The sequence below is a fragment of the Myotis yumanensis genome, unplaced genomic scaffold, assembly GCF_028538775.1.
Source record: "Myotis yumanensis isolate MYYU_CA2020_CCGP unplaced genomic scaffold, mMyoYum1.0.hap1 SCAF_16, whole genome shotgun sequence".
NCBI classification, from domain to species: domain Eukaryota; kingdom Metazoa; phylum Chordata; class Mammalia; order Chiroptera; family Vespertilionidae; genus Myotis; species Myotis yumanensis.
In genome coordinates this window covers 49,402,995-49,524,890 of record NW_027223767.1, presented here as the reverse complement: position 1 = coordinate 49,524,890, position 121,896 = coordinate 49,402,995, and the positions used below count along the sequence as shown (strand labels likewise).

Genomic DNA, 121,896 nt, shown 5'->3' with positions numbered 1-121,896 from the left:
CTGAACGCTGGGATGACGCACAGGTCGCTGGTGAGAGGCTGCATGTCCAGGGGGATGACGGCCGAACTCGGACGCGTCACCTGCAGAAACCGGCCCAGGAAGCCGGCCTGTTATCTGTGCCTCAGACGGGTCGGAGGTCAGACCTCTATCTCGAACACCTGGTCCGGGAGGCCCAGCTAACCCTGAAGCGATTGACCCCAGGTGGCCAGGCTTGATTCCTGATGACAGCTGCCCTAATCCTTCCCATTGCGTCCGCCTGGGGCCAAGCAGGGAAGGCCAAGTATGCACCCCTAACCACTCTCACCACTCGCACAGGACGCCCCAAATCTGGTTGCCCCCCCCAACAGACTCCCTGGGCAGCCGGCCTCACATTGGCCCCCCCTGAGTCCTTCCCTGTGCTCTTCTAGAAAGCTCTCACTCCTGCCAGTGCCGGTGATGGTGGCCGACCCCTTGCCCAGCAAGTCCGGCGCCAAGAGCCGTGGCTTGTCCTCACTTGGGTGGCCTTCGCTTATCCCCACACTGGGGTCCCGGGGCCAGGGGGTCGAGGAGGAGAGCCCAGCGCTAGCAGCAGAGTGAGGGAGGGAGATTCGGGGTGGAATGCGGAGCCATTCCCACAGGTGGTGGCAGGCTGCCCCCCACGCCATCCCTGGCGAGCCCCGTGCCCAGCTCTGCTCTCCACAACCCACCCACGTCCCTGGAAGACTGGGGCACTGGGTCCTGCTTCCACTCCGGGCCTCCCAGTCCTCTCTGGAACCCCAGCCTTCCTTAGCGCCAACTCACACAGGCCCTGACGCTTCCCTCCACGCGATCCTCTCCCAGCAGCCCACCCCGTCGTGGCCCCTCGTGGCCCCCGTCCCTGCCTCCCATCCCCACCCCGCCCGCCCCACCCTCCTCCGAGAGGCGTGGCCAATCAGAGGCTCTGGTCCAGGGCATCTTGGCATTGCTCTCCCCGCCTTGCCCTGCCTGCTAAATATACATCTAGGAGGAGCCAGGCACAAACACCGCAGGCTGCCTTAACTCTCTCCCCTCCAGCAGCGAGAGGGCAGGCTAGGGGGAGGAGGCTGGCATCGGAGCCCCTGCCAGCCCAGCTCCTCATGCCGGCCCAGGAGGATGGGGTTCCCGGGTGCCCGTGGGGGGAGGGTCAGTGGGGAGACCAGCTCTCCCCTCCCCCACTCCTGCCCAGGAGGAGGCAGCGCAGGTAAAGGCGGACAGGTGGGGCTCTGTTGTTCCAATCTCCCGCAGTGACAGGCTAAGTGAGGCCCTAACCCGTTTCTCCAGAAGGAACTGAAGGGAGTGAGGGAGTGCCGGCAGGTGGCCCCCCTCCGCCCCAGGGGCCCCCTTTCCAGCTCTCTTCCTAGTAAATACAGGCATGAAGGCCAGAGCGGGCCTGAGACTGGAGGAGGTGGGAGTCTCCGCGAATAGCCCTCCACCTCCTCTTCTTCTCCCCCCAAGTGGCCAGGACTAGGCCCGCCATCCCTTCCCCAGGCTCTAGGCTGCAGGTTGGCAAGGTCAGGGGAGCCATTGGGGATGGGGGGGAGGGGCAGGGGAGACAAGGAGGGGCAGGCAAAAAGCCGTCCCTCTTGTGACCAGAGGGAGGCGCTCTGGGGCAGTGGCAGGCGTGGATGACCCTGGCCCTGGGTCCCCGCTCTGCCTGTGCGTGACTCACTGTGGGGTTTGCAGGCTCCCTCCCTCACCTTCCTGGCCCCTTTCCCTCCATCCCTGTTGTGTGGGGCGCTGCCAAGGCTCTAGCTCCCTCCGAGGGCAGGATGCCCAGGTGGCTGCCATGACCAGGACCCGCTGGCCAGGGGCTGGGTCAGGTGGAACGGGCCTGGAGTGGGGCGACTGGGACCCAAGGCACTGACCCAGGCTCCGGGGCTCTGAGCCCTGACAGGCCAAGCTCCCTTAGTGGGGAAGGCAGGCAGCAGAGCCCGAGGCCAGGGGAGGGGCAGCCGGACCTGCCTGTGGAGGGGGGAGGGAGGAGGGAGGAGGGCCATGAAAGGGCCCTTCACACTGTGCCACGCTCGCTGGGAAACCTTTCCAACCGCCAGCATGATCCGCAAACTACAGCTGCAGCCTGGCAGATGGACGTGGCTTCGTGGCTTCAGGGTGGAGGAGGGTGACAGGGGGAACAGCTGAGCCCTCCCACCCGGCTGCTCCCCGCTGGCCGTGGCCCCAGGGCAGACGGTGTCTTTGCAGTAACTTGGATCTTCCCATAAAGCCGGCTCCCGGTCCATCTGTCCATCCTGCAGCGCCCCCTGCTGTCTGAGACGGTAGCGACAGGCAGAAGGCGGAGTCCGCCTCACTGAGCTGCTCAAGCGGCCCCGCTACAAAGGAGGGAGGGCTGGGAGTGCGGTGGGGGGGCGGGGGCAGCCAAGTTTCCCGAGACACCCCCATGTCAGAGGCTGTCCCGTTATCTCTTCCAGCACATCTATAATCTGGCCCACCAACGGGCTCGATGTTTAATTCAGAAAGTGTGGTCCCGCCCTCTGGGTGACCCCAGCAGATTCGCTAGAGGCCTATCGCGTCTCCACCGCCGTCCCCTGGCGCCCGGGAAGAGGTGAACAGCTGTGGACCCTTTTACCCAACCCGCCTGCCTCTTCTTTTGGACAAAAAGAAAAAGGGAAAATCCAGTGAAGCCCCTCAAGGGAAAAACACTGGTGGGGGAGTGAGGACGAGAAGAAAGGAGACCACATTTAAAACTGCCCAGCTGACCGTGGCTCAGTGGTTGAGTGTCCACCTATGAACCAGGAGGTCCCCGTTCCATTCCCCATCAGGGCACATGCCCGGGTTGTGGGCTTGATCCCTAGTGTGGGGCATGCAGGAGGCAGCCGATCAATGATTCTCTCTTCCTCTCTAAAATCAATTTTAAAAAATGTGTGTATCTATATCTATCTATCTATCTATCTATCTATCATCTATCTAAGCCTAAGCAACTATTCCATTTGACTGGTAGCTATGACGTGCACTGACCACCAGGTGGCAGACACTCAATGCACAGGCATGGAAACATGGAACAGACTGATGAATCTCAGAGGGAAGGGAGGAGGGGGGAGGGCAGGAAGAGGTTAACCAAAGATCTTATATGCACACTAGAGGCCCGGTGCACGGATTCGTGCACCAGTGGGGTTCCTCGGCCTGGCCTGCAGGAATCAAGCTGAATCTGTTCACTGGGCTTCCGACATCCCCTGAGGGGTCCCGGATTGTGAGAGAGCACAGGCCAGGACGAGGGACCCCACTGGTGCACGAATCCATGCGCTGGGCTTCTAATATATATGTGTGTGTGTGTGTGTGTGTGTGTGTGTGTGTGTGTGTAAATTAAAAAATACACACAAAAAACGAAAGACACAAGACTGACTCTAAATCTCGCTACACCCACTACAAAGAAGAGAAAGGTGAGCCCTGGTCCGTGCAGCTCAGGTGGTCGAGCATCGTCCTGTGCGCTGAAAGTTCGCTGGTTTGATTCCCAGTCGGCATGTACCAGGGTTGGTCTTGATCCCAGGTGGGAGGCATACAGGAAGCAGCCAATTGATGTTTCTCTCTCTCCCTCTCCCTTCCTCTCTCTTAAAAAACAACAACAAAATATTTTTTAAAATATAAAATAAATAAAAACACATTTTAAAAAATACACACACAGATACAGAGACCAGAAAAGAACTTGCCAACCAACTTCCAAACCAGCAAAAACCATATCTACACTTGGGAAGACAGGACAGGTGCTTGAGAAACAACTGCCCTCCCATGTTCACAAAGACTCAGTGATGGGACGGTCCGTCCACTGACAGACTGGACTGGGCCGTGGGTGGGGTCTGTAAGGAAGAACTTCAGGGAGGATGTCTGTTAGCCAAGTATTTCAGCGATGGGTTGGAGGAGAGGGGGGGACCCGGACCACCACAGCCTCCTTCGCTAAAGCCATTGGGAACTTAATGATAAAAATGCACAGAGAAACAAGAGCAGTTTTCATCAGACTTTTCATTTACATGCTGGGGACATACTTATCATAGCGACGATTGCTTCATCTCACTAAGGGGGTTCCAAAATGTTACAGAGGAACTGTTACCCCTTCATCTCACTACAGGGGTTCCAAAATGTTACAGAGGAACTGTTACCCCTTCATCTCACTAAAGGGGTTCCAAAATGTTACAGAGGAACTGTTACCCCTTCATCTCACTACAGGGGTTCCAAAATGTTACAGAGGAACTGTTACCCCTTCATCTCACTAGAGGGGTTCCAAAATGTTACAGAGGAACTGTTACCCCTTCATCTCACTACAGGGGTTCCAAAATGTTACAGAGGAACTGTTACCTGATGCAACTTATTAGGAAAGTAGGTTATCGGCTTCCAAATCTGACAGGCCCAAGACCAGTGATGGCGAATCTTTTGAGCTCAGAGCGTCAGCATTTTGAAAAACCCTAACTTAACTCTGGTGCCGTGTCACATATAGAAATTTTTTGATATTTGCAACCATAGTAAAACAAAGACATATTTTTTAAAAAATATATTTTATTGATATTCTACAGAGAGGAAGGGAGAGGAATAGTCAGAAACATCGATGAGAGAGAAACATCCATCAGCTGCCTCCTGCACACCCCCTACTGGGGATGTGCCCACAACCAAGGTACATGCCCTTGACCGGAATCGAACCTGGGACCTTTCTGTCCACAGGCCGATGCTCTATCCACTAAGCCAAACCAGTCAGGGCAAGATTTATACTTTTGATATTTATTTTATATATTTAAATGCCATTTAACAAAGAAAAATCAACCAAAAAAACGAGTTCACGTGTCACCTCTGACACGCGTGTCATAGGTTCGCCATCACTGCCCGAGACTAATGTCCGTAAAATGGTAACAACACTCCGGTAACAGGTGAGGTCACTTTAATATTAACACCCGGTTCTCCTGGCTCAGAGCCCCACCGGTGCAGAACGCCACCTGCCTCCACGGAGCCTCCCCACCTGTCTCGGGAAGTCCCTGGTTTCACCAGGAACCAGCGTGTGAATCTCTCCGTCTCCCCGAGGACAGCTCACCTGCCCGTTGAGAGAGGCGCCCCGTCATTGCCCATCCGTAGCTGCCTCCCATGACAAGGGTCTTCCCTGGTTTGGGGCGCCACTCCTTCAGGGTCCTGTGGATTTTATACCGGGAGGGAAGAAGGTCCCTCCCCAGCTGTGTTCCATTAGATTCTGCACCAAAAGGCACCTTCCTTCCCAGAGCCTCCTTCTGTAGGGCTGGACCCTGGGGTGGGGCTGCGGGGTGGACACCCCCTTCTCCCTCAGGGGTGCCTGCGCGTGCACCTCTTCCTCCTTAAGCAAGAATGAAGCCCTGGTGCATCACCTCTGTCCACTGCACATCTGCGTGCCCCGGGGGGCCCTTTTGCCCTCAACCTACTCAGGGTCAGCCAAGACCATGCGGTGGCGGAAATGGGGGGCTTACAGGTCCTCAATGCTCCTCTGAACTCCTGGGACCAGAGGTGTCTCAGGACTGGGAATTTTTCAGGGTAGAGAAAGGTCCATTGTGGCTACCCCAGGTGTTAGGGCTGGATCCCAGCGGCCGTTCATCGTCTCCTGTCGGGTCAGGTTGGGTTTTGCCACTAGATGTGTCAGTGGCAAACTCGGGAAAGACGTTCTGGTTTTCAGAGCGTGCCTGGTTTTAGAATTGTGGCTGAAGGACTGGGACCTGCCTTTTCCTCGCTCTGGGAGTGGCTGCAGGTCCTTTCCTGGTCGGCCCTGCTCCGGGTAGAAGGAGAGAGGAAAGGGGGGAAAGCCAGGCATCGATCGTGCACTGACTGCAGGCCCGGCGTCCATCTGGCTCTCTCGCCTCTGTGACCCCATTAAGGGGGTGGGTGCTGGTGGGGGCCCGGCCTGCACCTCCTGTGCAGGGGAAAGGTCAGCTCGGCCTGACCGGGAAGCAGAACGCGGCGCCTAATGTGTTTACCCAGCGCGGGAGCAGGTGGGAGGTCCATCTGCCAGGCTCTCCCAGCGGCCGCCCCAGGAGAGGGGGCTCTGGAGAGGCAGGCAGGGCCCCCGAGCCCCTCAGGGTCAGTCTCAGGTCGGAGGAACCCCTCCTTCCTCCCTTCGATGGAGAAAGGCCTTTTCTCCAAGTGGAGTGGGCGCGAGGGCGGGGTAGTCCTCCCTTCCTGCTGTCCCTCCCGGCCCCTGGGCTAAGAGGGCATTTCCTTCTCCCATAGTCATGGCAACAATGACACCGGCCCCCCCAGGAAGCCTGCTCGGCTCCAGGGAGGGAGCGAAGTGGAACCAAACCAGCATGGCTGGCGCCCAAGGGGTCGCATCTCCTTAGAGCTCCACCCCTCCCGGTGCTCCACCCGCACATTCGGTTCCCCAGCCCAGGAATCCTGGAGGTACCTTTCCTTTCACTGAAGCCAGAGACGTGACCAATTTAGGGAATTAGAGACGGGCCCCAGGAAATTAGGTGGGAGCCCGGCCGGCGTGGCTCAGTGGTTGAGCATCGACCTATGAACCAGGAGGTCACGGTTCAATTCCCGGTCAGGGCACAAGTCCAGATTGTGGGCTCCATCCAGGTGTGGGGCCTGCAAAAGGCAGCCGATCAATGATTCTCTTTCATAATTGATGTTTCTCTCTCTCTCTCTCCCTTCCTCTTTAAAATCAATAAAAATTTATTTATTTAAAGAAGGAAATGGAAACAGGTCATATTCATCCACCCATCACCCATCCATCTATTATTCCATTCATTCATTCATTCATTCACTCATTCAACCAGCATGACTTTTGCCTTCCTAATGTGCCGGGTGAAATGTCCCTCACCATGGAATGCCCACAGCAGCTGGCACTGTTAGCCTGTGCCTGGCAGGGCCCTCTCCTTGTTTCAGGAAATGGGAATTGCTGGTGAAGCCATGCCAGAGTTGGGTAAACTGTCCTCCCCTCTACTTGGGGGGCTGCCCCAGATTGCAAGGTGGGGCGCTGGTAAAGTTTTGTGGACACAACCACAAAGGCCCAGTACGCTGGCCCCGAGCTCGCCGACTGGGCCCCCCTCTACAATTCTGCCCCTTCGGGGAGTCCCGGAGGCTTCAGCACGGGCTCCGCCACCGTGCCCTCCGGCTGTGGCCCCAGGATGCAGGGCAGGTGGGCATCGTGAACGACCTCTCGGATGGTGGCCCGGAAGGTCTTGCTGACGAAGCAGTAGAGGCCGAAGTTGACCACCGTGTGGAGCATGGCGACCATGTTGGCCACGTCCAAGGCCAGGTGGACTCGCCAGTCCCGGTGCACCGGCGCCACGTACAGGTGGTAGAGCATGACGACGATGCGGGGCGCCCAGAGGCAGGTGAAGAGCGTGGTGAGGCCCAGCAGGATGGCGGTGCTCCTGCCCACCCGGGGCCGCGGCCCCCGCCCGCCCCGCCTCCGCAGCCGGCAGATGAGGGCCGAGTTGGTGACCAGGAAAATGCCGCCGGGGATGAAGTAGACGGTGAGGCAGTGGGCCCACTTGAGGGCCTCGTCCAGCGTGCTGGGGGGGCCCGGGTCCCTCCACACGTCCAGCCACCAGTAGAAGGGGATGCCCGTCAGCAGGGCGGCGCCCAGGACGATGGAGATGTCCCGGCGGGCCCGGCCCGGGGAGGACGCCGCCCGGTGGTGCAGGGGGTGGCACAGGGCGCTGTACCGGTCGAACGTGAGCAGCACGGCGATCCAGACCGAGGCGTGGATGGCGGCAAACTCCAGGATGTTCACGGTGTGCGCCACGGAGCGGGGCAAATCCCGGGCCAGCACGGCGCCCTGCAGGAGGAAGCCCACGAACACGATGACCACCTGGGTGACGATGTCCGAGGCCGTGAGCGCCAGCAGGTAGTAGTACACCGGCTTCCTGGTCCTGGCGGCGAGGCGGGCCAGGGCCACTGTGGTCAGGAGGTTGACTGATGGCAGCCGCGGTCACAGAGGGGAGAGGTCAGAGGCGTTAGAGGGGCCGCGCGGACCTTGCTTCCCAAGGAGCTGTCACCGTGCCTCCCCCCCCCCCCCGCTTGTTCGGGCTTCTTTTCCTCTTTCCAGACTCTTCTGAAAACTCATTTTGTCAGGAGGCTGACCAGGTCAGCCCTGCCCTGTCCACCCACACTCTGCCCCCGCCCCCCCACCGCCACCGGCCACTGACTTCACCCTGGGGCAGGCAGGCACAGGGAGTTCCCAAGGCCCGGACCACCTGTCCCTTCCTGAATCCGCCTCCACCCGCGCCCCCCCCCCCCCGCCCCCCCCAGCTCTGCTCTCTGCAGGCGGTGGACGGGACTGGGAGCTTTTGCCCAAATCCTGCAAGGATTTAGTTGTCCTAGGGGTGTGCTCACTGCTGGGGTGGATGGGGGCTGTCTGTGCTGGTGAATCCCGGGGTTTAGCTTGAGTACCCCAACTTCTGGCCCCTCACTTTTACTCCCCACTAAGCTTTGCTCCCCAGGGACCCAGATCACCCCCCCCTAAAGACAAGGGGAGCCTCAGGGGACAGCATAGAGGGTTGGCTCCCATCAAAGGAGCACCCCAATTTCTGGGCACCCCCCAGGACCCCAGACCCTAGCTCCCCACTCACCAGGCAGCCCCAGGCTCAGCAGGATGCTGTAGTAGATGGTAGGGATGACACCAGCCACACACGGGGACCTCTCCGAGGTCTCTGGCCAATGGCCTTCAAGCTCCGGGCTCGGCCCACTGCCATTGGGTGTGGGCAGCATGGCCACTCGTGGCTGGCCAGCTAGGAAGGGCGGAAGGGCGTGGGGTTAGAGCACTTGGTCTCTTTCCAGCCTGGCCTGGTAGCAGCCCCACCCTGACCCTGACCCTGAGGTCTCTATTCTCCCCTGCTTCGTGCAGACCCTCAGATCAGGCCCCGCCAACGGACAGTCTTCATTGCCAAGCCCACAGGCCCTCCCGCCCTCCGTGGCCTGGCCTCCCCACTGATGGGAGGAAGCCCTCGGTGGCATGTCTGGCTGCCATGGAGACCGTTTCCCCACCACGTTGCTCCTGGTGGGTCCTCAGCCTGGAAAGCAGGAGGGGGCAGCCGTGAACATGCAGGCTCCCCAGCCTGGCTCCGGGCAGGCTGAGCGGAGGGTCCGCCGAGAGCCTGGAGCGGCTGTGATTTTCCTAAGTCCTGGCGACCGTGACCGAGGGTGACCCACAGCAGCTGCCTGGCTCCACTCAACAGCCGGCCCTCTCCAAGGAGAGCCGGTACCAGGTTCTCCTCTCTACGCTCAACAACAACCCTCTTCCTGGATGAGCACATGGGAGCGGGGGTGGCCCTGGCCTTCCGATGGGGAAACTGAGTCCAGAAGGTAAGGTGACCTCCCTGCGCCCCTCAGCCCCCACTTTAGGTCTTTAGGCTTCACCTTCTAGTTGTGATTTCCTGCGGAAGCTGCCCCCTCCCCCAGCCCCTGCTAAACCTGGTTCCCCGCCCCACCACCCACACGTTATTCCCTTCCAGCTCCCCACCCCGGCCTCCGGATTCGGTACCTGTCCTTCCACCCACCTCTCCCCTCCCGCCTCTCCCCTCCCGCCTCTCCCCTCCCGCCCAGGTCTGGACACTTTACCTGTCTCGTGCCCCTCGAGCCTCAGGCTCCTGGGTCCTGAATTTGGGGTCGCCTTGTGGCTTTCCCGGAGTGGCCCCGCAGGCCCCTCCCAGCATCGCCAGCTCTCCAAGCAGCTGTTTGCCCTGTGGCTTTTCCAGCCGCACTGCGCCCGCCGTCAGGGCAGAGAGGTAGGACGATGGGGAGGAGGGAGGAGGAGGAAGGAAAGGGTGGGGCTGAGCCTCGGGGGAAGAAGCCTGTATAGTAAGTGTGGCCTGGAGCAAACCCGAATCCCTGGGGGCCCACAGGCAGGGCCGGGTGCACAGCTGGGAGGGAGACCTGGGGAGAGGGCAGGGGTGTGCTCCCCGACACTCAGGGAACCCCCTGGCTCAGCGGGGACTGGCACGCCCTGCGGGGCCGACTCTGGGGAAAGGCAGAAGGGTTTGGGGAACGGACTCTACCAGCATCAGAGAGCAGAGGGCAGGCTGCAGAGAAGGGTGAGGGAGCCAGTGCTGGGAGGGAGAGGCGAGGTCACCCTGGGCCGGCCCAGATCTGGAGAGAAGCCTTGGGCTTGGAGGAGTGGGTCCGGCTGCTGCTGGCGGTGGGGACCAGGGGGCGGCCACAGGGGCTGCAGGCCGGGGGTGTCCGGAGGCCCTGTGACCACTGAGAGGACTCAGCAGTGAGCAGGCTGCCAGCGGCGCCGGGAAACCGGGGCGCAGTGGCCCCGCACGCTGTTGTTTTCCTGGCTGGTGAAATGGACCATCCCTCAAGGAGTATCGGTCACTGGCAAATAAACACCAGCCGGCGTGTGAGCGCTCAGAGCGGCTGGCCTCCGCGCCTGGCCAGGCCCCATCCCCCACCCCGGGGAGAGTGGCCAGTGCGGCCCTGAGTGGGCACCCAGGACCACACAGTGTGACGGGGTGACGTGGAGGAGAGCGAGGCCCCGTCTGCCATCCTCCCCGCGCTTGCCTCCCACTCCCCTCAGGGAACATAGCAGCCCGGCTTCCAGGCTCCCTAAGTGAGAGCCTTCCTCTGGGGCTGGAACTACCTTGACACCCCCTTCCCCCGACTCCCACCTCCGGGGCCACCCCTGCAGCAATCACAGAAGCCTTACTGCCCCCTGGTGGCCATGTCCCGACACTGCAGGCCTCTGCGAATCCACCGGCTTTGGCCAGGTCCCGTGGATGGTGTAGGGAGACTGGAGTAGAAACTACCCACTCAGGTCCCCAGGAAGAGCGCCCAGGGCCCCAGCCCCAGAGTGCAGCGAACTTCCAGGAAGCACAGAGAATTCCCCAGGCCGCACCCCGAGGCTCTGAGTGAGCAGGAGCCACATACAATGGAGTTAGCAAGGCCAGCTGTGTGCGGGGGCTCGGCCATTCCCTGAGCACCCACTCTATCCCTACACCTGTCACGCCCCTGGCAGCCCTGCACGCCAACCCTGGTATCTTCATTTCACACAAGAGGGCACCAAGGCTCTGAGAAGCTCAGGAACTACGTTGAGGCCACTGCACTCAGATAGGGAAGGGCATTCAAGTCGGGGGAACAGCACAACGGGGGTGCAGAGGCGGTAAAGCGGATGCGCCAGCCCTGAGGGGACATCCTGGCTTCAGGGGAAGCGTTCAATCGTGTGAGTGATTCCAGGGAAAGATTCCTCCTTGTGTGTTATTCGTGTGACTCCGCTCCCCAAGCTCAGTGTCCGAGGAGACCCCAGCTCAGGAAGGAAGACGGTACAGGCGGAAGGGGGGCTGTGGTCTGGGCAGGGCTGGCTGGAGCCCACCCTCCGAGGGGGGTGTCCCTGCAGCCCAGCGTCCGATCCCCCCACTCTGCAGGTTCAGGAACTCTCTCTCTGCCCTGAGCTCAAAAGTGTGCAGTTGCTCTCACAGCGCTGGGGAGTCCTTGCACAGTGGGGCCATTTACGGCAACTGCGACAGCTCCCCAGAACAGGCGGCATGGGGTGTGGGAAGAAAGGTAGCGGCGTTTGCGTCCTGGCTCTGCCTGTTCCTGGCTGTGAGACCAAGTCGCTTAGGTTATAAACACTCTGTCCTGAGCAGGAAGGAGCCGTCTGGGCAGGAATTGTTCTAGCTTGAGAGCTCCTCAGACTGGCTCTCAAGGAATCGTGGAGTTTCCAGGTGCTCAAGCAAAACAAAGAGTATTTCCAATCCTCCATCTCCCGGACCCCTCCCTCCCCTCCCCTCCCCCAGGGCCTCTTTCCTCTCTGCTCCAAGATGCCTGCACACACGCACGTACACACACACACACACACACACACACACACACATGCATGCACGCATACACGTACACACACACGCGCATGCATGCACGCATACACGTACACACACACGCGCATGCATGCATACACGTACGTACACACACACACACACACACACACACTCCAGCGCCCTCAGACTGCAAGAACAGGGTGCTTATTCCTAGAAAGCCAGTTTCCAAATCATCAGAGGAGCTCCATGGATGACGGGAGTTAGAGACAGTAGGAGGTGGGGCCTCCAGGGATGGGAATGAGAGGGGAGCCCCCCCCCCCGCCCAGTCTCCTTGGGATCCTGGGGCCTCTCCAATCACTGCGCACCTGAATGCCCACCATCCAGCTCGAGCTGGACCTGGGTGCACCTGACAGCATCCAGGAGGCTTTGAAAGCAGCGGTGCAGGAGAGCTGCCCTTCTAGAAAGAACCCGCTTCTAGAAAGACTGCTGGCATGCAGGCCAAAGCACCATTTCCTGAGCAGTGGGCTATTTTATCACTGTCTCTTCCTCGTCAGTAACTTTCCCATTGAAAGTATTTCTCATGGAACTAGGACGCCCCCCCGCGGCCTGGACCCGCCCCCCCCTCCCCCCCCCCCCCCACACACACACTGAGGCTCAGTGATGCAGGCCACGGGAAGGCAGGGGGCAGCCACTGGACAGGGATGGCGGAGTCAACCAGGGGAACCAGGCGTGAGGGTCAGGGCAGCCGGAAGGGGTTTCCACCGGCTGGACAGCTCCATCTCTGCCAACCCCGACGAGGCAGGTGCCAGGCCGAATTCCTGCTCCGTCTGAGGCACCAGAGAGGGGGTGGAGCTGTGGGTCCCTCCCTCTCCCAGGCGCTTCCTCTGCAGCCTGCCAGCCAGGGGCGGAAACCGATGCATCCAGCTGGTCCCTGGGATCCAGAGAGCAAGGGAGGGCAGGCTCCCACCCAGCCCAGACAAGACCTGGCCTTGGGAAAAACTCAGAGCCCAATCTCTGGGGAGCACCCCCCAACTTCTGTTCATCAACCTCTAAGGAGTCCCTCTCGTCAAGACTGAGCCAAGCTCCACTCCCTAAAAAGGTGAGGTCTCAACAACACTCCCTCCCACCCATTCCCCCAAGTCCCAGACCCCTCCCTCCCCTCCCCCAGGCTCCTGACCCCTCCCTCCCCTCCCCCAGGCCCCAGACCCCACCTCCCCTCGCCTTTCCTGTGTTTTTACAAGTGCACTCCTCTGCACTGACCCACGGAGACCTGTCCTAGCTCTCTGCCTCGGTTTCTCCTATGGGCAGGTGGAGTGCCAGGTCTGCTGGGTGTCTCCTTGGAATTCTGGGAAGGGAAGCATTATAGCTGAAGTTGGACAGAAGCTCGGAAGAGAAGCCGTACAAGGAGGGGAACCTAGAGACCCGAGGCCGCCCAGGAAGGTGACCAAAGGGAGGGTGGCAGGGGGACAGGTGTGCACCTCAGCATCTCCAGGCCCCACGCCCAGGCTGTGCTGGTGGGCAGGGGTGGGCACACGGGATAGAGTGACCTGCCTTATGCCCAGCGCTGCCATCTTGGCTCATCTTGACTTTTTTGGGGGGATGACGGTCACAGCCCATCACCCTCCCTAGACTGTGCCAGGGACATTCTTCCACAAACAAACAAAACAAGAAGTGATACCAGTTACCTATGAGCCCCTATTTGACACCCTTGCCCTCCTCGCTGGAGAGCTGACCCACCCCAGATGGGAGAGGGGTGAGGGCGAGGGTGGGAGCCTGAGCCGCCTAGTCCCTCCCTCTCCCAGGCGCTTCCTCTGCAGCCTGCTCACCATGGTACCCCGGCCAGGATGCTGCCAAGGGCTCTGTGCCAGAGCAGAGGCTGAGCCTGGGGCTCGGGGGAGGGGGCTGGGGACCCCCTGGGCCAGCGCTGTCTGTAAGCCTGGAGCCCCTTGCCTGCTCTAGGAGAGCCCAACCCTCCCGGGAGAGGAAGGACTAGCTCTGCTGGGTGGGAGATGTGGGGGGAGGGCGCCGGATCTGCCCCGCTCAGGGGCCCAGGGCAGCACAATAGCCCCTGGGGCTGCCACTCTCTGGCTTAAGAGGTTGCCTGGGCAACAGCTGGGGCCAGTCTCCACCAATCCATGGCAGAGGCTGGGTGGGGGAGGGAGGCTGGTCCGGAAGGGGGTGCCATCCCCTTGTACTCAGTCCTATATAAGGAGGAGGGGTGTGAGAGGAGTGGTCTGGCTTCGCTGTCCCTCCAGTGCACGTGGGGGAGGGGCACAAAGATGCTGAGGCTGGGCCGCGCCAAGCGTGGGCCCTGGGGCACCGTCTGGGCCATCCTGGCCTTGGTGGGCCTGGCCACGCGTGCAGGTGAGTGGGCAGTGGGTGGGGCGGAGTGGGGGACAGGGACGAGGGGCAGGACCTTCCGGCCCTAGCTACACGGTGGCAGGAGGGGGTGGGGTCCAGCCCACCAGGAGGAGCACAGAGTCCTTCAGTCTGGGGGGAGGACAGCCTGCCTCAGAGGGGAGGAGGGGCTGGCCGGTGGGCGGGGTGCGAACACAAGTAGACCCTTCCATGCCCATTGTCCCAGGCAGCTGGCCCAGTCAGAGGCCAATGGGATGCCATCAGCATTCAAGTCCTTCAAAGTGACAGCTTGGGAGGCGGGGCTGGGAAACGAACCCACTCCTTTGTCACCTCCCGTTCTCCCTCTGTCTCCCCTTCCTTACACACTGCTCTCCTGTGAGCCTTCCTTCCGATTTCACACGAGCTGCGGGCCTGTTGGGGGGCGGGGGTGGAGAGGGAGGGCAGGTGCCCATCTACTGCAGTCGGATGCCCTCCTTGCCTCCCTGGAAGGCCCCTCACCCCCCTCTCGGCTTGGGGAAGCTGCTGGCAGCATTATCTGTTGCCGAGTTTCCTGTCAATGAGTGCATGTCCCCATCTGACCCTCATGGCGTCCCTGGAAACACGACAGGAGGGCCCAGCCCGGAAGGGGGGTGCCAGCCCCCACCCGCTGGTACCGCGAGAGTCCCACGCCAGCACGCCAGCACCGGCTCAGCCTCTGCACTGTCTCTGGTCCCCGACAGGCCAGCCCCTGGGCATGGACTCTGTCTCACAGAGGGGGACCAAGGGGGCAACTGGGCCTGGAAATAGCACCCGCCGTGCCTTGGCTCACGCTCTGCTCCAGCCCTGCCACCGCCTCCAGCCCCCTGGCCCTCTGGCTCCCAGCACTCCAAGCCCATCCTTTTCAGCGGGCTGGCTCTCAGCCTCCATGCTCCTCCTCCAGTTGGCTCCTGGAGCTAAAGCAGCCCCACCCCCACGACGCTCACCTCCCTTGTTTACCACAATGGAAAACTAGAGCGCTGGCCTGTGTACTTACTGTGAACTCTGTGCGAAGGACTTGGCTTGTTTTGATCACAGCCATATTCCAAGCTCCCCAGAGAGTGTCTGACACATAGTAGGTGCTCAATAAATATGTGTGGGTGAGTGTATCACTTCTGATAACTCCTCAGGAAGTGAGGGCTTCCTCAACCCTTGCCTAGGGGTCTGGCATCACGGAGATCCGTTCTGGGCGTCTGTCTCCCACTGGTTCCTGCCCTCTCTCCTCCTCTGCCAGGAATCCACCTCCTTTCAAAGAGCATCTCCTCAGGGTCTGCTCAGGGCCAGGTTCGAGACTTTTCCCACCAGGATGTGCTATGTGCACGCACAGGAGCCCACGCACCTCGTGGCACAGACAAGTGTGCGCACAGCCTCCCCAGGCCCACCGCCCTCTCCCACACTCAGGCACACGCATCTCCAGGCGGTCCCGCTGCTTACCCGGGCCATGATCCCAGGCCCAGGTGCCTTCTCAGACTGCGCTGTGTTCCTTCCTGCTGCAGCCCAGAGAGCCGATGTCGGGGGCGAGGCCGCGGGCACCTCCATCAACCACTCCCAGGTGCTGCTCCAGCGCCTGCAGGAGCTCCTGCGGCAGGGCAACGCCAGCGACGTGGTGCTGCGGGTGCAGGCTGCGGGCACCGACGAGGTCCGCGTCTTCCACGCCCACCGCCTGCTGCTGGGCCTGCACAGCCAGCGGTTCCGGGAGCTGCTGAGCAACCAGAGCGAGGTGCTGCTGCAGGAGCCCGGGGACTGCGCCGCTGTCTTCGACAAGTTCATCAGGTGGGGAGGGGACGGATTTCGGGGGGACTTCATCCTTTCCCAAGCTCCAGGCTCCCCCACTCACAGAGTCCTGGAAGCCCTGGCCCCTTTGGGCCATCTCCCGGATGTCATTGGGAGGAGGATGCCACTACTTCCTGCATCCCTCCTCCTTCTGCCCTCTTTCCTGCGAATGCAGCGTGACCCCCTGCCCCTGCCCGCAAGCTCAGTGGTTTGATGTCAGTTGCCAAAGGGCCTCAGAGCTGTTTCCAAACCTGCCAGGAGAGCTTTTGAAAACTACGGGTTCCTGGGCTCCGCCTGGATCGTTGGCTTCAGGTCTGGGGTTCAGCCATCATTTAAAAAAATTTTTTAAAGCCTTCATATGGTTTGCTGTCTAGCCAGGTTTGGAACCCCCACATGGTGAGGGAGCTGAAAAAGCTAGCCAGCTCTCTCCCCGTCCTGCCCCTGCCAACGCACAGCACAAGGGGTGCCACTCACACTCTAGTCTGAGGAAGTGACCCTGTGTTAATGGCTTAGACAAGATGGCTGCCAGGATCCCAGCCATCATGTCCAAGACCCAGGCAACAGGAAAAGGGGTAACACAGAAGGGCAAAAGGTCTGCCCTCCGCTCCCCCAGGTGGTCCTACTTAACCAGCCTTCCCCACCATCCCAACCTGCATCTCACTGGCTAGAATTAGTCACATGGCCACCCTCACTACGAGGAAGCCTGGGAAACCTCCTTTCTTCCCAGCGGCAACAGGCAGAGCTGAAATGCTGGGAGAGGGGAGACGTGGGTGTTGGGGCCACTGGGTGTGTGCCAGTGGGGATGGGCAGGCAGGGCGAGCAGGGGGCTGGCGGCAGGTGGAGAGAGACTGAGTGAGAACAGGAATGGAATGAACCTGTGTGACCACCTGCTCTGCAGCAAGTATTGCTCACTCCCGAACGGTCACAATAACCCCGAGGGGTGTATGTTATTCCTCCCTTTGCTGGAAGTTTGACAGAAGGTTGAGTGGTGAGTGCAGTTAAAGGACGTGTCCACTCTTAGCAAATAGCTGATAGGACCGCGGATCGGCACCCACAATGGAGCATAGAGCTCGGCAGCTAGTAGGTGCTCAATAAACACATGCTATTCACGTGTCCCCACGAGAAATGGAGAGAGGAGGCTGGGGAGCGGAATGGGTGTGAGGAAAGGAAGGAAGCCTCGGGACCCACCGCTCGCTTTGTGCCTCTGATCACGGAGCTCTCCACCTCAGGCCAGGCCCCGCTGGCCCCGCTCCGACCCCTCCCCATGTCCGCACTCTCCGCAGGTACCTCTACTGCGGCGACCTGGTGGTGCAGCTGGCCCAGGCCATCCCCTTGCACCGGCTGGCCGCCAGGTACGGCGTGGCCGCCCTGCAGCGGGGCGTGGCCGACTACATGCGCGCGCACCTGGCGGGCGGCGCGGGCCCGGCGGTGGGCTGGTACCACTACGCGGCGAGCACCGGGGACGAGGCGCTGCGCCAGAGCTGCCTGCAGTTCCTGGCCTGGAACCTGTCGGCGGTGGCGGGGAGCGCCGAGTGGGGCGCCGTGAGCCCCGAGCTGCTGGCCCAGCTCCTGCCGCGCTCGGACCTGGTGCTGCAGGACGAGCTGGAGCTGTTCCACGCGCTGGAGGCGTGGCTGGGCCGCGCGCGGCCGCCCCTCGCGGTGGCGGAGCGGGCCCTGCGCGCCATCCGCTACCCGATGATCCCGCCGGCGCAGCTGTTCCAGCTGCAGGCGCGCTCGGCCGCCCTGGCGCGCCACGGCCCCGCGGTGGCCGACCTGCTGCTGCAGGCCTACCAGTTCCACGCCGCCTCGCCCCTGCACTACGCCAAGTTCTTCGACGTCAACAGCAGCGCCTTCCTGCCCCGAAACTACCTCGCGCCCGCCTGGGGCGCCCCGTGGGTCATCCACAACCCAGCGCGCGACGACCGCAGCACCAGCTTCCAGACGCAGCTGGGCCCCAGCGGCCACGACGCGGGCCGCCGCGTCACGTGGAACGTGCTCTTCTCGCCGCGCTGGCTGCCCGTCAGCCTGCGGCCCGTCTACGCCGACGCCCCGGGCACCGCGCTGCCCGCCGCGCGCCCCGAGGACGGCCGGCCGCGGCTGGTGGTCACGCCCGCCAGCAGCGGCGGCGACGCGGCGGGCGTGAGCTTCCAGAAGACGGTGCTGGTGGGGGCGCGCCTGCACGGCCGCCTGCTGGTGCGCCACGCCTACAGCTTCCACCAGAGCAGCGAGGAGGCGGGCGACTTCCTGGCGCACGCGGACCTGCAGCGGCGCAACTCCGAGTACCTGGTGGAGAACGCGCTGCACCTCCACCTCATCGTCAAGCCCGTCTACCACACCCTCATCCGGACCCCCCAGTAGCCAAGGGGCGGGGACGGGGAACCTGGCGTCCCAGGCGCTTCGGGGCTGGGAAATAAAGGCCTGGCATCGATGGCCGGAGGGACTGGCAGGGGCGCTGCAAGGGGTGGTGCCGACACTGCCCCCTGAATAACCAGGTGCTGGTGACGTCGGATGGAGCCCAGGTGAGGAGTGGTAGACCAGATGCCTGGTTTCAGCAGCTGATTCCACAACTGACTTGATACTTTTGGTTGAATAAACAGATGCTCAGAGAAGCGAGGGATGATTGAACCACCCAGACCCTGGGAAAAATCAGCCCAAGAGAGGGGGTGCCCTGTGTTTCATTAGCTTTTCCCGGGCTCCCCACCCCCACATGGAACAGGGCTTCTGAATAGTCAGGGCTCTGGGTCAGCTGGGAACAGGGGCGACTCCATTCCCAGTTTTCACAACTTGAGGCTGAGGGCTTTAGCTCGACAATTTCTGAGCCCGGACTTCCCGGCGTAACCATTTCATTTAGGTTGTGAGGCTTTCTGTGGTCTGGGCCTCTCCTGGGAGGAAGCCTGGGCAGGTGTGATGGGGCATGACCCCTGGGAGGGGCCTCAGGGTCTACAGAAGCCCCCTTTCCCCAGGTTTGTAGGTTGGTGCCATGCCCCCAGCCGGGGTGAGATGGGGCGTGGGGCAGGGAGGGACAGGGGAGATCAGCCGTGGCCACCCAGTTTCCGACAAGGTCTAGTTTCCAATACAACTGTCAAGACCCAAATGGGGCTTTACTGTTAAAAAGGAAGCCACTGCCAAGTAAGGAAACCACATTCCCTCCCTCCCCCCATCGTATGAGAACTCTCTGCTGGCCCTTCCCACCAGCCAGGAGGCTCTTGCCCCAGGTGTGGGCCCAGGAGCCCTGTCCCCCAACAACTCCCTCCCCCCACTTCCCAGGCCGAGTCTGGCCACAGGTCTGTGCAGAGTTTTGGCATCAGGGTTCCGTCCAAGGCTGGAGGCCGTGGAGCCCTGTCATCCTGGCCTGCCTCCTGGCCTCACCTCCCTCCCCGGTGGCACTGCACACATGGAGGGGTTGGGCGGACACCCTCCTAATTCCTGGGTCTCGGGAGCCCCGGCCTTCTGAGATCCTGAGCTCCTGCCTCCGGGTCACCCCCACCTGCCCAGCCTCCATCTCTCATTTCCCACTACACCCCATTCAGTCTTGGGGGCAGGAGGGCCGGTTCCAGACAGGGCCCCTCAGTTATGCCGGAAGCGTCCGTCTTTGCCATGGGTGCTTGTGCCGTGGGGCAGGTGGGGCCCACGGGTAGCCCGTCGGGAAACACCAGCCGGATTGGAGGGAGCAACGAGTGGGGAGGAAACCCCGGGGCCTGAAACAGGGGGAGGGCCAGAAGCAGGGGTTAGGAATGCCTCCCCCTCCCCCCTCTCATCACCCAGTGGTCTTGATCTCCCCGGGGGCACAACCCCAAGATGCCAGTCCCCCCCACGCACAGTATTCTGCAAGAACCCTGTTTCCAGCCAGGGGCGGCCATGGGGGCAGACAGCTCAACATGCCTCCTCTCTGGGCAGGCCAAGGGCTCCCCTTCCCCAGCCCTTCTCGCTGGTACCGACCTGTGTTCTGCCTTGGAGGGAGTTTGACCTTGGACAAAGGCAGCGTGACCTTTCCCAGATGCCGGATACCAGGGGCTGGGTGCCCGCACACTGGCATCCTGTGGTCTGAGATGCTCTCCAGGGGGCGGGGCCCCAGGAGGTGTGTCTTGGGGCAGGAGAGCTGTGTTGGTGGGAGAACAGTAAGGCCTGAGCTGTGGGGATGTGCCGTGGTTCTCAACCTTCTGGCCCTTTAAATACAGTTCCTCATGTTGTGGCCCAACCATAAAACTATTTTCGTTGCTACTTCATAACTGTCATGTTGCTACTGTTATGAATCGTAATGTAAATATCTGATATGCAGGATGGTCTTAGGCAACCCCTGTGAAAGGGTCGTTCGACCGCCAAAGAGGTCACGACCCACAGGTTGAGAACCACTGTGCTACAGGGATCTGCTCCCAGCTATGGGCCAGCCTGGGGACAGAGGCCTGGAGGGCGGTGCAGATGCTCCGAGCCTCTGGAGGAACCCAGCCCCCAGGCCCCCACCCACAAGGAAGGAGCCCAGACACCCCACCCCTGGCCTCACCCTTTGCCCGGTGACCTCAAAAGACCGGGACCTCCGCTTCCTCCTCTTTGCCTCCAGCGACTCCTCCTGTTTCTTGCCCAGGCCTTTCTTCTGGCCCCGCAGCCAGGGCCCAGGGCCTTCGCCTCGATGCCCGACCGCCTGGGGTGGGGCCTCGCCCGTGCTGCTGGACAGGTTGTCCTCGCTGGCAGCGTGCTGCAGCGTGGGGCTGGGAGGCCGCTTGCAGGCCAGTGGGCCGGGTGACGGAGCATCGTCCGCCTCGCTCAGCGAGTGCAGGGACAGGGTGCTGCGCTCCATGGCCGGTGCCAGCAGGTGGCGCCCCTCGGTTCCCAGGGCCCTCGAGCGCCTCCGGGCAGCCTTCACGGAGATGCACTTGGTGCCCGTCAGAATCTCCTTTCTCTCTGCAGCGGGACAGCGGGAGCGCCCACCCGGGATCAAGGCCTTGTATTCCTCTCCCTCCTGCACCTCCAACACCCCCCGCCCCCCCTCCCCGCCTGGGTAGGAGCCAGAATGTCTGGGTTTCACTCCCAGCACCCCCACTTGCTTGCCATTTAAGAAGCCTGGGGTACATTTCTGAGTCTGGCTTTCATCTGTAAACTGGAAGTGGTAAACGAACCCCACAGGGTGATTGCAAGCATTAACTGAGACAATGGGCTTAGCCTATGGCAAGGGGCATGGATCCCATCTGTACTTGCAGTTATTACTGAGTGGGAGGGGGGCCATGATCCCAAGGGCCACATGTTCCCCATCTGACTTCTCACTGTGCCCCCGGCCCTGTGTGTCCTTGGCGGGTAACCCTCTGGGGCAGTGATTGGCAAACTGCAGCTCGCAAGCCACATGTGGCTCTTTGGCCCCTTGAGTGTGGCGGTATTTTGTGGAAGACCCACACTCAAGGGGCCAAAGACCCGCATGTGGCTCGTGAGCCGCGGTTTGCTGACCACGGCTCTGGGTCATTGGTGCCTCCTTCCTAGAATGGGCAGCAGCTTCAGCCGAGCAGAGGGCGGGCCAGGGCGCTCAGCTGGGCGAGCTGAGCAGTGGAGGTGATGCCAGGCTCAGCGGGAGGCACACCTTTGTGGGACAAGGGGATCTCCGACAGGTTCTCGCTGCTGTCGGGGGAGGAGTTGATGCGGCTGCTCAGGCTGACCAGGCTGTCCTGAGTGGGGGCCTGCAGACAAGGTGGTCGGGAGGACAAAGGCGTTGAACCCAGCAGAGACCCCACGCCCCACTCAGCAGAGACAGCGGGGCCTCAGGGGTGGCGGCCGCTTTGGGAAGGCTCCATCCCAACCGCTGGGCGTCCGCCCTTGTGCCCCACCGGCCGAGGGTGCTCGGTGCTCAGTGCTCACCTCCTGGGTCACCAGGTGGCCGATCTGGATGGGGGGTGGGGTGGGCACAGAGGAGCTTTTCACCTGCCAGGCCCGGGGACTGGTCTTGAACACGTGGTTGGCTTCACTGAGGTTGGCAGAAGAGGATGGGCATCTGATGACCAAGCTGGTCCCACAGAGGGCCCACCCCCGTGCCAGGGGAGAGCTGTTTGCGTGAAGGGAGAGAGAACCCGGGAGCCCTCGCTCCAGACCTGCGCCACCTCCTCCCCGTGGCTCCTGTCCCATCTCCCGGAAGCAGCCCCGCTCTGGGCGGTATCCCGCGGTGGCTGGCAGGCAGGGCTGCTGGGATGTGTCCCGGGCTCACCTCTCCGTGCTGAGGGGAGGGAGGATGCTGTGCTGCAGGCGCTGGGCTTCAGAGCTCAGCGTCTTCACGCTCTCCAGGTCGGCCTCGGGGGTCAGCATGGTTCCTGCTGGGACAATTTTGGGCAAGGAGCTGTCCTGGGGAGGGGGGCAGGATGGACAGTCAGAAGACATGGCCTTGGACCAGACAGCAGCACAGAAGACCAGGGCTGGAATTTGGGCTGGGAGCCCCCGAGGGCAGTGCTCTGTCTGTGGCTGTTGGGCATCCCCAGTGGCAAGGCTTTGGGTGGGATAAGGAAAGGGGGGCAGCTTCCTGGGGTGTCAGCCAGCCTGGTCCCCCGCCATTGCCTTGGGCATCGGCCCCTCCCCCAGAACATGCCAGGCGCCCACCTGCAGGGCCCTGGAGGCCACGCGGTCCATGATGGTGGCCCGCTCCAGGCTGCCCTCCTCCAGCTCCCGCAGGTACACCTCATAGAGCTCCTCCAGGTGCTGGGGGACGGCCAGGTTGTAATCTACCGGCGGAGGGAGGAAGGGCAGGGCTCAGGCGTGTCTTTGGACCCTTCGCCCCGCGGACGGGGCGTGCGCGGCTCAGAGGCGGCACCTACCGTCCATGATCTGCCGCTGGCCCTGGATGATCTCATCGCAGAGGGCGCGGTGCTGCTCCAGGCGGCGCAGGGCCTCGCGGCGGTGGCGGAGCGCGCCCTCGCGGAGCAGCGCGTGCGACTGCATGGCCGTGTTCTCCACCTCCAGCTCGTGCACGCGGCACAGCAGACTGAGCACCTCGCGCTGCTCCTCGGAGCCGATGCGCCCGGGCAGCGTCTCCTCCAGGCGGCGGCCCCGCGCGCTCAGCTCCCGGCAGCGCTGCTCCAGGGCCAGCTGGGGGCGGCCGGGGTCAGCGCCGGCAGCAGGCAAGGGCCGCCCCCTCTGGCCCGGCCTGTCCTCGCCCCTTCTGTCCCCGGACTCCCTCCCGGGGGGCTCCCTTCCGAGGCCCCGCCCTCGACGCCATATCGCAACCAGGGGCTGCTCCCACGTGGCGCCTCTGTGCCACCTCTGGCTGCTCCGGCCACAAACTACCCCTCCACGCAGCCCATCTGGTGCCCCCAGGGCTCACGGGCCCTGAAAGCCCCTGGTTGGGGTGTTCTCCAGAACAGAAGGCAAAGAGCCGTCATCGGGGAGCCCTGATTAAATGTTCGCTGCCATTTTTGGAATCCTCGGTGAATGCACTTGTTTCATCACCACCACCACCCACCGGGCTGCACGGTGACTCCTGCACTCTACAGGCGAGGAGCTCGAGGGGCAGAGAGGGCACTGAGGAACTTAGCGAGGTCCCAGGGTCTCCCTCCACCACCTCCCCCCCCCCCCCCAGTCCTCCATCTCCCCCTTGAACCCGTTCTCCCCGCCCCCCAAACCCTGGGCACCTTCTGCTTGCGCAGCTTCTTCTGCTCGCCCACCAGGGCGGCGATGCTCTCCCGGGCGGCGGCCACCTCCGGCGGTTCCACGATGTCGGGCGGGTCCTCGCCCGGGTCCGAGTCCTTCTCGCTGTCGTCCTTGGTGTAGGATTCCTTCCGCTGCTCCTCCCGCCATTTGAGCGCCCTGCGTGACTTCTCCTGCTCCCAGCTGCCACCGCCCCATCCCCGCGGGGAGACGTGGATCCGGGCCATGGGGAACAGGGCACAGTGAGCCCCTACAGCTCCGAGCCCCGCTGTCCCGGGCCCAGGGGTGGGACGGGAGGGTCTGGGGGCGCGCGTGCGGGGGTGCTTACCCGGCGATGGTGAGCAGGTGGCGGGAGGTGTCGATCTGCACCTCCATGGCGTGGTTCTCCAGCTCCAGCAGGCGCCGCCGCACGTCCATCTGCTCCTGGAAAGCTCCGATGAGCTGCTCCCGCAGCTGCCCCATGTCGGCCTGCTCCTCCTGCCCGCGGTGCTGCTGGACCTCAGCTGCCCATGGATGGGTGTGGGGAGCTCAGTGAGGAGAGAGGCTTCGGGCCAGGCAAGTCCAGGCCCCTCTGGGGCTCTCCCTGCCCTTTCTTCCCAAACCACTTTCTGTCCAGCCACCGCCTCTAGAACGACCTCCTGGATGGCTACCTCCTTCCGCACTGCACTGAGTCTTCAGGCTGTGGCCCAAAGGTGACCCCCAGCCCCTCTGTATGAACCAGGCTTCCGCTAGCTCTTACAGCACCTTTGTGTCAGCTATTAAAAGGTGCCCTTTAGCCCAACCGGCGTGGCTCAGTGGCTGAGCATCGACCTATGAACCAGGAGGTCAGGGTTTGACTCCTGGTCAGGGCACATGCCTGGGTTGTGGGCTCAATCCCCAGTAGGGGGCGTGCAGGAGGCAGCCCATCAATGATTCGCTCTCACCATGGATGTTTCTATCTGTCTCCCTCTCCCTTCCTCTCTGAAATCAATTTTTAAAAAGTGCCCCTTAGACAGGTTACTGCCACCAGCTGGCAAACCATCATGGCAAACTTAAATCTACAAGAGAATGTAGGCTGTGCCCCTTCTGGTGATGCCGGGCTTGGCCTTGCAGCCCTTCACTGCGGCGTGGAGGGTGAGGTCCTACGCAGCTAAATGCTCCTGTGTCCCTCACTTGTGTGATCCCCCCTAATCTTCAGAGATCACGATTCCACTTTACTGCGAAGGCTCAGAGCGGTGGAGTGACTAGCACGGCTACCCAGCCAGTCTGACCCCAGAGCTATCTGAGACAGCCTGCAAGGGCTGAGGGAGACGGGCTCCCACTAACACAGACAGCCCACCCCGCCGCCGACACATACACACCTTGGATGTGGCGAATGTCACCCCGCTCCAGCCGTCTCCGGGCCTGGCCTCGCCCTCCCTGCTCATCAATCTTGCACTTGAGCCGCTGGATCTCTCCCCGCAGGTCCGCGATGATGCTGGTGTACTGGGCGATGTGGTAGGAGACGCTGAGCAGGTTCTGCTTCACCTGCGGGGAGGGTGGGGCGGGGCAGAGCAGGTACAGTCACCCCAGGGGCCGGGGCCTGCCTGCGGGTCCTCCTTTCTCTCTCTCTCCCACCCCCAGTGCTCCTGGGTGACAGCAGTGGCCTTGCCTCCCACCCCACAGCCTCTCACACTACATGCCTCTGAGAGAGCCGGCCCCCAAAATGCTGCTTCCCCTGCTGAGCCTTCACTGGCTCCCTACTGCCTGGGGGTTGCCCTCGTTCCTTCACCTGTGGTGACGGCCCACCACTGTCTGTCTGCATTTCCCTTTTCTTTCTTTTTTATTTAAAAAAAAAATTATTTTCATTGATTTCAGAGAGGAAGGGAGAGGGAGAGAGAGAGAAACATCAATGATGAGAGTCATGGATCCGCTGCCTCCTGCATGGCCCCCTACTGGGGACTGAGCCTGCAACCCGGGCATGTATGTGCCCTGACCGGGAATCGAACCGTGACCTCCTGGTTCAGAGGTCACTGAGCCCCACCAGCAGGGCTGTCTGGATTGCCTTTAGACTCGCTGCTTTGTCGTGAACATGCTATGATAGTTGAGAAGCCATCCAGCTCTCCCCATCCCACCAGACACCATCTCCTTCCTGCTTTGGGAACCTCTACTCCTGCTGCTCCCCCTTCTGGAATGTCCTCTCGCTCACAGTCTCCAAAGAGCTCTGCGGAATCCCACCAGCCCGCCACCTGTTGGCATCCTTGGCCTGCTGTTAATAATATTCTGAGCTATCGACACTGTCAAGGACGTGTCTCCTCCCCCGCTAAGTTCCTTGAGGGTTGGAAGGGAGCGGTGGCTGGAAAATGGTATCCACTCCCTCCTAGACAGCGGGACAGTCTCAGTGCCATCACTGCCCGGCGGGGGAGTCCCCTCCCTTCCTTCTGCCTCATTTTCCTAAACTGTGAAACGTGACTGATGACTCTGGCCTCACGTGGGGAGCATGTGAGACGAATGGCAAAGGGCGCAGCGCGTGTGGCTGTTATGATGAGGTGCTTTGAAACGTCACCGTCTGAATGAGCATCTGAAGGTGCAAAGGGGAAGAGGGAGGGGCTGGGCCAGGGGAGCTCAGACCTTGAACAGGAAGGAGGGGAGCCTGGGGGGCAAGCATGCAGGTGTTGGAGGTGCAGGGAGAGGGCCTGGGGGGTAACATTTGAGGGGAAATGGGGCCAGTGCGATGGTGGCTGGTTCCAGGGAGCTCGGGAGGGGTGGCAGGGTCTGGGATCATTCCAGGGGCTCAGTGGGGCCCTCACCCTGGTCTTGATGTTCTTGGCCCGGCCAGCATAGGTCAGGGTGTTCCGGGACTCCTCGAAGGCGCTGCTCGCGGGGCTGATGTGGGCGATCATCACGGTGCGGCTGTTCCCGCCCAGGGAGTCCTAGATGCGAGGAGGGTTAGGGAGGAGGTCCTGTGGTCAGCCAGGCTGCCCAGGTTCCCCTGCAGTGCCTGCCTCTCTCTCTCTCTCTCTCTCTCTCTCTCTCTCTCTCTCTCTCTCTCTCTCTCTCGTCCTGGTGCTGAGCCCCACATGGTCCCCCTCAGTCCAGACTTCCCCTCCCTCTCCCCGTGGGGCCCTCCCTCCTCTCTCCTCCACTCTGGCTGCCCAGGCCCCTCCTTTCCCGACGGCAGATGGCACTGCGATTTTGGCCGGAGTGAGGAATGGGGATCGTCGCATGAAGACTGAATTTGGTGAGAGTCGCCAGATAAAATACAAATGCCCTATGTGGGACATACTTATACTAAAAAAATGCAATTTGTTGTCTATGTGAAATTCCACCGTGGCTGGGCACCCTGTGTGTCACTGGCTAAACCTGGCGCCTCCCCTGGTGCCCAGCGCCTGGGCCGGGCCAGCGCCCGTACCTTCAGGAGCCGGGTGAGCTTGCTGTCGCGGTAGTTGATGTACTTGTTGCTGCTCCGGTCGCTCAGGGCGTTGATGCAGTTGCCCAGGGCCAGGAGGGAGCGGTTGATGTGGGCCCCCTCTTTCATGCGCTGCCCACGGTTCTGTGTCTGGGGGCGAGCGGAGGGGGGAGGAGCTGTGGCCTTACGGGGCAGGGGACGGGCATCACCCCAACGCCTTGGGATCCTGGGTTATGAGCCTCTCCCTCTCCCCCAGGGCTCTGAAATGTGGAGATGACCAACCAGGCCTTGCCCTGGCCCTTCCCGAGGGCATGCTCCAAGGGGAGAGGAGGAGGCCTCTGAGTGAGAGTGGGGGAATGACGGCTGGCTCCTCGCTCGGGCGGGGCTGAGAGAGCCACCCACTGTCTCCCCCAGGCATCCCCCCTGCACAGCCTGGTGCTGTGCTGAGAATGAGGTGGAGGGAGGTGGTGGCCGCAGCTCAGAGCCAGGAAAACCATAGGCACAGGGCCCTAGAGGACACCCCAGGCTCCAGGACATACATACGTAAGTGTGTGTGTGTGTGTGTGTGTGTGTGTGTGTGTGTGTGTGTGTTGGAGGGTGGGTTTCTCTCCTTTCCTTTCGTCTGAACTGGGAGGCTGGCACCCTTGCCCTCTGCCCCCCCCCCACACCCCCCCCCAAAACACATTCTCCCCAGTCCTGGGGGAGCTAACCTCATCTGGGAGGCCGCATCCCCTCCTCCTGCCCCCCATGTGCCCCCGCCCCCCCCCCCCCCCCAGCCTCCGGGGAGCTCCCTCACCTGGGATGCACGCTCGGAGCCGGCCAGGTCGATCATGAACAGGCGGCCCTGCCGCACCTCCTGCAGGATGTTCTTGACCCGGCTGCGCTGGCGCACGGACACCTGCAGCACCGCGTGGGAGCGGGAGGACGCCCGGTTGGCGGCCGTGGGCTCCTGGGTCCTCTGCCGGTTCCCCTTCGTCAGCAGCTGCATGATCTGGGCGGGCAGGAGGGAGGCCACTCTTGGGGACCAGTGGGGGCGCCGCCACACACCGGGGAAAGGACCAGGAGGAGGTGGGCTGGCCTCTGTGTGTGGAGGGGCCTGTGGAGGGCAGGGGCTGTGTGCACACGAGCAGGCTGGTTGTCTGGTCAGCCCTCCGCCCCTCCTGCCCCTCAGGGGTCACTGCTTGCCCCCCTGCCCTGCTGGCTGCATTAGACTCGCCTCTTTGGCATTGATGGTGGAGACCTCGGTGATGCCCGCCACCTGGATCACCCCTTTGGAGTCCTCCCTCAGCTCCAAGTAGCCCAGGGCGGGGTTCAGCAGGTCCCGGATCATCTCATTGTAGATCTGAAGGGACAGGGGGGGTGACAGGTATTTGTGGGAGACTGAAGCCCAGGCTCCCCATCCCTCCTGAGCGAGCAGGAGCAGGAGCTCACAGGCCCCTTTCTTTCTATGGCGTGGGGGGTGGGGGGTGGGGGGCTTCAGCATCCACTGGAAACATCGAGCCACCAGAGCCAAGGAGAGAGGGACCCCCTTTGTGGGCAGGCTGGGCACTGGGCAGAGGATGGGGACCTGACTGCTGGCCTGCCCTGCTTGTTGCTAAGCAACCCTTCCACCACTCTCCCGACCCCCACACCCAGGAGTCCACGCCGTGCTGGTGGGAGAGCTGCTGGCGGGGATGCATCTGCTCTGCCCGAGCTGTCACCCGGGAGATGATCAGCTCCTGAAGGGAGCTTCTCGGCCGGGAGCCAGATGGAGGCCAGCCCACTGGCTCTCTCGCCGCATCTGGCCTCTGCAGGCTCCCACTCCCGCTGCCCCCGCCCTGTGGGTGGTGGCCCTCCCATAGGGGGCGCTGGGTGCTGGGGCTAGGCAGCAAAGGCTGGCAGGTTCAAGCCTGTCCATGTATGAACAGTCCTCAGCCGCCCCCACGTACAAAGAGCGCCAGGAGGTGGCCTGGCAGGGCAGACAGGGTCGGCCTTAAGAAATGGACCCGGAGGCCCTCGCTGGTGTGGATAGAGCATTGGCCTGCAGACCGATGGGTCCCGGGTTCAATTCCGGTCGGGGGCACGTACCTTGGTTGCAGGCTCTTCCCCAGCCTGGGCCCTGGCTGGGGCGAGTGCAGGAGGCAACCAATCGATGTGTCTCTCTCTCACATTGATGTTTCTCTCTGTCTCTCCCTCTCTCTTCCACTCTCTCTAAAAATCAATGGAAAAATATCCTCTGGTGAGGATTAAAAAAGAAAGAAAGAAATGGACGCCAAGGATGGAGGGCAGGCGCCGAGCCCAAGCTCACGGAAGGCTGTTTGGGAGTGTGGGCCAGTGAGCAGGGCTCCTGAGTTTGAATCCTTGCTCCCTCTCTTCACTGTGTGACATTGGCCTAGTTGCCTCATGTCTCTGAGCCTCCCACTTCTGTACAGCGGGGCCAACAGCGTGTGCGGGAAAGTTGCCGTGGGGAGCAGCCCGCAAAACTGCCAGGTGGTGGCCCCAGGCAGGTGTCCAGCCCTGTCCCATGGGCCCCTTGACTGAGCCGGCTGCGGGGAGGCTCACCTCCAGGTAGGACATGGACACCTCATATTCCATGTCATTGCTGGTCTCCTCGATGGCACGGAAGAGGTCATCGAGGGTCCGGGCATAGATGCCTGGCTCGTGGTCTGTGCCCAGCATGGTGTAGGTCTTCCCACAGCCTGGGCACAGCACGGTGGTGGGTGAGCGGGGTGGGTCGTAAGTGCCACCTTGCCGGGCAGGGTGTCCTGGCCAACCCAGGTGTGTCCTCAAAGCTGGGACCCCCAGCTGGCAGGGGGGTAGGATTGGGGAGGATGGCGTCCTGTCTGGGGATGGGGCTGCTGGGGCCTGAGGGCCCTACGAGGGGGGTGGATCAGCTACATCCTTGAGCCCTGCCCCAGCTGGGGCCCGACGGGCTCTCTGAAACAGGGCGAGGGGGCTTGCTCCTCAAGGGGGACAGCATCCGGTCCCCCCCACGGTGTGGGCTCCCCTCACCTGTGGGGCCATAGGCAAAGACAGTGGCGTTGTAGCCTGAGATGACGCCTTTGATGAGGCTCTTGGTGGTGGCCTGGTACACCATCTCCTGCAGGGGAGGGAGAGGACAGCCGCCAGGGGCCTGGGCACGGGCGGGGCACACTGCCCACGGGCACCCTCCCGCTGCTCCCCACAGCGGCCTTTCTGTCCCTTGGCCCCAGAGAAGTGGGGGTGGGCGTGGAGGGTGTCTCTCCTTTCAGCCCATGGGGGACGCCCGCCTGAAAGAGCGCTCAGGACACCCGAGATGCCTCCCCCACAGCTGGCGGCCGGCCCCCAGCCTCGGGGACGCATTGCATCTGCTCCCGGGAACGCCCAACAGGTGGGCAGGACGGGGGTCCCTGGGAGGGTGTCAGCTTCCCTGAGACTCTTCCTCACACCTGATGGGCTTCCTGAGCCTCCCTCCAGCTCCCAGGGGCCACCTGCCGGGTGTGCCGTGGGGATCCCCGTGGAGGGCGGAGTCTGCACACCAACCCGGGTGTGCCCAGGCGGGAGGCCGTGCACATGCCAGGCAGGCGAGCGCACACTTGCACGCGCGGAGCCGCAGGAGGGGGGAGTCAGGGAGCGAGCGGTGGAGGGCAGGCTGAGGGCTGGTGGCAGGCCCTCTGAGGGTCCCTCACTCGAGGGGCAGAGGGTGTCCCCAGGCCCAGCCCTCTCACTTGTGTGGCAGTGAAGTCAAAGGCCACGTCGAACAGGTAGGACTTCTCTCGGGACCGGTGTGCCCGCAGGATGTCATCGGGGTCCTCCATCGGGTCCATGAGAACCACCATCTGCAAAGGGCCCCGGGCAGGCCCCTGTCACCGGAGTCCCGGCCACATGCTTGGCACTGACCTCACCCCTCCTCTCTCAGGGTGTGGGCCAGGGGTGGGGGGCCAGAAGCTGGGGGACCACAGTCAGGGCCGCAGGAGGTCCCAGAGCTGGGCAGCCCCTGAGCCCCGGGCCCAGCCCCGTCCCATCAGCGCCCGTGTGTCCCATCTGGGCACTTGGCCCTGGATGCCCAAAGGAGCCCAGAGTGCCACGTGTCCTAGACCACCTTCCTCTGCCTGCACCACGCCCCGTGCTTGTCCCCAGGGGAGGAGCAACGGTAACACGGGCTGGGGCTCATTAGGTGGGTATTTCTGTCAGGACCTGTTTTGAGCACCGACCCCGTTAGTCCCACACGGGCCAGGCGGTGAGGCCACTGCCATTCCCACTGCACAGAGGAGGAGACGGGCCCAGAGCAGTGACCTGTCCAAGCTCACACACTTGCCGGTGGGGGAACGGGACTCGAACCCGGGCCTCGAAACATGCAGACGCTTCATGTCACTGCAGCTGTGAGGCACCTAGGACCTTGCACCCCAGCCTCACCCCTGCCTCACCCCTGCACCCTGCCTCAGCCCCCACACTCCCTCTCACCCTTGGCAGACCCAGGGGTGGGGCAAAGAGCCACTGGTGGCTCAGTGACTGGGGTGAGGAAGCAGGAGGCCCAGGCCTGGGAGGGCCACAGCCTTGGGACTCCACCAGACCCTCCCAGCATCCTCTGTGCGCCCCAACATCAGCCCCCCTTCACCACCGGCCTCCTGCCGTAGGCGCGCACCTGGCTGACTGCACCTAAACTGGCCTAAGAGCCAGGGGTCCCAGCACGGCCTCCTTCTGGGATTCTCCACGGAGGAGGGAGGAGGAAGGAGAGAGGAGAGAGGAGGGAGGGGGAGGGGGGAGGGGGAAGAAGGAGGGCAGGCAGCTCTCCAGGAGGCCCGGCCTCAGGAGTCTCACCCACCCATCAGATGGGGTTCAGGTGAGCCAGCTGGAGGGACTTCCAGATGGGCTGGGCTGTGCAGGAAAGACTGAGGCCCTGACTCAGGCCCCACAACTCGCCAAGGGTCAGGGGTCATCCTGAGCTGAGCGAAGGTCAGGTCGTCCAGGCTGCACTGCCCCTCGGGGTGCCCCCCTGGTCCAGCCACCTCCTCAGGCTTCTGCCTACTGCCCCCTAAGCCTCGTCCAGGATCCAGTTCCTTCTCAGCCCTAACACCTGCAGCGGGAGCCTGATCAAGTTTCAGCCCAACTGAAGATAAACCCAGCGACAAGGGCCGGGCACGGGTCCCAGCCGGCCGCACGGGAACCTGACCAGCTGTACCAGTTCTCACCTCTCCGGTGCCAGCGTGGACACAGGCAGGGCCTGAGGGGTGCCCCCAGGAGGGGCTTTGGTGCAGGGAGGGAGAGCGGGAGAGCGGCATTCACTGATGCCCATATCCCACTGATGACCTCCAAACGACCTCCCGGCACTGCCAAGTTCATGGCCCCCGGGCATTTGGTTCCTTTGATATGCAGGCTCCTGAATCAGTGCATTGTCAGCGGGGTAGCCAGGATCCCCTTAAAGAGGGCTTTGTCTGGGTCTCCATCTGTCTGGGTCCCAGCCCGCGCCCCCCCTCCAGAGCATCACCCCTTCCCTGTCCCCTCGGCATACAAAGGGGCCCTTGTGCCGTGGCCAGGTGAGCTGGGGCCGAGCCACAGAGGGCAGCACAGGCATTGGCCCAGGTGAACATGCTTTCTGGGCACCTCCTATGGACCAGGCGTTGAGGGAGGTCGGGGAGAGGTATGCTTTCCTGCCGCTGACACTTGCCGTCTCAGGAGAACAGGTCATTTTAATAACAAGTGCTGCCTGGCCGGCCTGGCTCAGTGGTTGAGCATCGACCTATGAACCAGGAAGTCATGGTTGATTCCCAATCAGGCCTGGTGCCCAGGGTTGTGGGCTCGATCCCCAGTGTGGCACATGCAGGAGGCAGCCAATGATTCTCATCATTGATGTTTCTATCTCTCTCCCTCTCCCTTCCTCTCTGAAATCAATAAAAAAAATGTTAAAAAAGAAGGAATGACGTTCTGACATGTGCTACCATGTGGATGAGCCTTGAAAACATTACGCTCAGTGATAGGAACCAGACATGAAGACAGCACACACTGTGCTTCCATTGATGTGAAATGTCCAAAATAGCGAATCTACGGAAATGGGAAGTAGGTCAGTGGTTGCCTGGGGCTGGGAGGGGCTGGGGAGATGGGGGGTGAGGGCTTAGGGGGGTGAGGGTTAAGGGGAGGTGAGGGCTAAGGGGCAGGGCGAAGAACCCTCCTATTCTCCCCCAATCACTCACCACCAGGCTCAGTTCTGGGGGGCAACAGGGACGGGAAGCATCCAGATGGTGGGTGTGGAGGGAGCCCAGCGGGAAAGGGGGAGAATAGGCTGCCCCTCCCAGCACCCCATCCCCCGACACTTGCCATCTGTCACCTGATACTTTATTTATCTTTCACAACAGCCTCCCAATTGTGTGGCTTACAAGACCTCCCCTAATCCTCTCCGAGCCCTCTGCTGGGCCGGCGGAGCAGGTTACTATCCCAGCTTCCGAGGAGGAAACGGAGGCCCCGCCAGGACTCGAGGGCCCTCGTCTGGCTCCTCAGACAGGACCCCAGGAGCACAGGGGGTGACAGTTGGGCTTTGAGCAGATAAAGGCTAATTATGGGATGACCCATATTGTCAGGTGACTTAAATTCTGTAGGTTAAGAGCTGGGAGGGAGGGGTCCGCAGGCTGTGGGCTTTGTGTGGGGGTGGGGGAGATGGAGGGGAAGGGGGCTGGTGTGGAGTTTCTGCTTCCACCCTGGAAGCCCTGGGCCCCCGACCTCTCAGGCCGCCCACCCCCCACTTTGTGGTCATCAGTGGCATCCCTGAAGGGTCTGGTGTCAGGGTCTAGTCCTGCCCCTGATGCTACTAGCAGACCGAGCTCCTACCACGCTCTGTTGTTGTTGGTTTCAGAGAGGAAGGGAGAGAGAGATAGAAACATCAGTGATGAGAGAGAATCATTGATTGGCTGCCTCCTGCACGCCCTACACTGGGGATCTAGCCCGCAACCCGGGCATGTGCCCTGACCGGGAGTTGAACTGTGACCTCCTGGTTCATAGGTCAACACTCAACCACTGAGCCATGCCGGCCGGGCTACCACACTCTTCTAGGAACACAGACGTGTGGCGGTGACCATGGGGGGACCCCTGGCCTGAGAGCTCTGGCACAGGCAATGGGAAGGCAAGAGGTGGAGCCCAAACCATCCCGTTTCAGCCCTTAAAGAGACTAACATCTGTAACCCCACTATGTGCCCGGCGCGGGGGAAAGCTCTTACACACATTGGCCCCGCAGGCGGCTAAAGAAGGCACTGTGGCTCCTGTCCCGAACTGCACGGGGGCTCCAGGACCTGCCGAGGTCCCTGAACCCCTTTCACAAATCCGAACCCTAACTCCCACTTCCCCAGCATCCGGCCTCTTGTCCCCAGAGGGCTTGTCCTGTGAGAGGCCCTGCACAGCCTCGCTGCTGAAATCTCTCATGTCTCCAGGAGAACAAGGCCTAACTCTAAGAAAGGCTGCGCTAAGACACCCCCCACCCCAGACTCACCCCAGCAGCCCGCGGGCTCCAGACTTCAGAGGAGGGGACAGAGCTACGACCAGCCACCTGGCCCATGACCAAGGCTGCCCAAGCCTGCACCCAAGCCTCCCTCTGGGCCAGGGCCACAGACCAGCTGGAAAGGGACAGAGGCCCAGGGTGGGGCTGGTGGGAGTGGCAGGCAAGGGGAAGCCTGTCTTGGCCTCCTGCTCGCCAGGGCCTTGCTGTCAGAGGAATGGAGCTAGTGGGGGGCGGCGGGGCTTCCTGGAGGCGCCCAGCCTGCCGCTGGCTGTGGCTAATCTCCAACAGCAGGCCAGGCAGCGCATCTTTGAACCCAGTGGGGACAAAAGGAGCTCAGGACCAGAGGCCTCTCGTCCCTGCAGGGCCCAGAGTCCGTGCTGAGAGCCCCGAGCCCACGCTGCTCAGACACCCCTCCCGCTGACAAAGGAGCAGCCGGGGAGGGAACGCCCAGCCCGGGCCCTTCTCAGAGGCGCAGCTTGGCCGGATCAGGCCGGACCCCCGCTCCACGGGCAGGGACAGAAAGGAGCCAGTGTCTGCCGTGTGTGGGCACACAATGGGCTGTGCCCAGACCGGAGCGTTTCCATCAGCATCAGTTCATATCTATCAGCCCCCGTGCCGGCCGGAAGCCAGGAGCAGCCGAGAGAGAGCTGTCATTGTCCCAGCTGAGGACCCGATACCCTCGGGGACAAGTTGGACAAACAGGGAGTGGCCTAGTCTGGAAGGCCGTTCCTCCTCCCGTGTTCTCTGGCTCCGCGCACTGCCCCTCCGCAGCCCCGGGGACTCTCCGTCTCTACTAGAGGCGGTAGCACACCCATTAGACTCCTACTGTGCGCCAGGCACTGGGAAGCACTGCTTGTCCATCAGCCCACAGAGCCCCTGGAGGAGGCATCCTGGTCACTGTCCCCACTTACAAAAGAGGCAACTGGGGGTCTTGGAAGCAGCCCGCCCGGGGCCGCCCAGCCGGCCAATGGCAGGACTCCCCTACGTGACTGTTCCGCACGTTCCTCCCGCTCCTGCTGCCCGAACCAGTTTAGAAGGGATCTTCCCGGCCACCCTGCTTTCCCCGAGGCCTCTGAGGAAGGCTGCTCCTTGAAAGAGGGGACAGAGGAGGAGAAGCCAGGAGGCTGGGACCACCCAGCTCCGCATGCCCACAGCTCCACGGTCTGGCTGAAGGAGTTGGCTGGATGGGCACCCCCCTCAGGGAGCCCAGCGGCAGGCAGGCATTGCGGGCTGAGCCGTCCACCCCCAGTTTGCTTCCCATGGCCCTTGGGAATCCTGAGTCTAGCCTGCCACGCCCAGGATCAGCACATACCCACTTGTGCCTTGCTCTGCATGGCATCATGCCACCCCAACTTCCCTGACCCAGCAGCACATCCCGCTGCCCTGGCGAGCACGGGCACTCAGGACAAGTGCAGCGGCCACTGAGCAGAGGCAAGTGATCATTCTTGGATCCCCATAGGCCATGCCACCGAGATGCTCCTACCTAGGCCCAAACCTGCTGCTGGTGCCCGTACCACTGTGCCCATTCCTACCCCAGCACCTGAGTCCTCAACTGCTTCCCCAAGCACACATCCTGGCCATGACCTACAGAGTGTGTGGGCTGGCCCTGCCCACATCTCCAGCCTCAGCTCACACCTCCAGCCCGCTCTCTGCATCTCTCTCCTGCTTGAGCCACATCAGTTTTTTCTTTATATATATATATTGATTTCAGAGAGGAAGGGAGAGGGAGAGAGAGATAGAAACATCAATGATGAGAGAGAATCATTGATCAGCTACCTCCTGCATGCTCCCTACTGGGCATCAGGCCCGAAACCTGGGCATGTACCCTTGACTGGAATCGAACCCGGGACCCTTCAGTCCACAGGCCGACACTCTATCCACTGAGCCAAACCAGCAATGGGCAGTTTTTTCTCAGTTACCCAAGCCCATCACAGTCTCTCTCACCACTGGGCCTTTGCTCATGCCAGTCCCCGTGGTTGAGATTTCTCCCTATGGCACAGTCCTAATGACTCTTCTTCATCCCTCCTGTTTCAGTCCAGGCACGGTTTCTCCCTGACCTGCGGGACTAGGCCATGTCCCCTCCTACTTACTATGCATTTCTTTGTAGGCCCTGTGGGCCGCTAACCCCCATCTGTTTGTGATGCAACGCTGTGATTAATGTCTTGTCCGCCCTCACTGGACTCTAAGGTAACGAAGGGAGGACAGGGTCTTTTCTCTTCACCATGGCACTGTCACCAGCGTGTTGTGGGTACTTGATAAATACTGATTGCCTCCTGTGTAAACAGAGGTGGGACTTGCCCTGCTCACCTCCTCATGGTGACATGAGGATCAAGAGAGCAAACAGACATCCCAGGACTTTGCAAAACATGAATACTCTGGAGGCGGGCTTTCGCTCTAGTCTAGACCATGTAAATGCGTGCTCTATGCGTAGCAGACATATTAAAATGGGAAAGTCATGTCATGGGCACATGGAAGTGGAAGTTTTAGAACTGGACTAGGGATCAGGACCCACCCAGGCTAGGGAAGCGTTCAGCTCTCCTTGGATCAACCTAGGAAGGCTTCCTGGAAAAAGAAGCCTGTTTCCTTGATGTCGCCAATTCAGTGTTAGCCAAGAGTTCAGTGGGCAGAAGAAGGACGGTGCAGCAAGTCACAGGGGCCTTCCCGTCTCTACCAGGTGAGCAGGTACCTGCCCCCATGAGGTAGGAACAGACCTGTGCCCTGGCCTGCAGTTCCCAGCCACAGCCCCTCGTACCTGCTCGTCCACTTTATGGGCGATGAGGGTGGCTCCTTCCTCCAGTTCCGCCACGCTGATGGGCCGAACCCGGAGCGCCACCTGGGAGGGAAGGCCAGACCCCTGAGATGAGATGAAAAGGGCTATGCTGGGCCCCAGAGAGAAGGATGAGAGGACCGGGGATTCCGCTAGGGCAAGCCCAGGGCTTCTCCTCTGTCCAGCCATCTCAGGCCTCCTTGGTCTTACCGAAAACTCAGTGGTTCAGGACAACCACCTGGGTCAGGGCAGGAGGTGCAGAGAATGGGGGCTGGGGCTGAGTCTGTGCATTTCCCCAGAAGCCCATGGCTCAGGGTGATGCCCGTGGCAGAGCGCTGCCTGCTCTTCCGGGCTGCATCAGTCACATGCCCAGTTAAGCAGCGGCAGCTCCCTTGTGCTTTGAACTTGGAGCCCCTGGCACTGGAGTAGGCTGTGTGTGCCTGTGAATAAGGAACTGCAACCACAGGGACAGCACTGAGCACAGCAGGACGGGGGCGGGGGAACTTCCCCTCCTCAACCTGGGTCCACATTCCTACCCAAGAACAGTGCTACGGGGCCCCTACGCTCTCTCTTCTCTAGCTACTGGGAGACGGTGGGTCTTCTCTCTGCATGAGCCTTGCCCAAAGAATGGGGGCGTGCCTAGCCGGTTTGGCTCAGTGGATAGAACATCGGCCCTCGGACTGAGGGGTCCTGGGTTCAATTCCGGTCAAGGGTACAAACCTCAGTTGCAGGCCTGGTCAGGGTGGGTGCAAGAGGCAACTAATCTTTGTGTCTCTCTCACATCGATGTTTCTCTCTGTCTCTCCCCCTCCATTCTACTCTCTCTAAAAATCGATGGAAAAATATCCTCAGGTGAGGATTAACAAAAAAGAAAACTAAGAATTAAAAAAAAAAAAAGGAACGGAGGCCCGTGTGTTTCTGCTGATCAAGGGGAAATGCCTGCCAGGTGTGTGGGTATAACTCCACGCTCAGCCTCTGATGGACGCCTCAGTCAAACTCCGCTGCTGGGAGGGGAGGACCCTCCCGCCCTGCGGTGCGGGGCACACCACACATGCCAATCAAGCTGCTTTCAAAGAGACCCTTCTCTTTGGGGTCACTGAGCCTTCCCCCCATTACTCTGACCCAGCACCACTGAGAATCAGGAGTCTGCCCTCAGTCTCTACCTGAACCCCACCCCCCACTCACACCTCTTCATCTGCCCGGACCCCAGGGCTGGCTCCGGGCCCTCTCAGCGGCTCCCAGCATCCTCTGGACCATTTAGTCCTCACTTGGACAGCATCTTCATTGCAACCCAACCACCAGCCACCCCAGCCCCATGCCAGCTCCCCTGGCACCTGGAGGCTCTAGTCTGTCTACCTGTGATCCCCAGCTCCTTTAAATTCCCGACTCCACTGGGTTGGGGTACCCCCTGGCTCCCTCCTTCCTCTTCTAGGAGGAGGGCCAAGCCTGCCCTGTTTCCGGATGGGGCAGCAGTCTTGTCCCAGAGACCCATGGGGCAGGCTTTGGGGCTGGGGGTCCCTGGTGGGAAGGTGTAGAACAGTGGTTCTCAACCTTGGCTGCACATTAGAATCACCTGGGAATCTTTTTAAAATCCTGATTTCCGGGCCTCATCCTCGGGAAATTCTGTTTCTTTGTTATGGGGTGGGGCCTCAGCATTAGTAACAAAGAAACGGAATTTCCCGAGGATGAGGCCCAGAAATCAGGATTTAAAAAAGATTCCCAGGTGATTCTAATGTGCAGCCCAGGCTGAGAACCGCTGGTGTAGAGGGAGGGGCGGGGCTGGGCTGGCTTCAGCTCAGCAGGAAGCCCTCCTCCCTGACTCCGGGGCTTGGGGAAAGTTCTCGGACAGTCGCATTCTCTGGTCCCGAGGGTCCTTTTGGGGGGTGCGGGGTCCGGGGGGAAAGGACCGCTCTGTCTGTCGGGGGTGGAATCTGAGTCTGGGCCACAGATGGGGCCCTCGACGGGCGTCTCACCGTGAGCTGCTGGTCCTTGGAGTCCCCGCCGTCCTTCATGCTTGCGGGGATGGAGGGGCTCAGGCCGCGACCGCGGGCATGGCCGAGCCGCGCCCCCACCGTCCCCGGGTCCCCCGCAGCCTCACCGGTGCTGCCGCTGCCTGACAACCCGAAACCAACAACGCGCCCGCGGCCAAGGGCGCTGACCGGGGGGCGGGGCGAGGGGAGGGCCCCGACGGCGCCTCCCGCCCCCTGCGCCCCCGCCCCTCCCGTGCTGCGGCCCGGGGTGGGCCGCCTCCGCCGGGGAGGCGCTCGAGCCTGCGCCGCTCTCCCAGCGAGTGCCCGCCTGCGCGTCCCTCCGGCCCTCGGCGAGGCCCTGCGTCCGCCCGGCGCCGCCGCGGTGTCGGTTTGGCCGCTCCCGGCGCCTCCCCGTGCCCCCTCGCTCGCGGCCGGGCCCTCTCCCGCTGCCCTCCAGGGGGCGCCCTGCGGGCTCGCCGCTCGCTGGACAGCGGCGCTCCCGGCCCCTCGCGGGGCGGCTGTGGGCCCGCCTGCCTGCCTGTCCGTCGGTCTGTCTGTCTCTTGGCGTCTCCAGGGCGGCGGCTGGCTGCCCCGTGTTCCCATGGGCGCGGCGTGCATCGCGGCTGTGGCTGCTGTCTAACCCCTGTCTCCGATGACGGAGGGGTAAACAGCTGTCCCTGTGCCCAGGCTGCCCGCCCGCCTGGTGGAGGGGGGCACCTGTATTACTAGGTCACCCAAGAGCCCGCCTCCATGCACCCCACTGGCAAACAGGGGCCCCGTCGGGAAACCCAAAATCTAGGTCAAGACGGTGGGGTCTGTGTGCCTCTGGCTCCCTGCCCGCGGGAAGAGGCACAGTGCGGTGCAAGACAGAGTGGGTCCCACGCTGTGGCCTCCGCATGTGGCGGGCATAACAGCGATTTCACAACCGGGAGCACAGCCAGCGGGAAGACTCCCGCCGCAGGAGGCGGGGAAACCAGGATCCTGGCCCCAGCTCTGCATCCAACTCGCCAAACCACCTGGAGCCAGCGTGCCCGCCCCTCGGGGCCCTAGTTTCCTGGGCGATGGTGTCTGAAGGCCCATGTCCTTGTCTTCTCCTGCCCCCCAACTGAGCTGAGCCCCGCAGCCTCCCTGGCCGAGGGGAGCCATGGGCTTCCTTCAAGGAGCGGGGAAGGGAGCGCGCCTTCCCTGGGGCCGCTCAGACAGCCTGGCGGGCATCCGGAGGCGGAGCAGGCTGCCAGCGTGTGCCCTGGGGGACAGGCTTCCCCGGCCGCCCCAGGAGCTTGTGTGTAAGAGTTATTAATAAGCCATGCAGAGAGCCACCTGTGGCCTCGGGTTTGGTAAGCAGATAAAGCGGGGCAGCTTGGTGGAAACCACTCCTTCGGGGGTGCAGGGGTGCGGTGTGCGGGGAGGAGGGGGGTTGGCCCGAGATTTTGTCCTGCTTTCTGGCCCAGGCTGCCCCGAGCCTGCGCACCGAGGCTGCCGGGTGTGCCCCGTCCTCTCTGGCCCCACATCTCTGGGTCATTTTTGACTTCCTCTTTCCTCTCATCCTCCACCTGCGAGTCCTGGAGGTTCTCCCTCTGCAGGTGTTTCTCCTCCTCCTCATCTCCTGGCCACGCCCCCAGGCTCCATCACTGTCACCTGGGCAATGTCGTGGCCGCCTCCTGCTGCCTCCCACTTTCGAAAGGCGTGGCTGTAACACCAAAGTACAAGCAGGCACCTCGCCTTGCTCCCCACAACCTCCTGCCCACTCTCTACGGCCTTAGGCTCCACCCACCTTGACGAGTGTCCCAGATACACGCTGGTGCCGGGCCCTGCTTTCAGGCCTTGGCTCAGCTGGTGCCTCCTCCTGATACACTCCTTTAACTTGTCAAATGTAGGAACAGAGGTGCAGACAGGTACGTGACAAGCCGTCACTCTACCCCAAGCCACCATCTTCTCTCAGCATCTCCTCCCGATCAGCCTCAGGGCCACCTCCCTCCAGGCCCTCATCCATGACCAGCCCAGGGATTTTGTAAAATATATATGCAAATCTGAGCACACCTCTCCCCTGCTCCTCCATGATCTTAGGAGAAAGGCGGAAACGCTTAATGGGACCTTCAAGGCCCTGCCTGCCTGGCCCCTGCGTGTTCTCCAGGTTGGTTCCAGCCCCCAGTGACTGTGCTTCAGCCACGTTGACGCCTCTCTGTCAGTTCATAGAGCAGCAGCAGCTGCTGCCTCCTCTCCTCTGCCTGGAACGACCCTTCATTGTGCATCCCCATAATCACATATGTGCACACATGTGCCTGCACCTGCACACGCACCTGCACACGCACCTGCACATGCACCTGCACACACACCTGCACACACACCTGCACACGCACCTGCACACGCACACGCACCTGCACACACACACACCTGCACACGCACATGCACCTGCACACGCACCTGCACACACACCTGCACACGCACCTGCACACGCACCTGCACACACACCTGCACACACACACCTGCACACACACCTGCACACACGCACCTGCACACGCACCTGGGGCCAGACTATGGGCTGAAGTCCAGGTCTGCCCTCGCTCCCGTGGGACTCGGGCAACATGCTCCCTCCCTCTGTGTCTCCCTGGGCACATCCGTGGCTCAGGGATGGACGATGCTGATGGCACTGTATTTTGAAGCTCAAGGGCCCAGTAAGTATGACCTGTGAAGATTATTTTTCAAGGTCCAGCCATGGTGGACATCCAGTGTTTTTATCTTTTGGGCACAAGAGCAGCGAGTCTCTCCCCAATGAGATTCTTAGCACAGGCGTTTTAAAAGGGACCACCTGACACCCACAGAGTGCATGGTGGTGGGGGACTTCTCCTGAGACAAGGCTGGCTCTGAAGCGCCCTCTTGCCTGTGGCATTTCTGGTGGCCTGTGACATTTCTGAAGATGGTTGCCGAATGCCGCTCGGCTGTGCCACGGTTTCAGGGCGGCCCAGTGCCTGCCCACAGCTGGTTGGGACGGAGCTGCCTGGCCTCCTGTCCATCTGCCGCTCACTCACTCTGTCACCTGGCCACGCCCCCACCTCTCCTGGACCCACCTCTTCCCCTGCAGAGTGCGGATAATCGAGAACAAACCTTCCAGGGACTTGTAACAAGAACGACACAAGATAATGTGGAAAGCTCTCAGTGCAGGCTGCGTAATAAGCACTACTAGTAAGTGTGAGCACTGTTATCATTCATTTAATTATAATTTAATTTCATTAAGACCAGAGGAAGCTTGCAGAGCCCAAGAATAACCGAGCTAATCTGCTCTGCTCCGACCCTCCTGGAGGTAGCACGCCTTGCAGAGTGGAACTCCTTCGGCCCGGGATGTATGCGGCTGTGGGTGGGGCGGGTCAGAGGAGGCCCCCAGCCACAGGTCCGTCTAAGGCCCCGCCTGGGCCGTGAGGAGCTTGTGAAGGAACTTGATGGCCGGGAAAGCCCTGGAGAAGCTGAAGGGGACGCGCAGGGCCAGGCTGTGTGAGGCCCGAAGTGGGGTTGGCCCTGGTGGCGGGGTCAGGGCCACCCATCTTAGGGGTGAGTGTGCCCCTCTCCTCCCTCCAAGGGGTCACTGGGGACCGGGCTCAGTGAGTCAGCCTGGGCCAGCGATTTGTGGGGTGTGAGGACTGGGCTCAGGCCCCTTTGCTCCCCCTCCCTTCCCCCCAGTGACACTTTCAGGAAGGAGATCAGCACCCACTTATAAAACCAGGGCGGTGCCAAGAGGCAGGAGATGGAGGCGCCTGTGGGGGAGGGGCTGCAGGCAGGCCTGACCTTTTAGTGTGGCGTCTCTTCAGGGCCCTCTTCTTTCTCCTCTTCCTCTTCCTCGTCCTCGCCCTGGCCATGGACCTCAGGCTCCGCCTCCTCGGCCTCCTCTGGACTTTGTTTCTGCTAAAGAAAGACAGCACAGAATCATGGTGGGGGGGGGAGGTGTCGGGGTTCGGGGGCCAGGCCTCCCCTGCCCCCGGGGGCGTTTAACCCTGAGGCCGAAAGCAGCCACCTGGCGGAGGTGAGGGTGCCAGCACCGTGGTCACTAGGGCCTGGTGGCTGCTCAGAGCCAGCGGGTGGGGACGATGGGGACAGTGGGGGCAGTGGGGGCGCCCCCACAGGCTCAGGTGCAAGCCCTGCTCTGCGGCTTGCTGCTGGGGTGACCCGGCCGGCTCCTCCTGAGCGTCCCTGGTCCCCTCCCCATATTTCTCCCATGACTGTGGCTGCGGTTGGAAATAATGGCTGTAAGGACTGGGGAGGGCCTTCTAAGCTTGGCCCCTGGAAATGCTGGCCAAGTTGCAGAGACTGAGAGAGACTAGAGGTGGGGAGGGGGAGAAGGAGAGGGGCCGAGTTCTGGGAACCGTGACCCCTTGGGAGGCCCAGCTGCCAGGAGGGGCACCCCCACCAGGAGGGTGTGTGTGAACCGCACTGCACTGTGAGGTGGCCAATGGGCATCGCCTTCGGAGGGCTGGGGAGCCCAGAGGCTATGGGTCCAATCTCACCTCCGCCACACATGGAGGGAGCCCCGCCCACCTGTACACACAGGCAGTGTGAGAATAAGGCCACTCAGACCCAAGGCCTTCTGAAGACAAAATGCGCCTGCAGCCCTCGCCGGTTTGGCTCAATGGATAGAGTGTCAGCCTGCAGACTCATGGGTCCCAGGTTCGATTCCAGTCAAGGGCACATGTCCGGGTTGCGGGCTCCATCCCCAGTGTGGGGCGTGCAGGAGGCAACCAGTCAGTGATTCTCTCTCATCAGTGATGTTTCTCTCTCTCCTTCTCCCTCTCACTTCCTCTCTGAAATCAATAAAAATATTTTTTTAAAAATGTGCCTGCAAATCACACCTCCCCCCAGACCCCATGAGAGGGAGGCTGGAGGGGGGGGAAGCCAGAGATGGAAGCAGGTTCCTCTCCGAGTGTTCACCCAGCCTCCGTCACTCCGGCCACGCATTAGCGCCCAGGAACATGCCACTCAGCTCTTCAAGCAGGGCCGGCCTCCTGGGCGGGCACCCTGTGTGGTCACCCTGTGTGGGCATCCTGTGCGGGCACACGAGGCTGTGCTGGCACCCTGTGTGGGCACCCTGTGTGGGCATCCTGTGCGGGCACACGAGGCTGTGCTGGCACCCTGTGCTGGCACCCTGTGTGGGCACCCTGTGCGGGCACCCTATGCGGGCACACGAGGCTGTGCTGGCACCCTGTGCTGGCACCCTGTGTGGGCACCCTGTGTGGGCACCCTGTGTGGGCATCCTGTGCGGGCACACGAGGCTGTGCTGGCACCCTGTGTGGGCACCCTGTGTGGGCATCCTGTGCGGGCACACGAGGCTGTGCTGGCACCCTGTGTGGGCACCCTGTGCGGGCACCCTATGCGGGCACACGAGGCTGTGCTGGCAAGGGTCCCACACTTGCTTGCATGTTCTGCTGTCATTGTCTTGAAATTCCCAAGACTTTTGGAGCAAGGGCTCCCCCTCTTCACGTTGCACTGGGCCACGCCCCCAAACGATGCCACTGGTCTCGCCCACAAGGGTGGACATGGACATGCGCTGCCTGGTTATTGCCCTTCTCTGCTGCCCGTTTGCACTTGCCCATCTTGGTATCGGATCTGTGGGTCTCTCAGGCCACGGCCCACACGGACAATGCCTCCTCTCCTGTCCCCGCTGTGGAAGAGGGCCTTGGAGGGGACCAGACACTCTTGGGAGCTAATCTCCTTATTTTCTGAGTGAAAAGGAAAGGCCTGAGAAGGGAAGCAGCCAGCCCAGTTGTTACCGCTAGAGGGTGCTGGAGAGCCAGGCCACAGGTACACGAGTTCAGCTCAGGTCACACCCCTGACACCAGACTGCCCTCCAGACCATGGATGTCGCAGCCCCTCCACGGACCTCGGGCTCACTCTTACCTGCCACCTCCCTTAGCCCCCGACCCTCATTCAGTTGGTCACGTGGGTGCTCCAGGCACCCACGGGGGTGGGAGAGGGAGGATTCCCACAAGCATGGAGCATGGCTCCTGCCCTCAGGAGGCCGCGCCCACCTGGGGACTTGGATTCCTCTGGAGGAAGGGACTCATGCCTCCCGTTTGCCAGATGGACAAACTGAGGTCCGCCTGATAAGGTGACTTGCTTGAGGTCACCCAGGAGGTCAGCACAGAGGCAGAACCTCAGTGCCACGCCTTCCACCCGCCCACGCGGGCCCCACCCGAGGCTCTCACTTCTGTGGGCTTCTTCAAGGCTTCCGTCTCCTTCCTCTTCATCTCCGAATAGATGACATTGAAGAACTCCTCCTCGGCCTTGGCGACCAGCTCCTCCAGGTTGATGGAGACCTCCTCCTCCCGTGGCTCCTCCTCCCTGCCCTCCGCCTTGCCTTTCTCCTTCAGCCGCATCTCCCGGTGCCTGGCCTCCAGGATCTTCTCCCGCCGGGTCTCCCGCTCAAATATCTGGGCCGAACAGGGGCAGAGAGGCCGTGGGAAGGGGGTGGCAGCTGGGGCTCCTGGCACAGGGGCCAGACGGGGTCCTCCTCGCTCTACTCACAACAGCTCCCAAAGAGGCCTGCACTCGGGGCTGACAGCAAGAACAGAGGGCTAGCCCGGCTGGCGTGGCTCAGTGGTTGAGCCTTGACCTATGAACCAGGAGGTCAAGGTTCAATTCCCGGTCAGGACACATGCCCAGGTTGCGGGCTCGATCCCCAGTGTGGGGTGTGCAGGAGGCAGCCGATCAATGATTCTCTCTCGTCATTGATGTTTCTATCTCTCTCTCCCTCTCCCTTCCTCTTTAAAATCAATAATAATAATAAAGAACAGAGGGCTAAATATTGGGGTCAGAAGGTGGGAGCTGGGACGGTGAGTTCCTCAATTCTAAGGGGTTCTAAGGACATAGATGACAGCGTGAAGAGCGCCCTCTGGATTTGTACAATATGGTGGCCCCGGGCCCATGAAGGACCAGCTCAGAGGTGGGACCACAGGCTCAGGCACAGCCAGGAGGCCCTCCCAGGTCCCAGCACCAGGGGTTTGCAGGATCGTGTGCCCCACGGAGCGCCTCCAGGGCTACCTGCCGGGGGGGAAGGGGGCGTGCAGTGACGGAGCTCAGCCCCCAGCGCCCACAGCGCCCCCAGCACCCCAGCACCCATTTCCCCCCCCCAACAGGATGTCCACCATTTCCCAGGAGGTGAGAGGGAGAGGCCAGCTGTGTCCCTCGGACTGGCCTGCTCTGCAGGGCCCTGGTGGGGAGGTGAGCTGGAGGGCACCTCGGCCCTGGCACCGGGCACTCACAGAAGAAGCCGTGTTCTTCTCGTTCCTCTGGAGGTTGCACAGCCCCTGCGAGACCTCCAGCAGGGTGGTCGTCCCCAGCTGGGAGCCACAGGCGATGAGACCCCCGTTGTCCTGCACCCGGAGGCAGAAGAGGGCCTCGTCGCACACCTGCGGGGACAGCCAGGCAGGCCCACGTGGAGGCGGAGAGAGGAGCCTCAGTCTGATTCTCTGGCTCCCGGGAGGCTCCCGACCCATAGGAGGAAGTGCACACTCTGAGACTGGCAGTCAGGGCCCTTTGTCATTCCCTCCCAAGCCTCATCTTCCACCTTGTCTCCCCCACACACACACACCCCCCCACCTCCACCCTTCAGCCTCACATTCACCCATGCCACCAGGGCCTGAGGGCCTAGATCAGGGTGGGGAATGTCTGGCCCGCAGGCTGTAGAAGGCCCGCAGAATCATTTGGTCTGGCCCTGCCAAGGCATGAGGGGTGCCTTCATTAAACGTTGAGCAGGCTAACTGTTAAGTTGATGATTTTGTCCCGTGAACAAGGTTATAAATATTCAAACGGCCCCTGGCAGGGAAAAGGTTCCCCACCCCTGACCCGGATGCATGGGGAGAGGGTGTGCGTGACCTTCAGGCTGAGGGCGGGGTCACACTGCTTGAACACGAAGTCCCAGATGTCCAGGGTCCCGTCCATCTTGGTGGTGAAGAACACCGCCGGCCTAACCGGGCTCCAGGCGCCATCGCTGAGGTACGCCATGTGATACCTGTGGGCAGCCGGGGCCACCCGTCAGGGGCCACTGTGGCTGACAGAGACGGGGAGGCTACGGAGCCACAGCTCTGCTCACCGGGCCCCTCCCGGGCTGCAGGCTCTCATTGTTGGCCAGGAAGTTCTTCCTTGCATCTGACTTCTAGCCGTGCCGACCTCGCCCACCCACAGCTCACAGGCTGCACTTTGAAGGGCTCTGGGTTGGTCCTTCCCCTGGGCTGGCCACTGGCCTTTCTCCAGAGCTCACTGCAGGGGCCAGGCGTGCGGGGCTGGACCTGGCCAGGTGCCCCAGTCCCAGGACTCGCTGAAGGAGTTAGAGGAAGGATGTGCCCAGAGAACCCCTCACACTAAATCAGGAGAGTGGTACGCTCCTCCGAGGTTTGATCTAGAGCAGTGATGGCGAACCTATGACACGTGTGTCAGAGGTGACACGCGAACTCATTTTTTTGGTTGATTTTTCTTTGTTAAATGGCATTTAAATATATAAAATAAATATCAAAAATATAAGTCTTTGTTTTACTATGGTTGCAATTATCAAAAAATGTCTCTATGTGACACGGCACCAGAGTTAAGTCAGGGTTTTTCAAAACGCTGACACGCCGAGCTCAAAAGGTTCGCCATCACTGGGCTAGAGTCTCGAAGGTTTCCGCAGCGGACAATGAAGTCGGACCCTTATCTGACGCCATGCACAGAAATCAACTCGAAGTGGACTGAAGACTTAAATGGCCGACCTGAAACCATAAAACTCCTAGGAAAAACCACAGGGGAACGAACGTTCCCTGACGTGGGTCTTGGCAGTGAAGTGTTGGATACGGCACCAAAAGCACAGGCAACAAAAGCACCAACATAAACACGGGGATCACATCACACTAGAAAGCCTCTGCCCAGCAAAGGACTAGCAAGATACAAGATAACCTATGGCCCGGCCGGCGTGGCTCAGTGGTTGAGCATCGACCTATGAACCCGGAGGTCATGGTTCAATTGCCGGTCAGGGCACAGGTCTGGGTTGCCTGTCCCTCTCTCTCTCCCTCTCTGAAATCATTAAAAATATATTTTTTAAAAAAGACCACCTAACGAAATGGGAGAAAATATTTGCAAAGCATATATCTAATAGGTGGTTAATATCTAAAATATGTAAGGAACGCATACAACTCAATAGCAAAAAGATAAAATAACCCCATCACCCAATGACAAAATGGGCAAAGGACCTGAGCAGACGTTTCTCCAAAGAAAAGCTATGCAAACGGCCAACAGGCACACGAAAAGGTGCTCAACACCACGAATCAACAGGGAAATGCAAATCAAAACCACGAGGCGACAGTACCTCGCCTGGCGTAATGGGTATGATTAGAAAAGCTAGGTGTTGGCGAGGACGCGGAGAAAAGGGAGCCCTCTGGTGGGGGTGTCAATCGGTGCAGCCGCTGCAGAAAACAGCATGTGTCCTCTTAGCATGTTGCCAGAAAGATCCGGAATGTGTTCACAGATAAAGTACATGATTGAATGAATAATGTAAAACATGGGTCTAGAAGAGCCCTCCCCATCCCCCTCCCCCACTTCCAGCTACTCCCTGCAAAACTGGCCTACCCTGTCCACCCGAGTTCACAGCCTCTATTCACAGCAGCTCAGAGGCAAAAGCAGCCCAGGTGTCCATAGGCAGGTAAATGGATAAACAAGGTGTGGAGGCCAGGAGCACACGGCGTTGGCTCCCGGTAGCTCGGCTCCCTCACACCTGCAATCAGGTGACCCGAGAACAAGGCTACCGACTCCTGGGGTTGTCTTGAGGGTCAGCAAAGTGAACTTGTGGCTGTTATTATTACTCATCTGGGTGCTTTGGAGTGTTTTCCTCCTTTAAGCCACTTCCTAGCATAAGCTCAGGTGCTTGTGGAGGGGTGTTTGTGGGCACACAAAGGTTCAGGTCGCTCCTGGGCTAGGCTGGGCTGGGCCCCCTCCGTCCCCTCCACCCTCCTGCATCCCTCTTCCCCCCCTAACTCCCCCCCTTACTTCGTCCACATGATGGACGACTCGCGGCTCTCCTCCGACCAGATGCGGGCGGTCCAGTCGCCCACGGTCAGGAAGTTCTTGGGGTAGAAGGGGTTCCTCTGGAGGGCATAGACGGGGCCGTGGTGGCCAGGGAAGGTGCACACGATCTTCTCGGCCTGCGTCTTGGCCTTGCGGTTGCAGGAGATGACCATGCCTTGCTCCGTGCCCACCATGAACTTGGTCGGCTGCGGAGGGGGTGACACAGGGGTGGGTGGCTCCGTGAAACATCAGCTCGGGGTTCCGCCGGCGTGACCAGCAGCCTTCTGGGGTTTCAGCCTCTGCTCAGGCTGTGTCCCAGCTGCCCCTCGGGGGCTGCCCCCACTCTTCCCATCTTCACCAGACCCCACCCTTCTTGGGAACCTGCTCGAGGGACCCGTGCTTGAGGGAGGCCCCCGACTCTCCTAGCTCTGGATCTCTCATCACCAGCCCTCTTCATGCAGCACCATTGCGTCCGCAAGGCGTTCTGCCATAAAGATCCCGAATGTCGTTCACCAAGTAGGTGATTAAATGAATAATATAAGACGTGAGTCCAGCTGCTCCCTGCAAAACCGGCTACACTGTCCACCCAAGTTCTTGGCGGCATCATTCACAGCGGCTCAGAAAGCCACCCAGTGCCCATCGACAGAAGATGCATAAACAGAATGTGGCCCATCCCTACAATGGAGTATTATTCAGCCTTAAAGAGGAAGGAAATGCTGACACAGGCAAGCATGTGGATGAACCCCGAGGACATGGCGCTAAGTGAAATAAGCCCGTCGCAAAAGGACAAGCACCATGAGCCCACTTAAAGGAGGTGCCTGGGGAGTCAAATTCATGGAGACAGGAAGTGGAAGGGGCGGGGGCGGGGGGGTGGCGGGGAGTTGTTTCATAGGCACACAACTATTTTCAGCTTCAGTTTTGCAAGATGAAAAGTTCTGGAGACCCATTGCACAACAAGGCGAATGTACTTAACACTACTGGATTGTACACTTAAAAATGGTTAACATGGTAAATTTTATGTTAGGTTTTTTTTATAAAGATATTTTTTATTGATTTCAGAGAGGAAGGGAGAGGGAGAGAGGATAGAAACATCAATGATGAGAGTCATTGATCCGCTGCCTCCTGCACGCCCCCTACTGGGGATAGAGCTCGCAACCTGGGCCTGTGCCCTGACTGGGAATCCAACCCTGACCTCCTGGTTCAGAGGTTGGTGCTCAACCCCTGAGCCACACCAGCTGGGCCACCTTTGATATTGTTTTACTGGTCCTTCCCAGTTACTAAATCCTGTAATTACGCCTGCGCTGTGGTTTTCCTAGGAGCCTTCTCTGACCTCACTTCCTTCTCCAGCACCTCCTCCTTCCCTACAGGAAGTGAAGTGACCCTCCCAGGGTCCCACGCGAGGCCGACATAAAGTGGGTGCTTCTGGACTCTGGTCCTATCTGAAGCTTGCCTTCGGTTCCGCCCGCCCGCCCACCACCAGCTGGTGACTCCTTGGGAATGAGCATGGCTTCCTCTTCAAGAAGCTCTGCTGCCCCCTGCTGGAACGCTGCTGTAAAGACCACCGCGTCTGGGACGATGCTCCTGGGGGCTGTGCAGGGCACAAGGTGAGCAGCAGCCCGGACTCCGCAAGCATCTGACACACCAGCCACGGCCCCGCTCGTGGCTCCAGCTGCCCCGGCGATAGAAACGGGGCCAGGGGGAGGAAGGGACACTCACCAAGGTGGACTCGAACTCCAGGGAGATGGCCCCCAAGGCATTTTCCAGCTGCTCCTTCCTGGTGATGTCCATGATCACCACCTCGGTGGGCTCGCTCAGCTTCCGTATGTCCCACCACATGACCTGGTGGCAGGAGGGGCGGTGTGAGACCCGGGGCCCCGCGAGTCTCCTGGCCGACGGCCCCCTCACCTCCTCCGACTCCCTGGCGTCAGTCACTCTGGTCAAAGGGGGTGAGACAGCAGCCCCCAGGGACAACATGCTTTGAGAATGACTGCTCTGGTGGACAGTCCCTCTCAAACCTGTCTGGCCATCAGAGTCATGGGCAGGCGTCACGAAATGAAGGTGCTGGGGCTCCCCCCACACCTACTGCATCGAAATCGCCAGCGGTGGGCCCAGCGTCCCTATTCTTAAAGGCCCCCCTCACTACGGCACATTATAGCCATGTTATAGATGCACACGCCCACTGCCAGGGACCCATGCCGTCGATGTACCTGCCCATGTGTGCAACCATGTGCATGCAAATACATGCTTTGCTACATTTTTTTGGTGACAACAAAATATTAAAATCCTCTGCAATAAATGCCGCCATCCCCGATGCCGTCCCTAACAGGCACAGGGCAATGCTGATGAACCCTGAAATTATCTCCAAATACACGGAGTGAAACATCAAGGCAGATCCCCGGGGAGGGCGCGCAAACAGAGGGGGAGAAGACAGACGCCTCCGAGCGCAGACACCACCCCTGGTGGGAGAGCGTGGTGTGGGCAGTGCCTCCTGGACGGCGGCTGCCCTTTTGTGCCTGTTGCGTTTTGTGCTGTGCGCATGTGTTACGTAGTTTTCAATTCAATAATAAGATGCAAAGAAAACGTTCCTGGTGATTGCAAGGGGGAACCAGGAAACTATTACCGCTCCCCACCCCCTTCCCCTGCAGCGCCTGGCCTGTGGGTACCTGCCCGCCCGTGGGTACCTGCCCCCGTGTGGGTACCTGCCCCCGTGTGGGTACCTGCCCCCGTGTGGGTACCTGCCCGTCTGTGGATGCCGAGAAACACTCAGTGCCCGTCTTTGACTGCAGCCAGATGGTGCCGTACACGGGGTCTCGGTGGCTGAACTCAATGGTGGACAGCTCCGCCACCAGGCTGCCCTTCCGGGTGTCCCAACAGGCTGGCGGGAGGAAAAGGAGGGGCAGGTGAACAGGGCACGGGCTTCCTTTGCTGTGGGGGAGCAGGGGCAGGGGTGCTGCTCCTCTTGGTTTGGCAGGGACGTGGTTTCTTAGAATCAGGGCTGGGTTCCCACCAGCCTGAGTTTCCTGCCACCCCTGAAGCCCCCACACAATCTCCGAGGAGTGACTCCCAGGCTGCGCGCTTCATTCATTCATTCTGCTGAGCCCCTGTGGCATGCTGAGCACCCCCCGTCCCCCGGGGCCCTGGGGAGGCCGCTGAGACTAGGACAGACACTGTCCCTGAGAGGCAGGAAGGGGACCTGCAAATACAGCCCGGGATGTGATTTCTCTGGTAGGGGGCCCACAGGGGTAGTCAAGGAGGGCTTCCTGGAGGAGGGGAGAGGGAAGTGAGACTGAGGATGAGCCTGGGATGGAGTGAGGCCGGCAGGGAGAGAGGAGGCCTGCACCCAGGGACAGGCCCGGGGTAGGAGCACACAGGTGAGCCTCTCCTGCTGCCTAAACTCCTTCCCCTTCATCCTCCGGCCGTTGCTGCCTCTGATGGAAACAACTCCCAGAGGGAGCTTCGCCCTTCCCTCCCTCCCGTTAGTGCTTCACCTCTTCTGCTTTACCGAGAAGGACCAGAAGCTCATCTACTTTTTGTCCTAATCGATTCTGTTTCCATTTTCTCATGATGAGCAGCGAGGACCCCCCTGCACCTCCCCCGCCCCCCGCCCCCCGCCCCGCACTGGCCATTTCTAGGAAAGCTGACTTTGTAAAACAAACAACCCAAGTCCTTGACACTTAAGTGCTGACTGATGGAGTCCACGTCTAAAGCATTTGCCCTGCACTGTGCACCGGCCAAGCTTGCCCTGCTGGGGGGAAGCAGCGCTCATGGCGGGAGGGGGGCGGGGGGGAAGAGGGGGGAGGGCAGGGGGCAGAGGAGGTCCCGCAGTGGCGGTCCCTACTGGGCAGCAGGGCCCAGGGCCTGGGCTGGGGGAGCGGCACCGAGAGGGGTGATGGATAATGAGTGAGGCAGGGCTCCTGAATAAAACATGGCAGAGCGGCTCGCTTCCATCTGCTGGAGCCTGGCCCCCAGGCGATGGGGCAGGGAGACCCATGGGAGCCACATCTGCCCCCTAACCCGGCGGCTTCCCCGGGAAGGAGGCCGCAGGTCTGAGAGGGAGACCCGGGGACTCAGAGCGCCAAGGGGCAGCCTGAGAACTTCCCTGGCCAGTCTGGCTCCTGCTCCTGGAAGAAGGGAGGGTAAGAGCCTGTGAAGGTAGGAGGGTGGGGAACCCTTTCCCTGCTCGGGGAGTCTGGCCTGGGGTACAGACAGGCTGCCCCAGGGCCTGAGGTGGAGGGTGGGCAGGGACCTTCGGAGCCCATGTGGGCAGGTTTTGTCCGATCTCATTAGTAATCAAAAGAGTCAGTTTCCCCCGGCTGGTCTGGTTCAGGGGTTGAGCATCGACCTATGAACCAGGAGGTCGAGGTTCAATTCCTGGTCAGGGCACAAGCCCGGGTTGCGGGCTCGATCCCCAGTCGGGGGTGGGCAGGAGGCAGCCACTCCATGATTCTCTCTCATCGATGTTTCTATCCCGCCCCCTCTCCCTTCCTCACTCTGAAAGCAATAAAAACATTTTTTTAAAAAGAATCATTTTCTGGGTGTGTGATCAGCAAGGACCTCTGAAGATGGACCTCTTCTATGGCCCTCCCTCCACAAAAGCAATGAGAGCACTAGCAGAGCTGTCACACTCCGCACTGTCAGAACTCCAAACGCCAGGCGAAGGCCGCAGCCCTCAGAGCGCGGACGCTATCGGATAACACCGCTCGCTCCTGTGAGAACAGGGGTCTGGGCGCATCGGAGCTCGCCCTGCTCACGGCCTGCACTCCCCATCCCGGGCAGCCCTGAGAGGCAGCACCCCGTCTCCCGGTGGAACTGGTCGCCTGGCAGCCCCGGGAGCCGCTGGAGCTCCCTGGGTCTCTGTCCGAAGAACTGGCTGGTGGCTCCCCGAGTCCCCCTGGCAAGGCTGCCCATAATGACTTGACTCAGAGCTTGTCCAGTGCAAAAGGCCTTTCCATCCAGGCGACCGTTGGTTAAGCGCTGGGACCCCTCTTACCGATCTGCCCGTTGTAGCAGCCTCCCAGCAGGATGTGCGAGTCCTTGGGGTTGTACTCCAAGGTGACGAGGGGCGAGGACGGCTTCAGGACAGTCTCGGGCCTGTTGGGGCTTTCTGAAAAGCAGAGGTGTGTGTGTGGGGGGGAATATATATATAGAAAATATACATATACTAGAGGCCTAATGCACAAAATTCGTGCAAGAGTAGGCCTTCCATCCCCCGGCTGCTGGCACTGGCTTCCCTCACAGCCCCGGCTTTGTCCGGAAGGACGTCCAGTCTAATTAGCATATTACACTTTTATTATTATAGATATGTGTGTGTGTGTGTGTTGTGTGTGTGTGTTGTGTGTGCTGTGTGTGTATGTGTGTGTTGCGTGTGTATGTGTGTGTTGTGTGTGCTGTATGTGTGTGCTGTGTGTGTATGTGTGTGTTGTGTGTTGTGTGTGCTGTGTATGTATGTGTGTGTTGTGTGTGTTGTGTGTGTGTGTTGTGTGTGGTGTGCGTGTGCGTGTAGTGTGTGTGTTGTATGTGTGTGTACGTGTGCGTGTTGTGTGTGTGCGTGTTGTGTGTGTGTTGTGCGTGTGTGCGTGTTGTGTGTGTTGTGTGTGTGCGTGTTGTGTGTGTGTTGTGTGTGTGCATGTTGTGTGTGTACGTGTGTGTTGTGTGTGTGTGTGTTGTGTGTGTGTGCGTGTTGTGTGTGTGTGTGTGCGTATCCCACCAGGCCTGGAAAGGAAAGGACAGAGCCAAACAGTTCAACCCCATCTACAGGAGGGGGTGCCCGAGCCTTTCTCCAGGCCGCACCCTCTGGGCCTGGGCCTGGGTTGGGGGAGAGGGTGGCGAATATCTGGCTATGTTTTGGGGAATTAGAACTGTGTGTCTGTGACTGTAATTTGAGTCCATTTCCCAGGTTTGGAATGGAATGAAGTTTGCCCTACGGTTTTTACGGAAGCCCACCCCCCCCTGGCTTCTGCAGTTTCCTGGTCTGTATTCTGGGGACCATGGGGCCCACCCCGCAGCACGCGGCGCTGCTCGGCACCTGCCCTACTAACCACGGCCCACTCTTGTTCTCACAGTGACGGCAACGAGGGGGTCTGAGAGCCGGACGCCCACCTGCCAGGCTCTGCCCTTGGAGTGCTCCCCAGGGGACACATTGCCCCCGCTGGCCCGGCGTTCGGGACAAGCACCCGGAGAGCTGGGCAGAGGGGAGGCCTGGGCCCTTCTCAGGCTGCTGGGATTCTATCTGCCCCGCTCTCTGGGGGCCCACAATCGGGACTTTGTGGGGTCTGGGCTTGAATGCCCTGATTACAGATCTGGAAATAAAGCGAGTCTCCTGCTCCCGGGTTTGACTGCGAGGCTGAGCCTGAACCCCAGACAGGGGGGCAGTGAGAGGCCTCCTCCTGGTCCCGGTCCCTCCCTGAGAGAGCCCCCTGCTGCCGAGTCCGCCCCTCAGCCTTCCCCCTGCTCCCCTCACCCAGGTCCCAGATGTACGAGTCGTGGCTCATGCCCTCAGGTGCCCGTTGAAAATTCAAGCAAGAATACGCCACCGCCAGCTTCCTGTTGCCGTCTGGGTGCCAGGACAGGTGTGTGGCCGACCGCTTGATCTCCTGGGGGTCCCTTTAGGGGGCAGCAAAGGGCAGAAAGCTGGAGTGCCAGGCTCCCCAAATGTCTTATTAACTAAAGATTTTCTTTAAAATATTCAAACGTGTTGAAGCATAAGCATCCGCTCAGAGAAATTTATTTAAAACAAAATTTATAGGACTCCCTTCATCGAAACACCAGTCCCACCAGCCATAAATAAAAGCTAACAATAAAAATTAAAACAATGGAAACAAAGTTTTAAATCCCAGTCTGCCTTTTTCACTTGCTGCAGGTTCTGAGCCTGAGGCTTGATTGCCCGTTAGTGTTAAAATAAAAGGGGGCATGGAGAAGTCGGCAATCATGCTCTCTGGGATTTGCCCAAATGAGTCCAAAACGTGTGTACCCACAAAACCTGCACATGGGTGTTTCCAGCAGCTTTATTGCGAGAGATAGAAACATCAATGATGAGAGAGAATCATAGATCGGCTGCCTCCTGCAACCCGGGCATGTGCCCTGACCGGGAATCAAACCATGACCTCCTGGCTCATAGGTCGACGCTCAACCACTGAGCCATACTGGCCGAGCTATTCTTAATTCTTAAAAGTTGGAACCAACCACAATGCCCTTTAGTAGGTGAATGGATAAATTGTGACCCATTCATACATTGGAATATTGTTCAGTATTAAAAAGAAACGATGCCACTCTGTGAAGGCTGCACACTTATGCCCGAGGCCATGGCATTCTGGGAAAGGCGAAACCATGGAGACAGGAAAAGAAATTAGTTGTTGCCAAAGGTTTGGAGGCGAAAGGGATAAATAGGTGAGACACGGGTGACTTAGGGCAGTGCAGCTATTGTGTACGGTAATTGTGTCAAAACTCATGGAATGGACAACTCAGAGTGAGCTGTAAACTACGGACCTGGGGTGTGCTATAGGCTGAAGGTATGTGTGGCCCCGCCCCCGCCCCAAATTCATCTGCTGAGACCTAATCTCCAATGTGATGGTATTAAGGTGGGGGCCTTGAGGGGTGATTGGGTCAGGAGGGTGGGGCTCTCATGATGGGATTAGTGCCCTTTTAAATGGGGCTCCAGGGAGCAGCCTCACCCCAGAGCGAGGAGGTGGGTGTCACTGAGTTAGGAAGTGGGTCCTCGTCAGACACAGAACCCAACCATCTCAGAACGCCCGGCCTCCAGAGCGGTGACAAATAGACTTCAGTAGTTCCTAAGCTGCCTCGTTTTTTAACGATATTTTGTTATGGTCTTTTGCTACCGCAGCCTGGGACAGATTCAGACAGGGTGATGATGATGTGTCCATGCTGGCTCATCACTGTGACAAATGTACCTACCGCTCTGGGGCTGATGATGGCAGTGGGGGAGGCTGTGTGGGTGGGTGGGGGGAGGGGTGTGTATGGAAACTCTGTTCTTTCTGATCAATTTTGCTGTGAACTTAAAATTGCTCTAAAAATAAAAAAAATAAAAAGCTCTTCATTTCAAGAGCAAGGGGGGAAGGGAGCGTGAGAAAGAATTAAGTATTACAGACAATGGCCCCAAACTGGGACTGTTTCCTTGAAGAATACGGACGGAATGGACAAATAGCTGTCTCAGTGTGTGTCTCCCCCTGACCCCCCCGTCCCTCCTCCCTGGGAGCACTACTGTAGGAGAAGGAGCTCGGGCTGGGAGTCAGGAGACCAGGGTTCCAGCCTTGGCTGGGTCCCCACCCACCGTGTGCTCCGAGCACATCCCCCTCCCTGGGGTCGGTTTCCTCATCTGGGGGTTGGGTGGGATGATTTGAAATGCGTCATTCCGCCGAGGTCAGACCCCTCCAGGGGTTCTGGTGGAAAATGAATCTCCAAGGGTTGGCCTTTGCGGCTAGACACTTCCAAAATCCCCGGTATTCCCTGCATATTCAAGCACATACACACACATACATGTACCCATGCACACAGGCACAGACACCCAGGAGTGTTTCAAACGAAGCGGTGCTCTCTGCACGCTGCTCTGCACCTTGTTTTGGTTTCAGGTGTTGAATCTTGGAAACATGCCCTATCGTCACATTAGGACACCCGCCCACAGAGGTGACCGAGATTGGCAGCACCTGCCTAACTATAGAAATACCCGAAGCCCAGCCGGCAAGGTTCAGTGGTTGCATGTCAACCTATGAACCAGGAGGTAGCGGTTCAATTCCTGGTCAGGGCACATGCCCGGGTTGCGGGCTTGATCCCCAGTAGGGGGCGTGCAGGAGGCAGCCGATCAATGATTCTCTCTCATCATTGATGTCTCTCTCTCTCTCTCTCTCTCTCTTTCTCCCTTTCCCTTCCTCTCTGAAATCAATTTTAAAAAAATACCTGAAAACATTGATGGTCTTAGCGGAAGGGGCCTCTTCCGTCACTTCCACCGCGTCCTCATCATCGAAATACTCCTGGTAGATGTCGATGGCGTTGTTCTGCTTCACGCAGTGCTCCATGATCTGAGGGGGGCACACCCGGAGTTCTCAGCGGGAATGGGGGGCCCTGCTGTCCGACGGGCTGAGCTGAGGTCTGGGAGGGCTGAGAAATAGCTAGTGGTCCTTTCCCACCCTCAGCCCGTGCATCCTCAATGAGGCAGCATCGCCCCAACAGGGCGAAAACTGGTTCTTAGCGGTAAATAATACTACTTTTCCTGTACAAAGCGCAGGTAGACATGCAGTACCTACACAGATGTACGGCATACCTATGGCATCGACATTTCATGGGGGGAGGCAATTAGGAAAATATCTAAAAAGACTCCTTGGGGACAAAAGTGAAAAGAAAATGGTGAAAGAAACACTGCTCCCGGCAAACAGAAGTCTCCATGACTCCACATATAGCACCCATCTCCAGTTCCTTCACCCCGAAAGCCCTCCCCATTATTCCAAATGTCCATCATGGAAAATCCCATGCTCAAGGGCCACCTCTTCCAGGAAGCCTTCCGTGATCCCTTCAGCAGGAAATGGACTCTCTCTCCTAATGGGGCAAAATGGCAAGTCATCCATCCTCTAACAACATTTATTTCTACGTGGTGTGGTGATAGCTCTGTATTTGTCTTTGCCCTCTGTTGGATTATACACTCTTTGGAGCAGGATGCATGTGGAATTCATTTTTGCAATCTCTACTGTGCCTGGCAGAGACCAGAAGCGTGGTCCAAATGTGCTGAATGAAAGGATGTTCCCTAGTGGTGGGAAGCTGGTGGGTGGGGTTCTCTGGGGTTCTCTTTGCCCACAGGGGCCACTTTTCAGACTCCTCCCAGAGCCTGTTCGGCCCTGCACCTCCCGGCCTTCCCCTCCGGTCTGCTGTGGTGGATGTGCCTGCTCCCAGGTAGAAGGCTCCTTATGGTTCTTCCCCTGAGTAGCCGCGGGAGCCGAGCACAGGGCCAGGCACATCTAGGCTTGACATGCAGTTGGGGAACCTGAGTGGCGGCCGGGGCTCTGACCGCTGGGGCTGAAGGAAGCCTTACCAAGCCCAGCTGCATGATGGTGTTGATATAGTTCTCGTCTTTCTCCACCTTCTTCCGGAAGCGGATGGTCTGCTCCAGCTCCAGGGGGTTCACATCCTTGGGCCAACCCCCCTCCACGTGGTTGACACCCCGGGTCTCCATCTCGAATCGCTCTGTGTTGGCCTGGAGAGAGAGCCCCAGGTGAGAACCCCGGCCCTGGTGTGAGCATTTAGCCGCTTCCACGCACCAGGGTCCCGAGCCCCGAGCGCTCAGGATGGACCAAGGGGGTGTCTGGCCAAAGCCATGAGGTTTTCCGGTACCAGGAAGGCGTCTCTGGTCCTCAGGGGGTCCAGGCGGCCATGGAAGGGCCCTTGTGTGGAGCAAGCATCTTTGCAGCTGATGCCAGAGGCCCAGGAAAATCCACTTCTGAGTCGCACCCTTCTGCTCCGTAAGAGCCCAAAGGAGAGAGGTGCGCCCGCCGCCTCCGCCCGCCCTGTGCAATGTCGCAGGAACCAGGGAAGAGTGTGGGTTGGCTCTGCCCGTTCTCTGTGGCAGGGAGGAGGGGATGGAGGTGGCTTTGCCCTTTAAACTTAGCAGTGTGCCACCGTCCCATCTTCCCCCGTGTTTTAAAATTGTGGTAAACGACACCTAACATCAATTTTACCACTTTAAACAGTTCACGTGCACAAGTCAGTGGCGTTAGGCCATGCGAGGGTTGTGCCACCACCACCACCATCTAGTTCCAGGATTTTGCATCACCCCCAGTGGAGACCCTGTTCTCATTCATCAGTCACTTGCTCCTCCTTTGCATTTTTTAAAAATATGTTTTTATTGGCCCTAACCGGTTTGGCTCAGTGGATAGAGCGTTGGCCTGCAGACTGAAAGGTCCCAGGTTCGATTCCGGTCAAGGGCATGTACCTTGGTTGCAGGCATCTCCCCAGTAGGAGGTGTGTAGGAGGCAGCTGATCGATGTTTCTAACTCTCTATCCCTCTCCCTTCCTCTCTTTAAAAAATTAATATGTTATAAAAAATATGTTATAAAAAATATATGTTTTTATTGATTAGAGAGAGAGAGGGAGGGAGAGGGAGAGAGAGAAACATTGATTGGCTGCCTCCTGCACACCCCCTCCTGGGGATGGAGCCCACACCCCAGGCATGTGCTGAGATCGGGAATCGAACCCGTGACCTCTTGGTTCACTGAGCCGTGCTGGCCCGGCTCCTTGGCGTTTTGAAGCGCTCCCTAAAGTTACAAGTCTTCTGGGCACAGCTGCTGACAGAGGCCCTAACGTGGTGTGCGGGCAGCCATCTCTATGACACGGACAAAGTTGGCCTGGCCCCGTGACAGCAGCTCGCCCCGGGAACACGAGCAACGGCGTTCCTTTGAACTGTGCGTTATCAGAACCACCACCACGTGTTCTGATGAAATCAAATGTGACGTCCACCAGCTGATTTGGGACGTGATACGTGGGTTATCTCCGTCCGTCTGGTTCCTCACACAGTTCCCGACACGATCAGGAGCTGACCACCTGGCTCAGACAGGCGGGGAGCTGGCTGGGCATCTGAACAGCACCATGACCCAGTTCTCTGCCCTCAGAGCCCCTCTCCCCAGAACTTTCTAGGGCAGTGATGGCGAACCTATGACACGCGTGTCAGAGGTGACACGCGAACTCATTTTTTTGGTTGATTTTTCTGTGTTAAATGGCATTTAAATATATAAAATAAATATCAAAAATAGAAGTCTTTGTTTTACTATGGTTGCAAGTATTAAAAAATTTCTATATGTGACACGGCACCAGAGATAAGTTAGGGTTTTTCAAAATGCTGACACGCCGAGCTCAAAAGGTTCGCCATCACTGTTCTAGGGCAATCCTGACTTTTCTTTTCTTTTTTTAAAATATATTTTTATTGATTTCAGAGAGGAAGGGAAAGAGAGAGAAAAATAGAAACATCAATGATGACATCCTGCACGCCCCCCACTGGGGATCCAGCCCACAACCCAGGCATGTGCCCTTGACCAGAATCGAACCCAGGACCCTTCAGTCTGCGGGCCGACGCTCTATCCACTGAGCCAAACCAGGTAGGGTGCAACCCTGAGTTTTCACAGCTGGGCAGTTGCCTGTGGATGTAATACTCTGCCCCCTCAGAATACCTCGCCCCCTGTCCCAAATGCCTAAAAGGATTCTAGAAAGAATTTGAGAGGTGAGGCCAGAGCCACTGGGAGAGAGAATGTCTTGATTGACACACCCTTGGCCCTGGGGCTGCTCAATGCAGGTCCTCCCCTCCCTCTGCCGGGCCCTGAGCATCGTGGGGGGGCTCTGTGCCATCCTGCCTCACACTCCCGGCATCTGCACGGGGCCCCCCCAACTGGCTTCCAGGTGGAGGGAGTTACCTAGACCACACCCACCTCGTGCTCCGACATGCTGGTGGAGCACTGGATGCCCGTGTCCACGGGGTTCCGCTCCATGAACTGCTCCGCCAGCTCGGGGTTGGGCGGGATGTCGATGTGCAGCTCTGCCAGGCGGTCCGAGAAGTTGCACTGCTTCCCGAACTCGCTTCGCTTCTTGACGTACACGTACACGATCTCCATGGTGCTGGCAGCTGCAGGGGGAGGGGGCAGGTGTTTGGTGAGGGACCCTGCCTGGCTGCTTCCTGTCCCCATGGGCCTCACTGGACCCGGCTCCAGGTTCCCAATCTGGCGGAGGGCAGGGGTTCTAGGGATTTGTCCAGAGGCTGAGTATGCATTTTAAAGCATCATGTACTGAGTAACGACAGCGAGCTAAGCGTTATCTTGCTCAGTCCTCGCCATGGCCCTCTGAAGTGGACCGAACCATCTCCATTTTATTCCCCAGGAGGAGTCCGATGCTCAGAGGGCCTTGTCCGATCACCCAGCCTGTACGTGGTGAGGCTGGTACAGTTTTCACGGAGCCAACATGTCTACGGCGAGGCAGGGGGAAGCACCGATGGTGATTGTGTTGGGCTGCGTTCCCTGCCTGTCACTGGACCTGACCACACAGCACACTGACTTGAGAGTCGAGGCCTCAACCACACAATAGTCCAAAGGCTCACCCACTCCGGAGTTCTAGGCTCTGGGACTCTCTGGGGGACCCCACTGGAAACTCCTCCCTCCACGTCACCCGCCCCAGGACAGGGCTGGGAGTCCACCCGAGGAGGCCAGAAGGCTGGCCCTCAGCAGGCAGAATCGTTAGGCCTTTGAGAACCTCTCTGATGTGTTCTTTGAAAGGCACAGTGCAGGAAGCCACCCATTGTCTTCACTATCAGAGACGTGTAAACAAGGATCTCTGAACGCTGGTGAACCTTGAGCCCTGGCAAGGGCCAGAGCGATGCACCGATTGTTTAGTCCAGACAACAGGGGCTCAAGCTATTTCCTGACCAAATAGTCTCAGAGTAAATCTTTCTAATATTTACTGACCTTTAAGATAGTCTGTCTGTTACTGCAGTTACCTGCCTAACTAAGAACTAGATGTGTATCCAAAATTGAATAAAAGGTTGGTGAGGCCTGGGCACCAGTGGAAGTCCTTTCTCTTGCATTGGGCTTGCCCACCTGGCCCCCAATATTTCCAAATTATTATTTCTTGTCTCCTCTCTTTCATTTGCGTGCGGCCCCTTCTCCAGGTCCCGAACCCTGAACCATGCGGGACGTGGGACATTCACAGCACCGCGTGGAACTGGAAAGAAGGATTGGGCTGGGTTCGGACTTCAAGTTCTGGCCTTGACACTCACCAGCTGCTTGACCTTGGTCATTCTGAGGCCAGACACTTTGGGAGGGTGGGAAGCACAGAGCTCCAATGTAACACGAGGAAGTGTTTTCTCCCTGGCGCTAAGTGGAAGTCTCAGAAATGCAGTGGGCAGGTCCACAGATTGCTCTTCACTCACCCCCAAAAGAGACCTGGACCCCTCTGACCCCTGTCACAGCCACAGGCTGTGGGGTCTGGATGCTCCCCAGTGGCCTAAATGGCTGGTCATCTGAGGGGGCCTGTCAGCTATGGAGCTGAGCAGAGCTGCCACCTGCTGGCCACTCCTAACTCTCAGGAAGTGTGTCCCTCTGGCTGTGGGTCTGTGAGGCTGCTGGGCCTGTGTGGATGCCTAGGAAGCAAGCTGCGGGTGGGGTGGCGTGGGGGAAGGTTAACTTCTCAAGAGCCTCGCCATGATAGGACTCACCTCCGAAGGCCTTTCAACTCCCAGGAGCTTAGGGTCTTACCTGTGAGCAGGTGTTGCTAATCTTTGAATGATAAGGGGACCTGGTAGAAAAATGCTTGGGGGACATGGCCCTTGATTTAAGTAAAAACCTATAGACAAATATTTAAACTTAAGAAACAGATGTAAAAAAAATTGCAACAGAAATGCAACAGTAGTAATTCACTTTCCCAAGCAACTTTGTACCAGAGTTTGTGCCCACAAATGCTTTCTGGGGCACCCAAAACGAGTCTATTTTTTTAAAAAAATCTAATTATCTAGATTTTCCTAGGAATTTGCAGGTTTTATGAGTGCCAACTGTATGCTTTCTACTTGTTTTGATTATAGTTTCATTATTTCACTTATTCAGCAAACATTGTTGAAACTCTGACTAATCAAGACAGCGGTTGTACTAGCTGTCTTGATTTGTATCAATGGGATGAAATTGAGAATTCAGAAATAAAAACCTTTCTATTTACGATCAACTGACTTTTGGTAAAATTACCAACGCACCTCACAAGGTAGCAGAGCACGAAAATGGTGCCTGGATAACCCGACCTTCACCTGCAAAAGAAGGATCGCAGACCCCTACCTCACACCACACTCACCAATGAACTCAAAAGGGATCCCAGGCATAAACGAGAGAGCAAAAACTCTATCACTACAGTGGGAGACCATAGAGCAGGGGTCCTCAAACTACGGCCCGCGGGCCACATGCAAATACAAATATTGTATTTGTTCCCATTTTGTTTTTTTACTTCAAAATAAGATATGTGCAGTGTGCATAGGAATTTGTTCATAGTTTTTTTTAAAACTATAGTCCGGCCCTCCAATGGTCTGAGGGACAGTGAACTGGCCCCCTGTTTAAAAAGTTTGAGGACCCCTGCCATAGAGGGAAGTCATCATGACCCTGATTAAGATAAGCTTTTTTGGATAAGATTTCTTAAATACGGCATCAAAAGCATGGTCCATAAAAGAAAAAAACAATAACTTGGACTTCGTTAGGAATGAAAACGTTTGCCCTTCAAAAGACAGCAGGAAGACAAGACACAGACTTGAAGAAAGTACTTGCAAATCACATACCCGATAAAGGGCTCGGATCCCGAATCTATGAAGACCCACTGGGTTGCCAAAACCGGTTTGGCTCAGTGGATAGAGCGTCGGCCTGCGGACTGAAAGGTCCCAGGTTCGATTCCGGTCAAGGGCATGTACCTGGCTTGCGGGCACATCCCCAGTAGGAGATGTGCAGGAGGCAGCTGGTCGATGTTTCTCTCTCATCGATGTTTCTAACTCTCTATCTCTCTCCCTTCCTCTCTGTAAAAAATCAATAAAAAATATATTTAAAAAAAAAAAAAAAAAAAAAAAAGAAATTTCAAAAAAAAAAAAAAAAAGACCCACTGGGTCCCAGGCGCTGTGAACCCCCACCACAGCCCCCCAAACAGTTACCACAAATCTCATTCTACGGGTGAAGAAACTGGCGCCGGGAGAGGTTAAGAACCTGGTCAAAGGTCACGGCACTTAAGTCCAGACGGACCGAGCCAGGACCCGGCTCTAAAGCGGTGAATAGCTGAGCACCTGCCCCCCATAGGCGCCCAGTCTCTGTACGTTCCCTCCCCTCCGTTCTCATCAGCGAGCTCGCCGCTGCGCCTGCCCAGCCTCCTGCCACCCCAGCCCAGGCTGTATGTCCCCTCCATTCAGCTGTAAAACCTTTGGTCTCCCCCCCCCCCGCCCCCCCCCCCCCCCACCGGGCAGATGGTCTCAGGACCAGCTGACCGGGAGTGGAGGGTACGGAGGCAAGGCGTTTAGAACTTGCAGGGCCCTGCGACTCGGAGGTATTGAGGGCAGCGAGGACCAACGGAGCGGGCACCCTAAGAGCGCTATTCCCGGCATCCGCCTCTCGGCAGGGCCACCCCCGGGGGACGCCCCCGGCCTCCCGCCTTCACCCTCCACTCGCCTCCACAGCCGCGGACGTCCTCCCCCGCCCGCCCTTACCCTGGGTCCGCTCCTCCTGCCCCCGGGAAGCTGGGGAAGCGCCCCAGTCGCGGTGCCCGCTCCAGCGCCTCTCAAACGGCTCCCAGCCGCGGAGTTTACCCGTTGCCTGGCAACCCTGGCCGGGCTGGGGCCGCGGGGCCGCGAGGAGACGAACGAACGTGAGCGTGTGACCTTCCCGTTTCGACCGGTGGGAGGCGCTGCGGCTCCCGGCTCCCTATTCCTGAGGTCTGCTGGGTTAGGAGGGAAATAACCAACAAGTTAGCCAACCAGTAACATAAACGTGTGCAGGCGCTTGCCAAGGCGCTGATCCGAGTCTGCAAACATGCGCTGGGCAGGATCCGGAGCAAACGCCAAGGTGTTGGCAGTGCCCCGGAGTCCTGAGCCCTGGATGGGGAGGCCCGGCTCTGCTATTTATTGGCTTGTGATCTGGCAGGTCGTTTGACCACCCAGTCGTTCGGTGTCCTCATCCACTAAGTGGGAATTATAACCCCAGCCTCCCCCCCCCCCCCCCCCAGCCCTCCCTCATACCACATCGTGTAAGAATCCTAAGTCTGACCCAAACCGGCCACAGCGGAAAGTACGGGCTGGAGAGGAGGGGGCTAAGCAGGCGCTGAGGGTCCACTGAATGAATGAATGGATCCGATGACACTTCTCTTGGGGTAAAGGTAATGAAGTGAGCTCATATGAAACGTGGGGCTAGAAGACGTGAGTGTGAACAGTGGTTGTGAGTTGCAGGGGGAAGGAGAGCATTCCAGATTGCGGGGAGGGAGCATGGTGTGAGCAAGTGAGGGGTGGTGGTGGTGGAAGAAAGGCATTCGGAGGATGGAGGGTGCATCAGTCGGGCTCCCTTCCTGTCCAGCTCCTTTCCTTCCCAGCTCCCCAACTTCTCCACTACCCACCTGCCTCAAACTGGGCTGGGCAACACAATTCCCAACGAGATGGCACTTTCCCAACCACACTAACCAAAGACAAGCCCCTAAGCTTCCATTGGCTTCTCTGAGCCCCTTGGGGTGGGTGCTCAGGGGGGGCTGGGGGCTGGGTGGAGGAGCATCTGAAAGCCCCACTGAGGTGGTTTTGTGTTGTCAAAGGCCAATCCGATCCCAGACAAAACATCCAGAAGTAAGAAGCAGATCAGCTCTGCAGTGGAGCCTGCAGACTGCCTCACTGATCACTGACACCCTCCTCGCCCCACCCCGGACCTGAGACACGCTGAGCCCTCTGCACCCACATTACTCCGCAGATGGGGAAGTGCCGGGAAGGTACAAAAGGGGGAAAGAGGGAAGGTGGAAGGCAAGCTGTGGCCACCTTCCTCCGTTTATTGCAATGACTTACACAGGCTCCGCACCCCCACCCTCACTCAGGCCTGCCTGCTGCCGACTGCTGAAGGCCGCTCTGTTCGCTGGCAAAACAGCCATCACCCCTTGGCAGGCCCACTTCCCTCTCAACTCAGCCCAGCTCCCAGGCGGCTCCGCCAGCTGCCAAGGGGGCAAGGCCACGTGATCATACCAGAGTAGGCGCCTCAACAAGGGGGCGGGGCCACCTGATCAGCCAGTACTGGGCAGGTGAACAGGGTAGGGGCGGGGCCCAGTGATTTGGCCTGAAGAGGGGCAGGTGAACAGGGGGCGAGGCCAGGTGATGAGGACTAGAAGTCTGGGGAGGACAGGAGGTCGAAAGAGGGGCCACGTGAAGATGGAAGGGATGCGACCAGGGGCCCCCAGAAAGTGAATAGGCAGGAAGGACAAGGACCCTCCCGGGGAGCCTTTCGAGGGACCACAGCCCCCGACACCTGGGAATTGCAGGCTTTGAGGCTCAGGGATGCCTCGCCACCTTGCCGAGCCCTCAGATACAGGAGGATGCAGGGTACCCCACATCCCGGCCCTGACCTCCCAGCCTTCCCACCCATGAAGCTGGGCCTCTGCTTCCTGGAGCACCTGGGTAGACAGGAGCCAGCAACTGGGTTGCTGTGCCCACATTCTAGATGCCACAACTGAGGCTCAGAGAGGGGGAGCAGAGGTCCCTACCCTCAGCTCACCTCCCCCTCAACTCAGCCCAGCTCACAGGCAGCTCCGTCAGCTGCCAGGTGGGCAAGGCCACGTGATCATGCCAGAGTAGGCACCTCAACAAGGGGGCGGGGCCACCTGATCAGCCTGGAGTGGGCAGGTGAAGGGGGGTGGGGGGGTGGGGGCAGGTGATGAGGCCTAGAAGTCTCGGGAGGACAGGAGGATGCAGAGGAGCCACGTGAAGATTGAAGGGGTGCAGCCAGGGGCCCCCAGCCCCCGACACCCTGATTTCACATTCTGGCCCCAGAACAGGGAGAGCACACTTTCCTATTTGTCTCGGGCAGTCTGTAGTCATTGGAGCAGCAGCTTCAGGAAACAGACCTTACCTGGCTCCTCCTTTTGGGGCTCAGAGACGGGGAGCAGATGTGTCTATCCTGGGAAGCCAGCCTGAGGTCATGTAATTTGGAGTACGCACAGGGATGAAGTTCAGAAAAGCTGCATTCTCTCAGATCTCCGCCCAATCACAGAGAACTGGCGACTGGGATTGTTTGCTGGGAGCAGCCACTGGCCCCCATCATCCCTAGGCCAGTCCACAGTTCTCTGCCATCCCCCCCTTTTCCTTCTTCCCAGTGTTTTGTGCATGTACCATTGTAAAGAGAATGAAAACAAGTTTCTTTTCAGGTCGTTCATTGTTGAAATGCAAGTGATGTTTGTGTGTTCACCTTGTATGCAGCTACTCTGCTGTTTCATTTCCTAGTTGTAACCATTTTTGGTGGAATGTTAAAGTTTCACACGTATAAAATGACATCTTCCACGAACAGACATGCCCGCAGCGTCGCACGGAGGCGCCCAGCTGCCTTCTGGGTTGGCCCTCGCTCCCAGTTACCCTCTCTGGGCCTCTGTTGGCCTATTTGCCAAATGAGTGGCCCAGTGGGTTATTGTGAGGTCTGATCAGCAATGAACATACACACTCGGGATAGTCCGTGATGCCTGGCGGGTGTCCAACACATGCTCCTCACTATCGGCAACAGTAAGAGCAACGACCTTTACGGGGGACGCTGGAGAAAGGGGCGGGCGGACATGAGGTCTGAGTGTGAGGGTAGCGAGGGGCCACACGAGAGGCCCCATGACGTTCACTCAGTCACCCCGTCTCTCAACCCTCAGACTGAAATTGCCACTGAAATCTGCTCTGAGGCCCTCCAGCCACATAACCCAGCCAGAAGGGACCCGTCAGTCCCCTCCTCCCCCCCAGCCAAGGAAGTCAGAGTCCAGACACTTTAGTACAAGCGGTTTATTTGCCCCCCAAGAGGGTGCACATGTACCAGGCAGCGGTGTGCCCACCCAGCCCCGCCAGGAGCCACCCAGTGTAGTCTACATGCATTAGAAACTGCTCTCTAGTCGCCAACGATGACACAGTGAGAAGCGAGAGCTTGATGTTGCAGTTTCTATCTGCACAGGACGTGGCCACCGAGGGTGTGTTTATGGTGCAGGGTTCTAGAGGTTAATGCGGGTGAGTCCTGGCTGCCCTACGGTCCCAGTGTGTCCTGGGGGCCTGGCTGGGTGAGAACCACTCTGCTGTCCGTGTTTGATGAGAAGGTGGCTCTTGTCCCGAGCCGTGCCACCCCGTCCCTGCTTTGGCACGTGAGGCTGCGGGGGCTTCAGCGCTGGGCATTCCGAGCTGGCAGAACATTGGCGGCACCCAAGACCCTAACCCTGGCTCCCCCGTGGGCAGAACCGTGGGCCATTTCCTCTTGGTGAATGGTGCCTTCTCACCCAGCAGGGAGCGTGGGGCCTGGGACAATGGGATGGGGACAGGGACAGGGTGGGGGGGCGGCAGGGAAGACGACACAGTTGTTCAGCTTTGCTAAAACCTTTGCTGACAAACTTGCCTGAAGACAAAAGGGAGGGGAAAGCTGGCCCTGGCCGGCCATTCCCCTGGGCGGACTCGGTTCACGCTGTTTGTCCTTCCTCCTCCGAGTGGGATGAACCCATATTGCCATCAAACAGCAGCTTAGGACAGGAGGTCTCACTGATCTTTATTTTGTTTAAAAATCCCGCCCCTGCCCGTAGGTTCTTAATGACCTGGCAGTGTCAGCAAGACCCGAAAAGGAACGGGCTCCAGACCAGGTGTAAGGAGCAGCCCCATCTACTGTAAAAACTGTGCTCTGAGGTTCCATTCTTTGGATAATCCAAGTATTTAAAACACTGGGAAAAAGAAGAGTTAGTCTCTTTCAGAGTATCCACGAATTCCTGAGACTGTCCCTGTCGGCAGTGAACGCACTCCCAGCATTGAGCTGGAATGGAGGTGGGGCGACCGAGGACTGCGGGAAGGCCGGGGGATGGAGCAGGCTGTCACCCACATTTCTACCAGGCCCCGGGAGACTGACTCGGACAGTCTCTGGTCTCACTGGGGACCTCGCCTTCCTAAAGGCATCTCCTGATCAGCTCTTCCACCTTTACCTGCAGGAAAACGCTGGCAGGAGGCACGGTGCTGGCAATTGGACCTTTGGGCCTGAGCCGACCCCTCCTGGCTGCCAGTCGCCACCTGGCGAGGGCAGGATGTAGGAGTGAGCGGATCCAGGCTCCCAGTGTAGGGGTGGAGAGGAGGCCAGAGGAGGGAGAGGCTGGTCCAGGTGGTGGGCCCTCCGTCTGCCTGCGGCTTTGGTCAGGGTCCCAGCCAGGCCCAGGCGCTGTCCAGTCCTGCCACCCCGCAGGCGGCTCCCAGAGGCCTTTGGCTTCTATTGAAGACACGCAGCTTTCATGCGAATGAATCAAAACCCAACCGGATGGAGGAGGCAGGCGCCTCTGGGGGTTAGGCCGGAAACTCATTCCTGTAGTGCCACAGGTGCTCGTCCCCGACGGACAGGTAGGTGGCCCGCATGCTGGGAGAGTACTGGGGGGGAGGGAGGGGGGACAGCAGCACAGGTCAGACATGTCACCAGCTAAACTGGACACTGTCCTCGAGAAGGTGCTGGGACTTTCTGAGGGAGAGAGCGGGCCAGCCAGCTGTGTGGTTTACTTGGGGAGCCTGCCCACGCCTCCATGCTGTGGGCTCCTGGGTCTCCTCATGCCCCCGGCAATGGTAGGCAGGGGCGGGGGTGTCTCCCCCGGGCAGGGCAGTCGCCGTGCCAAAGCAATGAGGGTCTCTGAGCAGGTCTCAGTTCTAGGAGGACGGCTGATTCTGTCCTCGAGCCCCGCAAATAAGGCCGGTCCCTGACGGTCCAATGGCAGGGAGAGTGGCCGGGGTCTTTCAAAGCAGAAAGTGACCCCCAAACCCTTTTCATCTGGCATCACAGGGCTTCGAGTAGTTCATTTCCCCCAGCAGCAGACCCCCCCTAACGCTCTGTGCTCGGACTGATACTAGAGTCAATCCACAGTCCCGGGGCCACAGCAGCTGGTGGCGAGGACAGGAGCCCACGGGGCTTCGGGTTAGAGAGAAGCCGGGCGAGGGTTAAAAGGCACCGACTCTGGGCCCAGCCGGCGTGGCTCAGTGGTTGAGTGTCGACCTATGAACCAGGAGGTCACGGTTCAACTCCCGGTCAAGGGCACATGCCTGGGTTGTGGGCTCAATCCCCGGTGGGGGGCGTGCAGGAGGCAGCAGATCAGTGATTCTCTCTCAACATTGATGTTTCTATCCCTCTCCTTCTCCCTTCTTCTCTGAAATCTACAAAAATATACTTAAAAACATAAAGTAAAAGGAGCTGAGCCTGAACGCAGGCCTCCTCCCACCTGGACCCAGTGCTGTTTATCAAAGGACAGCGGGGGAGGCGCTCTGGGCGACACCCAGCAAGGAGGGGCCACGGCCGGGAGAGTCAGATGGTGGGTCAGAGCAGATTCAACCACAGCACCAGGGACACTGGGCTGGTCTTCCTTTGAGGTGGGGGCCGTGCCGGGTGCTGAGCGGCATCCCTGGCCCCTACCCGCTAGATGCCAGTGGCAACTACCCCCAGATGTGACAACCAGAAATGCCAACAGACGTGGCCAAGGGCCCGCTGGGGGCCCAGTCGCCCAGGGGGAGACCTGTGACTCAGGTATGGCTCATGCCATCCACTCTCCACAGGACCTCTCCAGGCCCGCAGAGCAGTGGGCACAGTTCCTCCCTGCAGGTCCCTAAGTATCCAGGGCACTTACTGCAGCAGGGGACACACTTCCTGAGGACCGGGCCGGGCACCCGTGAGCATCCTGGTCTCAGGGCCAGACCTCCCCCACGGATCCCAGGTCCTGGGTCGCCAGGGCTCCTAGTTTACCTACTGGACGGTCTCGTCCAAGCTCCCTGGATGGGGTAGGTGCAGCCCTAACCCGGCAGACACCTGGCCCGGAGCCCTCCGCACCCCCTGCTGCGGGAGCCCGATTACCGTGGGCGGAGGCGAGCCTCTCCCGATGAGCGGTGTGTTCTCGTAGCGGGGGTTCCCACCGAACAGCACAGCTTGGTTCCTGCGGGGCCGAGAGGAGAGCTCAGGGGGGAGGGTCCGGGGAAGGGGGTCTGCATCTCCAGTGGGTTCTTCCCTCCGCACACGTGGCTATGCAGGGGTCATGTGACTGACTGCTCCTGGGGGCCTTCCTGCCACACCCCATGGCTGCAAGGAGGGGACCACTTGGCCCTTTGGACCTGCAGACCCAGCTCCCTGTGGGTGAGGCGGCCCGGGGGACCCAGGAGCCCCGCCGTACATGTACTCCGAGACCGGGGCATTGGAGACGGTCTGGGCCGGCGGCTGCAGGCCGGGCTGGCTGTCCAGGCTGCCGCTGTAGCTGCAGAAGCTGGGAAGCCGCCCCCGCGGGGGGATGTAGGCGGCGATGCGCCGGGCCTGGGGGTTGAAGGGGTCGTCGTCATCGATGTCGTTATAGTCTCTGTCCCTAGAATGACATGGGGTACGCCCACCATGAGGGGCGAGAGAGGCTCCAAGGCAGCGGGATCCTGGCCTGCTTCCCCATCTTTCCTCCCAGGACTCTGCCTCTGGCCACAGCTGTGTCCTTGACTTTCCTCTAAAACACGCTCCTCAACCCTGTTCCCAACTCCACAGCCACTGCCTCCAGGCAGCCCACCATGCTGACCACGGATCCTCCCTAAGCTGCTTCCTCTTGTCTGACCTACCATCTCGTCTGTCTACCTCCTCAATGAGACCTTAGGTGCCCGGGTAACAGTGCTACCATCTATGCTTCCTGGTGCCCTGGGGCACCCCTCCCGGCAGTGAAAACTCCCCTCATTTAGGTCACACCACAGAGTCCTGCGGAGGAAGAGGGCCAGCAAGGGATGCCGGGTGGTGGTCTGATGCTGTCACCATCCTCAGACCCACTCCTGCCCCGGCTTCTCCTGCAGAAACCCAGGAGCCTGCAGGGGGTGAGTGCCTGCACCCTCCGCCGCTCTTGTCCGTCCCGGGTTGTCAGCTCTCAGCTCCGTCAGAGCAGAGCCTCCCCCCTGCCCGCCCCGGAAGCCCCCTCCAGGCAGCCCACCTGGTGGTAAAGCGCTTCCAGGCCGGCGGCCCCGCGCGGATCATGGTGGAGAAGGCCAGGGCAGCCAGGAGGGAGAAGAGGCCCAGGTAGAGCAAGCCCTCGATGCCATCATAGCAGACGCCGGCGAGGGCGTCCAGGTAGTCCTGCCGGAGAGGGACACGCAGCTGGAAGGGCGTGGGCACGGCCTGGGGGCGGAGCTTGTCCCTGGCAGCCCCTCTCCCTCGGCCTGGACTGGCACGATGACTATCTGCTCTCCATCCACCCGGAAGTGAAAGCTGTTGGCCTAATCCCAGTGTGTTCCCTGCTTTAGTGTCCTACAGTTCAAATTCCTGGAGAGGAGCCTGGCCATGAGCCTGGGATGTCCACTTGCAACCCAGGGAGATGGATGGGATGACCAGGTGGCCGGGAGTGTGGACAATGGGGAGCAGCCGCCTTCACCGAGGTCAGGGTCCTAGAGGTGACCTGACCCAGTGCAGCCACCTCGCCCCCTGGTACCTTCCTGAGTCTCCCTGTCTCAGCTGCTGAGAGAACCAAGAAGCCAGGCACCTCTTCCACCTTCTGTTGTCCAGCCTCCTCCCCACCCCCCAGGCCTGCAGGACACCCGGGCAATCTCTCTTCTAAGCCTCTCCTGGCTGCTCTGGGAGAACGTGGCCAGCGGGGGTGTCCCCACCCCCCGCACGCCCCCAGGGCCAGCCCAGCACCTTGTGCAGCCCTCGGCAATCCAACAGGGCCGTCAGCTGGTGGAGGCTGGACTCCGAGGAGTTCAACAGGAGCTGGATGCTGAGCAGATCCTCCTGAAGACAGACAGACGGACAGAGAGGCAGACACTGAGCGGTGGGGGCAGGGCTTGTGGCTCAGACCACACACAGCAGCGGGTGCACAGAGGCCTTTAAAACCAAAGGAGCCAGACTACAGGGAGGGAACCCTCTCCACAGCCTGGCTCCCTGAAACCCTGGCCCCGGGGCTCCCCCTCCTCTGCATGGATGCTGGGGGGACCGCCTCACCTCCGCCGTGGGGAAGAAGGGCACGGCAGCCCGCAGCAGTTCCGCCACCTGGGTCTGCATGGCGGTCAGCGAGCGCTGGAAGACGGTCAGCGCCTGCACCAGGAGAGACCGCGGCCCCACTGTGAGGTTTCATTCCCCTGCAGCGCCCCTCCCCCGACTCCATCTGCGCTCGCATCCCTGCCTACGGCCCTTCCCGCCTGCAGGAACCTTCCCCTCACCCCCAGGCTCCTTGAGAGCTGCAGGGTCCTCTTGCTTCTTGCTACTCAAAGTGTGGTCCTCGGACCAGCAGCACTGGCCTGGCCTGGGAGCTTGTGAGAAATGCAGACTCTTGGACCCCACCCAGACCCACCTCACAGCATCTGCACGACAGCCACACCCTGGGTCATGGGCATCATACACGCTGATGTGTGACCCAGGAGATGCTGACCAAGAGCACTGTCCCCTTCAGAGGACCACAGTGAAGCTGGGGCTGGGGGCCCAGGAGGGGGGCAGGCCGACGCAGGGGACTGTGGGCAGGGTGAGGGCTGGGCGGGTGCTGTACCTGCTGGAAGGGGCTGCTGACGCTCTGATTGCAATACAGGTAGTAACGGGTCACCTCTGCAAGGCAAAGACCAGGTCAGGCAGGAAAGGGACCAGGCCCTCGTCCATCCTCAGTGGCTGAGCCACTCCCAAGCCCCCCTATGGAGGCAGGTTCTAAGAAACGGCCCAGCTCGGCCGGTGTTGCTCAGTGGTTGAGCATCAATCTATGAACCAGGAGGTCACAGTTTGATTCCTCGTCGGGGCACGTGACGGGATCCTGGGCTCAGTGTCAGGTGGGGGGCGTGCAGGAGGCAGCCAATCAATGATTCTCTCTCATCACTGATGTTTCTATCTCTCCCTCCCTCTCCCTTCCTCTCTGAAGTCAATAAAAATAAATAACAATAATAACAAAAAGAAACGACTCAGAGGTCTAGCTGGTGCTGGAAGCGTGGGGTTTGGGAGAGACTGGGGACTCCAGGGCTGAAACAGGTAAGTAGAGGCACAGGCTGGCTGCCCAGGCAGCTCTGACCATGGAGGCCCACAAGCCTGTTACCTGTGCTGAGCTGGGTCTCCGTGAAGTTCAGGATGAAGGTGTCGGGAGCCGCACAGAAGTCACTGGTGCCCTAAGCCAGGGAGAGACGGGAGGGGCGGGGCAAAGTCACCACACTAGGGCCCTGGGAGGAGCCCTGTGCCCCCAGCCCAGCCACTGGACCCCTCAGCTCAGTCCTGTGGCCAAGAACAGCCAGGAGCCAGGCTCCTTAGTTTGAGTCCTGGCTCCGCCCCTTCCTAGCTCTGTTGCAGGTGCCTTGCCTATAATATTCACTTCATGAATTAATGCACATCAAGCCTCCCATGTGTCTAATGCCTCCTCTGGGATGGACGTTGGTGAGCCCGGGCCCATGGGAGGCTGCAGGATGGTGTCGGGTTATTTGCACCAAGGCCTCACTTGCTCATCTTTTCATAGTTTGTCTTGCTGTTATCAAGTCCCACACCCTCCAGGGTGTCAACCCACGAAGCCTCCCCTGGACTCTCTAAAGAACCATGTTGGTGCTGAATCCATCTTTGAGCTTTTGGGCGCAGGTCCTGCTCAGGAAGACTTTTGGGGGGCGGGGGGGCTGGAAGAGCACGGGGCTGGGAGTCAGAGGACATGAGCTCCAGGCTCTGCCACTGATGACCCACAGCATGGCCTGGCTGCTGACCACCAAGGCCCAGGGGCACCCCCACCCTGTCACTGGAGGGGCAGGAGGAGGGGAGCCAGCCTGAGTGGGGGGCGGGGAGTGGGCGAGGCCACCACCTTTGTCTGGGTCACCCCCGAGAAGTCTGAGATCCAAAGACAGGCAGGAGGCCCTGTCAGAAGCTCCACCAGGGATGTGGCCTCCTCGCTCCCGCCTCCCGCTCCAGCCAGGAGGACTCCCCTTGCCTGTCCACCAGGACACGGGCCCATGTGTGCACTGTCCACGCAGTGGGGACGGGGGTGGGGAGGGGAGAGAAAGGGGGCCGAGCACAGCTGGGGCAGGTGGGGAAGCCACGCAGTGCCCAGCTGGTGGCGGAGCCTGCAGGCAGCTCCCGACTCTGACGGAGTCAGCCTGGGACCCTCACATGACAGTAACTGTGGTAACAGTGGTAGCGGCTGTTTAGTGAGCATTTGCCCCCCGCCCTCCCCCATGGATTAACCACCCACCTCATCCCACCAACACACCATCCTCTAAGGCAGTGGTTCTCAACCTCTGGCCCTTTAAATACAGTTCCTCATGTTGTGACCCAACCATAAAATTATTTTTGTTGCTACTTCATAACTGTCATGTTGCTACTGTTATGAATCGTAATGTAAATATCTGATATGCAGAATGGTCTTAGGCGAACCCTGTGAAAGGGTCATTCGACCGCCAAAGGGGTCGTGACCCACAGGCTGAGAACCGCTGCTCCAAGGCAAGGGCTATGATTCTCCCCATTTTACAGAGGAGAAGGCTGAGGCCTGGAGAACCTCAGTGACCTTCCCAGGGGCCCACTGCCCGGATTCCCGGGGAGCTCCCCTCAAATGAGTGGTGCTGTGCAGCCAAACCTCCTAATGCCCCTTCCCTCCTTGGGGAGGTCCTTTCTGGGGGACAGAAAGGCAGGGGGTGGGTGACAGAGGGTCACAGTGTCAGTTCTCTGGCCCCACAGCTCTCAAAACAAAACAAAACAAGACAAAACAAAAGCCAGGCCTCAGAGCACAGGGACAGGGAGGCCACACAAAAGCTGCCCACAGTAGCCTCGGACGGCCTGCCTGCCCCCTCCCGGCTCCTCCTCTCCCCGCTTCCTATTAAAATGCGGCAGGATCTGCAGCCAATCAAAGGCTCATTCACAGGCCCTGGCACCCAGGGGCCTGACTAAACCAGTCAGGGGGATGGCCTTTCTCTCGGCTCCCTGCACTCCAGGCACCGGCTGGGAGATTATAAATCACCGCTGGGTTCCCTGGATGCTGCAGCCGGAGGAGAAGGAGCCAGGAGGAGGCTGCCTCCCATAGGGCAGCTTTAGGGGCGAGCTGGCTGCTGCCGCTCCCAGGGGCAGAGGCCGCCCGGGGGCAGGAGGAGGCCCCGGCAACGCACAGCACATGTGCGTCCCTGTGCTCACACTTGTCCGGAGGAGTGGCCGTGGGCCGGGCAGTGGTGCGTGCTGCCCTGGCCAGCAGCCACTCCCCTGACCATGCACGGCCCTCCCACCCCCGATGACGTCAGCATGCCTTTGAGCCTGACGTGCGCCATCCGACTTGCCCTTCCTTGTATCTGAAGGGCCCCCCACCTTGGGACACAAGCTCACGCCTGTCCGGTTCTCCCTCGGGGGGAACAAAACCGAACAGGAGCTGCCCGCCTCCTCTCCCTTCCGGACCAGCTCTGCCAAAAGCTGCCTGAGCCAAGCAGCACCGGGCCGTTCGTTCTCTGGGTCCTGAGAGCGCACGGGCAGGCCCCGAGGCCACTGGGCCTTAGTCTGGGTGGAGGGCTTCCAGCAGGAGCCCACTCTGTTCTCTCCAGGTAGCTGGGGCCCTGGAATCAGCTCAGGGCTCCCCGAAACCCCCTGGCAAATCCTGGGCCCCCCGCCACACACACAGCACGCACCTCTGCTGCACCCATTCACCTGGGGTTGCAAATATGCCCACCAGTCTTTCTCCTGCCACTCAGAGAAGAGCAAACATGGCACCCGGCACCACTGGCTGCCACAGAGCCAGACAACGGCCGGAGGAACGAATGAACGACTCACGCACGCAGCTTAACTCCTACGCCAGGTCTATTAAAGCCCGAACATCTACACAGGAAGCTCCCCCACCCGGTGTTTTTATGTTTTAGTTTCTAACATTCTGAGGCGCCACATCCACACACACGCATCGCGGTGTCAGACGGTGTGGGAGGGAAGGGGACTGGGAGGGAAGGGGACGGAGGCCAGCTCAGTGCCAGGTCCCCGTGCCCCAGGGTGTGCCGCTGAAGCCCGAGGGCTCCTCCAGCCGAGGCCAGACCCCGCCCGTCCCGGTCACTTCTTCAAGCCCGGAGAGCCGTCACCTCGCCACCCATGCACGTCCGTACAAGCAGGAAGCCGGTGGCTAGGACCGGGCCGGGCGGGGGCAAAGGTCAGGCTTCCGCTGTCTTATTATCGTGGCCAAAAGCCTCATGATCTTGGGGAAGCCTCTTCCTTTCTCTGGGCCTGGGTCCCCCTCTGAAGGGTGAGGGGGGCTGGTGCGGGAGATCTAAGGCCCTTCAGCTCTGAGATTCTGGGGTTCTAGCTTTGGGACAGAGACTGGAAGCGGACCTGCCCTGGGGGCTGTGGGCAGGACACAGAGGTACCACCCACCACCCACCTCAGCCGGTCCTGGTCAGACCACCGCACCCCCCCCCCCCCCCCACACACACACTCACCACGGCTGCAGCAGCGTCGGCGGCCAAGGACGTCCAGCTGAGGATCACGGCCAGCAGCCCACAGCACAGCAGCCTGGGAGAGAGGCAGAGCGGTGGGATCCAGGCGAAGGCTGGCAGGAAGGGGACCCCACAATCTGTCACCCCACAATCTCAGCGCAATTCCTCTTGGCATGAACTTGCCCTCCCTGACCCCTGAGTCTTGGTCCCTGCCCTCACATCGGCCCTGCTGACTGCTGGGACAGGAGAAGGACCTACAGGGACATAGGTTGCTGTGCCGGAGGCAGCTGAGGGGGTGCTGGCTAAGGAGGGGGTGCTGGTTAGAGCCGGTGGGAGGCTAATGCCTGGGCAGGCCCAGGACGGGGGACACAGAGGGGAAAGCCCAGCCCTTGCTTGGGGTCCAGATAACGGGGGTGGTGGCTGCTGCCCCCTCTCGGCTGGGCGCTGAGCAGGGGCGGAAGGCGGCTGCAGGCTGTTGCTCCCACCACCTCCCTTGAGCCTGACTGGGTCCCCCTCTCTCTGCTGGTGGCCCCGTCACCCCACCTGCTTGCCCAGATCTTTGTTCCAGGCCCGCAGGCCGGGCTACTCACAAGGCCAGGAGACATCTGGAGCGCTTGGCTAGTCCCACGCAGGCGATGAGGCAGATGGCCAAGTCCAGGATGAAGAGCAGAAGGTAGGAAAGCCACCTGGGGGGGTCGGGGTGAGGGATGGTCAGGGGGAGCAGGGCACAACTCCCCACCCAGGGGCCTGACCAGCAGCCCTAGGCCCCCTGACCCTTCGTTGACCACTGCCCAGGGCGGGGGGATGGGGCCCAGGAGGGCCCACAAGGGAGGGCTCCTGCTCATTTTTTTTCTCGACGTTGGAGACAAATAAATTCAGTGACCCCTCCTCTCCAGCACTGACTTTCTGCTCCACGGATACACAGAGAGGGTGAGAGGTCTGGAGTGTGGGCAGGAAGTGGATGGAGCTGGGAGACAGTGACAATAGGGTTCCGACGGGGAGGGAGCTCGCTGGAGGCCTGGCAGCCCAGTGTGGTTCTTTCTGCCTTCGTAAATGGAGGCCCCCAAAGCGCAGGATCGAAACACCCCCTGCGCGGAGTGGGGCAGACCTGCAGCTGCCTGTGGTGCCCAGAAATGGAGCTGGGGGCTCTGGGGAGATTGCAGGGCCCACCCTCCCCTGGGATGAGGCCATCGAGGAGCCAGTTTTCTCAGAATCAGAGTCAGAGCTGGAAGGACCAGGGGACCATCTGGTGTCAGGATCCCCATTCACAGATTGGGAAACCGAGGCCGGCAGCAGGGGAGCCTGGCCCAGGAATTCCCCAACTCTCCAGCCTTCCTACAAGAGACAAGGCCATGTCTGGATGGTGTGGCTCAGTGGTTGAGCATCGGCCCATGAACCAGGAGGTCATGGTTCGATTCCCGGTCAGGGCACATGCCCGGGATACAGGCTCGATCCCCAGTAGGGGCATGCAGGAGGCAGCCGATCAATGCTTCTCTCATCATTGATGTTTCTATCCCTTTCTCCCTCTCCCTTCTCTCAGAAATCCATATATATATATATATATATATATATATATATATATATATATATATAAATAGATAGATAGAGAGACAGGGCCAGCCACCAGGCCCCTCTCAAAGCCCTGGTTTCATGTTTCAAACCAAAAGGTTTCTCGTGGCTTCCCTCCCCATCGGCAGGAAATCAAGTTCGGATTGCTTCTAGCTCACTCTCCAGGACCCAGCTTCAACCCCTTGTTCTGCAGCCACGCTTCATGCCGTATGCCGTTCCCGGAAACAGCTCTGCGAGGCGGGTGCATTTCCCAGAGGAGCTGGGGGATGACCTGCGTTTGTATTTCCAACGAAGAACGTGGCTTGTGGCTCCCCAAGAAGCTGCCAGCTGCCAGCCCTTACTCCCAGGGCCCCTCCCACTCCCGGCCTCCGCGCGTTCACTCCTCTGCTCACTCCGGTACAAGAAGCCTCTCGGAGCCTCTCGGAGCGGGTGGTCCGTGCAGGCCTTTCATGCCTCCAGTGCTTAGGCCTGTATAGGAGCTAAGAAATGTCTGCTGAGCTGGATGGCCGGGCTCTACACCACCCGGAAAGCGGAGATGGGGAGGTGCCTGGAGGAGCCCCAGCCCTAAGGCCGGTTAGGCCCAGAACAGACAAAGTGCACCCAGAGCCGCTCGGGTGAGGGAAGGGGTGAGGACAAGGGACAGGTCATCCTCAGGGCTCAGGAGCTACAGGCGCTAACCTGGGAGGAGACCTTTGCTGCCCAGACCCGGACAAGGGGTGGGAGTTGGGGACGGGAGTTCTAGGGGTCCCTGTCAATCACCCAGATTAAAATAGCTTCTGTGCAGTTGGCACCACCCTCCCCTCCCATTTTTAATAAAATTACCTTAAATTAGATATGGAAATTCTGACTTATTTCATCCTTGTCATTATCAAAATGCCCACGTCAGGCCCTCGAGTGCACGAGGTCCTCTGCTAGGTCCTCTCAGAGAACGGCAGGTCACAATGGACGTCTGCGCCCTACCCCGCCTGACCCCGCGTGACAAAAAGACAGCGAAGGCTCAGCAATGACTGTCTCTCAGAGGTCACTGTTTGGGGTCACGGGTCACAGCCAGTCCTCAGAGTTGGCAGTTTCCTTCCGTCACCTGGGAGAAAGGCGCTGTTGCACACCATCACCCATCTAGTGCAGGGGCTGGGCAGCTGCTGAGCGGAGGGGTGGGGGTGGGGGGCGAGGGGAGGGCTTCGCTATCTGGAGCCAAGACCTCATGTGTTGCCTCTCAGCAGGGCCCTGCCAGCTCCTACCCTGGGCAGGCGAGAGCCCAGGGCAGGGAGGGCTCTGGCTTCGCTCAGCCTGGGGTGGGGCTTTCCCACAAAGGGGAAACGAATCCAGAAAGCCAGAGTAAATTGTGCAACGTTGGGCTAAAGGCTCTGACCTTTGCAAATGGCTTGAAAAGGAGTCAACGACTTGGCGGGGGAGGGGGTCCAAAGAGCTGACACTTCTTGGTCAGGGTTCATTTATCTGTTCTGCCCTCGAGCCTCCTCCGTGCCGGGCCTGGGTGCAGTGACTTCATGAGTGGGTGCCACCTTCAGCCAGGAGACACCCAGCCAGACAGATGGCTGCCACCCTCCCTGGCTCTCCCAGAGTGACCTTCACTAGACCCTTCAGCTGACCAGTGCCCAGCGTCCTCACCTGGGATGGGATCTGAGGAATGGGGAGGCAGGGGAGACATAAACGGGCCCCCGAAGAATAGGTGACGTAGGGATGAGTTTGCACCCGAGTACGGCAAAGGGGGTGGTGGTGGCCCCCAGCCCCCACCACTCCAGCTGGGGGCACCTCTGGGCTTGCTAAGACATTGCCATCAGGGGAGGCTCCGTGCAGGCAAAGAGACCCCCATGTCCCTGGCCCCCTGCTCCACACACCATGGCAGGTGAGGAACTGTCAACCACTTGCACTTGACCCAGCAGCAGCCAGGGAGCATGCTGGTCCCGGGAGCCCCATGCTGTGTACTGGGAGGTCCATGCTGGGTCCTGGCTTAGCACCGCACTCACGGGCCTCGGCGCCTGCCTGTCTCAGGAGGCTGGTCTAAGGCCCAGCACTCGCCCTGCGAGCTCTCATGTTCTCTCACTTCAGCTAATGGCTCATGAAGACCTTTGGGGCACCTCCCTGCCAGGGCCCAGGGCCCAGGCTCGGAAGAAGGAAGCCAGTGCAGCCCCCGCGGGCCCCTCACCTGTAGTACTCCACGTAGCCGGTCTGGTCGGCCAGCTGGGTCAGCTGGGCTGTGACCTCCGTCCACACAGGCACCCCTGACAGCTGGTCGATGACGCTGTCCGCCCTCTGCTGCATGAACTTCAGGGTCTGGAGGTAATCGCTCCGGGTGGCGAAGATCTCGCTGAGCCGGGCCAGGTGCCGCTCTAGGTCTGCCTCCATCTTTTGGGTGGTTCCGGACACCTGGGGAGAGGCTGGGGTGGGAATCTGGCCCTGGGGCAGGAGGAAGCCAGAGGGTGTAGCTCTGGACCCTGACTCCGGAGCAGTGCTGTGAGGAGCGGAGGACTGTTCTTAAGTCAGTGAGCGCACCTCGCACACACACCCACCCCAACCCTCCCGTCCCCGGCCCAGCAGGGCTCAGGAGGCTGCTGCTCAGACGGAAGACAGAGGCTCCCATTACCCGCCCAGCCCTCTGGTCCCTCCCTCCAGGGGACAGGCCCCGACCAGCCTGACCAGGACCCGGGCCACGATCCAGCACCTTCCTCTGAAGAGAGACCCAGGCGGGGAAACAAACGAAAACCTGTTTCTTCCTGTGATTCTCTTAAAACTCTCAACACGTTGGATTACGAATTCTTTCTGAGGGCGAGGAATCATCTCTTTGAGCCCAGAGTTCCTGTTGCCGCCTGACCATTCGTCCCAACAGGATGGAAAGGCCTCGCGCGGGAGGCCCGTTGTCCAGCCAGCGGGCTCCCAGCCCCGAAGGCAGACAATGGAGCTTTGCACTAACAGACCCCATCCTGCCTCCTGACACCTGATGGAGGAAACCAGCGCCTCCTCTGTCTGCACGTCTGTCCCGCAGGCGTTCGGACAGGCTCCAGGCCCCTGGCTGAGCCACCAGAAGCCGGAGTTGAGCAGATCCTGAAGGAAGCAATTTGCTATTTGAAGGTCGAGAGGGAGGGACAATGGTAGGGACTGTCTATGGCTTGACGATAAGGAACTCAGACATAGGGTCCCCGTGGGACCCAGGGACACAGCCTGGGAGCCCCGAGTGCATCCCTCCCTCCCTCCCTGCGGGCCTGCTGGGGCGGGGGGGCGGGGGGGGGGGCTGCTGGCCGTGAGGGGAAGCAGAGCTGGGCTGTTCTGAGATCATCACACTAACCCAACCAGCACGACGGCTGGAAGGGGGATTGTGTGAAACCCAGGCCTGGAAAGAAGCTAAAGATGACCCAGAAGAAGGGGCAGGCGCTTCCCACAGCCGGGGCGCAGCAGGAGAGGCTGATGACCGCCCTGATTAGGGGGGCGGCCTTCACATCTGCACGGCTCTGTGCTCTGAGTTCCTGTTCCAGAAAGGAGAAAGGCCCTCTTTGTTTCGTTTGCTTTGTTTTTCAATGTCCGCGGCTGGTTGGTTCCCCGCTAGCTCCCGGTTCTCACAGGCTGGCCGAGGATTAGGCGTGCGGAGTGCAGAGATGCCCACCCCTCAGGGCTTTGGCGGCTTTTAGCCTCACACGGGGCGAAAACCACGTGGAAGTAAACACAGTAACTAAACGTCACCCCGAAAAGTTGTCCTTTTTAATTCGATAAGATCAACGTACACGTGCATCGCAGGCACGTTATTAAATGCAGCGGGAGACACAAGCCGTGGACTACATGGTATTCTTACGTTCCTGCATTACAGACGTGACAGCAAAGGGCTGTGACAATGATCTGTAAACTTCAGCTGAGGCCACTTCTCCCCCTGCCACAGCTCCACGTTTTTAACTTCTCTATTTTCTTAAACCCCTCCTCGAAAGACAAAAGCCAGGACCTAGCTGCCAGCCCTCTCCTTCCTCTTGTCTTCTAGTAGGAAACAGAACAATGCAGTTCCTTAGAAGTCCATATAGAGCTCCCAGCAGGGAGGCGGGGGCGGGGGGGGGGGGGGGGGGGGGGGGGATACTCCAGAGTTGAATAGCTCCCCTGCCACCGAGGGGGCAGAGGCAGCTCAGCGCCCCAGGCTGGGGCAGGGTTACAGGCCAGTTAGCAGGTGGTAGAAGCTATGGTCCCATAGGATATGGGATGGAGCTGTGGTCCCATAGGATATGGGATGGAGCTGTGGTCCCATAGGATATGGGATGGAGCTGTGGTCCCAGAGCAGCAGCAGCAGCCGCAGGATGAGCAGCTGGGAACTCATTAGAATCGAAAATGCTCAGCCCCACCCAGACCTACAGAATCCGAAATGGGTGGGGCCAGTGCTCCAGGCTATCCAGCTCCCCAGGGGGAAGCTTCTCTCCTTAAAGAGCTTTCTGGAAGGGCAGACCCTAGGAGTCCAAGGGGTGGAGCCTCAGCAGGTTGGGGGGCGGAGGAGCCCCATCTCAGATCCTCGGAGGGGAGGGTGAGGACCAGACACAGGGTTCTAGTTCTTGCTCTGAAAGTGCTAGCTTCCAACCTGGGACAGGAATTCGGCCTCCCTGGGCCCAGTTTCCCCACCTGGGGCTGCCCACAGGCTGCTGCAGCCCAGGTGAGAGCAGAGGAAGCAACCTGGCCCCGACGAGCCTCAGGGGAGGTAGAGCCCAAGGCCCTTACTTGAAGCTGAGCCTCTGAGGGGTGAGAGGTGGGCCTGGTCCCCTGGGTAACTGGAGCCCAGGCCCCCTTCACTGGGGCACAGATGGGGGCACTGGATCCAGAGGAAGGACCCACCGGCACTCCCAAATGACTCTGGATGACCCCCCACATCAGAGCGTTAGCTGATCCAGAACCTGCTAGGCCAGCCTGAGCCTGGAGCCTCGGCCCCTCTCGACTCCCTCCCACCAACTCCCTCCCTCAGAGGCACCAGTGTGGGGCTCTGGCCCAGGAAAGGGAGCCCGGGAGGGCCCACCTCGCTCCGGCTCTGGCTCCGTTCTGAATCACTTGACCTGTTCCTCAAGTCCTCCCCTCCCCCAGTTGAAGCCTCCTCTCCCCTTTAAGGTGATTACAGTAATATACATAATTACATCAGTTATAATAATGGCACTCATTATCTAGGCACCCCGATCTCGAGGGCGCTCTGTAGATTACCAGGTACTTTCTCGGACAGCATCTCAGCTAACACCACCTATCTGATGTGTGGCCTTCACCCCTTGGATCTGGGAGCCCTCGGAGACCTGCTGCCTCCCCTGGAGCCCTCGGTACCAGGAGTGTTGGGTGCCACCCCTCCCTCAAGGCCCAAACCAGCCCTGCAGGCCCTGAGCCTGGCCCAGGAGAGCTCTGGTCTGGCAGAGGCAGGAGGGGGCTGTCCTCAGGATGGAAGCAGCTCGGCTGGCTGGGCCACAAAGCCTGGGGTTCCTGTCCTCACTGTTGAGGAACGGTGGAGAGAGGACGAGGGGCTGACCCCCAGGGGCACACAGAATGCTCCCCTTGGGGCCGTGGGGGAGTTTAGGGACGTGGGGCTGCTGTGAATGTCCCAACCTGCCCCCAGCACTCAACCTCGCTGGGTGGGTGGGCCCGGCCTGGGTCTGTTCTGCTCATTCCCACAGCACCACTCTCCTCCCGCGAGACCAGGACAGAATTCAAGCGTCCCCATCCGACGGCTCTGGGACTTTCTCCTTTCCTCCGCCCCTGGGGAGACAAGGGCCATTCCGTACAGTCACCATCAGCTAGTGAAGGTCACCGCTCCGGGCCTTCCCTGGCCGGGACTCTCCTTTCGGGGCTGGGTTCCTCCTCCAGGCTCCGGATGCTGCTGTGTGGAGCGGGGGAGGCAGAGACCATGGATCCCCAGGCAGAGGTCAGCTACCTGCACCGGGTTGTGCCCAGGCCAGGCCTCCTCGTGCAGGTCACGCTGCATCAGCTTCGAGGCTGCCCCGCTGCCCCAGCCAGTGCTTCTCCCTCACCCAGAGCTGCCAAACCAGTGCTCAGAGCTCCCAGTCCCCGGGGACGGGACGGAGCCAGTGGGCACAGGTGTGCACGGACAGGCTCTGCAGGGGAGCTGGGTCCTGGTGACCCTCAGCTCCCCAGAAAGTTCTCTGAGGCCGGAGCCACGGCCCCTGCCATACGGGGCGCTGATGAGCAGCCCAGCTGTCTCTTTAAGGCGAGCCCCTGGAAGGGCGGAGGGATTAAGGACGTAGAGGAGCTTAAGGGAGAAGGAGGGCACGGAGGTGCGTCCTCCTCAGCATCCTCTTGCGGAGCCCAGGACAATGTTCCAGGCTGCGGCTGGGGCCGCCTTTCCTGGTGAGGCTCTGACACGAATGGGCCACCTGGGAGGTCACCCTCTGGTGGGCCAGAGGGGCCTGGAACGGCGTGACGTCCGAGGACTGGTTTCCCTGAGAACTGCCCTGGAGCCTGCCCAGGGCTACCGTGGGGCGGCCTGAAAGATCAGCCCACGTGACCCAGCCCTGCCAGTGAAGGTGGGCACACTTGGGGGCCAGGGTCTACATTTGAGAAACCCGGACGCCCCACCCTCCCACCCTCCCGTCGCTGTCTCTCAGGCCAAAGGCTCAGCAGAGCAGCTCCTTTGTTCCCTAAAGTCTGACATCTCTGGCCACCCCAGCACAATCCGTCACCCTGAGGCCCAGCTGGGCCCACGGCGCTTGGGAGCCAGAGCCGGAGGACACCGTGCCGCTCTGGGCAGCTCACCGCCCTGCCGGGCATGCCTTTCATGGTTGGCTGCTTTTGAAGAGTTTTCCCCTTGACACCTCCTGGACCCCATGATACTCCACATGTGAACACAGGAACACCGTGGGGCTCATCTTCCAAGTTCAGGGCCTCCCTGGCCCAGTGGGAAGGTGTCCAGCTCTCCTGAAGATGAGTGGGATCTGACCCCACCCTGTCCCCGCGCCCCCGCGCCCCCACAGGGCCCAGCAGCCTTCCTCCTTTGGCCCTCACAGCCCTGGCACCCCTCCCGCCCGGGAAGCAGAAGTTGCCTGTTTGCTCCTGGCAGGACCAACTGCAGCCCCAAATGGAGTCCAGCACGCCCTCCTCCCCCGGGGCTGAGCGGGCGGGATCTGACTGGGCCCTTGTTCTGACCACACTGACCTCACCTGCTGTGCCCGGCCCGGCCCGGCCAGCTGCCCAGAGCCTTACCAGCGCATCGATCCCGGAGAAGGTGTGGTTCGCGTTGTCCAAGGAGTAGATCAGCTGGTACACCCCATCGTTGGTCTCGCTGTTTCCATAGAAACCAACGCCCACCGCAGCACTATGGGCAAGACCCCAAATGAAGTTAGAGGTGGCACCAGAGAACTTCTTTAATGTACTGTTTTAGAGTAGTTTAGGTTCATAGCAAAACTGAATGGAAAGTTCAGCGATTACACATATACCTCCTGCCTCCCCACCTCCCGCCCCGCCCTCCCCACCAAGATTCCCCTACTGTCAACAGTTAACAGCCCCCACCAGAACGGGACACTGGTTATAACTGGTGAACCTACATGGACACATCGTATCACCCAAAGTCTATATGTGCATTAGGTTCACTCTCGGGGTGGAACATGCTACGGGTTTGGACAAGCGTATAATGACATGTGTCCTCCATTAAGTATCACACAGAGCATTTTCCTTGCCCTAGAAATCCTCTGTTCAGTCTGTTCATCCCCCAACCCCCAACCCCTGATATTTTACTGTCTCCATAGTTTCGCCTTTTCCAGAATGTCATGTAGTGGGAACCATACAGCACGTAGCCTCTTCGGATCGTCTTCCTTCACTTACTAACATGCATTTACATTCCTCTGTGGCTTTTCATGGCTTGATGGCTCATTTCTCTTTTCTTTTTAAATATATTTTTATTGATTTCAGAGAGGAAGTGAGAGGGAGTTAGAAACATCAATGATGAGAATCATTGACCAGCTGCCTCCTGCATGCCCCACACTGGGGATCCAGCCCACAACCCACGTGCCGACTGGGAATGGAACTGTGACTTCCTGGTTCATAGGTCGATACTCAACCACTGAGCCACGCTGGCCGGGTGGCTCATGTCCTATCGGCGCTGAGTACTATTCCATGATCTGGATGGACCACAGCTTATCTACCCATCACCTACTGAAGAAACTCTTGGTTGCTTCCAGGTCTGATGATTATGAACAGAGCTGGTCTCTCCAGGGAGAGAAGTGGGTTTTGACTTTAGCTGAGGCACTCTCTCCGGGGTGGGCCCTGGCCTGGTGGCCTCGCTCCACAGCACAGGGCAGTGAGGCAGCAGGAAAATCCTCCTGCTCTGGCCCTGTGACTCCAGCTGTAGAAAGTCCCTTCTTATACTGAGCCGAAGCCCCCCTCCTTGAACCAGGCCCCCGCTGGTTCTCGGGGTCCTCTAGGTCAGCCCGGAATAAGCTTCCAATCCTGCAGACACCCCGTCAGACACCCAAGGCCGGCCCTGTGTCCTGCAGACCCTTGTCTACATCCTCACTGTCCTCTAGGCTCCACTCTAACTGGTCAGTGTTGCCCCCAAACATGGCCTGACTGAGGTGCCCAGGCTGTCCACCCAGCTCTGAGCACAGGGTGGGGGGCAGGCAGAGAGGAAGCTCATGTCCTGAGATCCCCTCTCCGCACTGCTGACTTGGTGCTCCACAAGCAGCCGGATTTCTCCACAGGATCTGCCCTGAAGCCCAGCGCCCCCTCCTTCCGCAGCGCTGAATGGGTGTTTGTTTTGTTTTAACCAATAGTAGAGCTTTGACTCTATCTCTGTGAAATTTCATGTGGTTGGTTTTGGTCCAGCATTCCAGGCGGAACAAATCATCTCAGATCCCGCCTCTGTCACTGACGGCATTTTTCTCACCCACACCCCTGGGGGCCGTGAGCAGCCTCATTAAGCAGCCTCCTGAGTTTTCATTCAAAACAGTAATCTCGGGGGTGGGGTGACGAACACATACATGCACACGTACGTGATGTTTCCTCTTTCTTCACACACGACAGGAGCTAGGACGGAACCCTGGGAGACTGTGACGGGAACCTTCCAGGTGCCTTGACCCTAGCTCAGTGTTCCCATTGAAAATGCAGGCCAGGCCCTGGCCGGTTTGGCTCAGTGGATAGAGAGTTGGCCTGGGGACGGAAGGGTCCCAGGTTCAAATCCGGACAAGGGCACATGCCTGGGTTGCGGGCTCCCAGTGGGGGGCGTGCAGGAGGCAGCCAGTCAATGATTCTCTCTCATCAGTGATGTTTCTATCTCTCTCTCCCTCTCTTTCTCTCTGAAATCAACAACGAAAAATATATTTTTTAAAAAAGTGCAGGTCAGGGTGTCCGCCGTGCGCCCATGTGTCAGTGTGGGCTGGGCTGGGCCCTTCCCGGTACAGTGCCATCTTTCTCACCATTGGCTCCCTCTTGCCCGGCACAAATGCCGTGTAGAACACGCCAAGCGCACTGCACGCTCCTGCGTAGTTTCCCTTCAACGGCAGGTTATGAGATCTGACCCTCCGGAGTCATTCTTACTGTTCCATAGTGTTCTTCTGTCCTTTGTCATGTTTTTAAAAAGTCAGGCCCCCCTGTGCGGGCACTTCCTTTGTCTGTCTGTCTGTCTCACGTCCCGCCTCTCCTGCTCACGTTTGTGGGCTCAGTCCCAGGAGCAGCTTGCCGAAGCCATGGTTACTTTGAAGGAGCTCCTCTCTGCAGGGACCCCCAGGCGCCTGCAAAATCCTGACCTGGGCTTGGACTCTCCTTTACACCTAGGACTTGGGCCCTGGCCGCCTGTGTCCCCCAGCCCAGGCCCCGCCCATGTGCTCAGCGCTTTGTCACCCCTGCGTCACTGCAGGCAGGACTGGACACTGAACGTGCCCTAAAAGGTGAGGCTCCTGGGGTGAGAACCCACATCCTCACTCCCAGGCTCACGGTGTCCCGTCTGCATTCCCTCCTGCCGGAATCACTCTGCTGTGGGTTTTGGGATGCAGTGGACATTAAGCATTACGGGACTCTACCCGCTGAGGGTGGCCACCCAGGAGGTCTCAGGGTAGACCTGAGGCTTTTGGAAAAACCCCTGGAGATTGAAAACAAGAGTAACGCAACCAGCCACACAGGGGAGCGCGTAGACACAGCCGGGCAGCCCGGGCTCCGGCCTGAAGTTAGAAACCCTCACTTCTGCATCCAAAAGAAGAGTCTTTGGGGCACTAAGAGCTACTGATCCCACGAGAAGATGGACTGATCTGGGCTGGAGTCAGACTTTCTCTAACCTCAGACTCAAGGCAGCAGCTGGGAGGGGACAGGGACTCGGAGAGCAGGTGCCCTCTGCTCGCGTGTGCCACCCAATAAACTGCTGGGCAGGGGGAGCGGCACACCAGAGGCCCCTCACCTCTCCGGGCATCGGATTCCCGCTGCCTGGCAGGAAAAGGGACAACGCTCACCCAGGGAGAGGCTCCCCATGAGGTACCCAGAGCTCCATCAGGAGGACGTGGCCAGAAAGCTGATGAACCCATTGCTTGGGGTTTGTTGGGGGGCTGATGGTGGAGAGTGAGGAAGGAGTGTCACGGTCATGGGCTAACCATGGGCAAGACGCGGTGGGCAGGCCCACTTTCCATCCACCGCGTCCCCTCGCCCTCCTGCACACTGAGCCCCGAGCCGCACACATGAGGCCAGTGCGGAGGGACACTCACCAGCAGACGAGCCCGGCCACAACGGCCGACCAGGTGACGCAGCAGGACTTGCGCTGCTTGGCCTGTCTGCAGCAGCACGCGCACACCAGGTAAACCGCGAGGAAGAGGAGGTTCAGGCCCAGGCAGACAGCGGCCACCAGCCCCAGGAACAGCAGCGACTGCAGAGGGAGAGCCGTGGAGTCAGCGCTGGTCCTACTGCGGGTCTGGGAAGAGCCCTGCGTTTAGGCCTGGAGCGCCCAAAGGGCTGTGGGTGTAGGAACCAGGCCCAGTAGTGCCTCTGCCACCCTCCTCCAGACACGGGTGCTGGGGGGGTCGGGGAGGTGTGGGGTGGGGGGCAGCGGCAGGCCAGCCCCGGGTGTGTGGCTGACACGCCTGGAGGGACACGGATGAGGCCCTACCCGATGAGATGCTCAGAACCCCACAAGGCAGGAGGCACCTGCTGGCAGGGAGGGCTGAGGGTGACAAGTGACTGAGGGAGACAGGCAGGGAGAGGCACATCTCAGGGGCTCAGTGGGACCTGGGCCAGGCCCAGGAAGGGATGGCCTGGCGGATCTGCTTCCTCCGAGCCTTGTCCTAGGTGTCGGGTCCATCCAGAGAAGCCAGGAGCCAGCACTGTGCTAGGGGAGGGGAGGTCGGGATGTACCCCATGGGGTCCCTCTCACCGTGTCCTGAATGGGACAGCGACCCCAGTGCCAATGGTGGCAGCAAAGCCTAGAATTCTGAAGGGGTAGGAGGTGCTGACTCAGGCCTAGTCAGGGTCCCGTAAAGGGAGCTGCTGTCTGCCAGGAGGCCTGTGCCCACTCCATGCCCTCCGATCTCTTGATGCAGCCAGATGGGCACCAGATGGCACCAGGATTGGTGGCCGCCAGCCAGTGCTGGACCTGGCTGTCAGTCAGGCTCCTGAGGGGATAGCCTCACCCAGCTTCCCACGTGCCCCCCAGTGGGTCTTGGTCCAGAACCCCTAGTGCTCCAGTCTGTGCTGTCGGGACCAGAGTCTGTTTCAGGGACCCCATGCTGGTGGCAGCAATCAGCAGGGTGGGGGAGATGCCGGAACCCTTCAGGTCCAAGGGGGAGATAATTCTGAAAATCAGAGGCTGGGGCTGCAGGCCTGGGCCCGGGGCCTCTCTGAGCTGGGCATCTGGCCTCAATGAGGTCACAGATAATGCAGTCAGCCCAGGGCAGGAGGGGGCGGGAGGCTGTGCTGGGAAGCCCAAACTCAGAGGGTGGGCATTGTTAGTGGTTTACTTCTGGGCTGGGAGGACAGGGGGGATGGGGCTGAGGGTTAGGAGAGAAGGGGGTGGTGGGAAGGGAAGAGGAAAAGAGGAAGGTGCGGGAGGAGGAGGAGGGAAGTGGAGGGCTAACCAGCAGGATGGTTCCCACAGCCACCTCCCCACCTCCGTGTCCCTGCCGGCCTCTTACAGGCAATGATAGTCCTGTTTCTGAGCAGCCGGCAGGTCCCCATGTGCAAGGGGTGAGGGAGGATGGAAGAGGGAGAAAGCGGCCCAGAGGGAGCCAGGAGCTCGGCTCACACAGCGTCCTGCTCTGACAGCCTGGACAGGACCATTTCCCATGTCACCCGCCCTCCCAGTGCCCTGCAGCCACCACCTCCCCTCCCACCCCAACACCTTGCCCACAGCCCCTTGGTCCCAGCCTCTCCTCATTTAAGTGACTTTGGTGAGTTCTGGATTGAGAAACCCAGAGCAGAAATCTAGGCCCCAAGCTGGGGGCAACAGTGACCCACTTGCATTCTGGGAATCCTGAGGCTAGGACTGGACCCCCAGGGGCTTCTGCACTCAGGGGGCCGGGTAACAGCCTGAGCCCCCTTCACCCGCAGACCATAGGAGACAGAATGAGCCAGCCTAGCGGGGAGGCCGGGGCAGCTGGAGCCCACGGGTTGGGAAGGGTTAAGCACCCCCCAGCCTGCCCTCCCACCCTCTCCCGGGGCGCAGTGGGGGTGGTGGGGGTATAGCGTGATTGTCCGATGACCATGACTCAACCTTTAGGCTGGATGAATGGTGCTTCCTCATCCCAACCTTGGCTCGCCCAAACCCTTCCTGGCTCCCTGCCTGGCCTCTCCCCCTGAGACCTGCCCCCAAGCCGGAGAGGGGGTTAGTGGGGTGAGCCTGTCATTCTGGGTCTAGCCCCCACTCTGCCCCCTCCCCTGGCCTGCGCCCACACATTGGCACCCTCTGGGGAGTCTATAAGCAGAAGCGCCCAAAGTTAAGACATGAAAGTACATGCCGAAGCACAAAAATATCACTGCTGCTTCACGCAGGTCCCGAATATACAGTTACAAGCACCGCTGCTTCTTCATGCGCGTCCGGAAAGCGCTGGTCTGCTGATGCAGGAGAGGGGACAGGAAGCGCTCGTGGCGCCCGCACGGTGACTGTAGCAGCAGTGAGCATTGCACAGCACTGTGGAGCCTAAGACATCAGTATCTTTCAGTACTTTAGCTCACCAGTGTCTGGGGTCCTACTATGTGCTATGGGACCCTCTATGTACTAAGCATGTTGCATGGGACATCTGGCCTAATACGTGCAGGTGAGACAAGCGAGGCTCAGAGAGATACAGGTCACACAGTAAGTGACAGAACTGGGACTCCAACCCGGACAGCTGCATGGCGGAGCCCCAGCCCCGGCCCTGGCTGCCTTGGTCATCACGCCACCCGAGGCTGGCAGAGAGCTTGTTTCGGATCAAGTTTGCTGAGCGCCGAGATGAGTGGCGGCAGAAGGTGCCCAATCCAGGGTGCTAGCCGCCTGCTGCCTGACTCTGGCTGTGACTGCCTCTCAGGAGAAAGGGGATCTCTGGGGGAGACAGTGGTCCGACAACAGGAGAACTTCCCACATGGGACCCACCTTCAATGACAGCCAGAGCCACTGCCCACCCTGGCCGAGCTCATCCCACTCATCTCCCACCCAGTGTCCTCAGGAGGCCTGACTGGGACAAGGAGCACGGGGGTGGGGCCGTGTGTCGGCTGCCAGGAGCAGTGGCCCAGGGGAAGGGGATGCCCTCTGGAGTCACTTGACACCCAGCACAGTGTGCCAGGTCCAAACCCTGGGAGGAGAGGGGCAGGGCTGTGAGTGGGGCCTTCTGGTCAGATGCCACCTCTCCATGGCACTGAGGGGGTGGGGCAGGCTCAGGCCGTGCTAGTCAGGGCTGCTGGACACACAGGTGCTGTCCCTGGGAGCCTGCGGGGTGAGGGAGTGCCCACCATCCAGAGAGGAGTTTAGATCTCCTCCGGCCGGGAGGAGAAAGCTGTGGTGGGAGATCCCAGGTGCAGGATGTGGGACGCAGGGTTTGGGACAAATACACAGCAACACAGCTGTCCCTGAAATCATATCCGCCTCTCCCCGTGCGTTCAGTGGGGAAGGGGGATCCCCCCCATGCCCCCCCACCCCTCAGCTGCCCCGGGCAGAGGCGTTCTCTGGGACTCTGACTTCCAGGGGCGGGGCTCTCGGAGAGGGCGGGGCAAGCGCAGATTAGGAGGGTCCAGATTCTCCGGGTTCTGGCAGGGCCCGGGAAGCCACAGGGGTTATTATTAGACTCCCAGTCCACTTGCACTGCACACCCGGCCGGTGGCGATCCCCATTCCCAGGCCTGCAGGAGACAGGCCCGGCGGGCAGGAGGCGAACAGCCGGCTCCGGGCTCAGCCTCCTGCAGGCCTGACTGGCCCCACACCGGAAACGGTGCCTGAGAACCTGACTGTAGGCGGAGGCCGCGGGGGTCAAAGTCCCGAAGTGGGCCCATAGCTCTGAACAAACGGGCCCCGCCAGGGCTGCAGCCCGAATCTGTGACCCAGCAGAGCACTGACTTGGGCCAGGCCCGACCTGAGAAGGTGGGGAGCTTCTGTAGCTCAGCCTGGGCGGGGAAGTCTGGGGGGTACCCCTCCCCCTGTGGGGTACAGAGACCGCAGGGCGAAGGGCCAGCACAACAGAGAAATGGCAGAAGTGCAAGGAGAAGGGAGGTGGCGGGCTAAGACCCCGAAAACCCAGGGTAGAGAAGGGTGTTTGTCCGGGAGGCTGACGCTGGCGAGATGGGGCTGACCCGGGCCACCGTCCTTCCCCCAAACATCCCCGCGCCTGTGGGGGCCCTCGCCCCCGTCCCCAGCCCCGCAGCCTTCCAGGATGGCCCAGGAAGAGGTGTCGGCCGCCGCTCCCACCCTGTGGGCAGGGACGGGGGGGAGGGGGGGTGCTGCGGGGCCCAACTGGGGAGACTCGTTAGTTTCTGCCCAAACTTCTCCCAGGTCGCCCAGCCCCAGAAAGAGAGCGCTTTTCTTGAAGCCCCAGAAGGAAAACTCCGGAGTCCCTCGCGGGCCCGGAGGAGTTACCCGGGCTCTGGCACAAAGGTCCCCACCCCGCCCCTCGCGGGCCTCCCCCTCCGCCCTCAGCTCCACCCCCGCAGGCCGCCTCCGCACCCCTCCTCCCCTTCCCACCACTGATTGAACTCCTCGTGTCCAGTTTTCCTGGCCCACGAGGTTCCCAGACGGGAGCGCCGAGCGCTGAGCGTCCCGGGGGAAAGGGGAAGAGGGTGGAGGGAAGGGGCTGCGGTGGAGGGGGAGGTCTGGGCGGCTGGCAGAGAGTGGGAGGCTGCGGAGGTGGCCCGGGTCTGGGGCGGCGCAGACTCACCTCCCGGTAATCCTCGTCGCGGGGGTTGAAGGTACTGTTCACCCACTGCAGGCGCAGGCTGAGGTGCGGGACCCTGTGCAGCCACACCACCCACCAGGGCGCGAGGTACTCCACGCGTGCGGCAGGCATGGCTCAGCCGAGAGCCCGTTCGCTCCTCGCTCGGCCGCAGCTGCAGCCAGCCCGCCGCCACCCGGCCCAGGACGCGCGCCCGCCCCAGGCCCCGCCCCTTCCCCAGGCTTCGCCCCGCCCAGATCCCCGGCCCCGCCCCAGTCTTGGCCCCGCCCTCTGCGCGTCCGCTTTTCTGCAGGGCGTCCAGCCCAAGAACCCTTTTGTGATCTGGGATCTGTCCTGGCCGAGGCGAAAAAGGTGGAAGAAGTGAAAACAGCCTCCAAACGCTCCTAAATCTGTTTCTTCCTAGTTACTAAGTGCCCGCTTCTCATTACTTACTTATTATCAAATCTAGGGTATAAGGTGTCAATGGGTGCAGCTAGCAGTAGTGGCACTGGAGGGGAGGCTGGCCGTTTTAGGGCTTTTGGGGGTGGTGAACTGACAGATTGGGGACAGAAGGGAGCAACATTTAGTAGTTGTCCCCTGGGGGGCACTAGGGACAGAGGAAAGCCCCGTGATTCTTCCAGCAGGCAGGACTGTGCAGGCCTCCTGGAGGGAGGGCCTGCCCCAGGGGAGGGGAGGGGAGCGGAGCCCAGGGAAGCCATCAGCAGCACACGTTTACTGAGCACCTACTATGTGCCGGCACTGTCTGTCGTGAACAAAAGCAGACAGAAACCCCCCTCGGAGGGTACTGCATCTCAGTGGGCAGATGGCAACAATCCACGCGCAAAGACGCACGCAGCGACGTTAGGGGTGCTTTGGAGAAAAGCAAAGGCGGAGCAAGGTCAGCTGATAGGACCGTGGAGGCAGCCGCAGATCTGACAGCCTCAGAGGCGCTTCCCTGGAGTTAAGGGTCAACAGAGGCCCCAGGCAGCAGAGGGCCACGGTTCTGCACCTGAAAACAGCGTGGCGTGACCGGAGGACGCTGTGCCGGCAGGTGGAGGGCAGGGCAAAGGGCAGCCTGGGGTTGGGGAGATGGGAGTGGAAGGGCTACTGAAGAGATGGGGCTTGGGCCCTGGCAGGCTGCCTGCGGGCAGTAGCGACTGGGGCAAACTCCCAGGTTCCTGGCTCCAGGAACTAGGTGGATGCGGGAGACTGCAAACGCCTGCCAACACGCGTGGACAGCCCACAGCGGCCCCACAGAGGCCAGGGGAAGGAGTCCTGTGTCCCGGCCTCTCCTCCTGGTTGTCAGTCTGTCTCAGTTTTCCAGGAACATGGCTGAGCCATCTCATCTGCGCATGCCCAGAGCTGGGGCACAGAAGGTTGGAGGCCAAGCTTCTCTCAGTTTTCTTTCATTCAAGAAATTTGGATGGAGCACCCTCTGTTCTAGGGGACACAGAGATAAATAAGACACAGATTCCTGTCTGCACGGGGTCTGAATCTAATAGGTGAGTGGGCAGCCTTTGATCCCACATGGGCCCTGTTGTAAGAGGGGGATGGAGTCTGGGGGGGGGGGGGTGCAGGATGTTTCCTGGAGAATGAGATGAGGTGAGAGCTGAAGGATGACGGGGAGGAGGCAACTCAGGGAGGATTCAGAGCAGAGGGGCAGTGACTATGATATGAGATCAGGGACCACGCTGGGCAAGTGCAAACTGAGTCAGGGGAGTGACAGGGAGGAAAGACTGGAAAACTGCAGAGAACAGGTCAGCAGCTGGGGTGCAAGAGGGCCCTTAGGGGTGACAGAAACACTCTATTGCAGTGGCAGTAACACTTTAAATGTCAACATTCACAGAACTGCACACCAAAAAGGGTGAATGTCACTCTAAGTTACACCCAATAAGCCTTACTTTAAAATAAATGCCTTCATAAGAATAAAGACCTATATATATATATTTTTACTTATTTTTTTATTTATTGATTTTAGAGAGGGAGAGAAACATCAATTTGTTGTTCCACCTTCATTGGTTGCCTCTTGTATGTGCCCTGACCAGGGATTGAACCTGCAACCCTGGCATGTCGGGACAACGCTCTAACCAACTGAGCTACCTGGCCAGGGCCTGCACTTTTAAATATAGAGGTCGGCAGCAGCCAGAGCACACATCACACATGGTAAGGGTTTTGGTCTTTGAAGCGGCCACTGCTGGCTGCAGAGGATGGGCTTGGAGCAATTGTGTGGGGCCCTCAGGGGGCATCTCTAACAGGCTGGTTCCCCTTCCTCCATGTCAACAGCACAGAGGGCGGCAGCTGCAGCCTCCCAAAGGGCCTGCAAGTTAGAGGACTCAGAATTCCTCCAGGAGGGAAAGGAGGACAAGGGACCCCCGGTGGGAGGGGTCTGTCTCCTGGGGAGTGGCAGGGTGTCTTGCCTTTAGGATTGACCTTGAACGGGCGTAGGGCAGCCTTTCCAGAGCTGGGGTGGGGCCCGAGGGAGTGGGTGGGGGAAGGGGAAGGCCTGCTCACCACTGAGGACAGCAACTGCAAAAACTCCCTCGGGGCCAGCAGCGCAGGGATGGGCACAGTGGGATACCCAAACCTGCGTGGCCAGTGTGCGCCCGGCTAGACAGTATTCTGGCTGCATCCCTGGAGGCCAGCGGCTTGGAAAGGTGAGCCAATGAAGCAGAAGCTGAACACACAGGACTCCTGGGGAGATGAAGTGAGACAGGCCCATGGCCTGCCCGGCACAGCCAGAACAAGCCCTCCCAAGCCGAGAGCTGACGTCAGCAGGGCGGTGGCTGGCACCAGCCACTGGAAGGCCTAACACATGCCTGTGCCTCAAACCAGCTTCATCTCCGGGATCAGCTGGGCCCCATGACTGCAAGGCACAAGCCAGAGCTGAGAACTTTGCACGAAAGGCTGCCTTCTGCGGCCATGGGGGGCTTGTCTCCTAGGAGCTGGGGCTAGTCTCTGGACAATGTGTCGGACACAGGGAGCCAGAGCGGTACACCCTCCCTCCTGGGCACCGGATGTTAAAAGAATGGGGAGGACTGAAGCCACTGAAAGTGGCCTGGGGCTACTGGTCACTGAGCACTTGGAAGGAACAGAAGCCATGTCCTTCAGGACCCAACTCAAACACCCTGAAAACTTACAGAAAAATCAAGCCTCAGGCTCTTAGCTACTTGTAAACCATTTCCAGACTGGCCTGATCAAGGGCTTATCTGTTGGGAGTATGTCTCCACCTTGTGGTCAATGCTGACACGACCACCACCTCCATCTCCCAAATTTGCAAGAGCGCTTCTAAATCCTCACCAGTACTTAATTTAACCCTTATAACAAAGTTCTAGCATGGGCATTTGCCATACAATTTGGAAAGTGAGGCAACATTGGGACAGGTCTCTGCCAAGGGTCTAGGAGCCCCAGCCTGTGCTGGCCTGTCACCTCACGGGAGAATAGCCTCGCTCCAAGCTGTGAGCACTCTCTTCAGGATGCTGAGTTGACAAGCAGGTGGGCAAGGGGCAGAACCAAGATTTAATCCCAGTCAGGCCTGGCTGGACCTAAATAGCCATTCATGCTGGGATTTGGCCCATCCACACACCCACCAGCCCTGTGAACTCCGTCTCTGCCCCACTGCCTGGAGGCCCGGCTCCTCTTTGCTGGGCTCACACACACTCAAGTTCTCAGCTTCAAGGTTCCCTGAGCCCGGCTCCAAATTGCCCTCCCACCTGCATTCACCTCCTGCAGCGACCTGCTCCTGAGGTCCCCGTGCTCAGTATGACACTCCCCTCCTGCCACGGGGGCTGTGGTGGGTGGAGGACATGGACATGAAAGTGGGCCTACATTCCAAGGACAATTGCCATACAACTGTCTTCGCTTGCAGCCATTTCCAAGGCTAATCAACTCCTCCTTTCCACCAGCCTTTTCTTTATCAGGGAGCTCCTTTTATCTGAAGGAGTGATGCCGGCTCATTTCCACAAACATCCGGCTCTTCTGCCTACTGCCATCTACTGATGTTCAAACTTAGGCTCAAACAAAACAGCTTTCTCTGTCCACTGGGACCACAGCCCAAGATCAGGGAAGCAAGGAGGCTGCCACCAGGACCCCCAGCACATCCCCACCAGAGTCTAGCAACCCATGACATTTCCCTTCCGGCCTTCAAAGACAAGACACACAAGAAGATTTTTAACGTTTTAATACAGATCAGCATGTCGGGTTCACTTCAGCTCCTTCACCGCCAAACCTAGAGCAAGAGAGGCAAACGCGAGGCATCAGAAGACAGTCACGCTGCTTGTCTGGGTTTGTTCTTGAGCTAAGAAGGCTCACAAAGCTCAGACATTAAGCCCAACAGGGAGGTTCTGCATAAAATATTTAGTGTTAGATAAAAAGAACAAAACACACACACAAAAACTCCTGTCAGCCTTTATAAAGGGGCCCAGCTTGCTCCCACAAGGCCGAGCTCTCACACGCGAGCAGTACCGGCTAACTTTCAGGGTGGACAGGCAGTCTCTGGAGCCGCTTGGTGCTCCCTGGGGGGCTTCCTCCACCCCAGGATGGACCTTTGTTTAACACATGCTCAGGGCCTATCGTACTTAATCAGTTTCCTCAAAACCAGCATCTGCCTGGTGGGATGAAATGAGGCAGAGTAAGTGTGAGCTGTTACTATTCTGCACTAGAAAAGCATGAACGAGGGAAACAAATTCGCCTTGGCCACCACGTCGAAGATCACCACGCTCGCACAACAGTGGCAAGAGCAGATGCTTAGACCACAAAACGGACTTGCCTCTCCTTGGGCACAATTCACGAACAGGACGGCGACAGGTGCACCGCCCAGCCTGCGCGCCTGCCCAGCAATCCCGCTCACTCACCCGGGGGCAGGGACTGCTTCAGCTTCTCGGCCTTCTCTTTGTCCGTGATGACCAAGGTATACAGGTATCTGCTGCACCGGACTTTGAACTTCACATTATCCTTATTTTTCTTGATCTTGACAGCTATCAAACGGACCAAAATCAATAATTGCACCAGACATCACATGGTTCACCTGCTTTATACAAATGCAGAAAGTGGCACTTGTGACCGCAACCACGGCCACAGCTGTGCTTGTCCCGTCGAAACAGAAAACAAGCTGCCCTCTATGACCCCAATCTTCAAAAACCGCCGGAAACCCGCTTTTCCCGTTTATTAATACTCAAGCACCTGGGGCTTGATCTTCACGGCTTGTCTATGTATCTGTCCGCTGAACACACCCTAGAACACTGTCCCCGTCTTATTTTCGGAAGGGAAGGAAGCAGTTTATAAAGCAAGGAGATGGGCTATCTGCTGGGACCAGAACTCGCTGCTCCACTCGGGGGGCGATGGGAAAGAGCAGCGAGTGCGCTCACACTTTTCCTAAAACTGACACGGAGCCCATTTCTGGGCTCTTCATTGCCTCCGAATTCCATTTCAGGCCCCCCACTCAGACGGCGAGGAGCCCCAACTGCAGCCCAACCCCAGTGCAGGGTGTGAGATCTGGGGAGTCTGGTCAGGCTTCTGGAAGACAACTGCTTCCCCGAGGGCCAGTCATTTCAGGGACATCACACCCCGCACCCCAACTTCTTTAAAGACCGCTCAGGCGCTCGCCTGCAGGATCTGTTAACATGAAGGCCAATCAAGAGGCCGGGGGTAAGGGCCGAACAGGACTCCTGTGCTCAGCATGTCACAGCAGCAGCACAGGTCAACTTGTACCCACAACCCCGTTTCTGCCAACAGCTGCTACAGGGACAGGGTACTGAGCAGGAAGCTGAGGCACGGTGGCTCAGCCGGCACACGCACTGGCCGCCTTCGCTCAAGTGGCTGCATCAGCCCTGGCACCTGCTGTACACCTATAGCACTTGTAAGGTACAGGATCTCTTAAAAGATGTGTATTCTACATCGTCACATGATGCATTAATTCCAGCTACAGGTGCATACCCCAAGCACCGAGGGACAAGAGATACCTGCACGTCAATGTTCATAGCAACATTATTCATAACAGCCAAAGGGGTGGAAAGCCCTCCATGTTGCAGCAGGGTGAACGGATAAACAGTGTGGTCTATCCATACCAGGGGTGACAGCCTCCAGGACGTTATGCTACATGAGAAAGCCAGTCACACAGAACACTGTCCGATCTCATTTAAGAGGTCCCTAGGTCAGTCAAGCTGATTTAGTGGCACAGTTTCAGTTTGCAAGATCAAGAGTTTTGGAGATGCAATGGGGATGTACTTCAGAGCAGCGAAGCGTACACTTAAAAATGATAAATTTATATCACGTACATTTTAGAATTGAAAAATGCCCTATTCTGTCCAGGGGGCCATGACCCGTCTTCACAGGACAAACGGTGTAGAATCAGGCCCCCAAACAGAATTAAAATGCAAACGAATCCATGGATTTAGTGTCATTTCTCCAATGTATTAGGGTCTCTAATGGATCTTCATATACGGTCACCCCCCAACACAAGGATATGGTGTCATGCTTGCCTTCGCCACCGCTATTGCGAGAGCCGGGACTGAGCCAGGCAGCGACCCCAAATTCCCTGGTCTGAACGAAAACTGACACGAAGATCACCCCCTCTTCATCGCAGGACAGCACACCAACACGGCCACCCTGGCACCTGTGGTCCCCACACCCATCTCATTCCAGTTACCAGAGGGTCAAAGGCGCAGCCTGCGGCAGGTCCCAGGGACACAAACAGGACCCTCGCCTTCCCGCTGAAAGGCTCTCCGACATCACTTCCTCCCGTGGGACACGCACTGGCAGACGTTCACCCAGGAAAGCTTCCGTTCAGGGCCCCAAACCCAAGCCACGAGGGAGCGATTTTTTAGAATGTTTACTACTATTAAAGGGCCTCCCGCCTGGCATTCGGGAAGACGCTCCCGGGGCAGCCCCGGGGTGCGGGCCGCTCCACGCCAACGCGACCCTTCCCACCCGCACCCCCGAGCGACCACTCACATTTGGCGTCCTTCCGCCGGGCTGTGAGCAGGAAGTCCTTGATCTCCTCAATCTTGCGAGGCTGCGACACAGAGAAAACGGGGCATGAGCTGCGGGCCAGACATCCTGGCGACGGTCGCGTCCCCGGCCCCTCTCGGGCCCCCGGAGACCCTCGCCCCGGGGGCCCCCGCCTCCCGGGGAAGGTCTCAGGCAGGGGCCGTACTCACCATGGCTGCGAGGCACGGAGCGTGCGGCCGGCGCCTGCGGGGAGGACAGATATTCGCGTGAACAGGGCTCGGGGACCAACAGGGACCCCCGCTTTTTCCCTCCCCGACCCCCCGAAATGCTGGCCCTAGTGCACTCCATCCTCTTTCCTCGCACCCTTGACCCAGGCCGGGGGTCCGCAAACTTCTCTCGGCCGTGGATTACCTCGGATTATCCCCACTATTCCCTGTGTGCCGCTCAAGACGTACTTACAACAAGCAGCCAGAGGCGAAGAGGGCGAAAAAGAACGTAACTTCCGTTTCCGGGCAATTAAACCCTCCCCCGGAGGAAACTGGGTACGGTGTCTGCGAAGGGTCAAGAATTACCAGTATGTAGGCATTCGCCCTTCCCATTGCAGCACCTCTGCCCCCTGTAGGCCTAGATTAATAGTGCAGCTCCACGCTTGGACCCGACCGCCTCCCTCCTCCAATCCCTTCCCTTTTCTACCCCCAGCCCCTTGGCTTTGCTAGATTTTATTTTAGATCCAGTTTGAAGACCTAAATCTTATGTCTCCCACTGTCATTAGACCTGTGCATTGGGCATCTACACGGGGATTTTTCTCATTTGAATGAAGGAACCCTCTTTTTTTTTTTAAATGTGTTTTTTATTGATTTTTAGAGAGAGGAAGGGAGAGGGATAGAGCGATAGAAACACAGATGAGAGAGAAACATCCTCGATCGGCTGCCTCCTGCACGCACCCCTACTGGGGATGGAGCCCACAACCCAGACCTGTGCCCTGACCAGGAATCGAACCGTGACCTCTTGGTTCCTGGGTCGACGCTCAACCACTGGGCCATACCAGCGGGGCGGGACCTTTTTATGTATATTTTAGAACCTCTTTCTAGGCATGCCTCACATTGCCTTCTGGAAATAATTCCAATAGCCAAGGTCTTGTCCTTACCCATGGGGACAGCTGTGAAGGGTTGTCGGAGCCGGGAGAGAAGTCAGGACTTGAACCCACGCTGCTCAGATCCCGGAGCCCAGGCTGCACCTAAAACCGGCTGGCGGTGGGGAGGGCAGCGCTTCCTTGGCCGCCTCGGCCCACGCCCATGTTATTTTCGTGGCGCATAATGACTCTCAACTCTTAGGTAACCTCCCTGCAGGCGGGGGCGGGCTCCGGGAAACCCGTGGCTATCGATTTTATTTTTATCCTCCGCCTTTATTTTATTTTTAACCTCGCTACCAATGTCTATGTTTTATTATATTTGTTTCTCAAAAATTTAATAACTGCACAACAGAATGTAATTGCCCTGTGTGTTTATTACACTTGAAGAGAGAGTACTTCCACCATGAACTTCACTTTGAACTCACCCATCTCTCTCCGGTTAGACGAGCCCAGGCGGAGCGCATTTCCGGGGGGCTGGGCTACAGGGGAGAGTACACCAACAGGGAGACCCCCCAATTCCTCTGATTGTACTAGAGAGCCTTTTAGCAGAAGCCAATCCCTGTTTCTGTAACGGCGGACGCCTCTGGGTGTCAGCAGTGGGAAGAGTCCACTGGGAGGGGCGGCGTTTTAGATCAGAGGTTCTCAACCTGTGGGTCGCGACCCCTTTGGGCGTCGAACGGCCCTTTCACAGGGGTCGCCTAAGACCGTCGGAAAACACATATATAATTACATATTGATTTTGCGATTAATCACTATGCTTTAATTATGTTCAGTTTGTAACAATTAAAATACATCCTGCATATCAGATATTTACATTACGATTCATAACAGTAGCGAAATTACAGTTATGAAGTAGCAACGAAAATAATTTTATGGTTGGGGGTCACCACAACATGAGGAATTGTATTAAAGGGTCGCGGCGTTAGGAAGGTTGGGAACCACTGGTTTAGATCATCTGAAGGTTGAGGCCCAGCCTGAGAGGGATGGATGCCTCCATTCCGAGCTGAGCGGGACGTTCCCAGACCCTCTGCCTGGCCGGCCGGCCTCCTCCACCTGGGGCTGATGCCTTTCTGGTCTTTTCTAATCCACCTGCTCCACCACAGGTGATCACCCTCTGGGCCCAAACTACTGGCCTCTTAACGCGCTAGGCACTGACCCCAGGCTGAGCCTGCGCTGTTCCTCCCATAACAAGCCCTGCTCACCTCCAGGGCTCAGCTCCCACCTCCCCTGCAGGCACGACCCTTCTGCTCCGACTCTGGACACTGGTCAGCCATGCAGTCGATGTTCACACCCACCTCTCGCAGACTGTGCAGCAGCCCCCAACCTTTCATACATTTGTACTGACTTTCTTTGAAGGCGAGAGAGGGGTTCCACGTTCTGTGGACAGCTCCTGAAATGCAGTCCTTGTCTATGGATACAGTGGGTGCTCAATGCGGACACTGTAGGATTCTCAAGCTGGATGCAGCTTCAGAGCTCACTCCCTCTATGCAGGGTGGGTCGATAGGTGTAGGGATGGAGGAATGAATGAATGAAGGGATGGAGAGATGGGGAGGGAGGGAGGAAGGGGTGGGTGGAGGAAGGGAGAGAGGAATGGAGGGTTAAATTGGACCACGCCGTGCCCGGCACATAGTAGGTCCACACAAATATTGGTTGAGCGAATGCCTGGTGCATCGGCCCACTGCAGGGCCTACAGGACGGGGACAGGGACAGTGGGAGGGCTGTGCCTCCCTTTTGGCAGAGATCCCAGAGAGACAGATGTTCGCCCTCTTGCGTTGTATAATAAGCGAACATAGATGAGTAGTAACAACACACAGAGGCAAATTTGTTCAAGTACCGAAGTTTTTCTCCAGGGGGGATGAATGGCGCAATAAAACGGCAGCTACTGAAAGGGGGAGCCAGGAGCCTGGAGGGGGCGCCTCCCATGCTTCAGGGGAGGGTGAGCGACTGCGGGTAACCAAGGGGCCCAAGCCCTGACCCCTGTGAGAGCAGCCAGGATGCCGCATTTGACAGAAGCGCCCTGGTGAAGACACGTGGAAAAGTCTACAGGGGCCCAGGGCGCACCCCGCAGGACATGGAGGCCCGGGTTCTAGAGCCAGGGTGGGGGGTGGGTGGAAGGAATAGAGGAGGGGCACCCTATTCGCCCCCCCCCACTTTCCGCTGCTCTGGTGGGTCTGCCTGGGCGCCCTGGGCTGGCCCCCTGCCGGGGTCCCCACACAGTGGCCCGTGGCCTGGTCCAGTCTCGCCTCCGTCACTTGCTGGCTTCTGAAGCGAGGCGCGTGGGGCCGCCGTCTCCTCTCCCCGCGGCAGGGCTGCCGTGAAGCCTCAACGGGATCATTTAAAAAGCCAGCCAGCACCATCCGGCTTCCTCCAGGTCTGGGGGTCACGCCCTGCCCTGGTGTGGTGTCCCAACATGGCCACACGGGGCCGAGGCCGGGACTGGAAGTGGAGAGCAAGCGGCCCTGTCTGCCTTGAATCCTAAAATCCAGGCTGTGACGGCTGATATAAATTAGAAGTCATGTTTGTATAGCATTTCATACCTGACGGCTGCTTTCATATCTACCATCTCATTTAATCTCCAAGCGGCCCCCGAGGGGCCCATGCATCTGGCGGCGGCAGGGCTGGCCTTTCATCATCTCGGAGGGGAGTTGTTTATTAAATCGGGAAGGTTCTGGCAGGGAGAGTCTGGCGTCCTCGCCGAGCTCGGCTCCCTGGGAAAGGGTGGGAGGGAGGGAAGAAGGCAGGTGCGGGCCTGGGGGCTGGCACTTTTGGGGGAACCCAAAAGCTTCTCACTGTGGGACCAGGTGGGCGCCTTGGGGGACGGATTGGGCTGGGGATGGGGTGGGCCCAGGGAGATCTTCCAGGAGCGAGTGACGGTGGTGCCGGTCCACACAGGGGAGAGTCTACCCAACACACGCACAGCAGCCTGCCTGACTGTGCAAACCCTCACTGCCTGTATGTTCCGGGGAGGGGGGGCTATAATAAAGAAGCAATCAGCCTGGGTGGCACCAATCCTGGAGGTCTTCCTGGAGGACGCATTATGAGAAGATGGGAAGAAAACGGTTCCTGGAGCCAGTCCGTCTTGGGGTCAAACCCTGTGTCTGCTTGGGAGACCCTGACAGAGCCTCCAGGCATCTCCGAGCCTCAGTCCCTGTTGAGGAGGGGTATGCATCCCTCCTTCCCAACCTTCCGTGCCAACTGTGGGCAGCTGCACCACGGTCTGTGGCTGCCCTGCTTCTGAGAAGCCAGGAGACACGAGGCACAGAAAGTGCTTAGCCAGCAGCCGGCTCTGTGGCTGCTCATTGAACGCGAGTCCAAGGCAAGAGCTGCCGATGGACTTGGAGAACTTCCACCTGGAGAAAGGAGGTGGGCTGGAGTCGCCCACATCCCTCCCCCAGAGCTCGGGGACACAGGCAGAGAGGGGAGACCCCTCAGAGAGCCTGCCTGGGCTTCTGGGGGCGGGGCACAGTCGGTTTTGACAGATGACACCTCCTCAAACCTCCTGCCTCCCTCCATGGCCCCTCTCACCCCATCAGCTGCTGCTTGATGCCCGAGCTGCTGCTGATGAAATGGTGTTTACAGGACAAGACACAGGGCAGGCAGACGGGAAGCCATGCTGGGCGAGAAACACGCGCCCCCCTCTGCATCGGCGCGTGCCAGGGTGAGGGGACATTCGCGGGAGAAAGGGAAAGGGCACGGTCCCTCAAAGTAGGGGACAGGCCAGCCTATCAGCTTGTACAGATCTTGCATATGCGGCGGCGGAGAGGAAATCAATAGAGCTGTCAGCGGCTTAATGCATTCCCGCCGCAGACGGCCTGCTCAGGATGCGCCAGGAGGAGGCTTCAAATTAAAAACCAGGGGAGGGGCGGGCTGAGGGGTGGGAGATAAACACCCTGACAGACCAGAGGGAAGGAAGGGACACGGCGGAGGCTCCAGGAAAATTAAAGTCCATAAATCACGAGACTCAGAGAGCACCCTGGCTGTGAGTGACAGGAGACCCCTATGGGCAGTGGTGTCCGGGGGGCCTGGCGCCCCCTGCCGGGCAGGAGTGGGGAGGGAGGGGAGAGAGTGGGCAGGCCTCTTGTATTAACAGTGTTAATGCCCAGTCGGGTGAGGGTGGGGCTGGACGGGTGTGGGGTGGAGGAGCAAGATGAAATGAATGACAGCCTCAGAGCCTGCGATACGTGGGTGGGGGCCTCCGGAGGTGTGGGGGGGCGGCACTTTGCTCCCTTTTAACTACTCCCTCCCATGGAGCAGACAAAGCAAGACGAGGTGATGGAGGACAAAGTGAATAAAGAGACGGCTGTGAAGGTGCAGGCAGGTGCGTGAAGGCAGGAGGGAGACCAGCCACTGGGCCTGCCCTGGGGCAGCCAGGCTGTGTGGAGGGCGGGCCTCCAGACCTCCACAGAGAGGTGGACCTACCTGCCCGAGGTCACACAGCCTGAGACCTTCAGCCAAAGGTCAAGCTCAGACTGTGGCCACCGCTCAGGGCGAGAGCTGGGACCCAGTATCTCAGCTCACTGTCTCCCTCCCTCGGTCCCTCCCTCCCTGGGTGCCTCCCTCCCTCTGATCTATCTCCTGCTGGGCATCCCCCTGGCTGAACTCAACAGGTTCAGGGCGCCCCCCCCCCCACCCCCCAAGGGGCACGGAGCAGGGTGGCGGTGCGGACAGAGAGGCAGTGGAAGATCCTCCATCCGCCCACTCCTCCACTTGGACCGGCCACCTCCACTGTGGGCTGGCCTTGTGACCTCGGGTGGCCTTGTGACCTCGGGTGGCCTTGTGACCTCGGGTGGCCTTGTGACCTTGGTTGGCCAGGTCACTGTCTCCTGAGTGGGTCAAAGGAAGGGACGCCCCCCAGGGCCCAGCAGGCTCTCTTCTGTCCTGTCCGTCCCCCAAGCGACCCCCACACTCCCTGATCCCCCAAACCCAGGCACTGTCTTCAGGGTCACGTGCCGCTCATGGGGGAGGACGGGCTCTGGCTGGCGCGAATCCTGTGCTTGGTGAGCCTGCGCACAGCCAGAGACACAGGTAGGCCAGGGGTGGCTTCATTCTGCGGCATCGCCCAGGACAAGTTCTGCCAATTAAATTGGTGACTGCGCTTCCAAAAGCAATTCTCGATGCTGCAGGGGCTCCCGAGGTGAGGAGATTAAAGAGAAGCTGGTGACCGCTGTGCAGCCGGAAGCAGGTGCCGTGGGGTGCCAGCGTGGGAGGCCCCGCGTGCATGCATGGACCTGCTCTGGGCACGTGCGTGCTCAGGGAGGGAGAAGGAGAGGGTCCCCAGTGGAGGCAGGGGGCATGCAGCCCCGGAGGCCAGCAGCCCCGGTTCCCATGTCCTTCCTGTTTCCTTGCCTAGTGCCAGCGGAGAGAAACAGTTTGTGCGAATCTAGACTCATCCCAGGCGGGGGCAGGGGGTGGGGGTGGGGCGGCGGGAGGAGACACAGGGAGGCGGCTGCTTGTTGCCTGCTTGTCAATAAGGATGAGCCAACAGCAGGGGTCCCAGTGCTGAGACACCTGTGCCACAGCCTCCCGCAAAGGCTCATGGGCAGCCGCGCTGCTCCCTGTCTGGACATCGCACTGTCTTTGGAGATGGAGGGATGGAGGGATGGAGGCAGAGTAGCCCCGGCCAGCCTCCTGCCTGGCTGAGTCTCAGGGATGGGGCTCTTCCTGGGGTGGGGGAGGGCGGGTGTCTGGCCGCTCCCCACAGTCTGCTCTGCCAGGGAAGGCTTCCCCTCAACCCACTGCTCTCAGGAGCACCTGGCCGGTGACATGGGCTGTTCCCTTCTCTGCTTAGATGTGGCCTGTGGCCTCTGTGGTCCTTGGCAGGGTCGGAGGGACAGGAATCGAAAGAAGGTGGGAGGGAGGTGGCGGGCAGGCTGGACTCCGGCTGGTCACTCCCGGCTCCTGTCCACCTCCTCCTCACCTTCCCGATCATCATCTCCCTCTCACCCCTGCCCGACGGGCTGCTCTGCGGTTAATGGAGCAAGACTGATGCAGTTGGCCTGTTAATTACAGCAGATGAAGTCTTCAGCTCAGACGTCCCCGGGGACGAGTGGGGGCGGGAGGATGGGGAGGAGGGGCTGCCGCCATTGTCAGCAGGCCCTACCCTGGGATTTAACCCTCAGAGCAGGCGCCGGTGGGATTGGAAGAGCATCAGACCTGGAGAGGAAGCCGCTGAGCAGAGGGACGCTGCTCTGTGGCTTCGGGATAGAGCGGGGACACGCGCTACCCCTGTGTCCACTGCCTGCTCTGTGTCGGGGGCCACCCCAGCTGCTCCAGGAAGATGGTGCCCTGTCCTCCTCACAACAGCTCTAAAGTAGGCGAGATCACAACCCCCATTTTACTGAGGAGGCCCCCAAAGCACAGAGAGGTTAATCCACTTGCCCGAGGTCACACAGCGAGTAATTGGAGGAAAAGGATGCCTCACCACCTAGGCACTGGCTCCCTCAAAGCCTTTGGCCTCCCTCCTCAGGGACCAGCTGGGTCACAGGCTGCTGAGAGAAGGACCCAGCCTGTGAGGTGATTCATTTAATCTACAAATACTTACTAAGCGTCTCCTCTCCTCTGTGCTAGGACTGGGGTCCTCATGAGCTTGCCCTCCAGCCCGGGAGGTGGGCCAGCTCTCCCCACCTCTCTCTCCAGAGTCAGCCCCATGGCAACTGCGGAGGAGGAGACAGTGGCTGTGCCCCCCCCCCCCCCCCCGCCCCTTCCATGACCTGTGACCACACCCCGTGGCTTCAGAGGATTGGACTAACCTGGAACATCCCTGGTCTGCGGCTAACTGGCTAATGGGGCCGGGATTTCATGCAAACTGGGGGCCAAGGGCACCTCTCCGAGGGAGGCCACACGGGTGTGTGCAAGCAGAGGTCAGAGCCGAGGTGGCTCCGAAGAAGAGCAGCTGTGGGTCAACTCCCTGGGGCCGGTGAAGCAGCTGCCCCTCTGTCCCCTGGTATTGTGAGGTGCTCTGTCCCCCATGTTCCTGCCTTTCCCTGCAGATGGTTGGAATGGGTTTCCATTTTTAGAAGCTACATGATCCCTAAGGCGGAAGCCTGACAGGGGCACATGATTCCCACAGGGCAGGACACAGAAGAGGGGACCGGACTCCTTCCCGGGGCCTCAACGAATGGCCGGGATTCCACCAGGCAGAGAACAGAGACAGAGGAGCCCTTCAGGGGACAGGAGGAGACCCTGACAGAGAGAACAGCAAAGATGGGGAGCTACCCAAGTGCGTGACATTGTCAGGGACCTTCAGAGAGGGCTGTGCTGGCAAATGTCTAAAATTTGGCTTCCTGACGAGAAAAAAAAAATTCGTACTTTGGAGCATTTGCCAATTCCTGTGGTGTAAATACCCCCACCATGGCCAAGTTCAAGCTGCCCGTGTGGTGCCGGCTTCTGACTATGCAACAAGCAGCTCTCACGAGCTGGCACGACAGCCAGTTCCAGCAGGCCACACACCAGGCCACCTGCCGCTGCCTCCATGCAGGGCACATGTGGGGCGGGGGCTGGAAAAGGGCCGGGACCTGGCCGGGCAGGGTTTTGAAGGTCACATTCAGAGTTTGGGCTTCAGTATGAAGTGGCGGACGCCTCAGCCCCGATAGGGTGACTTTGGAGGGTGTGTGTGAATCAGCAGCTGTATCCTACTTGTTGTCTACTATGGTCTGGCCTCCCCTTACGCTGGTCCCCCTGAATAACTCCCCGGGGTCTATTGGAGCCTCATATTAGACCTGGAGAGGGGTGCACAGAATGGGAGCAGCATTATTTTCTAATTAAGAAGGAGAAAAGGAGTTCTAACTCACCCCCGGCCAGCTGCATCTTGGGGCCATCCCTCATCTTAATGAGCCCATCCAAATCTCATTTGCTAATGAGGAATTTAATGGTCATAGACTGACAAGCAAGACTGAGAGGGGAGATGGGAAGGTCGTTACGAAAATGAAGTGTGTGGCTAAATGCCACACCATGCCATCCCACCTGCCCACCCAGCGTGCCAGCCCCGAGTGGGTGACAGGTGGGGCCAGGGCCTGGCTTGACCTCACCCCCAAATGGGACTCCTGTCTGAGCCTGTGGGTCAGCACCATGGACAGGGGATGGCCTTGCTCTACATTCCCACAGCCTGGAAAGCCCTCCCTGTGCCCTTTGTCCCTGTAAAGTTCCTTTTTCCAAGACTCAGATGGGACGTCACCTCCCCCTGGGAACCTTGCGTGCAGCCCCAGATGGGTTAGGGCCCACGGTGTCTGGGGGGCAGCCTTTGCACATTCCCAGAGCACCTACGTCAGGGCACTAAAATGCTACGTTTCCTTGGCTGTTTTCCCTACTAGTTTGTAAGCAACTTGAGTGCAGGGTCTGCGCGGTCCTCTCCATGCCATGAATGCAAGGCACGGGATAGAATTTGTTGAGAAATGAATGAATGAATGAATGAATGAATGAACTGGTGAGTACATGAGTCGATAGAGGAGTGAGGGAAGGAATCCCTGAATAATAACATGTTTGATGAAACAATGATGGACAGAGAATCATGGCCAGGCTGCTGAAAGGGTGGGTAAGGATTTGATACTAAAGGACAAACCCATTCCTTAGGCTGCATACACACGACAGGGAAGTTAGAGCAGAGATTCCCAGAAATCTCCACATCTAGTCTCCCGGAGTAGAAACGACACATGCCAGCATTCCTTGCAGTTATCTGTGGCCACGTGACTAACTTATAGCCAATGAGGTGATGAGAGAGAACCATTGATTGGCTGCTTCCTGCGTGCCCTACATTAGGGATCGAGCCCACAACTAGGGCATGTGCCCTGACTGGGAATCAAACCGTAACTTCCTGGTTCATAGGTTGATGCTCAACCACTGAGCCACTCTGGCTGGGCCCTAAGTCCTTGAACTCACTTCTTTTTTGTAGGACAGAAAGAAGACCAGTAGCCACAGGTGAGAGATTTGGAACCCATGCACCTGGATGATCCCCCCAGCCTCCCGCACTACACACACAGCCCTTCCCCCACCTCTGCCTTCACTCCCGCTCATCCGACAGAATTTGGTTCAGATACGGCCTCCTCCCGGAGTCTTCTTCACGCCCTGGGCTGTGGGACACGTCCCTCCAGGCTCCTGCCGGCATAAGGCCCCCTTTGTATTTGTCATCCCTGATAAAATCTAGTTGTTCAGGCAGAACATGGTGACAGAGGCCCGGGCAATGGTCACCTTTGGGAAGGGTGGTGACAGGCAAGGACGAAAGGGGGTTCCTGGGGGGCTGTTCTATTTCTTGACCTGGGGGCTGGTCATGGTACCGCCCACTCTGTGAATGTGTGCTGTGCTAGCCTGATGCCCAGCGCATAGTAGGCACGTGTTTTGTAATTCAATCGAAAGCATACTTAAAAACGGCCTGGTTAGTTTCTGGCCCACCCCACCCTGGATGGCAACCTCATCTGGGTAGAGACTGCGTCTCATGGATCTCTCCGTCTTCTGTACCTTTCAGCTGAATTCTTTGGCCCCTCGGAGCCACGGTGCCTCTTTTGGAAGGGGTACTAATGAGACGTGCTGCGTACAGCGTGGGCGCATTATCTGTATTCCACAATGGCTGCCTTTGCTTACACAGGGCCTGCACAAGGGGCTCGGCCTCAGTGCTACCAGCGGCCTAGCCAGGGTTTGCTGGATGACCCAGAAATCTAACTGGAAGCATTCACGCGATAAATGCACCCCCGCCCTGGCTGTGGGGCCCCAGTTCCCCTGGCTGACGGGCCTTTGGCTTCTGGGAAGGCTGCTCCATACATTCATTTCACCGGAGGGCAGGGAGTGCTCCCAGGCTGGGTGCTGGGGCACAGAGACAACTCGGGTCCAGCAGACAGTCTGAGACTCTAAAGTATGGATCCACTCAAGCCCCGTGCTCGCCGGGACCCCAGAAACTGGATTATGGTTGGAAACCGGCGTCAACACCCAGCCAAAGCTACTGAGTAGAGGAGACTCGAGGAAGGTCATTGGGAAGGTCATGTGCCTAGCAGGTGGGATTGGTGGGGTGCTCAGGAGGGTGACACAAGCCACACGTAGAGATGGTGCCAGGAGCAACAGGTCCCCAGCAGGCTGACCTGAGGGAGGCCACCTGTGGCTCCAGCCCTGTTTCTCATCTTCCCGCGTCCTTTCCACAGACCCCCTGTGAGGCCGGTGGAGGCTGGGGTGGGGAGGACCGTCCAGGCCATTGCACCATCATTTAACTTTCATCTGGGACTCGAGGCATCACTCACTCCAATGCAGATCATAAACATTACAATTGATGTTTCAATTAGTTATAATTTACAGAGCGATTACGTTTAATTTCTCTTTTATTATATTTTAATGGCTTCAGATTTCTTGTTGATGAGATTCAGCCCCATACCCAGAAGCCAGGGCCAGAGGGTGGGGAGGGGGCTCCGGTTCTTAAGGGGGCAGGTGGGCGGGTTATCTCTCAGGGCCCCTGGCTGCCTGGGGTGTCCCCCTGGCCGGCCCAGCAGCCCCCCACCTGCCCTTGTGGTCTGGGGTGTGCCCTTGCTGTCTGGGGTTCGGAGCAGGGAGCGGGGAGGAGTAAAAACTGCAGGGCACAGGGGTGGGGGTGGGGGAGGAGGTTTGGGGCTCCTGCTCTGTGGGCATCTGCTGAAATCATCCTGCTAATGGAGAAGGCGAGCTGGCATGTTTTTAACTGAGGATCCGGGGGGGATGAGGCAGGGACAGCGGAGGGCCCTGAGCCTGGTTGTGGCTGTGTCGGAATCTAGGAGCTGTGCCCCGCCCCAGGCCATGTACCCGAGGCCACTGCGGAGGGGGCTCTGCAGCCTGGGCTGAAAGCACAGAAGAGAGAAGCTGGGGCCTGGCCGGCGTGGCTCAGTGGTTGAGCATCGACCTATGAACCAGGAGGTCACAGTTTGATTCCCGGTCAGAGCACATGCCTGGGTTGTGGGCTCGATCCCCAGTGTGGGGTGTGCAGGAGGCAGCCAATCAATGATTCCCTCTCATCATTGATGTTTCTATCTCTCTCTCCCTCTTCCTTCCTCTCTGAAATCAATAAAAATATATTTAAAGAGAGAGAGATAGAGAAAAGCCAGGAGAGCAGAGGTAGTGCCTCCGTAGTGGCGGTGAGGCCCAGCTCCGCAGCCCGCGGCCACCACCGCGCATCATGCCAGGTCGGCGGCTGGTTTTCTTAGCCCCCAGCTCCAGGGCGGCTCGTGGACTCCCGGGAGCAGTTCTCTTTGAAGCTCTCTGTTACCCGGGAGGAGCTCCCCCACACAGACACCTCTTTTTCCTGCTTGGGGGGCGCGGGGTGGGGTGGGGTTATGGCTGGAGGGGGGCGGAGGGGAGCTTGGCTGCAGAAGAAGCCTCCTGACTGTGCTTTCGGGAGACTGTCTCAGCCCCGGCTTTGCGCCTGCGGGACGAGCCCTAGGCTTTTGCTCTGGCAAGGCAGCCCGGGGCCTGGTGACGAGGTGGCCCAGGGCCACTGGGTGTCTTCGGCTTAGAAGAGGCTTCAAAGTGTTTGTTTCCCAGGGAGGCCGCCAAATGGCCTGGAAAGCAGCCTGTGTTTGGTGGGAGAGGGCGGGAGGGAGGGAGAGGGAGGTAGGGAGGGTCCTCTGGTACCCTGAGCTGGTTCACGCACACCTGGAGGGCTGGGGGCCACCTCCCTCCCTCCTGCTGCCCAGAGGGAGCCAGGAGGTGGCAGGACAGGGCGAAGCCAGCCTCTGAGAGTAGTGGACCCTGGAGAGGGGGGTTGGTGGTCGGGGTCAAGAAAGACAGAAGGAGAGAAATGGGGAGAAACGGGACATCCTCCTGGAACCCAGGCCCGCCCACACCCAGCTGCACCTCTTCTCTCTACAGTTACATGGCGCTAACCCCCCTCGTTTCTGTCCCTTGTCACGGAGCCCTGACGAAGGAACAGCACGTGAGGTAGTGAGTAGCCGTCAGTGGCGGCATCGAGGAAGGGGTGAGAGACCGTCAGTGAGGCCATGGGAGGGGTCCCGCTCTGGGTGGGGGCCTGGACTGGATGAACGGTTTCAGTAAGCGTGTATTAGGCACCTTCTGTGTGCTGGGGCCTGGGGATGCAGCCATGGAAGACGATAGTGAGTTGCTTGGCATCCGTGTGAAGTAGGTCAGTTGGAGGGTAGGAGTGAGGGCGGCAGGCCCGGGGAGCTGCCAGGGTGGGGAGCCCCCTGCAGGGTGGGGAGCCCCCTGCAGCTTGGGAGGCGCTCCGGGCTTGGTGCACAGCAGGTGTGTGGGGTGGGATGTGTTGAATAAATGAGTTTAGATTATGTTATGGTTCATCTGCTTATGTCTGCCAGTGATTCACACTGTGTATATCCTCGCCTTCCTTTGCACACCTGCCCCCAGCCCGCACACGTGTACACACACACACACACACACACACACACACACACGGTCAGCTGCCTGTGTGGCGCTGGGCACCTGGGAGTGCTGAGTAAGCACGGGTGGCCCACATGTCCGAGCGGCTGGCAGATGAATGATTGGCAGGCGGCGGCCTCCATCCATCCCGCTGCCTGTGTCCCTGTCCGTGGGGGCAGTGGGGGTGGGGCCCTGCGTGGCTGCTGGGATCTGGGCTTGTACTCAGCTCCTCTGATTCACTCGGTGGATTATCCCTGGTGTGTTTTCCCCAAGGTCTCCCCTCGCCGCCCAGGAGGCTGCCCGCCCGTCTTTAGCCAGAACCAGTACCCACGGCCGTTTCAGCAGTGGCTCCTGACTCCCAGGCCGGCTGGGGTTTGGGGTACTTCAGGGAGACAGGGAGGGAAGTTGCTGAGGATAGTGTGAGATTGGGGGGCGGGGGGGGGGGGTGTTTCCCTGATTCTAGATTCTTCTGTATTCCTCTCCTTGGAGGGTGAGTCTGTGCTGCAGGTCCCTCACCGAACCACTAGATGTCGGTGTTTCTTAATGGATGGAAAGTGGGGTCTGGAGAAGGAATGATGGAGAGGGGAGTTCTGGACCATCTTGGGGGGATAGAAGTTTCCAGGTCGTGTCCATTTTAGAGACGGGAACAATGAGGTCAGGGAACAGGGCGAAGGCCTGGGTAAGGATTCCCCGGGTAATATGCAGTGAATCTGTTGAGGGAGCCTAGGCCTCTGACTCCCAGCTCCCGGCCCGGCCTCTTCCTCCAGGATCGGCCTCTCCTGTGGCGTCTGGGAGGGACCTGCACACAGGTGCGTGGGAAGGAGCCAGAGGGGCAGGGGAAGTCCTGGCGAGTCCAGCTGGGGAGGGTGACGCTGAGAGGGGGTGAGAGGGAAGCCGTGGAGGGGCCTCAGCCCAGGAGCTCTGTTCCTCCTGGCTGCCTCCCCCTTCCTCTCCTGCCCCTCCCGCCTCCTCTCTGGGTCTGCTGGCTAAGAGGATTATTGAAAACCTCCCCCAGAGCGACGGCCCTTTGGTGGGCATTCGGAAAGCATGCCATATGTTTGTGCTCTGCACTCACTCCGAGAGCTCCCTCCCCATCTCTCTTCCCCAGATGTCCTTGTCACCATCTTCCGATCTTGGTCTTCCCAGGTCCCTGCCCATCCGGGAAAACCACTAGCCACAGCCCACAAGGTAACGCAGATCCTACTTCTGGCTGTCAGAGTGGACAGCCAGAGAGATGCTAGGGCTCCTGCCCCTGGGGAGGACTCTGCTTGACCACTCCTTCAGGGACACCGTGCTGACCGGGTTGTCCTGCACCAGTTCACTTCCGGGTGGTGCCCACGTATCGCGCAGAACCGCCTGTAAACGGATCTGACTTCTTTCCTTTTCAGTCAGCTGGTCGCAAAGAACTCCCTACATCCCTACGTGTCTGTTCTAACCTTCAAAGGCAACCGCTGTGATTTTGTTTTCCGTAAGTGTGGGTGGTCTCTAATGGTGTTATAATCTTCATTTCTTCATTTGTTAACTTGAGACCCATACTGATTCCCTACCGTGAACGATGACGATTCCATATCGTCCTATTTTGGGTAATTGTTTTTATTTTTTTACACTAGTTACCTTAGCAATTTTAAGTAATGCACTTAAAACACTCCGTTCTTCTTCCCTTATGAGGCAGTAATTCTTGGGTGCTGTTGCCGTAAGATGAGGCCATCATGAGACCTCCTGCCCTTCCCTTCACCTCGCCTCTCCCCACCCCTTTTAACCCCCCAGTTCTACCAGCTTTATCTTTACTTTGACATTGTCAAAGTCGGTAACATTGCATTCTGTTCTTTAACCACCCGTAAGTCACCCATGTCTTATCTATAGATTGATCTTCAAAGGTGAAATCCAATCAACAGCCTTGACATTCTGATCAGGATGGAAATACTGTCTCCCCCTGTGAGTCAGGGAGTGGAGAGAGCTATGCTGGCTCTCTCTCCGTCTCCTACCACCAGCCTCGTGCAGAGATGGGAAGGAGATGTACATCAACATCAAACAGATCATCCTTCTCTATTCTCCATCATTTGTTCAAACTTTTGCTTATGTTTAGATCATGATTGTTTGGCACATTCTTTTTCTTAGATTTTTTTTAAAGTATACATTTTTTAAAATTATTTTTGAGAGAAAAATTATGTTCCTCATCAGTTCAAAATGACTTGCAGTTTCTCACTAAGTCAACCCATGACTTAGACTACACAGAACTCTTCTTGAAGATCTTGTCTTTGGCCCACCGGCATGGCTCAGTAGACAAGCATCGACCTGTGAACCAGGAGGTCACGGTTTGATTCCCAGTCAGGGCACATGCCTGGGTTTCTGGGCTGAATCCCCAGTAGGGGGCGTGCAAGAGGCAGCTGATCTATGATTCTCTCATCATTTCTATCTCTCCCTCCCTCTCCCGTCCTCCCTGAAATCAATAAAATATATATATATTTTAAAAAGAAAGCCATTTAAACAACCTTTATAGCTCAAGGCGTAGCCAGTAAAGGAGACAGAGAAATACAGGCCAAGAATGTGGGGAAAAAAACTGGGAGAAGGTAGGATCACCAAGGCCAGTGAAGCGAGGATGTCAAGGTCGAAGTGGGATTATGTCAGGTGCTGTTGAGCACGACTGTGGGACGAGAACAGAAGGATTACCTTGGACGTGGGCCTGTGGAGAAGCAGGAGCAGTTTGATGAGCACCGTCTCCCAGCTGGGGCCCCAGTCCCCGCGGAGTGGTCAGCAGAGGCGTGGAGAGCAGGCAGCGACTGAGAAGTTCTGAGCTTTGCTGGAGGAGCAGATACTTGGCATCATGGGCCTCGGGATACGGCAGCCGAGCCCCTTACTGCCTGCAGCTGCCGTGGGCCCGTCACCCACACGGCCGATTTCTGGGATTAGGTGGATGTGGGGGGCACCTATTGAGCTGCCCAGCCCCCACCAGCGTGGGGTTCTGTGGCCGAGTCAGCACATCACAAGCTCACTGGTGCCTGGAGCTTCTTGGTCCAGGCTAACTGAGTCAGCTGAGCTCCCAGGCGTCCTTCCCCAGATGGCGATGCCTTAACCGCAGCTGATTGGTGCACGAGAGTCACCTGACCTGCTCTGGGCCAGACACCTCTGGGGAATTTGGAATTGGGGGTGGATGGGGGGTGGGGGTGGGGGGTAGAGCGAGTGCAGCCAGACCAGGCAATCCCAGGAGCTCTCTCTGTGTTCTGGATTTCTGCAGCCTGGCTGGGAGGAGGCGCTGGTCTGGGAGAGAGAGAGAGGCAGGGAGAAATCAGGACCCCTATCCTTCCCATCCTCTCTGGAAGCTGCTCAAGCCCCTCCTGGAATTCTGTGAGCGTCAATTCCCCTGTTTGTTGGAAACGAGTTAGTGCTGTGGTTCTCAGCCTTGGCTGCACATTAGAATCACCTGGGAATCTTTTTAAAATCCTGATTTCTGGGGCGCATCCTCCAGAAATTCTGTTTCTTTGTTACTAATGTTGTGGCCCCACCCCATAACAAAGAAACAGAATTTCCCGAGGATGAGGCTCAGAAATCAGGATTTTAAAAAGATTCCCAGGTGATTCTAATGCGCAGCCAAGGTTGAGAACCACCGAGTTCGTGTATCTTTCTGTTGCTTGCGACCAAGCGTTCTAACACATGTGTAGTCTTGTCTTTTTATTCCAAAGGAAGGGAGTGCATGTGAGAGAGGTTAAGTCACTTGCCGGCGGTCGCTCGCCAGCGGAGGTGGGCCTCGGAGAGAAGCCGGGTGTGTGGGCTGCCATCTTTCCCGCACGCTCACCTCTGACACTTGGGGCACACAGGGAGCGTGATTGCACCTCCTCTCCGGCTGATCCCCGCATTTAGATGCACGATGCAGTCACGTCAAACACTCATCGGACAAGTCTCACAGCAGGCCCGACAGCAAGCCTCGCCCCATCAGCCCCCAGGGCAGTTGCATTTCTCAGATCTTTATTCTGAACAAACTCAGAAAATATGGTCACCGTCACCCCACCGCCTGGCGTCATTGCAGTGCTGGTCATTGTCTCATTACCTGAGGGGGGAGGCTGGGTGGGGGCGCAGTGAGAGGGGGGACAGATGCGGGGAGCACAGAGAGAAAGGAATGGGCAGGCACAGGAGGCAGAGAGAGCGTGAAGGTGGAGGAGAGCCAGGCGAAGAAAGCAAAGGGGAAAACGAGGAGGAGGAGGGAGGGATGGGATTCTCCCAGAGAGAAAGAGATGAGATGGAAGGGACACAGCAGCCTCTTCCCGTGGGTCGCGTCCAAAAGACAAACACGTGGTCGAGGGCGTTTTCCCCACTCAACCTTCGGATGGCTTCCCTCTTTCTGGGGTTTGGAAGGGTCTCAGCTCAGGCTTGTTAAATGAATGAATCAATGGAGAGAGAGGGAGAGCAAAGAGAGAGAGAGAGAGAGAGGCCTGGGGGAGGGTCTGGGATCTGACGAGTCACTCTATGCCATCACACTATCTATACGTTTTCCGTGCATCGCTCTGTGACAGCTCTCATTCTTTTGGTCACACATCCGCTTGCTTGCCGTCTGTATCTCAGACCAGAATTACTCTCCCTGAGGACAGGGCCGTGCCTGGCTTGTCCACCACCGGGCTCTCTGCTCCTCTCTCCAGGAGCGACCCGTAGGTGACACTCAATAAACACGGAGTAAAAGACGAATGGACAAGAGAGGGGGGCTGAGAGGAGTCGGGCGGCCCAGTGACCCCCAGCCTGACCTCTGGGGAACGGGAAGGGGTGGGCGTGGGCGAGGGCTGCCAAGGGCCAGTGGCCTGACCTTCCGGGAGTCCCCTAGAGGGACCGGCTCTCTGTCACTCGCACAGGAAGCTGGGGGTCGGGGGTGGGGAGGAGCCAAATAAAGCCCAGGTCTCTTTGTCTCCGGCCTCCTGATTACCAGGCAGCGGTGATGAGCTGTAATAGCAGGCGTTTTCCAGGGTTATCCACCCCCCACAACCCCCCGGAAAAGACACTGATACTTGTAATCTCCCCCAAGATGTGCCCCGGTCTAGTCCTGAGGCAAAGGTTGAGCCGCCCTCGTTACCCCATAACCACGGTTCCCTTTCCTGTTCTTGGTGAGCAGGTGGCTGGGCGCGGGGGAGAGACTCTGAGTCCTGGTCTCGATTCGGCCACCAACTCGCTGGATGATGCCGGGCCTCAGTTTGCCCATCTGGAAAGTGGGCTCTGTGCCGGGGCTTGAGGAGGTGAGGTGGGTGGGGATGGAGTCCCAGGGGAGCTCAGGGACCTCGAAGGAGGAGCTTACAGGATCTGAGGGCTGAGTGAGCAATTCCCCGGGGCACAGGGCGGGCGGGGCGGTGCTGGAGCGTGGGGCTGAGAGGCGGCTTCATTAGGAGGCCTAATGAAAGATCTCCCGAGGCTGGTGTTAATCTCACCCCGTGAGCGCAAAGACATCTGGGATGATGAGAAACCTGCGAGGGAGAGCTGGGCACCAGTGAGCGGAGGGAGGGAGCCGGGCCGAGCTGCCTGTCCCGGCTCCTGCAGGGCACCCTGGAACCCTGGGTGCCCCGAGAGGGCCTCTGAGTGTGTGGGTGCCCACAGTCACCCTCTGAGTGTGGAAGCAGAATTTTGAATGTGAGCAAAACACCGGTTTGTCTCAGGTTTCCCACCCATTTTATTTTATTTATTTTTAAATCTACCATGTTTGTTTTTTTTTATATATTTTACTGATTTTTTACAGAGAGGAAGTGAGAGGGATAGAGAGTTAGAAACATCGATGAGAGAGAAGCATCGATCAGCTACCTCCTGCACATCTCCTACTGGGGATGTGCCCGCAACCAAGGTACACGCCCTTGACCGGAATCGAACCTGGGACCCTTCAGTTCCCAGGCCGACGCTCTGTCCACTGAGCCAAACCGGTCAGGGCCCCACCCATTTTCGAAAGGGCCTCTCGCTGTGTCGGTTGGGGGATGCGGCTGAGGTTTGGGTAACTCTGGTCTGGAGGGGAGTTCCCAGGAGACCTGGGAGCAGCAGGTGGAGGGGCAATGTGTGAGGCAGGGCAGCAGCCCACGCTGCGCTTAGGGGCCCGGCTACCCTTTCCTTCAGGAAGCAGGTGGCGAGCACCTATGGGGGCTGGATTGGCCTTTGTTTTTGCTGGGACCGGGGCTACCTCGGGTCCCCCACCCCAGGCCTCCTCACTCGGGCCCCTGGGGAAGGAACTGAGGTCCAGGCCCCTCCCTGGCAGCGAGAGGACTGGTCTTCCCTCCGAGCGTGCAGCGTCTGCCTGGGGTTGAGGCCTCAGTGGAGACACAGTCATTTAAGGGGCCCCAGACTGGGATCTAGGGGACTCTTGGAAGTCACACATGGCTTTGCCTTCACTCCCGGGCGTGGTGCCCTTTGCCCCACCTTCCCCCATGAGGACAGTCTCATAATGGGGTGATTTCATGCAAACACATTAAAGAAGCCGCAGTGCACCGGGGAAGCGGCCATTATCCTTTGTGCAATATCTCCGCTCACTGCATTAATGATCCTCTCCAGATTACCCATTTCCTAACGAACCATTAACACAGA

At 59.3% G+C, this 121,896-nt stretch overlaps 6 protein-coding genes across 11 annotated transcripts; 1 reads left to right on the top strand and 5 right to left on the bottom strand.

Moving 5' to 3' along the window:
* Positions 1-4,517: 4,517 nt before the first annotated feature.
* On the bottom strand, positions 4,518-9,617 carry GPR142 (G protein-coupled receptor 142). Its single transcript, XM_070394020.1, is given in 4 exon segments — positions 4,518-7,878; positions 8,535-8,693; positions 9,523-9,574; positions 9,576-9,617. Coding segments are annotated over 4 exon segments (1,125 nt in total). The 3' UTR covers positions 4,518-7,006.
* A 4,355-nt stretch (positions 9,618-13,972) lies between these two features.
* BTBD17 (BTB domain containing 17) lies at positions 13,973-18,861 on the top strand. Its single transcript, XM_070394019.1, has 3 exons — positions 13,973-14,081; positions 15,587-15,863; positions 17,147-18,861. The coding sequence occupies exons 1-3, from the start codon at positions 13,997-13,999 to the stop codon at positions 18,219-18,221; spliced, it is 1,437 nt and encodes a 478-aa protein (XP_070250120.1). The 5' UTR covers positions 13,973-13,996; the 3' UTR covers positions 18,222-18,861.
* A 130-nt stretch (positions 18,862-18,991) lies between these two features.
* Positions 18,992-39,107, bottom strand: KIF19 (kinesin family member 19). Its single transcript, XM_070394018.1, has 20 exons — positions 39,028-39,107; positions 37,041-37,121; positions 30,531-30,641; positions 29,836-29,923; positions 29,386-29,522; positions 28,061-28,186; positions 27,641-27,835; positions 26,848-26,994; positions 26,246-26,368; positions 24,818-24,983; positions 23,806-23,980; positions 23,462-23,660; positions 22,649-22,919; positions 22,434-22,555; positions 22,048-22,181; positions 21,705-21,810; positions 21,430-21,526; positions 20,365-20,762; positions 19,803-19,962; positions 18,992-19,561 (listed from the first exon to the last, which is right to left on the bottom strand). The coding sequence occupies exons 1-20, from the start codon at positions 39,064-39,066 to the stop codon at positions 19,431-19,433; spliced, it is 3,006 nt and encodes a 1,001-aa protein (XP_070250119.1). The 5' UTR covers positions 39,067-39,107; the 3' UTR covers positions 18,992-19,430.
* Positions 39,108-42,226: 3,119 nt separating this feature from the next.
* Positions 42,227-65,321, bottom strand: DNAI2 (dynein axonemal intermediate chain 2). 4 transcript variants are annotated; one of them, XM_070393206.1, is made up of 14 exons: positions 65,243-65,321; positions 61,461-61,654; positions 59,078-59,239; positions 57,952-58,073; positions 55,502-55,644; positions 54,032-54,145; positions 51,777-51,916; positions 50,758-50,880; positions 49,024-49,247; positions 46,885-47,020; positions 46,272-46,418; positions 45,216-45,440; positions 42,805-42,921; positions 42,227-42,509 (listed from the first exon to the last, which is right to left on the bottom strand). In XM_070393206.1, the coding sequence occupies exons 2-13, from the start codon at positions 61,641-61,643 to the stop codon at positions 42,808-42,810; spliced, it is 1,833 nt and encodes a 610-aa protein (XP_070249307.1). In that variant the 5' UTR covers positions 61,644-61,654; positions 65,243-65,321; the 3' UTR covers positions 42,227-42,509; positions 42,805-42,807. The 4 variants fall into 4 exon arrangements, with proteins under 4 accessions (XP_070249307.1, XP_070249305.1, XP_070249308.1 ...); XM_070393204.1 differs by having other exon boundaries at positions 42,227-42,485; XM_070393207.1 differs by having other exon boundaries at positions 42,227-42,485; positions 42,805-42,918.
* Positions 65,322-68,518: 3,197 nt separating this feature from the next.
* On the bottom strand, positions 68,519-95,100 carry TTYH2 (tweety family member 2). The gene is made up of 14 exons (XM_070393954.1): positions 94,950-95,100; positions 90,325-90,482; positions 86,843-86,954; positions 81,834-82,054; positions 78,691-78,786; positions 78,104-78,176; positions 74,770-74,839; positions 74,239-74,294; positions 73,698-73,790; positions 73,395-73,487; positions 72,694-72,836; positions 71,911-72,096; positions 71,598-71,676; positions 68,519-70,135 (listed from the first exon to the last, which is right to left on the bottom strand). The coding sequence occupies exons 1-14, from the start codon at positions 95,076-95,078 to the stop codon at positions 70,055-70,057; spliced, it is 1,590 nt and encodes a 529-aa protein (XP_070250055.1). The 5' UTR covers positions 95,079-95,100; the 3' UTR covers positions 68,519-70,054.
* A 4,003-nt stretch (positions 95,101-99,103) lies between these two features.
* On the bottom strand, positions 99,104-102,404 carry RPL38 (ribosomal protein L38). Of its 3 annotated transcripts, none has more exons than XM_070395567.1 (5): positions 102,348-102,404; positions 102,098-102,131; positions 101,892-101,952; positions 99,794-99,916; positions 99,104-99,168 (listed from the first exon to the last, which is right to left on the bottom strand). In XM_070395567.1, exons 2-5 carry the CDS (start codon positions 102,098-102,100, stop codon positions 99,143-99,145), a joined length of 213 nt encoding a protein of 70 aa, XP_070251668.1. In that variant the 5' UTR covers positions 102,101-102,131; positions 102,348-102,404; the 3' UTR covers positions 99,104-99,142. The 3 variants fall into 3 exon arrangements, with proteins under 3 accessions (XP_070251668.1, XP_070251669.1, XP_070251667.1); XM_070395568.1 differs by having other exon boundaries at positions 102,344-102,393; XM_070395566.1 differs by having other exon boundaries at positions 102,300-102,354.
* Between the last annotated feature and the right edge of the window lie 19,492 nt (positions 102,405-121,896).

Coding starts and splice junctions, on each gene's coding strand:
- BTBD17 (XM_070394019.1), top strand. CDS start 13,997: ATGCTGAGGCTGGGCCGCGCCAAGCGTGGGCCCTGGGGCACCGTCTGG. Junction 14,082..15,586: donor GGGCCTGGCCACGCGTGCAG/GTGAGTGGGCAG, acceptor TTCCTGCTGCAG/CCCAGAGAGCCGATGTCGGG. Junction 15,864..17,146: donor GTCTTCGACAAGTTCATCAG/GTGGGGAGGGGA, acceptor CACTCTCCGCAG/GTACCTCTACTGCGGCGACC.
- KIF19 (XM_070394018.1), bottom strand. CDS start 39,066: ATGAAGGACGGCGGGGACTCCAAGGACCAGCAGCTCACG. Junction 23,661..23,805: donor CACCTGCTCACCATCGCCGG/GTAAGCACCCCC, acceptor GGGCGGTGGCAG/CTGGGAGCAGGAGAAGTCAC. Junction 21,527..21,704: donor GCCACCTGGTGACCCAGGAG/GTGAGCACTGAG, acceptor CCTTGTCTGCAG/GCCCCCACTCAGGACAGCCT.
- DNAI2 (XM_070393206.1), bottom strand. CDS start 61,643: ATGGAGATCGTGTACGTGTACGTCAAGAAGCGAAGCGAGTTCGGGAAG. Junction 54,146..55,501: donor CTCGTACATCTGGGACCTGG/GTGAGGGGAGCA, acceptor TCTGCTTTTCAG/AAAGCCCCAACAGGCCCGAG. Junction 46,419..46,884: donor ACCCCGCCCTCAGCCTGAAG/GTCACGCACACC, acceptor CTGTCCCCGCAG/GTGTGCGACGAGGCCCTCTT.
- TTYH2 (XM_070393954.1), bottom strand. CDS start 95,078: ATGCCTGCCGCACGCGTGGAGTACCTCGCGCCCTGGTGGGTGGTGTGG. Junction 86,955..90,324: donor GTGGCCGGGCTCGTCTGCTG/GTGAGTGTCCCT, acceptor TCTTGCCCATAG/TGCTGCGGTGGGCGTTGGTT. Junction 71,677..71,910: donor GCCCCGGTCTCGGAGTACAT/GTACGGCGGGGC, acceptor TCGGCCCCGCAG/GAACCAAGCTGTGCTGTTCG.
- RPL38 (XM_070395567.1), bottom strand. Junction 99,917..101,891: donor CCGGCGGAAGGACGCCAAAT/GTGAGTGGTCGC, acceptor TCCGTTTGATAG/CTGTCAAGATCAAGAAAAAT. Junction 99,169..99,793: donor GAAGCAGTCCCTGCCCCCGG/GTGAGTGAGCGG, acceptor CTCTTGCTCTAG/GTTTGGCGGTGAAGGAGCTG.